The sequence below is a fragment of the Patagioenas fasciata genome, chromosome 2, assembly GCF_037038585.1.
Source record: "Patagioenas fasciata isolate bPatFas1 chromosome 2, bPatFas1.hap1, whole genome shotgun sequence".
Classification (NCBI taxonomy): Eukaryota; Metazoa; Chordata; class Aves; order Columbiformes; family Columbidae; genus Patagioenas; species Patagioenas fasciata.
Genome location: NC_092521.1, coordinates 157,012,263 through 157,156,441, shown reverse-complemented (window position 1 = coordinate 157,156,441; position 144,179 = coordinate 157,012,263).

Here is a 144,179-nt window from a genome sequence, read left to right as displayed (position 1 = left end):
CTTGCTTTGTTCCAAATGCAGGAAACAGAGGGATACAAAAAGCAGAACTTATAAAGCTATGAAGTCAATCTGAAATTTTTGTTCGGTCATCTCAAACTATTTGACTGAAATGCTACTGGTAGAGGGGCAAAATGACACAACAGTAATATAAGCCTTCCTGGGCTCTTGTTCTTCCCATTTGCACAGTAAGGTACTGTTTCCAATTAATTATAGATTAACATCAGAAGAATTCAACAAAGTACTTCAACTTGATATTCCTAAGAGAAAAAATCTTCAAAAATATTAATTTCTTTGAAGAAAATTTCAGTATTTGAGAGACTATGTTTTCTGTCAGAAGTGAAATACCAAGTTCTGTGTAGCAGTAAAAATTATCTGTCTCTGAACACGCAATCCAAAATTTCTTCCACCTCATTGTCTTTGAATATTTCCCTGTGAAGCTTTTAAAGCCAATAAAGATGTTCTGATTGTAACATTGTTGTATCTGTCATGTTTACAAATTTTGGATGTATCTCTATCAACACACTCTGATTAGTTAGAGGCTGTTTTAAATTTTGCAATTTAGACCTATCTTTACAAGAATGTCAATTTATGTTGCAATAAGTACAGTAGCGAACGTAAGCTGCATCACTTTTCCTCTATTGAGATTTTAAAACCCTGTAGGCACAATTTAGATGAAATCATTACTCCAGCAAATTAAAAATTAAGTATTTTTCATGGCACTCCAAAATAGGTTATGAAATTTCAAGTTGGTTTCAAAGCAGTACTTAACTAATAATGGATATTGCACAGCACTTCTTTTAACATCAATGACTTTGGGAATCAGTGTTAAAAATAGTTGGTTTTGCTAAATGGAAAATGAAATTATTTAATAAATTGGTAGTTTTTTTAAGATGATGTGAATGAAAGTGTAGTTAAATAAAATAACATTGCTGTGCCCATTCAGAATTATTATTTAGTGCCAGATATCATAACTGCTACCAACCAAAACTGCTGCAGGAACTTATATTTCATTTAACACATCAACTCATTTATGATGGACAACTTGCCTTTGCATTTAGAAAATTAAAGTGACAGGGACAAATCTCTTCTTCCTTCCGCTTTGTCTGCTCAACAGAAAGGAAGAATTTAGTCTTTTTTGCTTTCATCCAGACTCACGGTCCAATAAGCACACCTGCGAACAAGCATGTCATGTATGCATTCAAGGAACAGAGAGGTCCAGATATCAAGAGGGCTTTGGCACTTTACCTCTTCTGTAAATCAAACCTTAATCTTCTACAAGGCATTGAGTGTATCTCTCAAATATCACATGCTGCTGATAAAATACAAATATTTCAGACTGAAATGCTTAGTACAAAATCCATTTTAGTAGAAAAACCCAAAAGATAGTTAATCAATATATTTTCAACTTTCACAAAACCTTTTTCCTATTTATTATTCAAACAATCTTCAAGAATTTTGTAGCAGTAGTCTCTTGAAGAAATAAGAATGAATAAATACCTTGTATAATTATTTTATTAAGGTAATTTTATTAAAGTAATAAACAAAGCAATCTAGAAACTTCAGTTCAAAATATCTTATGTTAGAACAAGTACTATCTTTATGTATTCTGCCTTGTGGTCTAGAACAATACATATCTTTGCAGGAATAATGCACTCTTTGTATCTAAATGTGAGAGTATCACCAAACTTCATATAGGACTTGTTCTGATCGATGTCAAAATAATGAAAACATAACAGAATCAATGCCTTGTCCTTCCTAAAGGGCTCTCTTGTTTGTGACAGTGTTTTCAGGCATATTTATTCTACCTTATCTGGAAGCCTATGTAGAGAGTCAGGAAAAGCATTTGTCAGAAGTAATTTATTAACATTAACTAAGTAAAAGTGATAACGAGCAAAAGTATCTGTGGATGTTCACAGATTCTCACTGGCCTTTTGATTCCACTAAGTTTTGTTGCTTTTCAGCTGTTTTCTTCTGCAAACATTGGCTTACAATGTTAGAGGCAGTTTTTATTTATATGCTTGAGAATTGAAGTGGTGTATCTATCTTCAAACTAGAATATTTATGATCTTGTCACACAGGACTAATGGCTCTGATGAGTGATTGGTGGCCGTTACTTTCGAACTCTGCATTTACAAGTATACAGAGTGTGTAGGATATCTAATATGATACACACCATCTGCTTGTACTCAGACAGAGTTAAAAAAAATCATAAGGGAAGACCCTTCCCTTCATGGATAGAACTGGCCACATAAAAATTAAAAAGTCTGGGCTGCAGTCTCAGCTCCTTTGTGTTCTCTATATTTATTTAATAAGTCCACAAAATTGGGTTCAGGTACCACCTGTCCACTCATTACAGAAAATTCAAGCAAAATTGAGGTTTCTAAAATTTGGGAGATGCAAGGCTGATGAGTCCTTGCAGCAGGTCATTTCCTTCCTTTGACGTGGTTGAGCAAACAGACCCGGCACAGTTCTTCAGTTTTAGAGGTATGCTTGTAGTCCAAACCGGTCTCAACCATCATAAACTTTACACCTAGGATCCATAAGGCTAAATTCTCTAATCTTTCAAGAAATGGTGTCTGGATCAGATCTGCTCACTGGGAAGGAAACCACTGCTAATCACAGCTGTCTAGAAGTTATCTGGAAGACACCAGTTGCCACAGGCCCATGCTGTGCTAAGGATCACGTTAACACTTCAGCGGCAATCAACCACAGGACAAAGCCTATGTCCTGGTAGGTTCACAATCTACTCGTATGAGTCACAGCTCTATTAAAAAATAAATGTCCCAGCTTTCAAGTTAAAGAATCATGGGATGAATGCCTCTCGAAACTGAAATATTTCCAGTGAAATGGATTGAAGGAAACTCTCTCAGATACTCTTCAGGGAATTAAAATGGGAGTTGCAGAGTTAAATTGCTTCAGACTAAACAAAACACTGGACTGAATGCTCTTACATCCCTGCTGAGTACTCTAACAATGGGACAGAGGAATGAGAGTGAACTGTTTAGTATGTTTTTAATGTAACAATTCATTGCCATGTGTATTTTTATACAGTCCTGAACATAAATCAAGACATGTGCAGATAAATAAATAAATAAACTGGAGTGAGTAGAACATTTTGTCCAAATGGATTAGGATTTTTTTGTGTGTGTGTTTGTTTAGTTTAGTTTTAATCAAACTAATTTTTTGGTAACTTTGCTGGTAAAACTTCTCAATCAGAAACTTCACTTATGCACATTTTATATCATGAGGTGTCTGAAAAAAAAAATCAAACCATAGTATAGTAGTAAACAATTTGTTCCTAGCTGCTGTGACAAAAATATCAGAAGAAAATTATAGGTAAGTATATCACTTTAGAAAAGCACATGTACAAATAAAACCAATTTTTGTTACCTTCTCAACAATGCATGTTCTCTTTTTAAAAATCTTCACTAATGACACTAATGTGCAGGATAGACAAATTCCAATAAAATTGCAGATGATCACATCCTTAGTAAATGAGATTATTTAAATACTTAGTCAAAATCTTTTTTAGACATTATTATATAAATGTTAGAGAGCTAGAAGACTTTTAGACTCTCCTTTGGTATTTGTCTGGGACCACAAATGTCTGGTAAAAAATTTTGTTTTATGAACACATCTGTCTCAGATTTATTTGTTGCCCTCATGCTTTACAAGTGGCTTAGTGGGCACACAATGAATAGGTTTTATCTCTGTGGCGTTGTGGTGTTGACACAGACACAAAAAATGCCATACTGACCTCGATGGAGGGGTTGTGACTTGCTGTACAACCTTTCAAGCATAAGAAAAACTCTACAGGCCAGTCACAGCACAGACTCTCCTGAGGTCTTGCTTCTAATTGTTGGTGTTTCCACCAGAAACAGTGACCCAAGATCGCTTCACAATGACAGGAGGTGTCAGGCAGCTGTAAAAATGGTAACAGATGCCTTCCACAATCTCCTTTACTTGAAGTTTAGCATCATGATGGGTTTCCCTCACCAAAGCATTATAAATCAGTTCTGCTGTAGTCATTTTGTTGCTTCAATTTGTTCAGTGCCAGGGACTCAGGACTCAGCTCAGTGCTTGATTTCTCCTCAGGAAAGCCACGTGTGAAAAGTGATCTTTCTCGCTGCGTACATAAACGCCATGGCTTCAATGCATAAGTATATACATTCACTGCCACAGCATGTCCTTACACTGGGGCACGAAATTCAGTGACAGACACTAGGGCTATTTCTTTTCCAGATCTGCCTCACCAACAGTCTGTGCTGGAATGGTTTTTATTCCTCTGTACAATTTTGCCTAGGTGAGGCTTGTTTTAGTCCTCAATACAGAGGAAATAGGGATGCTGATTGCACACACACAATTTTTCTCATTTGATGTTCATTAGTGTTGTACATCACACACAAGAAAGAGATAAACATGATGATGGACAGAAAAGAATTAAATGCCTTTGACTTGGATGCATTACATCCAATGCAGCATTCACATAGATGTTACAGTATCTGTAGTAAAGTAAAATATTATCTGATGTTACGTGCAAGTTTTTCCTAGACCTTTGTTTGCAATAGCTAGGTGATCTGTTCAAAATATCCAGCAAATGCCTACTTTGGGTAAATATCTTGAAACTAATCCTAAACTAGCCCAAGAATCAGAAACAGTATACATACATTGATGTTACATTGTGCCCAACTAGCTGGTCCTATCAAAAAGACAGAGATAATTAGTTCAGAAGTGGCATCATGCTGGTGTAATCAGAATGCTTTTGAGATCTGGGACTTTGATCTCTGCAGGACTTCAGTGTGTGCAAATAGAATCACCTTTACGTATGGCAGAAAGTCCAGGATCCCCAGCATATTTTTGAGGTATGACCACAGTGACTCTGTGGCAAAACTGGGATGCAAAATTGAAACACAGAGCACTGTTTAGTTGCTTAGCAATTTTCCTGTTGAAATCCCACACACAGGCAAGAAACACAATTTGAAGGAAAAATTGGTGTTATGACTATCAAAGTACTGCAATGTCATTAGTGTAACTTAGGTCTGTGCTCCTCTATCCTGACTTAACTTTCTACTTCAACCTTCTCCTCTCCTCTCCTCTCCTCTCCTCTCCTCTCCTCTCCTCTCCTCTCCTCTCCTCTCCTCTCCTCTCCTCTCCTCTCCTCTCCTCTCCTCTCCTCTCCTCTCCTCTCCTCTCCTCTCCTCTCCTCTCCTCTCCTCTCCTCTCCTCTCCTCTCCTCTCCTCTCCTCTCCTCTCCTCTCCTCTCCTCTCCTCTCCTCTCCTCTCCTCTCCTCTCCTCTCCCCTCCCCTCCCCTCCCCTCCCCTCCCCTCCCCTCCCTTCCCCTCCCCTCCCCTCCCCTCCCCTCCCCTCCCCTCCCCTCCTCTCCTCTCCCCTCCTCTCCTCCCTCTCCTCTCCCCTCCTCTCCTCTCCTCTCTCTCCCCTTCTGTCACAAACTATTTCTCAGCACACAGGTCTTTGTTTATGAGACATCCATTAAGTCCGGTTATTGTTCTGGACACACTGCAATGGGCCTGTGTGAAAGGAAGCACTTTGCCCTAACCAGCCCAAGGCTTCCAGTTTGGACAAATATTGCCACAAAAGAACAACATCAGTTATGAGAAATATTCATAGGACATGAGACTCATTAATATTTTCTACGCTTTGTGTTTTTTCCGTTGCTTCAGGAAGAAACTCCTACAAGGTGTGTAGTGCAAGAGTTGCTTCTGAAATCATCCCTGAACAAAACAGAGTCCTAATCAACATTTGTTTCCAACTTGTTTCTTTTTAACCCACTTTTCCTTTTTTCTCAAGGTGAAAGTACCTGAAAGTTTTAAGAGTGAGCTAAGTGACTATACTTTTAGAGTCTGTTACAGCTCAATATTGTGACATACCATAAAGAAACAGATGAGGAAACCAACAAAGAAAGAGCAGAAGAAGGAACAGTGTGAGCAAGTTAAAAAACCGAAATGCAGACAGACTAGAAGGACATGTGGAAGGGGTGGCTGGCATTTGACAAAGCTTATGGTTTGGGCACACATGGGCCATATTTCACTGCTTCCATTCACTCTTTGTCAAAAGGGCATTACATCCTTCCAAAAGATCTATGCCTTCCTAACAATTTAAATATATACTCCATTTTAAATGCCACTTATACTTTGTATTTGCTTGTGTAATGCATTTTTTTTTAATTCTCATGCTTTCTGTGTTTGTTTGTTTGTTTGTGGGGGTTTTTGGCTTCTTTATTCCAGCTGTTAGCTATTTATTGTGCAGCAAAATAACTTCAGTTTGCTATTTATTTCACTGATATTCCATTATAAAATTCTGCATAAGTTCTGGTTTGTCCTTTAGAATAGGGAATGCTGGCAGCATAACACTGAGGACAACATATCCACTGACATCAGAACAGAATATGATTCTGGAGTCTGATTAAATGGTAGTCCTGGCGATTTCCTACATATGATTTTACGGTTATTTTGCTCTGTTTTTGTTATATTGCAGAGAGCTAATGCCTCTTGTGGTTTGGGTATCAAGAATTGATAAAAAAAAGGGTGAAAATGAAAAGTGATATCTCTTCATCAGAATAAAGAACAAAGGACATTTTACTCAAAATACAAAAGATAGCATATGCTTTCCAGTAGTTCAGAAGAATGGAATCTAAATCTTTATCACCATTAGCAAGGTCATACATTTCAAATTAGTGACCTTGTTCCCTTTAATGGGTTATTTCCACCTTTGAAAAACTTATTTCTTCTCTAAATTTTTTAATCAACATATCAAGATACGGATCATTTTAGCCTTGTCCATGTATTGAGTCTATATCTATGTACAAAGTTTTTATCAGTATGCTTTTTAAAGTTTTGCATATACAATGGCTTAACTTGTACATTTCAAAAGTGTTTGCAAATATGAACTTGACAATTTCAGTTTCAAAACAGTTTTTGTTTGATCATTTTAAATTCAATTGAGATCTTTACAGGTATTGCCTCTGATTTTAAGCACTCTTGATCTCATCATCTATGCATCTTTGCCTTTTTAAAAATGACAGTGTATTCTCAAATACTTTACAAGCTTAAACAATATTATTCCAGTTTGACACAAAACAGGGAAAACAGGCTATTGTGAAATGTGGTTCAAGCTGATGCAATCAAGAACCTCTAATAAAATATGTTTTCTAATCTATTTATGTATATATGTGATTTCATTGTGTGGCAATGCTTTCACTGAAATTTGATTTATTTATTTTCCTTTAAAACCTGAGAAATGGTAGTATGTACCACAGAAATTAGTCTTGTTGCTACAAGCTTAATCAAAACTGAACTGCTACAGAAGCTAAATATTCGCTTTTGATCAGTGAGTGCTCATTGGAGAGTATTCTCTTATGTGTTTCTACTGAAGCCAGAAAGCTGTGACACAAACCACTTGTTTATTTCAGAATGAAATAAAGAATATTAATAGCATATAAAAATAACTGAAGCCTTCAGTATATAGAGATCAGATATGAAATCAGATGACCTAAGCTCCATTATTTACTTCCTTTATTATAGTGGAAAAATCAGTATTTGGTTTTATTTCCTAGAAATAGAGTAGTAATGTTTACTTGCCATAGTAAAATATTTTTGCATTGTGAATGAGGAGTGTTGTATAAATGCTAGGTACAAATAAGTATTTACTCTTTGTCTGCAGTACTTCAGTTTGTTAATCTCTGAAACACTGTCTCCTATAACACACAAGAAAGATAGAAATATATTATGCATCAGGTAGATATTTTTTATTGGATAGGGAAATAGGGTTTCCTCTGCTTATATAAACCATACTTCTGGATGGTTCTTTCTCTTTTCAAACATGCAGGTACCTCAGTTGATGACAAATTAAAACCACCTGATACTCATTTTCTTTCTGCTAGAGTCCTGCAAGCTCCAGAAAAAGTGTTTTGAGCTTTAAACTCTACTTCGTAGGAGCAGTAAACTGAACTACACTCTCCTTCTGTTATTAATGTATTACACTTCATATACTTCATACTTCCTATTTCCTTACAAAGAGTCTCGATAGGAAATCTCAAAAGGTTGAAAACTTAATGGTCTGTGAAGGAAAAAAGAAAAAAAAAATGTACAGAAGGCATCAGGCAATGTATGTTTTCCTTTTCTCATACAATGATATGTTCAACAAAATTCAAAGAAAGTTCACTATAGACTAGGTCAATTGTATTTTTTTCATTCTCTCTAAAGCTTCAAGCTGATGGTCCTTCTTGGGTTTCCCTGTCCTGGGTAATGACAGCAATTATCTCCACCCATCCATTCTGCACTTAGACAGGAGGTGCCATCCCCTCACAGAAGCACCACAAATGGCAGTTTGTCCATTCCTCAGCCATCACAGGTTGCAATCTGACAGACAAAATTAAAATGCCACTGATTTCAGTTTGTGTTAACACAACAGACTCAAAGCCCTAGTATGATGAAGTTCCTATAAGTCTCAGCTAGCAGAGTTTCTATTTTATACAGCTTGGAACTCAATTCTGAAAATGTTAAATTTAGCTATTTTAATTCAGTTTTACTGAGTAGCTTAATTGGAAAAAGCACGAAATCTTTCTCCCATGAAGCATGCTTTCTTTACATTCATTTAACATTCTCCCCTCTGCATAGAAGTAAACTTATCTGCACTATGCACCCAGCAGTGCTTATGAATGGCAGAAAACATAGCGCTGACATCAAACACAAGAACTCTATATTGTTGGAAATGCCATAGGTCATCAAAACTACAGTATTTCCTTGCCAACTCCCTGTGAAATCCATACTTGCTTTCTTATCATCATCTGTCCTCTTCAGATGTTCTCAAGTAAGATACTGAGGTATTTAAACTAACTGTATGCACACAACCTATTTTAAAGAGGAAGAGGAAATTCTGCTTACAAACAGGTTCTTGATTATGCTAGACCCATAGAAAAGCCCTTTCCTCTTTCCCTTGTGAATATTCTGCTATTCCAGCTGAATAAATTGTGTTATTGTCATTCCACCTGCTGCTTAGAATACCAAGGTGTTGAAAGGAGCTTACCTGGGTGTACACCAATGCGCTGGCTATATTTTTGAATTTCTGGAGTACACAAATACAAAATTCATTAGAAGCACTTAATGAAGATTCACTTACCTTAGATCTTATTGATGGCTCGAAAAACCTACTCTTTAACATTGTGTGTCAAGCTTCAGTGCAGAAATACAGAATGAAGGAGAATGTATTACACAGTATTTTATTCCTTATTTATATTTAGAGACTTAAGGTTTGACCTTCAGTTGACCCTGGAGTTGACTTATGGTAGAAAATTATTCAGTAACATATGAAATGAGCAACAGAGACTGGGCATCTGAAATTAACAAAAAAGCGGTGTTCTGTTGAGCTCTTCGGTTTGACTTCTTAAATCCTACCTCACATACTCCTTAGTGTATTTATAAACTGTCTCCAGTAACAGGTTATCTTGCTATTGCAAAAAATTTATTTATTCATTTAAATAGCATATTCATTTTAGCATATTTATAGGACTTCTTGCTATACACCAAAGTGTAATCATAGCTGTATATGCATAATAATCCAATAAAAATATAGAGTTTATCATTTGACTAAGATAACCATTGCTCAAGGATAATATTCATTAGGTATCTTAAACACCTGACTTGCCAACAAATCCATCATTTGTATATTGGTCCCCTGAAGGTCACTTGCATATAAAACTAAGACCTTGTGCAGTACAGAGGCATTTTATAACAAATATTCAATACAAAACCAAGGAACTTGAATTTCACATTTTAATTATGAATGCAGCTTTCATAAAACCTACCTAAGATAGGCCCTGTGAACAGAAATTAAAAAGCACCTGAAACAAAAGTATTGTCCTAAAGGTCCTCTAAATATTGTTCTAAAAATCTTCTAAATATCATTCTCAAGGTCTGAAAGCAAATCAAACTTGTCTATTGATTCCATTTTCAAGACAGCTCCACCACTGAGGGTCCTCCACGAAGATGGTTTCATTAGAATTTTTAAGCTATATGACCCTGAACACAAGTCCTGAGAAACCTAGAAGATTTCTGTGGTTACAACAGAACAGAAAGTTGAGATATTTTTCTATTGTAGACCTCCTAGAAGTACAAAATTCATTAGTGCAAACTTTATATTCAATAGTAAATAGATAGCTAATGTAAAATGTCAGTGCAGAATTACAAGACATGGATCCTGCTTGCTGTCTACTTTTGGAACTACTGATGCTCTGTTCTTCTCTCTTCTTATTAAAAGTTCTTTTAATAGCTGCAGAAGGCAATGACGCTCTTACATCCTTGGGATCTACAGCTGTTCCATTTCAAATTCTCTAGCAAAGAAATTCTTAACCACTCTCTTCCAGCTGCTTTTATTCTTCTTTGTTATGCTAATGCTCTATGAAAAGATGTCATGGAGGATCAAAGAATTCTGTGCATACAATTTATACTAAAAATAATTTTGATTTAAACTTCAAGTTTAAAGTAACTTTCTATTTTCATTAATGTACAAAATTAAGAGTGAGAACAGCTATGTGACTGCATGTAGAAGTATAAGTGAATCCAATAAAGGACAATCTGAAGAAAGACCAGTGTGGTGCTCCTGTTTCAACTATGGCAGAACCCTTTATCTAAAAATAGGCAAAATAATTTATTTGAATATAACAGGAATGTGAAACTATTTCCTTAAACCAGTGAAGCATATTTTATAAGATTATGAATTTACTAATCCTAGGTCAGGGGCGGGGGGCAGGGGGGAATAAATCTCTTATCCTGTAGAGAAATATGATAGTGGAAGATAATAGGATAAATGAAAATAAGTTCTACAGATGGTTAAATGTTGCCATATGTCACTTACATACTGTATTCCATTGGTATGTCAGGCAATGTAGGGGCTCCAATTCAAAAAAGAGTAAAAGATCTCTGTTTCTTGACCCACAGAAGCCAGAATTTTCCTTTCCATGTTTTGAAATATTATATGGAAACATCTAACTGCATCAGAAATAAAGAAATTACTACAGATTGTTGTCATTATAGATTGTTGCTATTGAATAACATTGGGAGAGTTTAATCATTGAAAGCTGAGTCTTACATGCAACTATCACATGGAACATATTAATCACATTCATTCATTCTTTTTTTTTTTTTTTCTTGAAAACTAGTGGTGAACTTCAAAATCCTTCAAACAAAAGAAGAAAATATGATGAGGAAGGTGGTGTGGTGAGATATCTGAATCCTAACAGTGGTCAGAATGTTTGTCTTCTGAATGTTGAAGGGGGAGGAAGGAGATGAAAGAGTTGGACAATAACTGCCAAGATACATTGAAATGAAAGAATTGTGACAATAAAATACCTTGGCTATTGAGCAAGTCAGTGATGAGCGTCACCTGCAGTATTTCTGTTATGAGGAAATGTGCAACGTTGACAAAGGAGTTCACAGTGAAGCTCATCTAATCTTTGCAAAAGCTCAGAAGTTGCCGCCATTCAAGCACCATAGCTACTTGAATATTGCTATAAAAGCCAGACTTCACTATCTGAAAGCTGTGAAATGCAGATCTCTCTGGAACTCAGTCACTGTGACAGTCATGTGAAGACTCAGTCCTTCCATAAATATCACATTGAACCCACGGTGTTAAGTTGTAAGTTAAATTTGATACCACAAAGATGCAATAAAAAAAGTCCAGCTCTGAAATCTTGTCTGTAAAACAGATATTCCATATACTTTAAGAGAAAGAGGTCAGTAACAAATGTATAAGCGTTTGGATGATTACATTATTTTTGCATAATAAGCATAGGACTATCAAATATGACCTGAAGTTAGGGGACCACCTACCTTCAGATTTAGAAAGACTTTTGACATGAAAATAATGTTGCACTGGATAAGCTAATAAAAAAAATAATATATGTACAGTTTAATCAGTGTGATATCCTAGGCAATAACAGCCTATTATCTTCGTCACTGTAAATATCAGAAGACTATTTTAAACTGAACTGTAGTTCATATAAGTGTGGATAAAATTAATCAAAAAATGTTTTACGTATTTATTTGAAGATATCATCCATATCCACATAAACGTCTGTGCCTGCAAAATCTTGCAGATATATGTTAATAAATCACAGATATTAGGAAGACCATTAATAAAGAAATTTGGACTACAGCATTCTTAACAATTCTCCAAATTTGATCATAGCACAAAATGAAATGTGAAGTTTTATCTAAACGTATTCCTCAAAATATTCTTTGATTTAGCAGGTTTTGTCTGCCATCTGTCATTTGGGGACTTGCCCAAACCAAATCTACAAACCATTTAAGAGTCTCTCCCCAATAGTTGTATTCTTCTAAATTATCTGTTAAATATGACATGAAAGCAACATTTGGAGAGAGATGTCACTGGTGAAGATTTGCTAAACTTCATTAGATGTTCTCTGGCCAAGATTCAGTTTGATACACAGTGACAGAAAAAAAAAAAAAAAGTAAAATCACTGTCTGGCATCCATTATTGCAGATTATGAAATTCACATATTTTATCTCTATTCTGTAAGCTTAGTTTTTTTCACAGAGTTTAATTACTCTGGTTCTTTTATTTATTTTAGCTTTGTTACTACCAGATGCTATCTGTCTCTAGATCATCTAGAAAAAATGTGAATTCTGAATGTATAGGGAATTTGATAATCATTATTTTCATAGTTGTGACTTGAATGAATTAAGGAAGATTGGCTGCTAATTTTACAGTCATTTTTACATATCTTTCATCTTGCTAATCTGTGTCTATGTAACTGCTGGCACTAGTTTCAGTTAGTAAGCAAATTTTTTTCTTTTTCCTTTTCTTTTCAAATTTTTCTGCTTGATGTGGAAAAATGATTTAGCATCTCCATGACTGTTTGAGTGTCAAAAAATGATTGATTACACTTTGGATTTATATTTCAAGTTATGTCTCTACAGTTGGATTTTTCTTCCATTTCACCAGATTATTATTCAAGCAAGGGTTCATCTTGAAATAAAATAGTGAATCCCAGAACATGGGATTCTGACTTGTGGGTTCTGCTGGATCCTGCAACAGCATTTCAGGAGGTTGCAGAATGTGTTAACCTGCCCCACACCTCTCCCCAAAGTTATCGGTTGATGATATTAGCAGAAGGGAATGACGTTTGTCCTTCAGGCACTCATTTCAAACAACTTCACTGCTGAATTTTTATAATTTGCTGAGCTGGAAGAGGAAGGAGAAGACAGGCTCACATTTACTTGTACTGACTGCAGAGGGAGGAGGACATGGCAGGATGATGGGATCAGCCTCTTCTAGAATATTGTGGTTTAACCCCAGCTGGCAATGAAGCTCTACACAGCTGCTTGCTCACTCCCTTGTGTTGAGATGGGGGAGAGAATTGGAAAAGCAAAAGTCAGAAAAGAAACTTCATGGGTTGAGATAAAGACAGTTTAATAGGTAAAGCAAAAGTCACATGCACAAGCAAAGAAAAACAAGGGATTAATTCACTACTTTCATCGGTAGGGAGGTGTTCAACCACCTCCAGGAAAGCTGGGCTCGGTCATGCTTAATGGTGACTTGGGAAGACAAACACCATGTCCTCCCCTTCCTTTTTCTTCCCCAGCTTTATGTGATGAGCATGATGTCATATGGTATGGAATATACCTTTGGTCAGTTGGGGTCAGCTGTCCCAGCCATGCCTCCTCCCAAATTCCTGTGTACTCCCAGACAATTTGTTGGTGGGGTGGAATGAGAAGCAGAAAAGCCCTTAACTGTGTAAGTACTGCTCAGAATTAACTAAAACATCCCTGTGTTATCAACACTTTTCCAAGCACGAGTCCAAAACATAGTCTCATACTAGCTACTGCGAAGAAAAGTAACTCTATCCCAGCCAAAACCAACACATAGAGAAGCAGAGCAAGCAGCTGAGAAGAGCTACAACATCAAATTAAACAGCTAGATTTCCTAGAGGTCTTCTGTCAAAGCAGTTATTTACCAGATATTCAGCAACATCCAGTAGTCCTCATTTTTCTCTACCACTGTTTTAGCTTAATGAGAACTTTTGGTGAATTTTTGTGCTCACTGTTTGAGGTTTTCTCTTCTGCCTGCCCTTGCCACCTTTTCTGCCCTTTAATTCCTCAGGTTTGAGATCTATATATCTGGAACACCATAAGAGTAAAAATATTTTATATATAGCTTATACATGGTATTGTACAATTTGGAATTTCTCCAGCACAGGAATGGGGTAAGAAACACGTGTTGCTGAATAAATCTTTATGTTTAGAGTTTTATTGATCATTGCTATAGTGTAACATATTTAGACAATCTGGTTAGTCTGTTGAACACAAAATTTCTGTTCATACACTTTGAGATAGGAAAAGTATTGCCACATGATTTACCCATAACTTCGCATTTTTGCTAGTGACATTTGCAGGCTCATGGGCACCAACCATGAGGTGCAGCTGAATCTAGGAAATAAAAATATATAAATTAGCCATCTTTAAGGAAGAGAGTCAACTTTTCTAATATTCTCTTCATTAAATCAAAGGGACTGCATTACACCTGACAATAAACCATCCGTTAAAGAATGAATTGTCCATATGTTGGGTTGCACAGAACTAACATAGCTCTCTGCAACAGCACCATCTGCTGATAGATCTTTTACCCATTTAAAAATTAGAAAAGGAAAAAAAAATAATCTCAGCAACACTGCATATATGTTCACAGTAACCCTCACAACATTGTGTGGCACATTTCAAAAACAGATCAGAGATTTATAAATTAGACTATCATGCACAGTTCCACTGACTAGGATAACAATTACAGGGACAACTAATGCTCGTGCTTTTTAGCATTAGTTGAGCAGCAGAATAAAAAAGCAATTTCCTTCCATGGTTAAATTTTGTGTGCATGCGAAGGCCTTCATGCTTTCCTCTGAAGCGTGTGACCATTGCCTCAGGCAGGGTGCTGGACTAGATGGACCGTTGGTTCTGTTCTGTTATGGCAATTCTATTGTTCTTAGCAACTGTGCCAATGAAATATCAAAACACACTATCCAAATTGCATTTGATATATATACTGTGTCATATTTCAAACCAATGAAGCAACACGGACAGTGTGATTCATGTAGAGAACGTGCTTGAGTTACTTTAGACATGAGGAAAACAATATCAGAGCTAGGTCTACAACCTAGTGCACACAGCAGGATTTGGCAATCTGTGATGATTTTTGTCCATATGGAAGTGAAAAAGTATTCAAGTGCTATCAATAAAAACGACACAATATGTCTGTTTCTGAGCAGTACACATCACCAAGCTGCAGTTCTTGGGTGTAAGTGGGAACACAGAAACTGATGCTCCCAGTAGAAAAGATGATAAGAGAATTCTTTGTTGTTATTCACTGATTAAAAAATGCTCAGGCTTCTCAGGAGCAAAATATTCTTGCAATTTCATTGAAAGTTCTGTTCTCAAAAGGCTTTATAAAGATGCTGAAGAAAAAAAAAGAAACAACGAAAATAATCTTAGGAAAATCTTACTCACTGTAACAAAATAAAAAAAACTCCAGTTGCCTTTATAACTTTTGAAACATACATATATATATATTTTTTTTTTTTAATATGTAGAACCTACTAAAAAGTTTTACCTAAAAAAATAGGTTAAAAGACTGCTTACATTTAAAGAGGTGAAGCAGAGAGTAGAACAGGTCTGACTTACATGTTTGTAGCTGCTGATGTAATAAAACATTGATAGAATTATCCCTTGACCTGTGTTTACAGAAATTTAGACCTGGTTGTGATACTGGACCTTTTGAAGCTTACAATTCACTAATCTATTTGTTTACCTGTCATATAGCATCAAAATTACAGAGGAGGCCTTACTTACTAGGATTCATATCTCAAAAGATAAAGGATGTTCTTTTGTCATCTTTCACAATGATCTTGTGGTTGAAATTAAAGAGGGATGACTACTTTTATAAGATATATAATTGGTGTTGATTTTATTTACAACTGAGTTTTTCCTTCATGGGTTTCAAAAGCTTTTATTCACACAGGCCAGTTTTCATTCAGGTGGTTACCAAAATCAACAGCTACATGACAAATTTATTGTAGTTTTAAGTCTGTTTACAGAATAGGAGAGGTAAACTTTGTAATAAGAAAGAACTCCATTAAAATATACCTGGAGAGAAAGTAACTTGAAAGCAGATACCAAGAAAACAAATTTCCAGCAGAAGATCAAGTTTGTGGGAGGAATTTCTTTATTTTCATTCAAAACATCATATCTGCTTAGGGGAGGTATAATTCAATTGAAAATTCACACTGGTCATCTACCTATAAGGCTTCAGACACCAAGTACTCCTGTAACAAAAAACCCCTTCTTTTATTCTGAGATCAAAAGCGTCAGATGCGATATCATGTCACTTTCTGGTCCATTCAGAGCATAACCAGCAAATTATGACTAGAGGACACTTCATGAAAACTTCAGGAAGAATAGATGGCCAGCAAACCTTTGCCTGAGGTATTTAGTATAAATGATTTGCCAAATCAGAGACAGAGGCATTTATTTTAGATCACCCTCTAGAAAGTATCTCGGACCTAAAGTAACTGTGACTAGTTGGTGAAATTTCCTGTCTTGTGTTATGCAGAAGAAAGTAGATTTAATTTATCTTTAAACCAGTCAGCCTGTGTAATCTTTGAAATCCCTCCATCTTCAGTCTTCTGGAAGATCCCAGTCTCTGTTAAAATACTCTTAATAATAACTGAGGTGTCTTAGAGAATCATAAATCATTTTAAAAAGTCATTAAGATTTATTTTAAAAATTATGTTCAAAATTATTATGAATTCCGTTTGTCATTTTTTTCTTCAGCTCGTTGTGGTTCTCTCAGATATACCATACCACTCTTTTTTCCTTCCTTACATTTTATATAAAACTACAGACCTGCAATTTGAAAAGCACTTTAACTTTTTTGTGCTATTTACCTAAGATATATAAGGCATTATTAAGCTAACAATTCAGCTATAACCAAAAAAAATCAAATATTCTTCCCTAGGAGGACAGAGAAGTAGCAGCTAGAAACAGTTATAAGAAGGAAGAATGAAACTGTGCATTCCTGTGCTTGCCAAGTGAATTTTACCTAGTTCATCTGGTTTGGGCCACCCACCCTCCTCCTGGTCCAGAAGATGGCAGTCACTGTGTTCAGTATGGTAAGGTGCAACCTGAAGGTTTTCAAGATGGATAGCAATACACAGAAAGAAAAACATGGCTTTCTGGCAATATGGGAAACATTACTTGTTCCAGACATATCTAAGGGGTTTTCGTCAATATTTATTTATTCAATGAACTTCTGTTCAGTGATTAGTAGGTGAATTACTTTGTTAACCCTTTCTTAAAGTCCAGGTCTTAATTTTTCATGAATTTGAGCACAGTAGACTACAGACTCAACCATAGGAAAACCACCCTTTCCAGTTGAAACTGATCTAACATTGAATTCAAAGATACTGAGATTTCTAGGAGCTGCTGTTAATTTGGAAAGTTAGAAAAAATGCTTCAGGTTTAAGAATGGCTGTGCTTAATTTTTCTATGTGCTTTTTGCTAAGGCAAACCTAGCAGTCCAAAACTGTCCCACATGTAACCTAAAGTAGTGTCTTCATAATTTGAGCTGTTGAAATAGATTCTTCATAAATAATTAATTTGTACTAACTCTGTCTGAAGTCCCAGAGGAATGTAATATAACCATTTGCTCTTTCTTCACTGATCCCCTGGCAATTTTCATCTATTTCATTTTCAAATAGAATTTGTTTATTACAATTTATTCCTATAAGAAAAAAAAAAAACCCACAAAAAAACAAAAAAACAAAACAAAACAAAAAAACCCACAACAACCCTCTCCTACCTACTATGGCCATGTATATTCATGCCCCTAAACAATGCAGAATCAGAATCTGACATCATGAACATCAAAGTCATAAAATTTTTCTTCACAAAAATGCTACAAAGCAAGCAAAAACTACTTCCATCTAATGGACAGAGAACAGAGAATAAAGTGCAAATACACTTGCCTGAAGATACATAAGCATTGAATTCTGCAGTGAATCCAGTTTTTCCTCTCAACATCGTCCCTATCTATCTCAATCATCAGAGACAGCTCAGACTTTGAACATCAAGTGAACAATAATCTTTCTTTCAAGTCTTTCAAGTAGACGCTCCCCTGTTCACTGCAGAGAGATTTTGATGATGCCTAAAAAATCTCCTAAAACAGGGATGACCCTAAAATGACATGTTAATTACCAATTTCAAGTGAAAATTCAAAATGACAGTTGTTCACAAGATATCTCTGGAGTCAAAAATAATAGGTCACTACAATGCTTCGGCTGTTCATCCTTGGTCAAGACATATTCAGGTTCTTTGTCTATTCTCATCCTCTGAGGTTTCGTATAACAGTTTCAGAGTAAGGAAGAGGCCAAAACAAACACAGATTTGTGAGAAAAATCTCATTATAACAGTGTCTTCTCTTTAATAATCTGAAAAAAATGCAACACTTGTCAAGGAGCAAAATATCTACATCCTTCCCCATTTCATGTTGGTGACAGGTGTTTGATAGCTTCAGCCACTGGAGATGGAAAGAAGCTGCGTCAAGGTACCTTATCTGGAGGGACTATTAGTCCCTGATTTGAGATATGCTGCAAGGAAAAAATACAACCAGAAGAAAACAGTAAGCACTGACACTAGAACCATTTATCACCTACTGCTGTGTGAGGAATAAAAGGATCCTCTTTGAAGATAGTCTATTATCTGCTTCTAGCTGGCTTCTTGCTGTCATATTTTCTCACAGAAATAATAAATTTAGGAAGATCACATTTTGAGAATAAGTACTGTTATATATCTAAGTAAATACATTGTTCTTTTATTTACGGTTACTTTTGCCCATTTTCTGGAAGAAAATAGGGTTTTTACATTTGTTATTTGTGGTTTCTTCATATCCGTTATTTTTTGCTCTCAGGCACAGAAATTGGAGCTAGTAGTGATGGAAGACTGGAATCGTATATAAGAAAATTCATCCAGTGTATTTCTTTCTTACTAGACAAATTCCAGGGAAAACAATATCAATTTCTATTCTATAATGGTACAAAAGGTTTTCCAATAGGAAATATGTTTATACATATTATACACCTATATTTCCTATGTGTATGTGTGTATGTGTATGAACATATATATCTACGTACATGGATATGCGTATAGGTGCATACCTATACATACGTGCATATACGTGTATAATACGTACGTATACATACATATACACATACATATATATATATGCATGTGTTTATACATATATGCATGCATATATATTACATAGGTACATTCATACATGTATATGTATGCAGATGTGTGTATACATACATGTATACACATGCACTCTGTATATGTGTATTCACATGCATATAAACATATATCTATACATGCATATGTATGTATATATACATGCATACGTATATGTGCATACATGCATGTACAAACACATAGATGCCTATATGTCTACACACATACATATACATATATGTGTGCAAATATATGTTTATACACACGTATATACATACAGTTGCTTAGCAATTGTCTTCATACAGATGTACCACTGGATGCACCTTGACCCCTGTAGATGGCAGTGACTTAACAATATGTTGCCTTGTCACGTTGTGGTGAAATGTTACTGACGTAGGTCTAGATCCTTTAAAACTGTTTTTCCAACTTCTTGTTAATTTAGTCCTATTTTAATATTAAAATGATGATATATTTATCAGCATTTTATAAACATACATTTTATCCTAACTGCTTATTAGTTCTTTTTCAAAAATAATTTTACAGATGCTATCGTTTAGGTCAAGTAACAATAACAAGGTTGTCAATGTGGAGAGTCCTTTATGTTGGGAAGTGTTTCTTCATCTACACTTGTTCGTCGCTCCTCACAGCTCCTACTGATTTTCCAGATGTTGCCAACTATATCTTAGATATTAAAATTGATCATTTACTAAATAAGTTACAGAGAGTTCTGTATTTTTGAATACACAACTAAAACTCAGAGTAATTTGCAGAGAAATAACTCACTTTGTTGAGGCAACAGAATAAAGTGAGGATTTACCAAATATAATGCTCTACAGCAGGATTAGTCTATCTTTCCTTTAAGGCAGAGTATGAAATCAGTGTGATAATCTACTTGATGAGGAGGATTTGCTTTAGCTAGATTTTTTTTTTTTTTTTTAAGAGATGAAATTAAATCTATATCTGTGTTCATTATTATAATTCTTAATGATATCTCGAGTAACAACCTTTTTTCAGAGGACAGAAAATTTAAAAGAACAAAACCGATTTGGGGCAGAAGTCCCATTGAATTTTCCATTGCAGTTCATTTGGTTTAATAGCTAAACTCTTCTAACCTCCTTTGTAATTACACCCCCCCGTCCCCTTTTTTTTTTTGACCTTGAAGTGTTTTTTGCAGTTTTCTTGCAGTTAGTGCTTGACAGCATCATGTACTGACTACCTGTCTTTCTCTCACACACAAATATCCTTCCAGCATTGCCGTTAGCAATCTCCAGAGTCATAATTCACCCTGTTGTACATCTGAAACGGTGGTCTTGGCAGTGGAGGTTCTCTTTTATAAGAATGCAGGTGTCATAACTCCCATGATACTTAGGCTCTTGGTAAATGATTTGGCTCCTCTCCAAACCAGAACTTTTGTGTTTTGTTAAACTAGTTTTTAAAGCTCAAAATGGGTTACTTCCAGGATGTTTTAGAAGTTTCTCTGGACAGAATAAAAAACCTCTGCTCTTTGTGCTTACAACCTTTCATGGATAACAGTCTGCCCACTCTGGTCCACATATGAGTAGCCATCTCCTCCCCTCCTGCCTTGACACAGCCTCAAAAATGCATTGATGTATTTAAAATTTTAAATTCATTGTCTTCATTTCTATGTAGATTTCAAGGCAATGCAGAAAAGAGAGTTGTTTTACTGAAACTTAGTATGCTTTCTATATTTATTTTCTAAATTTGAAAGTGGTACATAGGGGGAAAATAACCAGGTTGCTGTATAAGAGCTGAGAGAAGCAGTCTCTGTGGCCCTGCTGAGAGTTTTGTAGAGGAACTGGGGAGCAATAGGAAAATGATCACAAATGTGAGAAGAAGAAGAGTGGGCTGAGGCTGATCTCAGGAGGTTTCTGAACCTCCAGTGCTCTGTGGTTGTTTACAACATTATCAGGGAGGGGCTGGGTCAATGTGCCATGTAGAGATGGCACAGCTGTAGCTTTCTAAGTTGCTTTAAAGGTGCAATTTGTTGTTGACATCAGTAAAGATCACTTGTAAATATATTATTACGGAAAGACTAGGATTTGCTTTCTTTTACTAGAAGTACAACATCTTTTATTTTCTTTCATTAAGAATAGTATTGAATTGTATCACCCATTCCCATTCATTAGAACTCTGTGGTACTTATAGCACAGAACAACACTTTTTGAAGGGAATAATGGGTTTTTTTTGCGATCTGATTTTTATTTTAGCTGATACAAAACTTCTGATGTAAATTATTTCCTTGTTCTGGCTGAGTGCCTTTAGGAGCAGATATCAAAGTCCGGATTTCTTCATCTTTACTACACCAAAGTTATATTAAAACCGTATTAGCTCCTAATAGTGTGACAAAAAATCAATAAAAATGGAAAAAAAAAAAAACAAACCAAACTTGTGAGGAAGTTTCTTCTGTGATATATATTGTAACTATAGCCTATTTAAATCAGTAGTGAATTAAGAATAAAGATTTCCCCACTAAGACTGGGGGTTAGCTACTGTGTGTACATCCAGTGAATATTTTCCTGCACTGTAAGGAAAAATAAGTGTTTGTGTCCAAAACTGTCAGTATTTTCTGTTTGAACAAAATTTTCTCAGCTTTACTGCTTGTAACCATAAATAGGTTTTGTGGTATTTTACAGGTTAATGGAACTAGTCTAATCTGTGAGTAACACTTAAGAAAGAACCTTTATTTGACAATGTGTGTTTAGTATAAAGATTTACCTGCTAAGACTTTCTCTGTTGATGCTATTGTGAATCATGACATTTGCTTGGTTTTGAATGTGAAAGCACTTAAATGACATAACTCACTTTCTTTTCTGTCATTATCTTATTTTAAATTAGAATAGTAGATTTATGGTCCCTTAATGACAGTTGCTTGCTTAGGCAAAGCTCAGACCAGGGTTAGCAGAGTGCCAGGTAATTTAGGTATTCAGCAAACCATGAATACTACACTGACAATACTACAGGCTTTAATCCTGAATATTTTCCTTTTTCTTTCATAGAGTCAAATAAACAATTGTCTGGGTTACTTTAGGACAACAGATCTCCCAAAAGAGGGGTTTTGTTAGCTTTATTTTCTGTGCTGAAGCGTGTCTGGCTTTAACTTCTCTCTCTCTTTTTTTTTTTTTTCTTTTATTTTCTCAGGGATCGGTGTGACTAGAATGCCTTTGGCAAGAAGGTACTTCAGATCTAAGGCCAGGAAAGGGGATAAGGAAGCTCAAGCACCAGTGCTTGTGTTGCTCTGTGGCAATACACAGGGCACTAACATAGGCTAACATGTTCAGTGTTGTATCACTGCAACAATTTTGCCCTTGCCAGTTCAAAATTATTTTCATTAGAATCAACAGAGTACAACATAACTCAGTGCTGAGTGGATAATTCAAGAGACAAAATTGAGGGATGCCAGTGCTTAGTTTCAGGGTCAGATGGCTGATTGAGGAATGAATCAGAATTTCTTTGCATGTTTCCAACAAATATTCATCATGGAATCAGGCTATGAAGAAAACAAGCTTTTAATCTCAGCAAAAACAGTGTTAGATACAGCTGCAGAATAACATCCTCAGGAAGGCTTTCTTCCTCACGTAACTTGCACTTTGTTCTTCGTTAGCAGTGCTGTTGGACCTGCTGCGTGTCCTCTTTATGAAAGACAATTTTGATCATGTTCAAATGTGTGTCAATGTGAATGGCAATGCTGGCATTATTTTCAGTAGAAACAAGAGGTATTTTATTTAGGTGATGGTCTTAGCTCCCAAGAAGAGCAGCTCTTCTCCATCTCTTATTTTTTCATTCTTGTTTATGTTTGAAATGCAGAGCAGACAGCTGCTTTGTGAGGCATGCTATTCCTTCTCTCAGAATAAGTGTAGAGAAGAGATAGAAAAACTAAATCACCCTTCAGGTGTTGTGAAAGGTGAGATTTGAACTTCCCATCCAAAATACATGTTATAACTAAACGTGGAGGCAATTCAGCTGCATGTGTTCCTTGACCAGAGATGCATAGGATACAGGATGTATATCCAGAGGATGTGCAGCTTTGAGGAGTAGCAGTGGTACATTTCATAGAGGGGAAGATGCTCTAAAATAATCAGCTTCAATTGCAGGGTTAATACAATTCTCTGTCTCTATAAATAAGTAAATCTGGGTTATGAACCCTGGTGGAGAACTTCAAATTTTGTTTCAATTGTTTTCCAAAGTCTCTGAAACATATGGTTATATCACATGCATGTTATATATATATATAATAATATGTGCTCCTGGAGCATGAGACGTTGTGTATACCAATAATGTGAGCTGAGTGAAAATGTTAATTTTAGATAACATATCTCATGGCGCTTGAGACTGTGGAGGTAAGCACACAGGATGAGGGAGGATAGGATCAGATCAGATAGCATAGGAGAATACTCTCCAGGTGGTGAGTAATTGGTTCTTCAGTTGTTGTATATAATATAGAAAAAAGCAAAATAGCTTGTACTGTTTATTTTTCAGGGTGTCTCATTTTCTAAGCACATAACTGTCATTACATTATTTTTGGAACACTGCATCATAAACTTAATATTTTATAAATTCACATGATAAAGATAGAGAGATAGAGAGTAGAAAAATAATTTGTGTGGTTACACATATATACCATTGCTTAGGTTTCTCTTTGGATAATTTATTTTCACTCATAGTTTTGATAAAACAACCTCTAATTTTATAAAAATGATAGAATATCAGTTTCACTGTTTGGATTCTTTTAATGAATGTGTTTATCTAAAACAATCCTGCTTTTCCCAGCACTTTGAGAGAGAACACTGATATGCTAAGCAATTCCTGTGTTCAATTAATGTTTATTCAACATACATTTGTGTTCACTTGTGCTGGTTTTGTTCAACCAAGGTAATTTTCCATGCAGTTAGTCAGTCTCCTTGGTAGCTAGCACAGTCTTTTGTTTTGTGTTTAATTTGAGAATTATAAAATAGCACCCCGGGATAGAGTCAATGATTTTTCAAGTAGTTTTCCAGCGTTTGGGATTTGGTATGAAAAAAATAAAAAAAAAATCATTGATATCTTGGTTATTTCCAGGGGGACAAAGGACCTTTCAACTGTCCAACTGCAAGTGCAAGTTAACATCAGGGAGGAGCAGATCCAAGACAGCTGACCGAAGATAGCCAACAGGACTCCTCCATACCATGGACATCATGCTCCACATATAAGTGGGAAGTTGCTGAGGACTGATCTGTTTCTTCAATGACCAGCACCTGGGAAGGCTCCTGCTCCTATTCTCTTTTCCTGTTTCTGCTTCTACTCCTGCCAAAACTCCATTTCTGTGTTTTACTGGACTCACTGTGCTTGCAGTGTCTGCCCTCTGGCTTCCATTACCAGGAGCACATGTTTCAGAGGCTAAGTATTGCTTTATGTATCTGTATAGCTTGGTACATTTTATTATATCCACCCTTTTTTTAATTGTTTTATTAAATCCATTTCTGTTTCAACCCATGAGTCTTTCCTCCTCTTCCCTTCCTTTTCCCTGGGGAAGGAAAGGTGAGAGAGAGTGAGAGGTTGTTTTGCTGTTTAGCTACCTGTCCAGCACTAAACAGTAGCATTGCTAAAACTCAATCTTCCATTGCTCAAACTATGATGAGGAAAGATGTCATCAACTCAGTGTTTTTTCCAGTTCATCAAAGAGATGTTTGGAAATGTAAATCTGGTTTAATTTCATTCAGTGAGGGTCACTTTTGTCTTTCAGTACCACCCAAGTCAACACAAATGTCCATACTTACTCAGGTCTCTGCCTTCCTTTGTTTTTTGTTGCAGTGTGCATGAATTTTTGTCTTGGAAATGCTAGTTAGAGGATGTCAGATGATGGGAACAAGTTACCTGATTCTAATGTTAGATTTTAAAATAAATTCTGAATTATCTTTATCTTCTAGAAAGGAGGGACCAAAATGCAGGACTTGGACAGTTGCCAAGACTTTATCATGATGTTCTTCTTCAGTGATACTTACCATCCTCCCATCTCTGAAAGGACAACACATCTCATATTTGCAAGAAAGTTGATGGCTGACAAGATGATTTTTGCTTTTATACATGTGTTTGCATTTTCTTTTAACAATGCCTTGTCTGTAAAAGAATACCTATTTAAAAGAGAAGGTAGAAGGAAAGTAAGCCATGCATTTGCACACACACACACAAAAAAAGAGTGCTAGCAGAGCTAATTTTAGGTCTGCTGTATAAATTTGAAGTGTATCTTCCTGAGAAACATAGTGAATGACATTGGGGGGCTGGAATGCAAGATTCATCTTCAGAATTCGATTCCACTCATTTCTTTCATGCCTTTATTGCAACCAAGCATCATTGGCATCAACTGCCATGGAAAATGAAGGACATGATACATAAGCTTTTTGTTCCTTCTGGATTGTTATAACTTCTTGGATGTCTCTAGAGATATGAGAGATTTCTGTGCTTCAACTTTTCAGTATAAAAATTGAGATACGAAACATAGAAAGTAATAAACCAGATTCATCACTGGGGTAACTTTGGGGGAAAATATCAAGAGCAATTTTGGCCCATCATATTAAAATAGTAGCCCAGGTGTTTCTGGTGTGTAATTCAGGAACCTTTTCTTAAAGTTCAAACAACTAGTAACTTTGAGAGCTTTAATACAAATGCTAGTACAATTACTATTTAATCCTTTTTAATACATTTCAGTTTCATTAATTTGAAAGCCCTGATGCTATCAGGAGCCTACCTATTATTGGTCCCCAAAGTAGTTTCTTTTGCCAGCTGAGGATGCAGTGTCACTATCTAACACCTCCTCATTCACCAGCTCTATTGTTCTGCTTCAGCTTAAGCTTTCCCACTTAATATCAGCATGATATAATTGTGCCATAGGTGACAAATACATTATTCCTTCTTGTTATACTGAACTTCCTGTCTTAATTACCAAACTCATTTTTCCTTCACATCTCACTTGCTCATTACTCATTTTCAATTATGATGCAGATTTCCTTTAGACTTTAATTACTTCTTGTGCTTAAAAGGATAAATTAATTTTCTTATTAACCCTTTGACATCTCATTAAGGTCACTGAATAGGACAATTCTGTTTTCTCATGGCATGTCATCCAGATTATGCCAGTTTTCAAAAAAACTAGGGGACTCAGAACGAATTTACAACAAACAATACTAGTTCTTGCTAGTGTGGCATGAGAATCTGTATTATATGGTATCCTTTGCCTTCACAGAACTACCATCTTGTCCATCTTGTGTCACATGGAGGAAATACTGGCTTCTAATATTAGTGCTGTTTGTTTTACTTTGTTCATAATGTTCACATTCACTTTGTGTCTTGAAAGTATTCATAGGGAGGGAGGAGATCACAAAGGATCCCACTTGTGTAGCTTGGACCTGCATCTGATAGTATGGGTACCAGCAGAATGAGAATCAAAGTTCTCCCTCCTGTATGCATACAAGAGCCTGTAGCACTGGCTTGTTTATGGGTGATGCAAATAATATGCTGTAAAAGGCTTTAAGAGGATAGTACATTCCAATTGCTCTCTAGCTTTTGGTACACAAAGCTCTACAATGTGCTAAGGTCATTTTATCACCATAAATTTTATATCATAATTTGTAAACTGCAAAATTTTTCTCACTGAAACAGATACTGAAGTTACTCAGTGTTTTAGATGGGAGGAGTCATGACATCTTCAATATTCCAAAAACTGTTCTTTCCTTGCTCCTTTGGCCCTTTCAGTTTCCCCACAGTGTACAGTTTTTTCCACAGGCTATGAGCTCCCTGTGGGTTATGTGCCGAACTTTCCATCTTCTACTTTCTTGGTTTCCTCTGCATCAAGGTAGCATGTCATGATACTTGTTGACTCACCGAAGGTGTCTGTGAGTCACTGACACTGAGAGAAGTGTCAAAATAGCTGAGAAAAAAAGTAAAAAAGTTAATCCTTGATGAGAAAGACAATCACAAAATGAAAACTTTGCAACAATTAAAATCTTCTTACTTTATTAAGACATTATAAAACCAGAAACAGTAAATATTTCATGTATCTGTCTGGTTTTGGTGCCTAGGGCCAACTGTATGTTTTTTAGCTTACCAGATCTCCATGCACTGGAGACTCTCATATCTATTTTGTAAGAATAAGCTGTCCCACATACAAGTCACATATTTGGTCTGCTGAATGCTAGTAAGCATCATAAAGATGAACACTGATTAAAATGAGCAGATTTGGGGCTAGAATAGGATGAAATATGCATGGACAAATTGTTTCACAGATTAAACATTTATTTTGTAAGTGTCCTACGGAAACATCTGGCCTCAATTGGGGAAAAAAAAAAATTTGACCTTTTTTGTCAAACAAACAGCTGTCATTTCAGAAAAAAGTTCATTTTTTCTAGTAGTATTTCTTCCTCTGCTTATCCCCAGAAGATACATTCAGAGCACTAGAAATCATCACATCTTTTTCATATTCTCAGAAACAATCTGCACGTTGGCTCCTCTGATAGCCGTAAGCTGATCATTTTACAAACTGAAGAAAACTTTTTTTTTTTTTAATCAAAGGGTGAAAATATAGTTTTAAAAGAAAAAACCCTCCCCCTCCTCACACACACACACTTCACTCTGCCTCAAGAAAGAATTTTAAGAAGGAATGTTTAGGAGCCTCATCTCAGATTCATTTCGGGGGGGGGGGGGGGAAATAAAATCAAATTCCTGTTGAATTTAAAGACATTAATCTAGGTCTTTCCTGTAGAACATTGACTTGCCTTCTCTTGTTAACAAAGAGAGCATGGAAGTCCTGGACAGGTCTTGAAATAATTGTGATATTTAGAACAAGCCAATACAAAAACATGTCTGCAGAGCTCAGCTCTCTGAAAAAAAAATATTGAAGTGATTTAGTGATGCCAAGCTTACAAGAACACTCAGAAAATCTGTTATTTGATTTTGGGTGGAAGGTACAAACAAGCTGGTATGAGGGTACTGGACATATATTCAATTAATCCCTGTCAAACTCTGAAATACAGAAAGTGAAAAATATTTCTAAATCACACAACATCAACATGGAAAAAATCTAACTGAGAAGCTTCTATAACAAAATCCAGGATCCAATCACTGATTTTGTGTTTATAGAACAAATATTGAGGGAAAGACTGATGAAGATATGGCTGTAGACAGAAGAATGGGACAGAATGGAATAGAGCTATAGCAAAGACAGGTTGTGTTATGCTACTCTGTTATCTTAATTCCATTAGTGACAGAAGAAAAGTGATCTAAAGTAGACAAACTTAAAAAAACAACATCCCTTCCCCAAAAGAAATTAACCCTAAAATGCTCAGTGGATCTGTGCCACAGGAAACATCCTTAGTTGAGCAGTTTTGTTCAGGAGAATACTGTTATGGTGACTAAAATCTGGGAAAGTTGTTGACAAAGAACGATGTTAAATAGTGGAAGTTTCTCTAGGGTAGGAAAGTTTGAATTCATATTTTCGGTAATGAGTCTGTCAAAAGGGAAAAAATGATTGAGGTATATCACTGATGTATTCTGATGGCATGAGCCCTGCTAGGAAAAGGAGAATCAGAATATCATACAGAAGGAGATGAGCTGGAAGACTGTATTTTTTTCTTGCAGGTTTGAGGCTTGAACCCCAGTTTGCAAAAGCTAGTCATACTACTTAAAAATTAAAAATGATAATGTAATCATTTTTAGAATCAATGATATGAGAATGTTTATTGTGGCTTGAATTTTGCATATATTTTACAGTTGTTTTAATGGAACTAGTAAAATAATGTATATAAAACAACACAATTTGTTTTCTTGCTGATTCAAAAATATTGTGTACTTCAGAAGTCGAAAAATCTAATCAGGCTTTTATATATTGCAAGTATAGCTTTTATCATGTAGATAATCTTTTGAATCTCTATAAAAACAAAGTATTTTTGCATATTAAATACAGTCCAAAGGTATGTATGGTGATATTGTGCAATAACTTTTCCAAAATCACATTTCCCAAATCCTGCATCCCTAGGTTCTTGCAAATGACTTTCTGTAATGAGCTGTAGGTACTTTTTGATTAGCATAGGGATGAACATTCTTCTGTTTATCATTTTTCTTGCACCAATGTGACATCTCTGCTGATTACTCACATTATGGTTAATTTGCAACTGATAATCAGTCCTAGTTTCTTAATAAACTTCTTATTAAGTGACTGGAGCTGTCACTTTGTCTCCATGTTACTCCTCTGAAGCATAATCTGTGATCATTATGCAAAAGAAAGGACTGCTGGACGTCACACATGTCATTTGTAATCATGTACAAAAACTTCGAAAGGAGCTTGTTAAATAAATGCCCTTCATAATTCATTACTGTAAAACAGAAAGGTAAAACCGACCACTGTATTGCCACTGTGTTGCCATATTTGGCTTTTTTGAAGAAGAGGTGTGCTCAGCCAGTATACATTTTAAAAGATCATTGCAAAATAGTTTCAGGAAACTCCCTCATCTTGTGCTTTGCTAATTCTACAGTAAAAACATCAGTTTATTAATACAGTGGCTTGAGCTGAGTCATCTGTTGTAGGTTCATTCTGAATGTATTGTCTTTGGCAATAAGTGATATGATTAAGTTTTGATGCATAACAACTTATCTTGCACTAACTGAGCCAAAGTACATTTCCAAATGAACATTCTGAGCCCATAGTAAAAATGAAGTTGTTCAACTCAGTCTGCAGACAAATAGATTGCAGCTATCTGTGTGAGTTCATATAATGAAGTAATAAAAATATGCTTATGGATAACTGCAAAATTTGTGTGATGTGCTGTAGCAGTTGGGCTATACTAAGAAGAAAAAATTAAACCATAAGATTTGGACTGAGATTTGAAGTTAAGAGACAATATCTTGAAGGATTTTTATTTTTTTTTCCACCTGAGTGAGTTTCAGCCTGACAAGGACAGAATAAATAATAATAATTGTAGGCTAGGGCTTTGAAAGAGAGAATTAAAGATGAATTCAAGAAGACAAGCTAGCCATATATAATTAAAAAACATACCTCTTCTTGAAGGGAAACCTGCCTGTATGTTTCCTATTTATACATTCTGTACATTCATGAACTCTCAACAATAGCATACCACTTTTATTTTCTGCCAGGGAAATATTTTCTGTAGAGTTACGTCTGAAATATGTGTTCACGCTGTTCAAAAGAGTCATTTATTCCACACGGTCATATGATGTTGTAGTAGGAAGCTGCAGTGCCTGTATCCCAGCTATGACTGGGCAAACGGTATCTTTAAGACATACTTATCCTTGGGCTTATGTGAATCTTCCTTTTTAAAATTATCTAGAGAAGCTCATTTCCAGTGTGCTCACATAAATTAAATGTTGCATCTCTGTATCTAACCTAAATTTTATCTTCTTTTAATGTTTTGCTACTGCTTGCTCAGTGTTAGAGATTCTTTTCTTCTGAAAAGTTTCTCTCTCCTTTTACTATTTCCACATCTTCCTGAAGAAGATAAAACTTAACAAACAAACAAAAAAAAATAAAAGGAAGAAAGACAGGGCAGTAAAGTACTCAGTATTTATAGCAAATCAATTGGAAGTTTCCCATTTTGGGTTTTATGCTGACTTTAAGCATAACAGATGTCAAATGCAGCTTTATATATTAGGACACAATGTGTGAGCTGATGATATTCTGGGTTTTTCAGGAACTAAAAAACATTCAACACAGAAGTGCATTTCAACATCTCTTTTAGTTTGTCTCAGCTATTTTGGGTAATGGACCACCAACATTCATTTTTAGTATTAATATGATATCTTAGGAACAGAACAGGGTTTTTTTAGGACTATTCTCAGTAGCTATTCTTCCTGTTTTACCATTATGTTGCTGTGCACCGGCCATTACAGGTTCGCTTTATTCTACATTGCTGGAATTGTTTTTTCCGTGCTCTTATCTTTTAGGATTGCATCACTACATGCACACACAAAATGAAATCTGAGTATGAAGTGATTGCAAAATATTGCAAGAAACTATTTCTCTTTACTCTGTAAATTAAAATGTTGAACTTTGGAACAGGACTCTTGTCTAGCTCCATATGTTCTTTGATTGTGGATATAAAATAGGCTAATCATTTCCAGAAACCAACTGCTTTTCATTAAGAAATAATTGCAAAGATACAATTGTCTATGAGTGTGTTGCAAACATATTTTGACTGGATTAAATTTTTAGTTACATACCATCATCAAGTTTCTGTCACATTTCAGCATTATTGATTTGAAACAGAAGTGGAATTTTGATACCATTTATTCTGCACTGTATATTGTGTAATTATTCAGATGCTTCATTTTCATTTGTGCTTTCCTATTTGTTTTAAATGTTATTACTTGCCTCAATGCTTTTTAATTTTAGTGAATACACTGATAAATATTTCTAGCAATTGCTGATGTGATTTTTGCAGAAGTAACTGAAACCCTACTACCATGGTTTAATATAATATTAGACTCCAGAGGAGCTTGTAGAAGCAATTAGAAAGTCTATGCATGTATCTGGTTATTAAGTTATTAAAAATGCTCTTAAGGCATTGCTTGAGCTAAGAAAAACCCAACCCAACCCAAACTAAACAAACAAACAAAAAAAAACCACAACCACCCGAAACCCCACAGAAACAACGACGAAGCAAAACAAGCAAACCAAAACAGACAAAAAACAACCAAACCCAAATCCTAAAAAAAACCCAAAGAAACAAAACAGTAACATCAAATCTGTTAGTTTCACTAGCAGACATTTAGATATTCTCACTGTGGACAAAATGTTATCGCAGTAACTCCAGTTTACATGTAATATTAAGAGAGGATGAGTACCAAGGTGCAGTTTCCTTTTCATTCTCCCAGGGAAGGGATGGGCATATCTGTGTGCATGAGAACCACGCAGCAGGACTTTTGGATATCTGAATGCATCTTATGCTTGTTTCCTCATTGAGAACTAAATTTTAAATGGGGAATACAACCTCACTCCATGAGGACCAATTTTAAAAACAATAGGAGTATTCAAATACCAGTCTGGCAGGTTCTGTCTTCCATCTAGGGCTACATTTTGTTTTCTGAATTCAGTCATAGAGAGGAGCTGTCTGAAAGGTTGTGTATGAAACTTTTTTTATTATTATTATTGTTGGATTTTTTTCCCCTTTGTTTTTCAAATAAACACAAAACTGCAATGAAAATTTTTAATTTTCCACTCCACACCCTACTTCTCTTTCAGGGCACTTAGGCAGTGGAAAAAGCAATGAGGAAAAAATGCAACCTTACAACTGACAAGTCAATATTACTGAAAAATTATTCGCTATGAATGAAAAAAATATTGTATATCCAAAGTTGGAAAATACTTATTTAAATTCTCCCCTATGATATTCAGCAACAGAACACTTTTTCAAAATAGGTGTAGATGGAGCCACTTGCAGAAGGAACCTAAGAGTCACTTTGTGTCCTATCATACACAGAATAAATGTATGTCAGAAACCTACTGAGTGACTGTTGCAGTCAGCAGAGAGGTGAATGCGCCTTTCAATTGCCACAAAAGCAGGAATAGGAAGAACCTGCTTATAACTCAGTTACCTACAGTTTAACATTGTCCAGTCTGAGAGGAATATGTGCTGGAATATGTCCCACAACTCTCTGCTGGGAATCTCCCAGCTACTGGCTGAACCATTTCTGACTGAATCACCATACGGCAGTTATTAGTTACTAAACTCCTAAAGGATGACATAGCAGAGTGTTTGTGTTAAGTTTAATGTATATGATCCTCAGAAATTATTAGGAAGCAGTAGCCTAATGCATGAACTCACTTTATGGATTGGACTTTTTTGATATCATATTTTAGCATATTATTAATCTCACATCTGTTGTGTTTTTATTATTTATATAACACATATGAATCCAGAAACAAAGTATTACCGCCTAAATACTTAACTTCCATGTAGAGGAATTTTTTCTAACTCAATGGCTGTCATCACAGTATAATCACTACTACTGTTTGCATTTGTCTTCCCAAAAGGAGGTCTTCACAGCTAGCAATGAAGAACTGGTTCCTGAATATTGCTTGGTAATATTTTTCATTTCCTTTGCATATTTTAATGCAATCAGCACAGCTTACGTCTGTGCAGCAATCAAATTACAAAGTCAACATAATCCAATGAAACACTGAAGAGTCAAATAATCAAATTCAGATTAATATTAATTACTGTAATTTTTGCACCTGGATTTAAAAATAAAAACAAAACCAAGGAAACCACCTTGTAGAACTTCCTCTCTTTAATTGTGGTGTTTTAAGTAAGAAAAAAAGAAAAGAAAAAAAACAGGCACAAACCAAATAAAACCCTAGAACCTCCCTCCCCTCAAGAACCCAAACCCCAAACCAAGCTTCAGATGATAAGTTTTCTCCTTCTCTAAGGAAAGAACTTGTCAACATACAGATTTAGATATGTATTCCTCAGTCATCCCAGCGAAATTATTTATCATTTTTCTTTTCACTAGCAACTTCTGTTAACTAATTATCCATCTCTAAGATGGAAATATTGCCCTCATTTCACACAGCTATGGATTTCTTGGAGAATATTTGCCTTTCTAGTTCTGACAGTAAATTAGGATTAACATGTCCCTTAATGAAGTGGGTCTCACTGCCAAGAGAGTTCTTATTCTCACTTGTTCATGCAACCAAAAATGAATGCAAAAACCCAGCAAACATAATATACCATTTCCAGTCCTCCTTCCCAGATATGCCTTTATTCCTCTGTTAGAAAGCAACCACACATACAATTAGTTCACATTTGTCATAAGTGGGAGGGGTGGAATCTCCAGTATAGAGAGAAATCAGCACTTGGGGATAGGCACAGAAACCTACTGATGAAGATTTTTTAGCTACAAATGGGGAAAATTATTACTTTTGTAGTACCTCATGCATTTTTAGTTTTTCTGCCCATATTCATGTATACTCTTCAATTACAACGTATGCCAGATGACATGTGTTCTATTACACACAATGATAGCAAAGTTTCTCAGTAGGATTTTCACAGGAATGAAGTGTAAATGGATAGCTGAAGAAGTACTTCATTTCTGAAGGTGATAACAAGAAGACAGAAATATCATTTGCTTGGACTTCAATCACTCGTCTGGTTTCTGTAGGTTTTGCAGCCTAGGTACAAACTGGACTCTTTCTTTCATTCTAACTTGCCTGCCCTCACCTGAAGTACAGAAATAAACAACTAATTGTTTTGTAACTTGTACCAAAACAGTTTCCTACCTAAGGTAGATGGAATTTTAATATCAACTCAGAATTTAAAAGTGGCCTATGCTGATAAAGAGTGTAATTTTCACTATTATGTATGTTTCTTACAGCGGAAGGAGACAGCAAATTTAATTATAGCATAATTGGATAGAAAATGATGCTTAGCCTGACAGAAATGTGAGACATAGGAACAGGACTTTGCTTCTTTAGCAATAGCTTCTGCAAGTCATTTAGGGTTCCCTTCAAACTAAAAGAAATGGCTAAACATAAAATTACATCCTCTCTCACTTAATTACTATTGGAATTCAGGCAAGATGGTAACAAGTAATTGGGAAGTTATCAATTACAGTATTAGCACACTTGTGACCAGTGAGATCTCACAGATAACTAAATGTGTGGAGTTTAAACTTGTGCAGTTAGTTAGTCATAAAGTACAAAAAAATGACTAAAATATGTATGTCTGGCACCAGTGAGCTTCATAGCAGTAACCTGTAAAGTATTTAAGTGCAAATTTAATTTATAGGTCGAATTTTAACATCAGCAAGAACTGTCAGTGGTCAAGAGGTAAAACAGATATATTTGATCCCTTGCCATTACAGGTCAGACTTCTCAATTACACACAGAACATGCAAAGAAAGAGAAGGGGAAGTAATGTTGTAGTCTTTTCTTTCCAAATAATTACTTTAAAAGTAAGGACAAAGCTTCATGATCAAAGCAGAAGGATTTGATTATGTATTTTCAATGGAAAGACCACTTTAATTTGAGTGTAAGCATATTCAGCATAGAAGAGAAACAAGAGTTTGTACCTATGAAAACTTGAAACAAACAGAACCTAAATGTACAGGACAGATTCCAACTTACTTTCAGTGGGCAGTGCTTTTGGTGCCAGTTGGTACGACACTTCCTTGGACACAGAGGTCTTTTCTCTTTGTGCTTGAGGACCTCCCAAACCACATCTCTCATTTCCCTGATAGGTTTTCAGGTGAGCACTGGATATGGCAGCTCAAAAACCTTCCTCTTGAAGTTGTTCAACTCTATAATAATTTTCATCTTGACCAAAAAAATAAGCATAAGAAATAGGAGTGCTGGGTTCTGACATAATGCAATAAGCATCTCTTACATGCATTACTAATCTAAGAAAGGCCTTACATATTGATAGAAATCCCTTAGAATAGCATAAAAAATTCAGGTTCTTATGCACAAGGTGTGAGCCAAATGTCGAATTATTAATGAGCATACATGAAAAACATCTCTGAACAGCTGTGTAACCTAAAGGTAGAAAGAACTTGCCTACAGAGTTTAGTCAGCTTTAGAAACAAGTTGCAGCTCTGTCTAGACTCTCAGAATCATGGCTATGGACTTAAGTATCCAAGGTCTCTCACAGATCTCAGGCTTCTGTAGACCACTTTATTATTAGAGGCATCACAATTCCAGCATTTACAGAAAGAGAGAGAAGACCAGTAGCACCATTATTCACATACATAATGTAGTGCCTGCAGGACTGTGGTCAGTCATGGTTAGATAGACAACAGTCAATAAAGACCTATGCAAAATAGTATTAACAGAACTTTACTCTTATTATTTAGGATTATTTTATTATTATTGGAAATTATTATTAAACCTTAAAAAAAGTAATTGCTCCTTCTTATATTAACATCAAAAGCAAAATGTCTGTAACTTCTTTCGTGCTAATGTAAAGAAAAACAAGTTCTAGTACTCAAGGGAGGATGGAATGCAGGCTTTTATGTCCCCAGACACAGTAATTTAGTAATTTTAAATTTATTCACATAAATGATTCTATTTGCTTTGTTTGTGCATACATATTTGAATAAACTTGTCATAGTTCGACAATTTGAAAAATATAATACTGGTTTCCTTCTATTTAAAACATGTCTCTTCAGATCTGCGACAATATTGACGTTCTTTAGAAGACAAAATACAACATATTTATTACATTTTGGGAAAAGTTAAAAATTTTCTTCTGTTCCAAACAGAAATGGACAGCTTGGCTGCAGGTGTTATTCCTGCAAGTGCTCTGCGTAGCCTTGTGACGCAGTAAATATCTGTTGCCATTGCTAGCAACTGGCCACAGCATTTGTGATAAGCTGAAAACACAAGTTCCAAAACTTGTTAGGTTCTGTTTGGATCCATCTTTGTCTACCTTAAGCTTCATTTTAATTAATCTAGCTGCACTTATCTAACAGTCAGGTGACTATTGTGTATTTTGGTTCAGCTTTTGCTTAGCTTTGTACAACTTCTTGTGATATAAAACTTACACATATCTCTGTACCTAGCAGACAGTAAAAATGAGTCATTCTTATAGCCCTAGAAAAAAATATTGCTCCCCAAAGGACCACAGCCATGGGAGTTTGGTAAAACCAGCACTAGCAACAACAACAATTGTCCAACACATGTGAAACACGCTTTATAAGGTAAATTCAAACATAACCTTGCAGACCCCTGACAAAAGAGCAAGGCAAAGAGTTGAACTTGCACTTTGCTGATCTGCTCCTTGCTTTGCTGCCTCAGCCTTTTCCCTCATCACTGTGGACTTCTTCAGTGATCAGGTCTGCTACCTGAACCTGGTCAATGTTGTTGGACATGCTCTGCTCCTCTTGCCTGGGCACTCTGTGACAGCATCCCTGGTTGGTAAGGACACCACCTCTCTGTCACCTCTACCTCATCTTGCCTTCCCTTATCAAGCAGACCAGTCTTGCTGCTTCCCAACAAAAACAACATCAAACACTGGCTCTTGCTGCCTGTGGATGTATAAATCAATTAAAAAAAAAAATATGTAATTGTGCCTGCATAAACAGTTGGTGCTTTCTCCTGGGCATACAAAACTCAAAGGAGCTACATGTAAGAACAGAATGCTTTACACTGTGACATCCTTCCTGCTTAGACTGCTGATCAAACTAGTTTTTAAATAATCCTTCTGACTGGCCTGAAGTATAAGGACAATAATCCCTATCCCTTACATAATGCTTTTAATTTGTCAAACTATTGTAATAAATGTAACAACTGAAACTGATCCTCCAGGTACCTTTGCAAATTAACAATTAACAATCCTTCATACTTCTATTGTGTCTGACATCTGAAGTTCTTGAAGTATTTTATGTACTTGATGGATAAAGACTCATACAGTTTCTCTGTATAAAGCCTTACAGGGCAAAGTGAGTTTTAGAGCACTAAAATTTTTAGAAAAAACAGCAGTCTCCTTTGCATGGCAAAGGGAGATCTTCATGAATCTCTTTTCAGGTGTCAAACTCTACAACACATAGGACTCGAATGCTGTCACCTTTTGCAGGAGAACAAGATGAAGAACAGAAAGATGAAAATAGCTGATATCTGAAAAATAATCTTCCCATTGAATCTGGAGAGGCCAGGGACACTGTTCCTGTCTCCTCATCGGTCCCTCCCCATGAGGTCTCAGAGGACTGTGAAGGGTCAAGAGTCCCCGTGCTGCAGGATATTATCATGCAAAAAAACCCACATTTTCTCTCTTCCTGGCTGTGCTTTTACCATCAACATGATATTGGGTAAGTTTCTCTAGCTCCTGTAATTTTTCCCCTTATTTAAAATGATGTAATGTATGTAGACTTTTGGCACATATTGAAACGTCCTTGAATAACACCGGTTTAAGAAATGCTTAAATAAAATATGCTGCATAATTTACACTTCCTGATTCAAAATGGCAAAATATAACTGTGGTAACCAATTTGTGGGGAATATTGTACTGCTTAAAAGCAAATACAGAACATGCAGGAAACCTCTGAATTTAAAGACACAGCTGGCAAGATGCCAAAAAATCACCCTTCTCTTGTAAAACAATAAACCACTTGTGTTGGTGTAAGACATTATAATAGACCAAACCTCAAATATGGACTTTTCTTGGAGATGCTGTGCAGCATGGTGATGTACCAGAGTCCCTGCTGATAATGTGGCAAGCCCACAGATGGTTTTGCTTATGCAATCCAATTCTAAACACTAACAACAAAAGAAGACTATAAAACCTTTTCCCATGCAGTTAAATTCTTTAGGGCAGTTTAATCAAACCATTTGAAACTTCCCAGGCTTGACGTATCGCTGAGATGGTACAACATGCCTCATTACACTGTGACACTGTGTCAGCAGCACAGATTGCCACCAGCACTTTCCCTTGCTTCCAAAGTACAGTACTGCAGCTCAGTGGCACTGCTTACTTTCTGGGAATTCAGGAAGAAAAAGAAAGCAAAGTCACCAGAAGCAGTGAAAGTGGTGGTTTCTCTCCTCTCCTTGGTAACACAGTACAAAAGGTAAGCAGGTGTCCTGAAATTGCATGTTCCTCTCAACAGCCTTGGTTTCATAAATAAGTGTTTGTTTTTTGTAATATATTTGCATAAGCCTACCTACCTGGGAGCCTGTTGAGCAGTAGTATTATAATTTCAGAAGCGCTAGGAAGCAGCTGGAGGTTTATCTCTGTCTGCTCCATTCCATTTTGAGAACAAGCTGGTAGCAGAGGGGATGCTATGGGAAGATACAGGTGATGCTGTGAGGCTTGCGGAACCTGGGACCTCCCATCTACTTGTATCTGAGAACAGTGAGATGTGGCACTTTTGGGAACTCATCCACCATGCACTGGTTAAGGAAGACACTCATTACAAGCATGTGAATAACCAGTGTAATTACATTTTAAATAAGGCATGAGAAAATAAACAAACAAACAAACATACAACCAAACTTACAAACAAACTATAATTACTTTTGTAAGACTCCATGCTACTACCAGGAGTCCTTGTTCTTCAATATACGGTCAGCAAAGCTTGAGCTAGGGCCCATTTTAAACAGTGTCCCAATTAGACACTTGAAGCTTAGAAGGTGCTTGAGTATCTTGCTGAGCAGGGTTTAAATCACCAGGTCCTCTGGTTAACTGACAGGGATGTGACCCAGCTACAACAATCTGAAAGCCCTTTGGTGTCATTAAGTCTGGGAAGTGAATTACTCTAATGTCCAACCTCACATCTGGCCACACCTGCATGCTGTGTACAAAAAAGGTCTCAAATACTGGCAGAGGCCTCCAGGAGTATGTAACAGTGGCAGCAAGTATATGTACAGAGTTTGTTAGAGAGTCAATTATCACAGTCTATTCATGTTAGCAAGAATGTATATGGATAATACCGGCACACATGTATGTACCAAGGTTCCTTCAGAAGTTCTGAGTGCCCTTTCAACCAAAGTCAGAGGAGTCCCAAGGAATTCAGGAGTTCTCTTTGCACTTGGCTTCTTTTTTGAGTGCTGAATCCCTTTTATGCTGCAATGAAAGTATATTCTTGGCTGATTTTGTCCCCTGCCAAATCTCCTTTTCTTTCCACTGTCAAATTTTCCAATGCCTTTGTGAGCTTCAATGGGCTATTCCTTGCTTCTCCCTGCCAAGATCAAGCATTAACACCTATGCTTTGTCTTTGTATTTTTTTTTTCACTTGGAAAAGTTTCCATTTCCAAAGCCAAAAATAAATATATACTTGCTGTTATTATTAGCAGGCCTGATACATACAAACATAGAGTTGAAAATACATACCTAAGGACTGAAAATTATCTAACAATATCATTTTGGTACCATTAGTTGTTGAATGGTATAAATTAATTTATTTTATTCTATGTGATTCCTTGTCATGAAAAGAAAATGCTCAGTGACTTAGGGCAGACTTAGAAATCTGTTCTTAATGATGTTGGAAACATTGCAAATGCATGAATTAAAAAACAGCTTTACACTTTAAAGAAAGCATTTGATTTTATTAGCCTGGGGCATTAGAAGACATAAAAAGAGTGTAGTGAAGTTGTTCCCGCACCTCTTTTTTTTTTTTTTTTTTTTTTGTCAGGAACTGAAATGCAACGTATATACTTCTAGCATACATTTATCTCTTCTTCCTGTCAAGTCTTTAAAGGAATGCTTGACCTAAATGTCAAAAACTTGGCTATAATTTTTAACTGAAAGACCATATGCTTACAAATATCTGAAGGGTGGATGTCAAGAGGATGGGATCAGACTCTTTTCAGTGGTGCCCAACAATAAGATGAGGGGCAACATGCACAGACTGGAGCATAGGAGGCTCCATCTGAACACGAAGAGAAACTTCTTTACTTTGAGGTGCCAGAGTCCTGGAACAGGCTGCCCAGAGGGGATATGGAGTCTCCTTCTCTGGAGTCATTCAAACCCACTTGGACACATTCCTGTGCGATCTGCTCTGGGTGAACCTGCTTTAGCAGGTGGGCTGGACTGGATGATCCCAGATATCTCTTCCAACCCAACCAGTCTGTGATTCTGTGATTCCATGACCAAATAGGAATTATATTTCTAAGATGGTATTTCTCAACTTTTTGTATAGAGAAAGAAAAAGACAAAACCAACATGCATTGAAATCAGTTGGAAGAAAATTCAGATGAGAATATGAACATGAGAGAATCTAATTTGATTCATGGATACAGAGGTACTGCTGCATTGGAGGTCAGTGCCTGAGTACTTCTAAAAAGAGTTCAAAGAGTGAAGTGGCTGCCTGTTGCTAACTTGTGAAAGATTGAAAAGAGAAAAGAGAAGTTTTGTATAGGTGTGTGTGCATTCACACTGAATTCTGGATCCAGTGTGTGTCTTAACTGACGCCACTGTTGGGAATGGAGATAGAAATGAGTGTAATTTGGGTTGGATATAATGCTCCAGATGACCACGCTCAGGGCTCTAAACAACCCTAGTGTCTATTACCCACAGACAAAGAGGTAAAGGCTGATTGCAGATTCAACGGCTCTGTCACTCACTACATGACTTTTTAAGCAGGCTTTCTCATGGTTGAGATCTACTCACATTTTCCCATTTCTTCAGTAGACACATTTTGATGGATCTGTTTAGCTCATTCAGGTTTTGCAAGATGAAATGCCTTAGAATTTATTGTCCTGTTGCTTTTCTGCTTGCAGTGGAGTTCACCCCTTGCCACGTCACTTACACTAGTCTTATTTTCAGTTCATTCTTCCTTCACCTTTCTATTACACTATCCTTTTTATACTCTTCAAATATTGTTACATCTTTAAAGCTCATTTTTATAATTCAAGTATACAGTGTGTTCATTAAACCATTCTCCAATGTCAAATTCATGTAGTATACATGAACCTCTCATTATAAGATAACACTCACTAAAAAAGCCCAAAAAACCAAACACCACAAACCAAAACAAAATCACAAACCACAACAACAAACTTTGTACCTTAAACCAACTAAAATATATATTTTTTTTGGAGGGGTGAGGTTGTGGTTGTTGTTGATTTCCCTAGAGTAAGTGGCCCAATGAAGTTAAAACTCTTTTGTCTGCTGGAATCAAAATAAAAAGTGAGCTACTTGAAATCTGCTGTGAACCGCTTTTTTAATTTCTTCTGTTTTCCCCCAACATGTTTTTAGATATAAGTTATTTATATTTATGACTCAAAACTAAATTATCAAGCATTTTAACTTGCATTTTCATTAATTTATTGCATTCCCAACTTCAGAACTTACAGGGGCAGGCTGTTTTAGTTTTAAAAATAATGTTTAAAATCTTAATTATGCTTAAAACAAATTTGGCACACTGTGAAATAGAGAAAAATATATCACATTGTTGTCTGTATAAATTCAGTAGAAAATGAAAAAGTACAACTGGGAAGACCTTTCATGCTGTAGAAAAGTCAATTCTAATATCTAGAAAGGTTTTTCAGATACTTCCAAGTGCATTGTTCCAAGATAGTTAAACATTCTTCAGGGACACATCTAATTTTCTCTGTGTTCAGAGTTGGCAAAATAAACCATGTCCTCCAATTCTGAAGCTCTTTGAGGGAAGGTAATTGAAAGCTTTTGTCACTCAGTCTACAAAATCAGATGAAGACCTGTCTATATCTTATTTTACAACATTATGAAAAAATAAGGTGGACAAATAGCTGGAAGTAAATCTGTTCTTTTTATATGCAGATTAAATGGTATCTCTCAAATTCAACCTTTGATTTAGCATTTACAAGTGATGACAGTTTCAAATTTTGGAGCAATTTATTTCAATCACTTTTTATTTTTTAAATATTCCTTAGGCAATTTCTCTTTTGTCTAAAAATATTCAAGGATACAACAGTGAATTATTTGTATTTCAGCTGTGTAGAACTTGACAACTACGTGGACTATTTACTGCCATATGCATGATATGAGGTGTTGGCAACCACAGAAAACAGGTGAGTATTTTTTTCAGGAAGAACTTTCATTTAGTTTTAACCAATGGATAGATTACTAAATTCTGCTCTGCAAAGGTTTGATTGCTTCATTGTCTTCTTTACACATGATGTAAACAAATGAAATAGAGAATGCTCCACAAAGCAGAGGAAAAGTGTCTGCAATAGCGACAAAGTAAGAGAAAAATTGTCTTCCTATGTAAAATTTGTTGGGCTGACAGAGTAATCTCCTTTCATACACAGATGTTTACTCCCTGATACAAGTCCAGCTAGAGAAGAGTTTCCACTCCAACAAGATGACTTAAAATATCTGTATATTTCTATAATAACTGATGCTATCAAAATGCATTGTTTGCCTCTTTTACTGAAGATCAGCATTAAAAAAATAGAGATAAAATAGACATACAAACAATAGAGTACACTGGAAAATACTAGGAGTAGCTACTCTGTTCTGATCAGATTTAAGAATTCCACCTTGATGTGGGACATAGGTGAAAATGGTAGAAAGGAGAAGTATGGAATTAAAAAAAAGATAGGTGTGATACCTTTTTAGTATATTATTGTTTGGTAAAAACACTATTAATTTTATGTCAAAGTATTCCAATATTCAATAGTTTCAAAGAATCTTAGAATCTTTCACAGAAAATGAAAGCTAAATGAAAGGAAATCATAATTTTAAAATGTTTTTACAATGAATTATATAGCATCATATGTATTTTCCAGCTATCATTACAAAGTATCATATCATAGTTAAAAGAAATTAAGTCAAGAAAAGATTAACGACATACAGAAGGGAAAAGAAGGAAAAAAGAAAATCTGGTCAGACCAACTAAAACAAAAATATGCAGTGTAGATTTTAAAATCACATATAAAAATCTGCATAAACACAACCCCCCAAAACCAACCAACCAAACCAACCCAAAATTTAGACTCTGTTAAAGCAGAAATTTTTGCCAAAATTCCATTGTCTATGAAGTGCATTTTGTCATGCAAATTCAGTGACTTCTATGTATTATATGGGACTTTTCTGACTCTGGGGTCAGGAATCCACCTAACTTGCAGTTGTTATGACATAATAACCCTAGTCTAATAATTAGTTGATTTTTTGGTATGAAAAGAAGATAAATTTTCAGGATCTGGTGATCTATTTTAGGATGAGGTGAATTTTACTTGTTTTTCTTCACGGAATAAAAGCAGAGCCTAAGTAACTGGGTCAGATGTACACAGCTCTACTCCTGCAGGTCCTTCTTCTGTTTGTATGAAGCACATCAGGGCATAGCAACACTTACCCCTGGGACAAAGTACAGATGTGTGTGTATGTGAAAAGCAAGACTAAAACAGTCTGGTCAGAGCAGGGAGCAGATCATTGTAAACCTAATTTTAACTTTAAGATCACACACTAACACGTAGCAGAGAATATAAAGAAAGAACAGGGGTATTACTGACTCTACAGCTGAGGTAACTCTCTTTTGATTCCTTCAGATTTAGATATAATTCCAGGTGAGTATGTCTTGTACCCAAGCACAGTCTGGATAACACAGGCATATCATGATGGTAGAAGTCCCATGACACAACTCAGGCAGTCCACACACAGATAACTGAGAGCTGGATGTGTTTTATTTTTCAATATGAGTACGTACATAACTCCAGCTAACGGTGGTGAACTGTAGTAGGCACTGCAGTAGTAGTCAAATTAAGATCGTTTCTCCTTAAGGTTACTTATTACTTATTCCAGTACATACACCAGTCTGAAATATATGCAAATGTGGCTGAGAGTCACTAGGGACTGTTTTGTTAGAAGCGATAATCAACCTGAGCATTACAAACATGCTGCAGGCTAAGCAAGTTGGCCTATAGTACTACAAGAACTACTCTGCTTTGAAATTCCCCATAATCGTTGGCAATGTATCTGTGTCACAGATATGAAGCAGAAGAAGGATATAACGAAGCCAAGTTGAGCATGTAAAGAATCATATGGGAGATGGGAATGAGGAACCACTTCTGTACAGTGAATGGTGATTTCTGCTTTCAAACCAGATGTTTTACTGACAAGACCTTCAGATGTTGCATGAATATTTCAGTGCAAAATAAGCCCAAGCTACAAATTAATGAGTTCTTTTTTTTTTATTATTATTATTATTTTTTTCAGAGCCATTTAGATATGCTATTACAGCTAACAATATTCTCACTTTCAGACATAACTATTTTATTTGGATAAAATAGAATACCTTATTCAGCCCAGAAAAAAAATCTCGCTTAAAAAATGGATTGAAATGCACAGAAATATGTGTAAGCATTTGTAACAAAGACTATTAGATGTATAGTCTGTCAGATGGAAATAACACGGCTCAACAAATCCAGGACAAACTAATGATATCCACAGAGTAATATGGTCTGAAGATGCAAGCCTTTCTCATCTGAGCAGTTTCTTCACTGCATAAACATATTCCATTGAATATCTTTTGTTCTCGTAAGAAAACAAACAAAAAATTGCCAATGCCTCTTTAATGAATCAAATTGTATGTTCCAGCTGAATGTCTGGATCTAAAATCCTAAGCTATGATAAGGCCTAACTCTCCGAAGGCAGATGTTAGAACTGTAGATTTCTACCTTCTGGTGTATATTGCAAAAGTTATCTTTATTTCTGAGAAAGGAAGTGGTAATTCTGGTCCACTGAAATCACAGATATTTTTGTCTTGGACATGTCTGATGCAGTATTTGACACAAGAGATTAAATTTTAACATGTTTTTGTGTACAATTAATTTTGAATAATGTGTCTTATGACTATCTGGTTCAAATAGATGCTTAAATAAAAAAAAATTGTCCTGATTAAAACGAATGCAGTAATCACTGTCCATCAACTATAATGCATTGCTTCCTTCATGTAATGTATTTGTATAGTGTATTGATAAAAGCTTTCAGATAGCTTTGTGGAAATTGCACTATCTTACCTTTTTATGTACTATACATGCATTAGTAAGCTGCACTGGGAAGATACTTTCTATAAATTAACAAGTTTGTCTATGAATCTTAATGGAAAGTAACAGCTAAATTTAATAGTGAAGTTACCTATATTGTGTCTTTTTCTCTACTGCTACTTCTATTTATGTAGTACATTGAAGGAAAACCAATTTTCATTGCCTTTACAGTGTGACCTTTTAATAATGAGCCAAGACAAATCAAGTTACTATGATGTGATCACCAAGAAGCAAAGGTAATAACAAAAATCCTTGCTGTACTAAACCAGTGCAGATTTACCTCCCTCTCCTGATACAGGACATCAAACATGTTATTCAAGAATCTTATTCCTGACAGATGCAACACTAACCATTCAAGGTTTAGCTGTGCAGGACTGACCGCAAATCTCCTTTCAAAGCTGGTATTATTATTACTGTTGCTGTTGTTCTTACATAGAAACTTGGGACAAAAGACTGGGGACAAAATTCCCAATGGAGACCATTACATATCCAGACATATGGACTATTGAGGGTTGTCTAAGTCCTGTCATCTTCTCACAATATAATGTGACAATGTTGCCTCTCCCTGTTTAACCTTCCATTTCTCAATTTGGGTTGGCTTTTCAAATCCTGACTAATTAGAAGATTTCAGTTCCTTGTGACATCGGATCCTCATGTCGAGCTTGTAATTACAAGGACTCTAGTGTTCTATTAACTGTGGATTTTTGCTTCTTAGATTTGTGGGTTAATTGGTAATATCTGCATTCCACATTTTTTTCAACATGTTTTTCATTACAGTAACTTACCACATATGCAGAACAGCCAAAATTAACCATTTATCAGCTTATTATTTCTTCAGCAAGCTTCTGTGAAGATCTGTTTGCCACTCTTGGTTATGTTGGGTAAAGGGAAGAACAGGAAAATACCATAAAAGGTATTTATCTTTTGATAAAAGATATGCTCATGTCTTTTTGGCATTAGGCTAATCAGATAATTTAGATTTTTTTTTTTATGGTTCTATTTGTTTTACATTTTTACATAATTGAGCTCACATTACTAAGCTTTTCTTTCCAGCTGTTACAACTATACATTATAATCACTATCTTCAAATTGAGCCACACACTTTCATGTTATCTTGAAAACTGAGGGTGTAAGAAAAATCAAAAGTCATGATAAAACTTCAAGACTGAGAAATATAGTACTGAAGAAACACAAACAAACACATAATTTATCTTCCTCAGTGCAGGTATTATTTTGAATTGTGAAACTTTTCTTATAATCTGAGTGGTTTGCATTCTCTGATGAATGGCTTTTTGTAACTCCCTGCCACAGCTGCTATCTTTGAAATAAGGTAATTTTCCCTAATTGTATATATCATGACTGTTTCATACAAGTCCTTTGGGGCAGGATATGCTTTTCCATGTTGCCTAGTATAGCATAGCCTAGTATAATCTAATATAATACCACTCTGTAGGTGGTCTCATCTTATTACTTATAATGGGTTTGAAATTCACCTTTCACTAGCTACTTCTTCAAGTTTAAGAAGCTGGGCACTTGTATTAACAATCGAAAACTTAGAAGAGGGTGTAATACGATAGATAATGTGTGTCTAGATATTTTCTATGAGCCAAATTGCTCATTCAGTACAAGATGGTTTGAAAAATTGACATTGATAACTAGGAAGTTCCTCACAAGGCTACACCTTTTGGTTTTTTATTATTATTATTTTTAAATGCACACTTAGTCCTCCAGCTGGAGATAGCTAGAGGTGAAATTTAACTACAGAAAGTTCAGGTGTTATGCACATAGCTCAAAACATGACTGCAAGATACTCAGAAATTACAGCATTAGATCTGGAATAGACAAAAGCAGAATTTGGAAAGTGTATGCTATAGTTAAGGAATGGATTTTCAATTTTTCCTTATGTTAACAGAGGAGAATAAAATTATTCAGATAAAAGAAAATTATAACTGCTGACTAAATTCTTCTTTGTAATACGTACCAAAATGCTACATAATCTCAGAGAAAACTCAGTTTTCTGTGTCTAAGTAATTGATTTATTGCTTTTTTAAACTCTATCAATTGTTCTTTCTAATATGTTCATAATCTGCGAACTCTGGTGCAAAGAAATGTACTGTCTTTGAGAACTCTGATGTTTTAGTTCAAGCTAAGCCAAAACTAAATAATTACTGCTTAGGCACCCAAAATAGTCTCACAAGGCTTTGCACAACCACTGCTTTTCTGTCCACTCCCAAACAACCTTTAATCATGAAGTGTACTGCTTTGGGTTATTAATAAGAAACTTAACCACCTAAAAATTAGAAAAATTAACTTTTTAGAGAAAAGTTACTCTCTGGCATACCAAACTACAAGCCTTTTTAGGTAAACTACCCATGTTTCTGTATATCTAAATATATAGGAATAGTCAAAAGGGTCATGATTTGAAGACTCTGTATGTGACAGGAACAAGGCAAAGGTACTATATAGTCTAAATTGACCTCAAATTTTTTAATATCGGTTTCAAGTCTGTGGTTCAAATGATGCCTGCAAAGAGAGAAGAAATATAAACAGAGCAGAGAAAAATCACAAGGGAACTCAGCACGACCTGAAAGAAACAATTATAGGTGATGGAGATACAAAACCCAGACACAAAAGGCCATGCAACCAAGAAATATTGTATATTTAATATATTTAATATTGTCCTGGAAGAAGGAAGACTATATGTGCTTTTCTACAACCTAAGCAACATAAAACAGTAAAAAACCACTTCCTAGATATGCTTATTTTCTTTATCTCCTTGAATTGGATATATTACGGATATGATTTCCATGCATCCAATTCTCTTTCTTTTAATTGAACACAAATTAACATCTCCATTTGAATATGTCATCCGTGGAAAGATTTGCCTCTCTGGAGTGACAGCAAAAAGACATGGCTAGAATTAGTTAAAAACTAGGAGCCTAACTAATATATGTGTGTGTGTATATTTAAATCTGCATTCCAAGGACAGCTGCTGTTATTCAGGACATTTCACTTACGAGCAAAATATTAAATTAGATTAGCTTACAGAACCCATAAACATATTATGTCAGTGTGTTATAGGAAAGATAATAGAAGTAATAACAAATAGAATTTAGAATCACATTTTAATTAGTCATACGAACAGTTTAACACAGAAATACTGACAAAGCAGAACTAACAGTGTAATGAAGCTGCTTAAAAGTGTAGATAGGAGTTATCCTTGTAATATAAATGTAATATTTAATAAGAATTTTCACTTAAAATAATGATTTCACTAAATCACTGTAACTAGTAAAGGGCCAAATGAGAAGTATGCCCTGTTTGACTTTACCAAGGAGAACAAAGACCTTTTTTTCTTCCATATGAATCTTACTACAAAAAAAATATGCAATCCACACATAAAAGCTTTGTATTTCTTAGAATATCTGATTTGCAGTTCACATGAAGAGGAGGAGTTAAGAAGAGAGGTGTCAAGTTTGTCTCCCCTGGATAACTCCTCTGTTTTTTAATTTGAATTTTATTAATGATTAGTCTTTCTGAATTTGTCATCTGACAACTGTATTTTCTGCCAAAATTGTTATTAACTACCTAACCTAGTCAATGTCCAAACAAAATCCAGCAAATAATTCATTGTCACATTCAATTCTTACCACCCAACACAGAAACCAAAAGCAAAGACCCAGCATTTTACAAAACAGTAACTGAAGTCCTTGAAGCACCTACTTATACTGGTCAAATGGCTCAAATAGATGAAATGTAAAATAATTTATTGGTACACTAAATGTTTCCTGAAGCAGCTATATTTCTGTACCACACTGGAACATCCATGTTGCATAACCATATATTGTAACAGAAGTTTTTTCATTAATTAATATAGTTGAGTTTCTGTGTAATAGTGATCCATACATAACTAAACCAAACATCCTCAGTGAATGAGTCATATAAAAATAAACACTGTGAATAAAATGTGAGGATTAAAATAAGAAAATATGAAAAAAATATAATAAAAGTAAAAACTTACAAAAACTAGAGATTCTATCTTTTTAATACACCTACATTGACAGCCCCAGCTACCACACTGGGTATTTCTGAATGCATTTTAAGACAGAAAATATTGCAATTCTCTTTGTACAGATGAGTCACTGTGGCAAAACTTCTCAGTGATTTTCTCAGGATCATATAGGTAAAAGCTACACAACAAGTAAATGCTGGTCAAGCTAATATTTTATCCACTAAACCTTCCTTTCCTTCTTAAATAATAATAAACATTTTTAAAAATTGAAAAGAAAGAAAGACGAAAATGTATATCTAAATGGGTAAGACTGAAGAGGTTAGCTGAACATGGTTTTCAAAGAAGTGAGTATTTATTTTTTATTAAATCCTGCAGCTAAACAAATGGTAGATGAAACATACTCTGGAAACATGGTCTAAGAGGGATTTTAAAAAGTCAAAGACACAATAATAGGTTATTAGAACTCATTGTCACAATATAGCATTCAGAACAAGAGCTTAGCAGGAATTAAAAAAAGGATTAAACCTTTATAAGGATAATGAGAACATCCATACTTACTTTACATAGGGTATAAAATAATATTTTTAAAAAGAAATACAGGCATTCTTCAGGGCATAAGTGAACCATGAACTTAGGAAGTTAGGAAGAAACTTCATCTATAGAAAAAAAATATTGTCCAACTTGTAACTTCCTTTGAAGAAACGTGTCGAGTGTGACATTAGAAACTGAAAAACATAGCAGAAGAACTATTGCTCAAATTAATTTTGGCAGTTTCTATTCTTAAACCATGTGTGTTATATACATTTTACTATAGCCGTTTGAATATTGGCATACTTTCTTTCTACTGGTATAACCAGGATCTCACAGAATTTCCTAAAAACAAATAGAAGGAAACAGAAGTTTATGTTCAGAGTAGTTGAAAACTAGATTTAATTTCACTGACAGAAGAAAGATCAAAATCTCATTAGCCTTTTCATTGTTTGAGTTGCAGCTGTTGGCTAGCTCATTTATATGCACTTCTTGCCTAAATACTTAGACCTGAATTTAAAGAAGTTGTAGGTGCATATCAAAAGCAGAATGATGACAACAATGATTCCTCTCCTCTCCTCTCCTCTCCTCTCCTCTCCTCTCCTCTCCTCTCCTCTCCTCTCCTCTCCTCTCCTCTCCTCTCCTCTCCTCTCCTCTCCTCTCCTCTCCTCTCCTCTCCTCTCCTCTCCTCTCCTCTCCTCTCCTCTCCTCTCCTCTCCTCTCCTCTCCTCTCCTCTCCTCTCCTCTCCTCTCCTCTCCTCTCCTCTCCTCTCCTCTCCTCTCCTCTCCTCTCTCTCCTCTCCTCTCCAACACAGAGAAGACGTATTTCATAAACTGGTGTTTTCTTGGGTATTTTCCCATCATTTAGGGCACAAAACTTCACTTGTGAGTGGCCTGGCAGGACATTTTTAGCTCAGGGTTTGCTGTGTAGAATATTTTCAGTCTGATCAAATCTCTGAAAAACTTGAAATGTCAAAAGACTCTAGGGTTTCCCTGTGAATGGGAAAGAGCAGTGAAATGCACTTTGTGGGTACAACTGCATTGACAAAAGATGACTCCTCAGTGCATTGTTGGGTCTAATTCCCTACTGTGTCCATTAAACACAAATGTTGCTTCATTCCCAACCTTCTTTTGTGAGGAGTCCATTTGCTCTGATTAAAAAAAAAAAAAAAAAAAAAAGTGAGCAGAAATTCTGGGTGTAGTTCACTCTAGGAACTGCTCATATGAGCTACTAGGGAGGACTCTACACCTCATTTGGCTATATTGGTTCTCCTCCAATGTACGCCAACACTACGCAGGATTTTTACACTTACTATTTCAGGCACTCAAAACTGAAAAAAAAAGAAAAAAGAAGTTATTTCTTAGAATCACAAGGACAACATATGACAACATATGACAACATATGACAACATATGGGAGCTAAATGACATCTGAGTCAAATATTATGTGGTGTGAATATAGCCATTGTACTCAAAGGAGGGTGAGCATGTGTGGATGAAGAGTGAGAAGAAGCTATCCTGACCAAGCTGAAATGGACGATTTTTACAGTATGGATGCAGCACCTGTGATTTGTTAGGTTTTACTTCAGTCTTTCATTTATTCACATATGAAATTAAAATCTTTCTATAAACTCCGTATGGTTCAGAGATAGTGAACGGAATATGTTTAGTCACTACTGGCCACAACTATGATTAGTCATTCTTTATTACCATTGTAAAATTGTGCACTACCATCAAAATTGCTTCACTGCAAGTGTAAACCAAAAAGAAAGGTGATTTTTTTTTCTTCTACTTTTCTTCCATGCTTCTTTTTATACTCTAATAAATTTAAATTAAGAAACTGGCTGCCACAGGTTCTCACGAAGATCAGATATTACTGGTTTGAAAAAAAGCAAGTAGATGTCCTGGTTTTGTTAAAAACATGACCCATTCTCTTTTAGTGATTTTGCTTTCAGCTAAGTTTCTAGGTGACTGTAGTTCTCTGAGTTTTAGCCTGCATATTTTTTCCTTGGATGGTGTACTTGGTGCTAATAAGAAGACCAATGGAATGCTGAAGAAGCTCATGTTTAGATTTATTACTATGGTAGCCAAGAAAGACTGGTAAGTTTTCCCAAGTTCGGTCATGAGAGGAGTGTGTTTGAGGAGGGGTGGATGGAACAGGTGACTAGAACTGACCAACTGAGGATCAACTGAGTATCCCATAATCGTCATACCCCCTATATAAGAGGGTCATCACGAGGGTCACGCTCTCTTGGACCATGGCCAGCATCTAGAGAGGACCCTGCCTGTCTGCCTGTGATCTACAGGCCTCAGGTCCTGCATCCCTGCAACCAGTTTCTGCTTTGCTGTGAAGTCCCACCCATAATTTCCAGGGGCCTGAGCTGCACCTGCTGGAGCCGCCAGCTCCGCACACCCACCTCCACCACTGCTGGAGTGACACCAGCTCCATATCGAGCACTTAAGATTGGTTTTGTATATTTTATATATATATTCTCTCTACATTAGTAGCATTAGTAAAACACTTTAAAACTCTCCAACTTGAAATCTAAGTCTCTCTTCCTCCCCCCTTATCTTTCCCATCACCTTTCCGATCTGAAGGAATGGGTTGGCAGGAAGTGAGGGGGTAACAGGGACCGTCTGCCACAGTTTATTGCCACCTTGCCTTAAAATGTGACAGTAGACAATCCTAAGTCTGGTAGTACCTATTCAACAAGACAATTTGTATGCAACATCAGATTCAAGAAGGGCCTACCCTATTGTGTACAGTATTTACCACTACCAGAAGGATGATAGTTTGATCAGATCCTGTACAGCGGTTCTTATGCTCTGTTATAAACTATGACAACGTACTGTGAAGCTGTCCAAAGAAACTAATCAGTTCTACTTTTTTTATAGGTTTTGCTTCTGTAACTCCTAGTATTCCAGGCAAAAATGGATTTTATAGAAGTTATTTACATTTAGAGTAGCATGCAGTTCTTCACAAGAGTAAACTATCTCATTGACTCATAAATCAAGTAAAAAATTTTAAAAATCTCCATTTTGTAATCATGTTTGTAATAATCAGATTATGACTGGTCAAATTTTGATTGTTGTTTTTAATATCAGAAGCTGTTGATGCAGGGATTTTGTTTTTTTTAAAATAGCAACTACTATTTTGGTTTAGATTTGCTAGCTTAAAAAAATCACAAATCCATTTTCACAGTACATATAAAGCTCACTGTACAATTTCTAGCACAGCTAGGAGAAACTCAGTAGATAAGTAGAGAAAATTATTTTGAAACTAAGTCAGCATTTTTAAGGAATTTTATTTATAAAATGCAATTTTTTGCCTTCAGTAAATCCTTGAAAGTCTTTTTTTTTTTTTTTTCTAGTTAATTTTCTTCAGTATGCCTGGTGATGGAAATCGCTATTTCCAATATTTAAAGTAGTTTTATAGATGTTATATGAAAACCATAGTTAACTTTATTTCTCTGGTACCTTTTTTCATGAATGTTTTGGTACACAAGGAAATGTTTTATCACAAAAGCAAAACAGGATTACATTATAGGAGTTAAGCCCAGTCTTAAATTAAAATCAGGGAAGTAAATATGAACCAAACAACAGTTCAGTTATGACTATACTGCAAAATAACTATTGTTTTGTCTTAGAGGAAGCTAAAATACAAATTCTCCAGGAAGCAGTGGTCTAGAGAAGTCTGAAAAATGTGACTTTAACCTAATTTGGTATTCTTTTCCATTTTGGGGTCACAGTTTCTGAGAACACCATAGAGCTACTTTGAATGACACATGCCTGTACAGTGTCTGGGAGATACCGAGTCTACCTGGATGTGCCTGCAGATGGTGGCACAGCCAGTGGTTCACACCAACAGTACTTCCCCATAGAAAAAGAAAATCAGAAAAAGGTTTGTAGAATAAATTTTCAGTGTGATTTCACTGCTAAATTTGAACCTAGAATCCTTTGTTATAGCAAATGGTGACTGAATATGGGATCTGGTAGTTCTTTACTGTATGAAAGTTTCCATGGCTTCTTACAGCTGGAGGGACCGTATTTTTCTCTGAATAATGGAAAAACAAAGCACAAAGCCAGAGAGGCCTCTTGATGTGAGCACTGTGGGAGATGAATAGGCTGTATGTACTACTGTTGCTGCTGCTATTACTAATTTATTTAGCATTCAGACTAGAATGTAGCGAGATGACTTTTGTCACATCATTTTTTAGAGTCAGACACCAGAGAGATGGAAGTTAAACAAATTAAAAACCTGTTCATTGCCCCAGGCATGTTTTACTTTGTCATTTTGTTCAGTTCATTTCAGCATTTCACTTGTAATGGCTCACTTAGTTAAACTTGAACCTATGATTACTGTTACTACTTCTAATAAAGGTCTGTTTTGTGAGGGCTTCATTACTGTTGCCTCAGGATAAGACCTACTAATTTGTTTTATTACCACGATATATTTTATTTAGATTTTTCTCTTAAAAACTGCTGGCTGTGATGTTTGCAGTCGTCGTTTTCTACTCTAAACAGCTACTTTGCAGAGCTGGCATAGCCTACAGGACACCGTATATGGCGGGACTGTGGACTGATGAGTCAGATATACAAACAGATCCCATTTATTCCATAGGCTTGCTTCTTGACTTTGACAAAATAAAGTATTTTCCTCCTGTAAAATACAGACAGTAATACTGCATCTCCTGTTAGGGACTTAGATGCCTGCTGATGAACAGGGTTAGATAAAAGCAGCATATTTTCCAGCAGAGGTTATACATTGTTGATTTATATCAGTTGTACACTGTAGCAAATTTGCTGTCCTCAGGACAGTTGTTAAGGATTTTCATTGGTGAACTCCAGTGTTAGGTCTATGAGACAAATTTAGTTCTTATTTGCATTTGTGTAATAATTACAAAGTATTGCAATGTTATCATGCTGCAGTTAATTGAATTGTTTTGGAGATGTATAACTGATAGGTGAACCCAAATGTATGGCCCAAGTTCAGAAGGTAATCTGGGTTCTGAACTAGTTATTTTGGCATTAGACTTTTTCTCTAACATGCAGTATAAACAGATTACTCCCTGCTAGACTCCTGAAACTTGGCTGCTCTGGTGGTGCTCCAAGCTTAAAAGATTTACATTGCCCAAAAGGATCCTGAGGCAACATAATAGGAAGTGCCACACCACAATCCTTCCCAGAGCAGCTCATGTACAACAGCTGCATGGAGCTGACACTTTAGCCCACCACAATTTCTCAAGGCTGCAAGGAGAAGTTAAGACCTGCATTTTCTGATCCTTCACTCAGACCAAACAGATGATGTGGTTTGTATTTTCCGTACTGAGTACTGACATATATTCCTATTTGAGTACTGACATGTAAATCATACCTGATTTACCTACTATTTATTTATTTGATGCAGTGATTGTAATAAAACTTAAACTGATATAATTACCATGATAAAAATAGCAGAAAAGGACATGTATTGCTTTGTTTCAGATTCACTGTGTTTTATCTTAGAATCTGACTATAAACTGATGTGCTAATTATTTTTTTTGCATGTATTATGCAAGTAGTTGCCTGTTTTATCTAAAGCTGTCCACTAAAGACTTCACAGTAATTGAGAAAGAAAATGTGATTTAAAGAGTGAAGAGCAGAGGAGGAAGAGTTTGTAACACTCAACTTTAGATTTGCAACTTAGACTAGGAGAGAATGGTCTTCCTAAAATCACTTTCTGTTTATTGGACAGATATAGCCCCCTCCAAAACACCTTGATGAAGGACAACTATTCTGCCCAACACTCAGGTTCTCACACAGAAATAAGTGATCCAGTGGGCATTATTCCCCAGAACACCATCAGAAACAAAGCTAAATCTAGTCTATGCAAAAGTCTAGATTGCATTCAAAAAGAAGAGATGAAATATCGAAAAATCACAATAGCAAATAAAGTAAGATTAATCATAGTGGAATCTTGTAAACTGCAATTTATCAACACAGGGAATGTAATTGTAAGTATAATGTCCAGGGAGAGTCTGGAAACTTAGATACATGCCCTAAGAACATAACATGCAAGAAATTTCCACTATTTTTTGGTTACCAAACATTCCAAAGGGTTCCCAAACCCTTTTAACTAAAGATAGTGATTGTATCAGTAAACATGATGTGCTGAATTTGTGGCTCTTCATCTCTGACATCTCTGAAAGCCGATTGGTTATGAACATTAGGTCATCTGGTTTAGGTAAGCAGTTTTGAGAAGTAGGGTCTCTGTGTACTTTTGGGACAACTGATTTCATAATAAACTGCACCACTGACCTCTGCTGAAGATAATCAGTACTGCTCACTTTTTTAAACAGTTTCTTGTCAGTTAGAGACAAAAGGGGCTCCCACTTCAAGTGAATCTGCAGGGAATGGAGAGTGAAGGTGGAAGGGTTGTTTGGCCATCATATCAAGGAAGTAAAGACCATAGATGGGAGAGAAGTACCTGAGCTAAGGGACAACACTGGCATAAAAACACTAAGGGAAATATTTGTCATTTGTACATTTAAGTTGCAAGAGGAAAGAAATTTTCTTTGGTGCAGCCAAAAATGTCTAACTGGATAGTGATGGAGTTTGTGAAAAGAACCATATTTCATACACTTTTGAAGTAGGTGTAGTTTGAAGCTTCAGTAAAACCCTTCCAGTCTTACATTCTCATCACTGTTTCTACCTGGTATCACAGTGCTCTCTTTGAGTGTAATGCCAAATGCCTCAAAACCTCTCCTTTGGAAAAAGATTCTTCTGTTCTACAAATGACTTATAGTCGTCTAACATCACTGAGAAATTTCAAACATCTTTCCTCGCAAGTGAATACAAAAGGCACCATACATCTGTAAGAACTTCCATTTGTATTACAACACAGTGTCATCTTTAGGTACAGTTAAAAACTTCATCTGATCCCTCAGTGCAACCTCAAGTTTTGCTTTAAAATTCCCAGTCATTATCAAATCAGGACCCTCAAGTTTCAAAGTCTTACTATATAGGCTATTCCAAAGCTGGAGCTCCATTACCACTCATGCAGAGTTCAACCTACGGTGTTCCTACAAAAAATATAATTATTTGATTGAATCCAGGGCACAGAGAGCAAAAAAGATTCAGGGACTAAACAAATGTAAAGGTAATATAATTTCATTAAAGAAAGACTAGGATAATATTTATAACAGTTTTAAGAATAGGCCAAATGAAGAGGGTCAGATGCACTATAAAGGGAGAAAAGAATGGCTAAGGATGAGCATCAGAAGTATCCTTCTGAGGGTATCTGTAGTTTAAACTAGATTTTCTGTGTTCTGACATTGTTCACTATTTACTTTTATGAACTTTCTTCTCTTCCATTTCTCCATCTGAGATTCCTTACAGTTGTTTATCTTCCTCTTTCATCCTTTCACTGCACCTGCTTGAATACTGCCTTTCTTTTCAACTTTGTTGCTATCTCATTACCCTAAAAAAACAGTGAACCAAAGAATTTGCAACATTAGGCATTTTTTCCAACATTTTCTTCTTCATTTTGTGTCCTTGACTTGTCTCAGAGGGATCAGAGTAAGATGCAGCGTTAAGTCCACAATGAACAATTTTCATCATGGAAAGCAGCATTAAAATAAGTGCCTGCTTCTGCTTCTGTAAGTTTTTGGAAGAGCGGTAGTAATCTTTGTATCCTAGTGAAAGAGGATAAAACAACTCTCTTCCTTGCTCCTCAAGGGAGCTAAAAGAATTTGTCACTGATAAGGGCATCATTTAGAAGGCATTTCTAGGATATCAGTCAGGCTTAAAAGCAGCACAGCAGGAAACATATCAAGGAGACCAAAGCAATTAGCAAGCAAAAGTCAATTCCCTGGAGAGACTAAGAGATGTCTGAATTCTACTACTAGCTGGCCTGCTCTGAAGTTTTGACTGAGTTTTAGCTGAGCTTATTCCTTGTTGGAAAGGCCATCAATTTTTGTGCTTTTTAAAAGTGGTGGAAATACAAAGCAGGATTGGCAGTTATTTGGAACATATTCTAGTTGATTCAGCAGTGCAGCTCCTTCAACTCTTCAAGAAATGTAGGACCTGTATTTTGGAGAGTTTAAGGGTCTCCAAATCCTCTTGATTCAATAGCTGAATTAACTCTAATGCTCTGAATTATATTTAACAACCTGCATCTCCAAAAATCAATAAGAACAGTGATGTAGGGTCCTAAACAGATTTGGTTCGCCTTCATACTCATTTAATCCTATGCAAAATCTTCATTCACAGTCTACTTCTCCATTCATTACAGAATTTTTTATTAATATGGTAGAAGTTGCTGTAAAACTATGTAATTTTATTCCCAAATGTTTCCTAACCTTACTGAGTTTTAGTAAAATTTAAAATGTTTGTCATACCATTGAGCATGCTCCTGTATTTGTGATAATTTTTCATTTTTAATAATTGTTGAAATCAAAATATTGTTGATCAATCAATAGAAGTAAAACAAATTTTCTAATTCAATTACAGGGACTTTGGGCTGCACAGTAAGCCCACTTCAGCAGAATCCTAGCTCATCTTCCTACTTAAGAGATAATATATCTTCTCTAAGGTCTCCTTCCTGCGTAGGTCATGCTGGACCTGGAGAGACCTGGAGGTAAAATGTTGGTCTGCAGTTGGAGTAAAAAGCAAATGAAAAAGTGAGAGAAGAGGGAGAGGAGAGAGAGAGGGGAGGGGAGGGGAGGGGAGGGGAGGGGAGGGGAGGGGAGGGGAGGGGTGGGGAGGGGGGAGGGGAGAGGGGAGGGGAGGGGAGGGGAGGGGAGGGGAGGGGAGGGGAGGGGAAGGGAGGGGAGGGGAGGGGAGGGGAGAGGAGAGGAGAGGAGAGGAGAGGAGAGGAGAGGAGAGGAGAGGAGAGGAGAGGAGAGGAGAGGAGAGGAGAGGAGAGGAGAGGAGAGGAGAGGAGAGGAGAGGAGAGGAGAGGAGAGGAGAGGAGAGGAGAGGAGAGGAGAGGAGAGGAGAGGAGAGGAGAGGAGAGGAGAGGAGAGGAGAGGAGAGGAGAGGAGAGGAGAGGAGAGGAGAGGAGAGGAGAGGAGAGGAGAGGAGAGGAGAGGAGAGGAGAGGAGAGGAGAGGAGAGGAGAGAGGGGGGGAGGGGAGGGAGAGGGAGAGGAGAAGAACAGATCCATGAAAGACGGAAAGACAAAACCACATTAGCGTGTGCTAGGTTTTTTTCTTTATTGGTTTTGTCATAACTAAGAAATTTTCATCTGTGGTAATGCTATTTGACCAGGTCTGCTCAGTGAAGCTCATCAGTGAGGCTGATAGTCCTGAGAGAAATAAAACAGCTGCAGGCCTTTGCAAAATCACTACAGAAAAACCTGCAAGAGAGCAGAGGTGGATTGGCTCGTCCCATCATTGTTTATTCTAAGCTATATCTTATTTCTAACATGTAACTGTTATTTTGGCTCCCAGACCTGTGCCTTATCTAGTTTAACAGATATAATCTTGGCATACCTCTAGTACTATATTAAAGCCTTTTTTAAATTATTCTGCTCTTTGAGGCCTGTTTGTTCTAATTTTGGCATTTTGAAACTCAGTGTCTTGATTCAGCTTCCTATTCACTTGCACCCACTAACATCTGAGATGCTTTCAGGCCTCCATCTGATCTTCTACTGCTGGATTACCTGAAAATCCATTGACATAATGTCATCCCTGTAAGGATGCCTTAAACAGCACTTGAAAAAATAAAAATTAGATGATTGAATCATGCTTGTTTCCAGTTTCCACAGGCAGTGAGTTCTTCTACAGGCATTTCCACAGGATAATTCATCCTATCTACCTTAAATGTCACATTTTGGTCTGTGAGGAGTCACTCTTACCCATGCTGCCCTTCCTGAGCTGCCTGACTGTCTCCATTGACTGTAGACCAATTTAGACTAGATATTTAAATTTTGGATGGTTAAAGCAGGTTACATGAAATCTAGACACTATCTTTCTGCCTGCTATACTGATTCTTTTGACATTCATTGTTTTAGGTTGCAGATTACAGTGAACTTGCACTCACTTCTCAGAATTGTGAAGAAAATTAATGTAGCTTTCCTTTGGCAATCGTTATATGTATCATTGCACCTAAAAATAGAGGTTGAGTCCTTGTTATTGTATTCAGAACACATCTTACCAAAATATAGAAAACAATTTTCAGCTATTTCCAGGTGCTGTTCAGCTGTCATGGAGGTTACATGACAGTGTCATGAAGTATGGCATAAATTCTGTCAATAATTTTCAGACAGTCTGTTACTCTCTGGTAAAACAGATCAAATGATATTGATATCCTCTATTTCGTATTAAATAGTAAAAACATGTTCAGATAATATATTTATCATATGGAGACAAATTTGATCTTACCATGGATATCATAATCCATGCGAAAAATTGCTATAGTCACCATTCCATATGTCTGTCTTATGATATAAGGAGGTCAAACATGAAAAATCTCTTTCTAAATCAACAACTAGAATTGTAGAGAAAAATAAAACTAAAAAAAAAAAAAATTCTAGTAAAATATCCCTTTCCTGAGTCATGTCTATACTGTAGCTTCAGTTTGGTGCAGGGATGACCTACTTATCTTTATGTGAGAGAGCTAATAATTAACCCATCACACTGGAAAATTTTGTATGCTCCCTATATCTTGCGAAGAAGCAAAGTAAATTTACCTTATTCCTAGATGGGTGTTGCACAGAAAGACCTTTCCTGGTATTCAAGCTAGCTTGTTTAACACAAATGTAGGAATCTTTCCACTATAGTAATTCAAATCTATGATTTTAGGACTATCTGTGGGAGTTCTTTCCCCAGTGATTTCGTAGATATTTTTATCTAAATAAAAAAGACACTTGCGATGCCTTTATTAATCTATCTGTAAGTATTAGTTAAATATCTGACATTTGCAGGTAGTAGAAATAGAGGGTTTTAAGCCAGAGATGAAAAGATTATAGCAACCTCAATGGAGCCATTCTATCTGTCAGGAGTTGCATAAGAAGTGCCTTGATGCATTTATTAGATGTTGTTTGTATTAAGAATATATCTCTTGATACTGGATGTAAAAGGTTACTCTGCATCATGTTAATGTGCAAATCTAAAACAATTTGTAAATACCTCAGTCAGGCTGACAAATAGAGTTGTTGACAGTGCTGCTGCTGGGGAAAGAAAAACACTGGGTTTCTGAAAGGAATTCCTCACACAGAAAATAATCTGACACCAAAAAACCTGAACCAGCTGAGGGACATGAAAATGTCTCCAAAATATACTGCCCAGTGCTGAATTCTGTGAAATTATTTCTGTAGAACACTGAAGAAATGCTGCATAGCAAATGACTTTTTAAAAGTTACGTCTGTAAACATATTGTGGGCTCTTTTCATCATCACTTTACCACATACCTCAGTTTTGAAATGAAATGCATTTTCAGATTTATATATCCCTGAGAATGCCTAATATGGAGAGTTTAACGCAAAGGGGAGTGTATGTCACTGACACAAATAGGGTAATGCAAAGCTGATTATTCCTAGTTTGCCAGTAACACAGCTCAGTCACATTATGCTCATAAACACCCCAAAGAAAAATCTTCCTTGTAGGCAGAAGTTCTTCTCAACATGTAGCCAGTAGGATCAGCTACAAGGCCATCTTGACTCTGTCTTTTCTGTAATCCAAAAGAAAAAAAAAGCAAGCACATGGGAAAAAGGATTATATCAAATTCTCGAACAGTGAAAAGCCCCTATAGTCTGATGGAAACCAGAAAATATAATGGGACAATTACATCTAATATTAAAAATATCTAGGAATGTCAATGTAGAAATTAATATACTGCATTAAACTATGTATCTTATTGTGTTAATACATAATCAATACATCGTTATGACTACCAGCAGTATTACCAAACTAATTTTCTCTTTCCAGATAATTTGTTTTCTTTAATTCACTGACACAGGCTAATGACATGTCATGCAACACTGTTGTTCAAATCAATAGTTTTCTACTTAATACTGGCACAGTATAACATTACCATTGGATACTAGATCACAGTTCTTCTTACTGTCTATTGTTTGTGAAAAGGCAAAATTTTCAGATTTTAGTATAGAATAATTGGAATAACAATAAAAGCTATTTGCACCAACGTAGGTCTTTTACACGATGATGATTCTTTCCTTCATGTATCATATCTATGGCTAAGATTGAGAAGGGACACAGGGATTATGGTAGTAGATACCACTGTCAGAATGAAACACACAATCCTCAGTCAAATTTCACAGTTTTTTTATGAAGGAGGGAAAATTTGATGCCTTGATTTAAGCAGTTAATCCAATAATTCAGAAAAAACTGTCAAAATAATTACATTAAGTGATGGAATTAGTTCATCTGTCTAAATACAGGATCCAAGTGCTGTTTAGGATGTCCTAAGGCATATTGTCCAGCTTTCACCTATCTATAGGTCCAGAAAGATGTAAATATCTTTTTTATCAAATGTCCCATCATACACCTTAACCACAGCACCCAAAATTGCACTCTTGATGTGTCAGTTTTCTTTTCCACATTTCCCAAAGTATTACCCTTAAAAATGAGACAATAAAAAAAGAGATATATTTATGTTCTGTGCATTAGAGAAAAACTTTCTCGTTATTAGATGCAGCTATAAGCATTAGAAGGTATCTCTTCTGCCTTTAAAGTAAAGATGAAAGTTGGGAGACTCACATTATCTCTCAAATCCTAAAAGTATATCCTTAAGAAGTCAGCATAATAACTGCATGAAAAGCAGTAAAGAAGTGACTTTAGCTGAAGCATCCTTTCTAAATTATTTATTTAGGAATGTCTCTGAGATATCTGTCTTAGAACACGCTTCAGATCAGCTAAAATCTTGTGTGAATGAATGTCTCCATCCGTTCATTCATTCTTTCATTCGCTGATGCTCTTTCAAAAATTGATTATACATTTTTGCCTTTTCTCTCTTCTCTCTCCCTTTTCACTCAGAGACTGATTGTTAGAAGAAAGTATAGGAACATAAGTATGGGAACATAATTCCAGTTCAGTTGGGAGTAAAAAACTCCCAGCTGATACTTCCCTGGAGAGGGCCCTACCTAAACAGTGTATTAATCACCTCTGGAGAAAAGGATTTCACTGAACGGATCTTTTCTATTTGACTCCATGACTTGACCCAATGTGGTGACTTTTGTATAAATTAAAATCTCTGTCTTTGTCTCCTTTGATGGAATTTTCAATAAAAACTAAATATAAAAACGTAGTGTTATTGGGGGTGAGGGGAACTGGTTTAATTGCTGTGTTTCCCATGTGGTCTGAGAATACTTGCGGGATTACTCATAAGATTTTGGCTGAGAAACACTTTAGATTGCATATGGGTGTAAAAGGTAAGAGATGAATATCTTTTCAGTCTTTACTGACTCTCAACAGAGGCATCACACCCAAATACCTGGAAAGACCTGTGTCTCTCAATTTAGGTCACTTGGCCAACAGGTTTTTACAGATGGTTTGTTCATGCTCAAGTCCAAATAATTTCTTTTAGGCATTTTGGACTTGCTACAAAAAAATCAGTCTTAGAACTTTCTGGTGTTATTAGAGTCACTATGCATATATAAAACACCATATATTCAGCAACCTCACATATGCTGTTCATAATCACTTATTTGCACAGCATCTTAATGAGCTGCATAGAAGCCATCATAAACCAAAAACTAAAAAGTCCAAAGAGGGCTTTAAAAGAAAATAATATTGAGACTTTAAATTCCCAAAAGATTTTCAGTCAGGTATTCAGAAGAAAAAAAAAAAAAAAAAACACGTTCTCATATTCTGCTTACTAAGAAAATAATAAAGGGAAATAAAAGAAAAAAAAAAAATTTTAAAAAGTCTTTCTTTTCCCCTAGGTCTCAAAATGCTGTATATTATTGCAAATAGCAAGTGTAGCTTGTAGAAGGAAATAAAGCAGCCAAAAAGGGTGCACTGTGGTTCACTAAATTATTCATTTAATCATTATTGATCTCAGATGAATTAGCAAATGGCATGCTCTCGCTGAGCGCAGTTATTCATCTTTGATTTTAATCTTACAGGAAGCTGAGCTACATTATATTAATGAAAATCACAGCAAAACACAATAGGCAATTTTCTCACAAAATGTTTAACAACATAAATTAAGAAACTAGTTATGTTCATATAGTGCAATAACAGAAATCAAAATTGTGACATTTGTGCTATAATCTAATCAAATGGATTTAGGAAAGGCACAAGGTGGCCACAGCATGTTAAAGAGAAGGTGCAACCACAAGTCTTGAGGGCTCAACACCTATTCCAGATTAGCCATCAGAGACATAGCACTCAGACTTCCATATTTCTGCCTAAAAGGAGCTAATATGATTTCATTTCAACTATAGTGTGGTTTTTTTGTGATTGAAAGTCCAGTAATACCCGTGAATAATGCAGGGATTAATAATAATAATAATTTTATATATTTATATATATATATAATTAAAACTTTGCATTAGAACATTTCCATTGTGAGTTCCTCTGAGTGTTTGATTGAGAAGATTTTTGGAAGAATCTAGGTGGCAAAAAATCCTCTTTCAGAGCCGGGGAAAAAAAAAAATCAAAGAGCAAGCAGTTAGGAGGACTTGTTGAATATAATGTACGTCACCCAAACATGGCCCAGGGATAAGTCATATCTGTGACCCATGAAGGCTCACACCTTGGTAGGTATGCACAGAATGTGTATGAGATTAAGCACCTTGCAACATGCACTCATGGAGGAAACAATGCAGGAGACAAAATATTTAAAATAAAACTAAAGTATCTGACCCACAGGTAGGGTGAGATTCAATTGTCTAACACCATTGTATAGCACAGTGTCCTGCCTGACCTCCAGCTGCTAATTCAGTAAGTTAAATGTCTCCAATACATACTCTTTCATATCCATCCATCTTTTTCAACGACCTTGGGTGCCCTGAAAACCACAAAAAAAACCATTTCCTAACTTCTATGGACAGAAAAAAAAATAGTCTTCAGATTAGTTTTCTCTTAAGCTTGAGAAATCCAAAATGCAAAGAATCACTTGCTCAAAATATTCTCATTACCTCACTACAGCCCAGAGCACTGTTCATCCCAACTTTGAAAACTGCTGTTCTGAAGCATAAGATTTCTGTATTCACAGAAACAAAAAGAGAACAGGACTTCTGGAGACTTTTTGGCTTGTTCTTTAGGGCACTCAGCTATTAATAATAGCTGAGTTTTATATTAAATAATAATAAATCTGTTGACAAGAATCATATTTCGAAAGTCCTTTCTCTTAGATGAATGCCCTAATTCCTGCACTACAAAGTATGTCTTTCTCATTCACTAGACAGAAATCTTTCCTTTTCCACATAGTGGCAAAAATGCAAGTAGATAAAAGCACCCTTCTTTATACATCATTGCTTTTGGTGTCCAACTTGATTATGGGCATAATTTTTTTTGTGTCATCTTGCTCCACTAACTTAATGCTGTACTCTTGTGGTCATTATATATAACACGGAAAAACTTTTAGACTTTGCTATGAAATCCAATGATAATAGGGGACTTCCAAGAGACATAAATATGAGACATGCATGGCAGTCCCAATGATCATTTCTTTTTTGCAAACTTCATCAAAATGAATAGCTGCACAGGTGATGTTGACCTAGTCTAATCACTCACCCTGAAGGAAAACTAGACTGAGTACAGCCATTGTTTATCGCATGTGTCAGCAGTCTGCTGGCCAGCCCAACCAGGTACTGTGCTCCTCACTGCTGTCTGATTCCTGGTGAGAATGTCATGGCAAACAAGAAGGGCTCCTGGGATTAACATGGGAAAGAAAAACAGCTTTAACTATGCTACTCACAGAAAAATTTGTTTCAGTTCATCCTGTAGAGAGAATACCATTGTCCCACCAAAGTCTGTAAATATGCGGAACGCACATACTGCCTCGGTACATGGAGTGAAATTTAGATCTGTTTACTTAAGGATGTTCAAATCAGAAAACTGTCATAGAAAGCCCAGCACAAAAACATATAAGTAATACAACAACAATGATTATAGTACACCTGTGCAAGAGAAACAGTAACAGTTCTGATTTCACACACGAAAAGCTGTGAAAGGCTCATTGAATGAGATGTCAGAGGATGTTGGAGGAACTGTGCCTCCTTGACTGTTTTGTAGACAGGAGATGGCATAGCCAACTTTGTCTACTGAAGCAGTCTATTAATGCTCTTCAGCCTACAGGGTCTGCTAAAAAGTAGAGAAAAATGCTGACTATATATTTCTGTTTCTGCTCATTCCCTTATGCAGTAGGACTGAGCAGATGCATCCGGTGCAGTATCTTTTGGATGAGAAATAGAAGCAAAGCACTAAGTATATATATATGTTGGTCTCAACAGTGTGTTCCAAATTAAAATAACTGCAGATCTCGGCAAAAGGCTGTTGCTCTTTCTTCTAGGTTTGGTACATTTCTGGGAGTACACTTGTGAAAACGCATTGGGATGGAAGGTGCTGCACAAAAGTAAAATAATAATATTGTGATACTTGTTATAATCAGGAGCACTAAATCACTGGTTTAATCAGAAAAACCTTGTAAATTGATTGATTTCTCTTCCTCACCGCCCAAAGCTGATTACACAGAAACTTTATAAGAAGAACACAGAAGTCTACCTGAGAGACTGGACTTGGGGTAGAAGAGGTACGGGGCACTTTCTGTTCTTCACTTGCAGGAGCTGGATGGACTTTGTCTTCAGGGCATTCAGTTGATATATTAAAGCAGTGAAAACCTACACTATGCTTCACACAAATCTAGGCAGACTTCATTTTTAATCCATAAATAATAGGCTTTTGGTTCAAGCAAGCAATTAAAAATACTTCAAGTGATAGGTATTTTCCAGAGATGTGCCATGACTTAAAATCTACTCACGTTTTAATTTAATGATTTTGAACGTTAACATCAAGACACCAAAAATGTTCATAAAATTATATAATTATATAATGTTTGCCTCACTTACTATAAAATTTGTATATGCTATGCAGGATAGCATAGTATTACATGGATGACTGATTTTTTTGCCTCTTGTCATAGCACATACCTGCTATAGGAGGTGGCATAAGGTTTGCTGTGGATTTACATCTAAAAATTAGAAAACTGCCACAAAAAATCATAGTGGAAGTAAAAAAGGAGGGAAATTTTGAGGAAGTGCTCTGTCACCAATTTAATACCACAAGTTTTGTTCTATGACTTGAGACATTCAGTGGAAGTTAAAGATCAATAAAGTAAGACACTAGGAAACTACAGCAGGTCTCCTTGTTTAATAAGACTTTCTTAGCTTCTTTGCACATGAAATCAGAATTTTTACTACTTCTGTGGTTGTAATATATTATTATTACACGGTATTAGGTAATATATTAACCATAACACTGAATGGATTTTGTCTAGCTTATGTTTTTGTGCAAAGTTTCATAACAATTGGATATATTCTTGCATATTTGGAATTTCTAAACTGATGTACAGAATTAATTCAAACCAGTTACAGGAAAACACTAGCTGGATAAATCAGTTCCCTACTGCTGATAGCAGCTATTAGATTAACAGAAGAAAAATGCTGAGTGAGAAAACAAACTGATAATCTGAAGGAATTTAAAGCAAACCACATGATTCATTTTTTATTAATGGACTGAAATTTCCTCACATGGTTGTCGAGGGTTAAAATTGTGGGGTGACAATCAAACCCTGGCAGATGTATTGTTAAACTCCTCTTCCCCCCACTTCCCCGTTTTGCCCCTCCCTCTCCCCTCTTCCCACTAAGGACAGGCGATCGGGAGGAAAAGAAGGACAGAGAGAAGAGAGTTGGAAAAATTAAAGATGTTTTATTAATGCTACTAATAAGAATAGAGAAAATAATACAAAATATACAAAACCAATCTTGAAAGTCTCAGCAACTGCAGAGCCGGCACCCAAAGTCCTGGATTAGACTCTGCAGCCAACCGGAGCTGGATTCAGTCTCTCACTAGGCCTCAGTTCGCAGGGACGACCAGCAAGGTCCTCTCCTAATGTCAGCCATAAGCAGAAAGGAAAAAGAAAAAACAGCCGAGATCCTCATGATCTCCCACTTCTATATGAAGTATTCACGTGAATGGAATGTTATACACAGTTGGTCAGTTTCTTGGTCACCGGTTTCTCGTTGCCCCTCTCGCGAGATGTCCATCCGTGCTTATCAATAAGTTTGCATTCCATTGTTAGGTTTACCAAAACATGTGTCTGGTTCTCCAGGAAAATGCAGCTAATATGAAGGCTTTAGCTGACAGGCAAAATTCACTAAAAGAGAAACTTGTTTTTTAACAAAACCAGAACAATGGTATATACACACTTATTTCAGCATTATGCTAAATTTAATGCACTAATAATGTTTGTTTTCTTCAGCGACAGACTGCTAAGCCAGAGTATCAATGATCTGAACCACTTGCTGGCCTTTCCTGCAATTCACAAGTATGGTTAGGTGGACTGGTCCATGTGTCCTCATGAAACTCTTCCTCCTGAATGGGAGATCATCAAATCATTATGAAGCATGACTGGAAAATAGATGTGAGCAAAACTCAGAACACTCTTATCACCTGATAAGAAGAAAGCTGGAAAAGTCCACAAGGATAAATTCAATTTGAAAATTGACTGCACTGTAAATGCATAATATTGTTTTCAAGTCTCAAAATAAATGTCAGAGGTGGCTCGGTCACTTCATATCTCCCTATCTCTCCTGCTGCAGCTACACTGTTTGAGAGAAGATGGATACTGAAATGTCAGGGGGAATATCAGGTAAGAAGCGGATACTCTCTGTTTTGTTCAACAGTTATCCTGACTTTTTATTTCAAAGTTTCTAGTAAAGCACATTCAGTTAGGATTAATGGACTTTTAAGTACTAATATACAGAATCCAAGATAAGCTGCGTAAGGCCAGAGGAAGGTCTTACCTCTAAAACTCAAAAGTCTGATGAACACTAACTACTCTCCTTGCTACTGAGCAGAGTAGAATGAAATTTGCCTTAAATGGGAAAAGCATACTTTTTTTTTTACAGCTGTAGCAATCTGTGCCTGTGGTAAGAGCTGAGCTGATGTTGCTGTGAGTCAGAGTTGGAACAACTCTTTGGTCACCTTCACCAATGCTTCTGTCAAGGAGACTAGAACAAACTGATGTCTGGGTATCTGTTGCTTAAGTGGTTCTCTAAAAAGCCTCATAACAGACTGAACCATCCCCTGGAAACGTCATGATTTACTCACTGACAACCATGCTCACACATTGCTACACAAATAGGGCTCAGAGATTTTCCATCTCTATTCAGTGTTTCTCTTCCAAAAAGCTAGATATTTCTTGTCATTAAAATATATGCAAATGCAATACTTTAAGAAACTTTACAAGAATACTTCATTACTGGTGATAATATTATCTTCTGGAAAAAAAATCTAGACAGTTTTTTCAACTATGGTAAAAGGAGTCATCTTTCAGGACATACATCATATACTATAAATAGCAATGTTGAAAAATATTTTTCTGATGACACTTCCTAGTCTCATTGTCAGTTCACTGAAAGTGGTTATCTCTTCTTCAATACATTGTTGAATAACTTACTTTCTCAGAGGAAATTGGTTGTCACTAAAGCAGTTGTCACAAAAAGATGAAATTTTGCTGCATTGCAGGATATTGTCCTTCTGCTGGACCTTATAATAAGAACAGCTAACACATTAAAAAGAAGAAAAAAAAAAGAGCAGCAAGTTAAAATAATGCAGCTCTGCAGGGTTTGTTTTCAAGAACATCAGCAATTCCCATTAATTTTAGTAAGCATCAATGCCTCTCAGATCTTCAGTGCTGATCAGAGGGCAGATTCCCCAAGTGATAGGAGTTGGAAATTTTCCAGTAAAATCAATGGATGTATTCTATCTGCATCAGGTCAGGACAGGATAAAATATTCAAGATATGTGCTAATTTAATTTTACCAGAGATATATTTCATGCTTTTGACTTTGGGCTTAAATTTAAATCAACCTTGGACCAATTATATTGTCTGTATGACCACATATTGCCTCATCCTGGTTTTGCGTTTTCTTCTTACAAAGAGTAGTCATACATGCAGCATTACTAACTTAACTTCTTTTGTTTTTTAGACAGTGTTTTGTGGTGATGGCAATCTATTATTACACCTATGCCTTAAACTGCCTATATGGACTCTCCCACTCATAGCACTGCAGAAGTAGAAAATGATCCTCTACATGACAGTGTTTTACCACACAGTAGTTAGCTTCCCCCACTCCCATTGTATCAGCACGCACTACGTGTTGTAAAGCCTCACATAGTACAAGATGTTGCCACCATAACCTGAAATTAAAACTGGCATAAACAAGACAATAGTAAATAAATGACCCAACAGATGGAGTTTATCAGCATGGCAACACCAAAGTCAAGTCAAAATATGCATATAATAATGCTCATAACAAGGATATCAGACACAGCAGCCTTAAGTATGATATTTGTTAGTTGTGATAGCAAGGGTTTTCTGCACAGTGTAAGCATGTAACTCACTCAAATAACCTGTAAAACTGAGTGATGTCTAAAACTAGAGCTAACTTCCATTGGGCATTATGCATAAAAGGTGATCTGAGATTATAAACATCATGTATATGCCTATATGTTATGTCTGTGTTCATCTGCTCCTAGGTATTCCCTTGAGGAATACCATAGTTACATCCACATAGGAAAGTGGGTGTACACATTATGTCAGATTTTGTGCAGAATATTCCTCTCTATCCTGTGGAATACAGTATTTCAGGTATAGAACATCAGAAAAAAGTGTCAGAGGTTAGAAATTAACTTGACCACTTAAGAGATGGTGTCAAAAATCAAGAGAATTAAATTAACAAAGAAAACAAAAAAGCTTTCCTCTAGAATAGAGAAACAAAATATCTGAAGACAAAACAGAAAAGGCTATGTAACAGAGAAAAAAAGGATCTGGACCTCAAAGCAGATAGACAGCAAAATAACAGTTAATATTATCATGCTATTGCCAAACCAAAAATCTCATTCTGGTGAATAAAAATCTAATACTGGGGTAGGGTGTGAAAAAGATACCACATTCTTTAGCAATTGGTTAGACAGCTATTGAATTATGTGTCTAATGCTGGCAACTTGAAAAAATCAGTAAATGAATCATACTTCCTAGAGGAAAGAAACCTCTAAAAAGTTATGGAAAACACATCTTGATTGAAAGATATAGGTTTGAAAAAAAAAAAAGTTAGAAGAAGAGATAGCAATCTAGTATATAAAAAGCAGGAATCAGTCATTCTTTAGAGATTCTGGAGAAGAAATCAGTCAAAGTTCAGTAAAGTTTCAATCTAAGAATTAGAGAAAACTTTTGATTAGGCTTCTGAGACCCTGAATCAAGCTACCTGGAGTTGCTTTCCCTGGATCATTAATTTGTCCTAGATGTTATCGGTATACTTCACAGGTTTCATGATCTTTCAGGTGTTTTACAGCTCCTTTTTAGCTGCACTAGACTTGTGACCATGTGCATTTTTATATGGCATAAAACTAAACTGTTAATTTGAAGTCCATACGCTTCTTTGCTAAAAGGAAAAGAGAAAGCATGCCAGGAGAAGCCAGTTCTGAGTGAGTTTACACCTCATTTTCCTCCTTCTGAACTGCATCAGGCTTAAACCCACTGCAGCTGAAAGCATCTAGCTCCAAATGAATGACTGACAAAATTTAAAACTTCAGTTAAGTACTTTTGGTGGTAACAAAACACATAGGTCAAAACACATGACTTTAACGTGACTTCCATTCCATTGTTTTTCCCCTGTTTCTAGTAATAAGTGCATATTATGGGATGTCTATGTACAAAAAGAGTATGCAGGGATGAGAGAGAAAATGACACCAGCAACAAAGGGATTGCAAAATAATTACAATGTGCTTCTCTTGCCGCTACTGCTGTGAAGTGTCTGAATTGTATGAATCAAAATTGGAACCATTATCAGATGCGAATAGGAGGCATAATTTCAGTCAATAAGACACTGAAATAATGTCTATGAGATGATTGAACATTGCAATTACAGAAACCATGCAGAGGGTGGAAATCTCAGAGTAAAAGCTAAAGAGTGCAGCAGATCTGTTCAAAAGTCCATAGTTTTGCATTTCAAGATCTGTTCCTTTCTTTTATAGCAGTTTGGTTTGGGGGTAATTTCACCTGGCAACCTTCAAGTAAAAACCGTAGCCAGACATTCTCAAAACCCTATTTATAGAAGCAGAACACGTGAGAAGTCTCTTAACTCATGGTCCTGCCTTGTGTCTCTTGTTAATTAAATGATTCCATATGTGTCACTTCTTTTTAGTTCCAGGTGTTATCAAAATTCACAAACAGCCTGTATCAGTTATAGGTGGCAGGCAACAGGCTGGTGTTTCAGAGTTGAAACATTCAGTTTCAGACATTCACATGTGCACACAATTGTCTGCCACCCATTAACATTCATAGTCTAAAGTATTTTTCAACTACCCCAGCCCTCCAGCCTGGTTCCCTTCTCCTTTTGAGTGCTTGGAATGTTTCAACACCTTGAATTGTGTTTTCTTCCCAGGAAAATTCAGGACCAGAATAGGGTACCTTGTCTCATCCCAGAAGAAAGGCTGGGCACCCTTACCACATTCCTTAACACAGACATACTGCTTGTTCCTAATCGCTCCCTGGACGAGTTTCCTTTCTGTTAATTATGCAGGGTGGCTGGGGAAATGAGCTTTGCTAGGTTGAAGTTAACTTTTGTGAATGCTCTTTTGTATCGTCATTTACACTAATGGCCTCAAAGGAATGGTCCTGTCAAAAATTAATTTGTGATCCTTCAAGCACGTGTGCATTTTTTTATAAATATGATCTTTAGTCTGTTTCAAAAATAAGGGTCCTATATTACCTAAGCACTTCTGAAAATGTTACAAACTGATACAATTTGTAAAGGCCTGCAAAGAAACAGGCCCATTTAAATATTCCCAGGCAAATTAAGGTTTACAAAAACCAAATATTAAACACTTGCAAAAATAACCATAACTATTACATGGTCCTACTTCTTCCCCTTCTAAATGGTATTTCAGTTTCCTCCCCATCACAGCAATACTAAAAAAATTTTGTTGTGGCTGTACTTCCAGACTATCACATCTTATTTGGATTTACTATTCATCCCTGAAAAAGATTTTTTTTTTTTTTACTCTACAAACTTGCTAGCAGGTGTGCATGAAGCTGAGTTTATACAAGAATATTTGCTTGAAGAGGACAATTAAAGGCAAATTCTGGATATGATCTGTCCGCAATTTTCTCATGTTTTAATGTGCTTTGACCTGCTCATGTCTTGTAATGCCTGCAGACACCCCTGGGAAACTGCAGAGAGCTCTGGCGGGCTGCTGTTCTCTGATAAAAGGCAGCAAGAGAACATTCAATTTCAAAGGGTTGTTCCTAAAGGACAGTGCTTGTTGTAAGGTGACTACAATACAAAATATAACTATTTTTGATGGACCAAATTTTGCTGCCAGTTACAATCCTGCAATTTCAGGAACAGCTGAGATTTGCACCTGTGCAACTGATAGGAAACAACTTCTCATGTATTAAGGCAGAAGAAGCAATTTCTATTACAGATTTTTTTTCACTCTTTGTGTTTTTTCCCTTTTCAACCTCCAGTTTCTCAGAAGAACTTGAAGTTGTTACACTTTTTGAGCTGGAAATATCTACACTTCAGAGCCATAGATGTCCAGCATCATACCTCTTGAACCTGCATTATCTCTGTGTATCAGAGTGCATCAGCTGTGTATCTCTGCCTACCTAGTTTTATAAGATTGATGTTTCCCTGTTTCTTCGCAAATGCTTTCCCAAGAATGATAAAAGGGGAGAACTTGTCCAAAGTGGATTTTAAGAAATTCATTTATTTTAGTGAGAAGTTAATGAAACTGTTTGGGAACTACGGTAGCATTTCTCTTAAGTAATAAATTAGATAATATTTTAAGCACTTTAACCATTCAGCTACTCAAGACCACTGTTTTTAGAGATGTCAAATGACTCAAAAGCCATATAAATCACTGTCATGAAAACTACAGTTCTTAAAATTAACAACTGTGTTGCCGGTGTGTTGTCACTGCAGCTGATGACACGGAACAGTCAATATCTAGAGCTGTTCTTCTCTGCTTCTCGCATTCAACTGTTCTTTTTTGTCTCAGAGATGGTTGGGGAGGAATTTCTCGGTGTATGTAAGCTTAATATGCCAAGTGGAGTACAACTACTTAACTAGTAGCCTCAAGTCATTGCCATGAGTACAGAGAAATTAGACATTAAAATAGCAATAGCAGTAACCTATTCCTACATATATTCTTCACATGAGATCACAGGACACTATGATCATCTGGAGTATGTGTCTTTATAAGGAAGGTGTCACTGCACTGTGAACGTACTCAGCCTAATTATATGACTAGTTAATTGCCTCATTTCTTAATCGTACCTAGAAGCTCTCTAGAAAGCAACTGCACTGTACCTATAGTATTTCACATTACTAAATCCCCAAGCCTAGCATAGCACTTGTAAGTGCTTTTAAATGAATGAAGTGCAATAGTCTGAGTTTATTTTTAGAGCACATATATGAAGTGAAATGAGCTTGGAATAGCTCCAGGCATACGCAGACTAGGACAATTTGAATGTGTTCAAATGAGGCCCCCATATCCAGAGGGACACAATTAGCAAACTTGGCCAGGTATTGGTATTGCTATTAACACATTATGCTATTACACCACAAATTCTCCCATTAAGCCTTGCTGCCACTAAGAGGGCACGCTTTCTGAAGTCCTATAAATATACATGAATTTTTATGTTGGCTAAGGTCATAACTGGAAGTACAGTTTTCTTTAAGTACATTATTGTGCATGAAGTTTCTTCCAATTCCTATATTATTTTCCTATTCATATTTGCAATTTTAGATTGTACTGTTGAAAGGTCTTTAGGATACTGGTCAAAGCCTTTTGAAATCAGTAACTTCAGTGAAAGCAACTGGCTGTAATAGAAACTCAAGTTTTTGCATCCTTGTTTTTCCTGTGTTTATCATTCTTATTATATTTTTGGTATTGGTTTTCTGTTATTAGCCAGAAACAAAACACTATTTATTTACCAACCATTAATGAAATAAAAACACTATCAATTAAGAACATAAAACTGATCCTTAGTGAGCACACCAAAACTAGAATAAAAGCATTCAATTACCAAACAAATTTCTAATTTGTTTCAGTGAAGTGCCTAAACTTTATTGATAAAATCCCAAATTTCTCTTCAGGTTAAAGCTAGAAAATGTATGTGTCTCTAATTAGCTGCTCATAAATATCCAAACCACTCCTCAAAAAGAAAAAGGATTTTCCTCCCTGCATGTGGAGTGATCCTCTGTACTACAAGGTCATTTAGCTAGGCCCGGATCTTAACATCAGTGTGTCAAGAACAGTATACAACAAATAATAATCATAGTAAGGCCACTCGACAAAGATGATTGCCTGTGTGTTGCAAATTAAAGTCTTTCCTGGGAGCAATACGAAATATATACTGACAGTAAATACATGTAAGTCTTCAGTTACTTGCTTGGAACCAGCCAGTGCTTATGTTCAGATGGGAAGAAAAAATGCAGCTAATCAATGTTGAAGCTTATAAAGTGGCCTGTCACTCTCGCAGGTGCAGAGGGATATTAGTGAGGCTCCGCTCCTCCCGAGACTCCAGAAGCAATTGAGCATTTTACTCCTTTCTCTCTCCCGCAATGTAGAAGTAATTAGTTCAGTGCTTGAAACAGGGAGGTTTTTTTCCAAGGATGACCCTGAGCTGAGCGGGGAGAGTCGAGCAGACATCGCATTGACATTCTGAGATGCTGCGTGGGTGTTGCAAGCGCTTTCTCTCCTGCCATCCCAGGCAGCTATGCTGATCCCAGTGAAGGCAGTGTCCTCTTCTCTGCAACCGTAAACCTTCTTATGGGTGTGGACTTCTTCCTACAGCTTTATGTTTAAGAATACTGTAATCTCTGCCCCTTTTTGGCTTCAATGGACAGTCTAAAAAAATTTAGGCCTTAACTACCAGTTCTTAACTACCTGGCCACTACCTTCTCCCAACACTTTTTCCTTTGGAGAAAAATGTTTTTGCAGACAGTAAGATTTTTTACCTTGGCCTTGACGTGAGTCTTTCCACATTCAATTCTCACTGTTCACCATCAATGCTTTTTCTTTAGATCACACCTCTCTTCCTATACCACTCCAGGGCTGTGTTATGACAATGAGTAAATTTATGACCCAAACCACCCAAGTCTTTCTGTTTCATGGTTGGAGTCCATGTTTCTGTCATAAGTTAGGCAGTGGATCGGTCTGAACGCAAGTCCTCTGCATCCTTGGTGCAACAGACCAACAAAAAAAAAATCATCCTTAACTTTGTGACAATGGTCAGGCTTGACTGGGACGTAAAACTTCTGAAGATGCCTCACTGATGCTTATGCTGGTATATACAGATGTCTGATGTTAATAGCTGAGAGTATCTGAGAAGCAAAATGCATTTTAATGCATACAAACTGTGAGATTCTCTTAGGCATTTTCTGCTTACTTGCACAGCAGCCTTCACCCTGACAACTGTTGATCTTTTTTTTAAGCACCTTTCTGTAGCTTGTCTTGGAAAACTTCTCTAACTCAAGACTGAAACTTACAGAGAAGATCAAGATTACTAAATTTAAAGTTTTTGCTTGTTTTCATGTCTATTTGTTTAGTTAGTACCAAGCCATGCAGGTCAAGTTGAGGATTTGGCAGTACATGTTCATTGAAGCTGCTATTTATTGAAGAGAATATGTACAACACAAGCAAGATAGTTTCCTTAATCCTTTAAAATTTATTTCACAAATCAATTCATCCTTCCAGGCTATGGTTATTTAACTCTATATCTGTGATTTTAGTTCTCAAAAGTACAGGATGAAACAGCAAATTTCATGAGGCTGTTTTGATGGTGGCTAAGGCACAAATTTAAGTACATTCCTACGTACACAGCAGACAGCTTTTGTATAAAACACAAAAACGTTGATGTAGCTAGTTTAATGACTTAGTTATGTTTTTGAAGCATCCTCTCAAATATTTAAAATAATGTGACTTTAATGAGCCATGTGCAATTGGTAGCTTTTACTTTGTTGAATATTTTCCCCAGGGTAAACTGAGTCATTAATATTAATTAGGAATTGAGTAGCCAATTACAGGGATGAGTAGGAAGTAAAGTAAAAAAAAAATCTGTTTGGGAGCAAACTGTCTGCATATACACAGTGAAGGAGTTTGAGGTCGTTAAAATCTGTGGGCTGGGATTAGTGGGCTCCATTGATATGCATTATTAATGAATATACCTAGCTCAATTGCCATTTCTGATTAATCATAAATGAAGTATCTGCAAATAGAATAATTCAGCATGAGGTAAACAACTGGATTTTAATTTCCAGTGGATGGAAATTGTAGCAGTAGATGGTAGATGGATTTAAATTTAAATTGTATACAGAATTAGATAAGGATAAATATAAATCAATGGGAAGACTGATTGCATTTCCTTCTTTTTAAATCTGCCTGACGCTTCATTCTCTGAGAAGCATTTCCCTAAGGGAATGACCTAATGTACCTCACCTTTTCCAGATTATTATTCTTTTACAGGTTTCGTTATGAGAAGTGAAAACTTGTACATGCTCTCTCTTCTGAGCTTGGTAATTTGTCATGTAACATTAAAAAAAAAAAAAAAGTATTTTTGCTCCAGAGAAATCTTCTCAAGACCGTCTTAAAGTAGACAATGGATTAAAAACTTCATAAGATTGTGTCAAACCCTATGTCTGTAAAGCATTTGGGTACTTCTCTGAAGAGTGGTTTAGATCATGAGAAAATTAATAATTCTGCCTTTACAGCAGATTTAACTTTCCCATAATAACTAAAGCCTGGGGCCACATGAGGGAAACAAAATCTTGAATAGCTGCTCATGAAGTAACTCCATCCATTCCATGTACTAAATTATATGATAATCTGAGGGAAAATTGTGTAAGGTCATAGATTTCATATAATACTTAATACATATACATGAGAGACCAAATTATGGTAACTTTTGAATGAATCTGTTTAGAAACTTTATACGTCTCTTGTTCTTTCTTAAAACATTATGTCTGTTATTTATTCATAGGTAGTGTTTTCTTCAGGAGCTTTGCTGATGTTTATTTATAAGTCACCATGTTCTACCTGATTGCCCTATTTGTTAGCTTCAATTTCATATGCTTGTATATTAGTGGTTAGACAGCTTGGGGCCAAGGAGCCAGTTAAGACCCAAATCCAATCTGTTCAGTGCTAAACTGTTGCATTTTAATAGAATATGTTCTCTAGAAGCTGGGCTGTGGTTAAACCTGTGCCTCCATGGCATGAATAAAGGAGATGTCAACCTCTGAAGTCCATTGTAGGAAAATAACCCAAGCTGACTAGGGAGATCTGCTGGTAAAGTAACTTGTTTGGTGTCTGCAGTAGCTCATTGGATGTAAAAGGTTCCTGTGGCCACAGGATTAATTAGGGATCCTCTTTGTGTCTGTACAACCTTTCTTTACCTGCTACAACACCACAGAAGTTCAAAGGCCTTCATTTGCCATCTGGTCTGAGATAGATGAGAACAAACAAAATTGTCGTCACTGTACTTCATCTCTAATTGCCCAATTTTTCTGGTTTAGCAATAAAGACCAGTAAAATACACATCTAGTAATCTCTCTAGTGAGCTCTTAATGATGACGTGACCGATATTCCTAATGACAAGAAGTCAAGTATACTTCATCTACACTGTGTTTTTCTGAACAAAAAGCCAAAAAGAATGTCATTCGCCAAACTAAAAGAGTAATTTCAGTAACGGTAGCTGGTTGCTACTGCATGGCACATTTAATCGAAGAATATCCAAGGGAAATATAAATATTAATTAGTAAATTTAAACTAAACCAAATGAAATGTACAAGGCACAAGACATGCAAGGTTTTTATCACCTTCATTCAAATGGTACACCTTTCAAGGCACCTAAAAGTATGGGGTTTCTTTTTAATTAGAACCTGCAATGTGAACTAATAGTCTCAGAGAAATGAGATCTACAATATTTATTTTTTAATTTTTGGTATTTTGACATGAACCTGCATCTCATGAAGTGTCGTAAGAGCTTTGAAAGTGATAATACAAGGTCTTGTATTACATCCCATCTGAAAAACAGCCAATCCACCACCTAACAAGCACGGTTTACTTTTTCTTTTATGCAACAGCCCAGTTGTCTTAAGTTTGTGTGATCAGAAACAATAAGCATAAGACTATTTAATGCAGTGATAAAACTGTCAGATAGAGATAGAATTGGTGCTCTATAATTTATTAAATTATATACATTTAAACTGGCATTTCCCATTCTCAGAGCTCCTGTACTATAATTTAACTGTCATTTTTTACTACATTCACTGTTCCTCAGTCTGGTAACAGAAAGAAAATAAGCATAACACAAGACGAACAGTATAGGTAGAATATGGGAAAACAACACATATAGTACACATGGTTATATGTATAGCTATCTGCATAGTAAAGTATAGATATTTACATAATTACATATAATTACACATATAGTGATAATTAGAATACCCAACAATTTACACTATCGTTAACTCAAACAGATAAATTATATGTTTGTATACATGTAGTAGAAATGCATGGAGTAAATCAGAACCATGCGTCTCATGCTTCTTGCCAGAGAGGTCAGGTGAGGAGGATTTGACTCATACTTTTTGCTTATCTTCATGTCCAGTGCATACATTTGAGTATACTGCAGTATCACGCTTCCCCAGGAATACCACGTATTGCAATTTAGTAGAATTGATGTAATAGCAACAGGTGACCAACATATTGCTAGTAGACTTCTAGCCAAGTAAATAGGCATTGAAGATTCGGGCACAGGACAGCAGAGCATGTCTTTCATGTGTTAACTATGGCTTTTTAGATTTACTTGAGCTAAAATACAGCCAAATGGTTTTATAGCCATGTGGTTATCAGAATATAAGGTTATCAGTATGACACTGTGTTGTTCTTTGTATGTTTTCTGCATTTTCATGAAGTTTGAGGCTATGGAAAACCATGCACTACCAAAAGAGTACCAGGTGGTGGCATTTGAGTGGGGGCAACCATGAGTGTAAGGACAGGCTGGGTGATGAACGGTTTGAAAGAAACCCTATGTAGAAAATCTTGTGGGCACTGATAGGTGAAAAATCAGACATGAGCTTGCAACATGTACTTGCACCTCAGAAGGCCAACTGTGTCCCGTGTCCTGGGCTGCATCACAAGAAGCATGACCAGCAGGTCAAGGGAGGTTAATTGTCCAAATTAATATCTATTAGGAATAGGCTTTTATTAAAGAATCTGCTTAAAAGTTGGTGTTTTTTTTTTTTTTTTTTCCCTGAATTGAGGTCTTATTTAATAAATTTAGCAGAAAAATCTGCTCTCTGTATTTATTTAAATGGTTGTATAGCTAGATGAGTGTAACTGAAAACAGAGGTTTTCTATTGGGGAATACCAAAGGCAAATCTCCCCTGGTATTACATTGTTTTTAATACACCTGTGAGTAAGTGTACTATTCTGAAACATAACTACAGAGTTAATAATACCTATTATATGTAGATCATTCTACATAAGTTAAAAAATGAACCTGAACTTAAAAAAATTACTTATATTTTTTTTCCACTATTTGCATCATATTTCTATTTCTTCTTAAGCAAATGCTGAATTATTTTTTTAACAAAAAAGCTCCTTCTACAGTTTTATGTGTGCAAGCATTTTTTTCACAATGGCAATATCGGCTATGTTAGAATTTCTTTGAAGTTGAGCAAGACTGCTTAGATATCTAAACAAAGCAATGTATGCTCTCAAATCCTCCAGGCTTTATCCAACAGTAGTAAATCACATGCAAGTTCATAATTAAAAGCAGTTTTCAGAACTTTCTATTATTAACTTGTGGATAACTTTTAGGGCTGGTACTAGTAAGTACATTGTTGTATCTTCTCATTAATTTATTTCAGTCAGGGTTAGGCCTCTTTTTTATCACCCGTGAATATTTGCACAGTTTTTTCCTGACTTGTTAGAAACTTCAAATGTAAAAGCAAAATGTAATAATCAATATTTATAGTTTAGACTTTCTGCAGTCCATTCTATTGTAATTCCATGGTACCCTAGTGCTTCATTAAAAAGCTCTAACTTTTGAGTGTTGTCTTTGCTGCTGGCTTTTGTGATAGGGTTTTCGGGCAACATTTGAGAGAGAAATGCTGCTGACAAGTGCATATAGCAAAAGACTATGTTTAGAATGACAGCTTGTGGATGTAGAAAATTTAAAGACAGACATCTTTCAGCTACCATGATTATGTGTTAGTATAAAGTAGGTACTCGCACAGTGGTGCAAGTTATAAGCAGATGTTAAGTAAGCCAATGAAAATATATCAAATGTAAATAACAGGAGTTGCTACAGGCAGGATTTCTCTGACCATTGGAATACTACATTGTTAGCTACTAAACATCACAAATGCAAGTAAATAATACAGTACAGGTTACTTCAAACAAGTAAAAGACAATTTTCAAAAACATTACAGTGACTGCAAATTCAGAAATGACAGGTATTAAAAGAGCTGAAAGGCCTGTGTTTCAAATGAATGTTTTTAACTTCAGTGCATCACACAGTAAGCTTTTACTAAGACATACATCTAACTGCAATGTTAGCTAAGGTACCTACACTGTAAATCATTCCCAGAAAACACACTCTCAGGTGTTTTGAATTTCATTTACTCTTAGGTGGAAGTTAAAATTCCTGGAAACTGTGCTTTGCAATAATGCAAACCCATGCAAACTGTTCCCGATATGGTAAAAGGAAGTAAAGCACTTAGTGGATCACAAAATCACAGAATGGCTGATGTTGGAAGTGACCTCTGGAGACTGTCTAGTTCAACCATCTACTCAGAGCAACGTCAGCTAGAGCAGGTTGCTCAGGGTCATGTCTAGTCGGGTTTTGATTATCTCTAAGGATGGAGACTCTCTTATATTCAATCATCCTCAAAGGAAAAACAAACAAACAAACAAACAAACATTTAAATATAGTTTTCCATATTTCATTTTGTGCCCATAGCTGCCTATATTGCCACTGGGCTAAGATGGCTCTGCCATCTTTCTATCTCTGCTCCCAGCCAAGTAGTTTTACACATTGATAAGACCCACCAATCCCCTCTGAGCCTTGTCTTGTTGAGGATGTGAGAGGACTGGTTCTCTCAGCATCTCTTCATGTGTCAAATTCTCCAAATCCCCTAATCATCTTCATGGAACTTCACTGAACTCACTCCAACATGTCTATGTCTCTTGACGCTGGACAGTCACCACTGATGATTCATCTTCAGTTGGTCTTCATGCCACCGATCACTACCTTAACTACATTAATTACCTTCTCTAGAATATATTGTAGAATTCACACATTAGTTTGTAAGTATCTATAGCAATTACTAATCCTTATTTTCAACTGAAAATGGCCTCATTGTTCTATACCGCAACACAGTTAGTCCCCTTCACTCTAAAATACGCGTTTCATAAATGAATAAATGAAAACATAAATCTTATTTTTAATTTCTCTTGGAAATTTTTTCAAATATATTTTTCTCTTGCTTCACAAAAAAATTACACTTGTGAATTGCCTTTCATACTGTGTTTGTACATTAATGTTTTTTTCAGACCAGACATACACTTTTGAAGAGAATTTCCAATTCTCCTCACATCCATTCGCATCACAGAATGATCTCAGAGTTCACAAAGTTAATTCCTTATGCGTGAAGCTGGACTGGAAGATGCTGTCCAGAAGTACAATGAATGTGCTTTAGCTGCTAAAGGCATTAAGTTAAAGAGATTAGATCACAGGCAGTTTGAAATAAAACACATGTAGTGTAGTTGTAGGGTTCATGTTACGGTGGTGTTAAATAATATGACCAGTGAATAATGCCTGATCAAGAATAAGCCTTGACGCACCCTAAAAATAAAATGAAACAAAATAACAACAACAACAACAACAACAACAACAACAACAAAAAAAAAAACTAAAAAAACCAAAATATGGTACACAATCTCAATTGAGTGTTTAAATACATTACAAATATATTGTTTGGACATACATTATAGAAGGATGGTATTCTGTACTTCTCAATTTAAATGGAAAATAAACACAAAACTGCTGGAAATTTTGATTAAATCAAAATGAAGCAATTCAAGTAACTCACAATTACATCTTTTCATATTTGGAATTCAGACAACTCTTGAAATACGAGAATTGACCAGATATATAGAGAGAATTTAGATTGAGATGTACGGCTGAAAATCAATTTTAAAAATGATAAAATATCCTGAACATTTTTTAAGACAGAGTATCTTTCTATGGAAGACCCCTGGAATTTTCCAAAAGCTTTTGTTGATGCTTTGGGATCTTTCCAGTTTACTGTGAACACTTACAATTTTGCTAGGAAATACATGAACCTATGATTCCTTTCTGAACTGATATTAAGGCAATTACTTTGAACTAACTCAGTACGTTATTGAAATGGAATTAAACCAGACTTTGTGTGTCTGTAGTTCCCAAAGAAAGGAGAGGGAGACCTGCAAATATCCTGCATCTTAAATCACAACTCTTGCACTGCTTATGTGACACGTAGTGCTCAAAGGTAGTTAAGGTAATGAAGTTCCAGTTCCTTTGAAAGCCACTGGGATATGGTCATTACACTTTCAAACTCTTCTAAACTCCTAGTCTCAAGTCTGTCTTTTACTTGTTTCATATTCATTCAGGTGATGAATCTTCAGGTAATGATTCAAGGCCAAATGCTACTTGTGTCTACTACTTGTCTGTTTACCTGTCTTCTTTATTTATTGTAGAAGAAAATTGGCTTTATGTGACTTTTTCATGACAAATCCATCTTGGCAGTTAATCATCTCCCGTTATGATCTCCATCAAGCATGACTCTTCCCTTGGGGTAGTGATGTCCATTCTCACAAGAACAGTATAACCCTTGGTAATATCTTTCTGAGTCTTACTTCTCCATTGTGTTTAGCATAGGTGGTGCACTTCTAAGCAATCCCAGCTCCACAGCAGACTGGAGGAGGAAGGACTCTGTGCTGGTCTATTAACTGCCCTGGGGATTTCTCAGCCTAGCCCCAAGGTGGTAGTGTCAGGTATATGATACATGGGACTGAGCACATAAACTGGTGAACACCCTGGTACCCTGTGATATTATTGTTTAGGTGAGTGATGAGAATTTCTGATATAACTGTGTGCCTAGACTCCCATTGTTCTTGTTTTGTTTGCTAGTGTCCTCTTACATCTTTGCTGTCTTGTGTGCACACACGTAATCAACAGACACATTCACACAAACATAAGCATCTATTACAAAATTTTCTGTTGCACTCCCCATCAGCTACAAATACTGGAGCTGCCACTGACATAGGGGATTTTAATAGCCTGTAATTGTCTGTAATATTTGTTGATTCCAATAAATGAAAATAAGCCAGCCAAATCCATAGCCTTTATTTTCCAGGTTTTCTTTCTCACTACCACCCCTCCTTTTAGAGACGGTAAGAGGGGTTGGATTGGGAAGTGCAGACACATCTAAGTCCTCAAAGAAAACATCCTTACTTTAAGTAGCGGGCATTTCAAGTTCAGGCATTTCAAAAATAACTAAATAATCTGACTGCTCTCAAGTGTTAAGTATGTTAGCCACCTGATCGCAACTGATCTTTTCAATGGCCAAAATCATGCATTTAATAATGTAAATCAAAACAACAGAGATCTCAGCTTTTGAAAGTTTTTCTTGCCACAGTAAAGAAAAGAGTTTCCTTTGTTTTGCACTTTTATAGTAATACTTTCCTCTTATGCTTTACATGCACTGCTAAATATATGCAGTTTTGAGCTTTGGCTTTCCTGAGTGTTCATAGATTTTCAGACTAAATGTATTCATGGTCATGATTGTATATATCCTCTCGCTTCAACAGATCTTCTTCTTCCCCAAAGCTTAAACCCCTCTCCGAATGACTTTATAGACAACAGTCTTATCCTCTCTCCGCCTTTGTTTTGCCAGACAAAATAGGTCACATGCTACTGGCTCACACTTTGATGACAAATATTGCATTCCTTCGTTTGAGCACCTTGTCTCAGCATCTGTTCCAGTCTGATATGATCTTTCCTTTCGGTCCCTTGCAAACTCACTCTACAGATACTCTGCCATTACTTAGAGAGAAACCCTTATGATTTTCTTCTAAGACAGTTGATTGTCTTTTGCATTTGCTTTTAGATATTAATTTATCCATGCTCTTTAAATATAATCCTTTTTTTTTTTTTTTTTTTTTTACAGTGAGGTTGTTTTAATGAAGAGAATGAGGAATATATCCACTGACATGTCAGAGTAAAATAATATTACATTTCAAATTGATACAGTACAGACATATTGTTCTGGCTGTTATTTTTTCACACAGAGGTACTTTGGCCTTGTGTGGTTTAATTCTTGTACTGAAATCATTTTGAGATGGCTGGCCACTACCAAACCACATTCAGAGGACCATCTGTATCTCAAAAAAGAAAGAGAATATCAGAAAATACCAGATTGTTTTAGAACACAATTTCATGAAATTTCCAAATTTTTAAGCCCAATTGTATTAAAAAAACCCATAATCACTCTCTGATCTTGATTTTCCAACTGAATGCTGATGTATCTTATTTAATTTTTACTCACGTCTTCAGTGTCATTTGATGTTTAAATAATAACTTCAGATTTAGATGCATTGTAATTTGCATCCTTATGTTACAACATTTTAATGGGTTTATTTCTAAGAGTAATGGTTGACCTTTAAATAAACAAGTATGATGTGACTGCAAGAATCAAAGTTCAATTTTATTGTTATGTTATGTATGAGTGGATTGTGCAGGATTATGATATGATAAGCAACACTGGGAGAGGGCTGTATTTTATTGTGTTTCTTCCAAAGTCTAAAGATCCAACTTCTGGCTGATGAAATGGAAAAAAATGTATCATTTTTAGTTACAACTATACATACGTATGTAAAGTGCCCACTTCATTTTTGTTCTTCTTGAAAGTTTGTATATTGATTACAATAAACAGATTACGAAAATCTGCTTCTTAGTGAGAATGAGAAATCATTTGTATCATCTACTTCGCTTGTTTGTTTTCCACAGCAGACACTTGTACTTTTTTTCTTTTCACAAATGCATTTACTGAATACTTAGAAGGGTAATTCCACAGTTTTGGACTGCTCGTGAGTTCATTTTGGTTTCCAGGACAAGAATTTCAGAATTTGAGATAGTGAAGACTTTCTTTTGAGCTTGAAATCTGCTATATTACTTACTAATTAAATTTTCATTTTGATTTTTTCTCTTTTTGTCTTAGCAGTCTGAAAATATTTAACAGCATGCTTAAAAGAATGAGGAGTAGAATAAAACAAAATAAATGTATTATTCTATATTTGCCGCTAAATTCCTCAACTCTTGACTCTGTTTACACTGGATTGCTTTCCTGAGGAAATCCACTCTCATAAATGCACAGAGCATAATAAATCCCTTCTCAATTTACTCCCTCTCCTGTGAGATTCCTGTGCTGAGGATATGCAAAGATGTATGGTCGACTGTTCATACCTAATCCTATGAGGTTCTGAACCAAAGGGATATGAGCTGCTCAGCAAGCTACTGGTACCACACATAAACTGTCAGGATGGGGTCCTTAAAAAATAGTGAATAAGAAAAAAGGGAATTGTTTGCGTTTGACAACATCTTTTAATTTCAAAACAAACTTTTATGGGTATTTTAACTTAGTATTTTATCTCATGTAAGTTAGACAGTGATTACAACCATTTTAGAGAGACAGAAAATCATTACATCCTTCCTATGAGTCCCACACTTGGAGCCTTGCACTCTTAACTGAGGTATGGTCCTGACATGCAATATCTACAGGAGCAAATGTCGAGTTTCATTAGTCAGAAGTGGGTAATGTTTGTTCAATACACATAAGGAGCGCATTTGTCAGCTAAAGTACGCACAAGAAGAAACACTTTTTTTCTGATAAACAACTGACTTTTGGCTGTGACAGCACTTGAAAATGAGTGGTTCTGCAAGCGTTAAATAGCAAATTCCTTTTTTTTATTTTTTTTTTGCCCTCCCTTTCACACAGAAAGTTTCTTCAAATCAGACTGAATAATGGTTACCAAGGAAAAAAATTCTTTAAGAACGTAAAGAAAGTTTTGGTGAAGTGTCAGATTACATAATTCATCTAAGCCTCCAGAATGGAAATGCCATGATACTCCCTGCCAAGTTCACATGAAGATCTTTTGTTGAAAAGAGATAAACTATCTCTGCTTTCATTTGAAAAAGCCTGTCATGATTTGATGAATCAAGAAAAGTTGGGCAGATTGTTTGTTAGGAATCCTGCAACTCCTCCAGTTGATCAATCAGTTCATGAAAAAATGAAAACATAAGCATTTTTCATCTTTATTTATCTTTCAAGAGGCTAGTGTTGATAAGATGTGACTGTTGGTTCATACTGTCCCATCTGTAAATATGAGAAGACATCGACCTAGATTATGCTACTGCTGGCTATCAGCAATCATAATGTCACTGACCTCACCAGTTTGCATGACACTGTGAGAAGACATGACAATCCAAATAAATGATAAGTCTTTTAGAGAAGCAGAATGAGTTCTGTGTTGAATGTAAAAGAGATTAAAAATAAGCATTCAAGGAGATCCACATTAATGTTAGTGAAATGTAAACAATAACAACAGCATTAATGATAACATGGGAAATTATTTGTCACAAAGCGTCTGGTCTCAGAAAACAGTTTCACAAAATGGCTGCAAAAATGTAATAGTTTAAATATGTCAGATATATCTTAGTTGTTTTAAATTAATGCATTGGATTTAGAGTTTATTATACTGTAAATTAATAAGAAAATAAAGTATTAAATATTGATGCATAGTCAATATATAAAAATCATAAAATGTCAAATTAAATGGTTTAAAACATGCTTAAGCTAATTGAAAATAAAGACTTCCTAAAGTTTGGTTCATCTCTACACAACAGTTTATAATAGGAATGGTTTTCAATTGGGACTGTTATTGAAAATTAGAGATTGATTCTGCATCTAGTATTCTTCTGCTTGTTCAATATTTCTAACATTAAAGATAAATTCTTGTCTTTTTGTTTCCTTGCAGCATGTGTTTTATGGAAGCAACAGACAGTGTGTGTCATGTTCTATGGTCAAGGAACATATGCTTCAAATAAACAAGAAAAGCATAAGTTAGTATATAACACTGGGAACCTAGAAGTTCTCCCTATCAAGATAATCCACTAGAAATAAAAATGCCTTATGGTTCCTGCAGAAATTATTTAGGTAATACTTAAGAGTAGGACAGTAGACTCTTTTATTTTCGAGGTTAATATTCAAATATCCCTGATTAACAGTATGTTGCCAAGCTTTACTGATGAAACCAACAATTAGGACTTTTCCCCCTGGCACTTTGGTTAATGCATAATGCATAGCAAAGTGGATAGTGTATGTCCACCAAGTCTTTTGTCACTAGCTTGCTGATTTATATCAAGACCAGAACAGCTGTAATTTGTGATTAAAAATTATTATCTTTCTTGCCCTTATCTGCCCAACCCAGACGCTGGTCGTAGAGCTGGTCAGTAGTGCATCTCTGGGGTGTAACTCTGTTTGGTTTGCCAGCAGTGCATAAGGTGATCTATACTCTGGGATAAGAGCGGTGGTTGATCAGACTGGACTCCATTTCATGCTTTCTGCTGTGCAAAGAGCTATGTGCCCATGTTTTTAACCCCAAACTACCCAAAGAGCAGATGTTTCAGGAGGTAGGTCTATTACCCTAAGTGAAGTGAGTGGAGTATCAAGGGAAGTCAAATTTTGTGGAAGTAATTGTAAATCAGCTCTTCCAATTTCATTACATCAGTGGCAGTACCCAACTGTGCAGCTTTTCACCTTAAGCAACCTCATGGACATGATGCAGAGAAGAGACTGGATTCTTTCTCAGCAAGTTGTTCTTTTATCTCTGATAAAAATTTTCCCATGCATTAGATCATTCAGATGGAATGATTACAAACCTAAAAAAACAGTATGTGAGGTTATATTTGAGAAGAATTTCATTTGGATTTGGGAATAAGAGACTTTCGTACCCCATTTCCTATACCTTTCGCCTTTTAAGTAGAAGTAGTTATAGAAGAGCCTATATATAAACTGAATCACAGAAGGGTACCACTTCTCAAACAAAGAAATGTATTACACACAACCATGGCACAGTTGTGATATGTGATGTGAGCAGGGAAAGGAATTTCTGTCATTTGAGGTTTGAGGGTAGAATGAATCCTGATTTGAAATAACGTACAAGGCTAAGCATACCATTATGTACTTTCAATAACCAGCATATTCATCCAAAAGTGAAATGGCTTTACACATACTAGGTATTATGAACCATTAGACATCACAAGTCAGCTTTCCAGCTGCCCTGCATATGTACAACCTACAACATCCACAAATATCTGTTTACTTATTTTATAAATGCTTTACCAGAAAGTTCAGTGAATTATATGAGTAAATAGTTAATCATACTCTACAGTTGCTACTTCTAATTTTCATAACCCTGGAACAAGTTAGATTCACATCTGTGCCTCTACCCAGTTTGAAGATTTTTCCTGTGTGGTTTGACTCCTAACTACATTTCATATGTAGATTCAACAATGAATTTAATTATAGTAAGCTCATTAGGAATGGAGACATTGCTTATCTTAAGTTCTGCAAAGTAGTGTATATTTACAGCACTGTATAAGCAGTATTTGGTAATTAATACTCTGTACTCTGTCACATTAATGTGAAGGCATAAAAGGATTATCAGAAGTAGGAAAGGCTTTATACTTCTGTGAAGAATACAGAGATGAGTCTCTTTGTAAATTAGAATGGAAAATAAAAACCTGATGAAATGTGACCTTTTTTGATTCTTTATCACTGTTTAGAGACAGATAGTGACTTAGTATCTAAGACTAGTTTATTAGTCCTATATCAGGCTTATTCTCTCTAGGTATAGTGGCTGATGATGGTGGAAGAATAGGCAAATATTTCCAGAAATTGTTATTAAAAGATGAGATATCTGTAACAATTCCATGACTTTAGACTTGATCAAACATGTCAATGGCCAAAAATCAGCTAAAAAGATAGAGATTGGGTAATCATATAGTTCGAGAAGAAAGCAACCTACAAATGTAGAAAATCGTTGATGTAATTCGGGAAAAGCACAAAAAATAGGTTTTCGTTCTCTCCCCTTTCCTTCCTTCCTTCCTTCCTTCCTTCCTTCCTTCCTTCCTTCCTTCCTTCCTTCCTTCCTTCCTTCCTTCCTTCCTTCCTCCCTTCCTCCCTTCCTCCCTTCCTCCCTTCCTCCCTTCCTCCCTTCCTCCCTCCCTTCCTCCCTTCCTCCCTTCCTCCCTTCCTCCCTTCCTCCCTTCCTTCCTCCCTCCCTTCCTTCCTTCCTTCCTCCCTTCCTTCCTTCCTCCCTCCCTCCCTCCCTCCATCTCTCACTCCCTCCCGTCTTCCCTTCTTCCCCCACTCCCTCTTTTTTCTGCTCTTCTCTATTAAAATTTATTCAATGGCAAACTATACTATCACAAACATAAATTCTTTAAAGCTTTCAAGACTTTGTGCTAGAGGTTAGTGTTAAATTTACACTGTGATCACTGAGCAGCTAGAAAGGGTTTTCTTGGGGGTTGGAAATTGGTTAAAAGGCAGAAAAAAAACAAGTCACAAATGACATTTTCATGAGCATGAATTGATGCAACGTGTTCAGGTCAGAAAAAAATGTGTATCACTGTACATTTCCAGCATGAAGCTGACATTTCTTTCATGCCGCAAAGAAATTTAAAGTGTCATTCTTTTATTTTCCAGTTCCCAGCTGAAAATTGGCCTCAGCTGGCATGTAATAAATGGGAAAACATAGTCATGAACTAGTGAGCAATGTTGGTTGACCAGTTATAAAATTGCTGATAAGCTGTAGTTTCAGCTGTAACTCCAGATGACACACCTGCTCTTTCCCTTTTTTGTCTCTTCTTAAAACTTACATTTGCAATAAGCTTATTATTTAGTGCATATTATGACCTAGCTGTCAATGGTTAGTGTAACAAGGCTGACTAATATGCTTTTAAGAGAAAAAATAACATTTCTTGAAGCTGAGTTTTTCTCTAGCAAGTGTCATGAAACTATCAAAATGTAGGTTCCCTCACAAAAAACAGCTGAAAACACAGGTATCTGCTCTTATCCAGCTCAGTCCTGTGAAAAGAAGCCTGTCAGGAGTTTTTCAGCAAACTACTTCTTTGTGGAAAACAATACTTCATCAAAACTGAAATATTGCATGGAAAGAGATTGATTTCGATGCACCATCACCAAAGTAGAGCCTGCCTGGGAGTTCAGATTTCAAAGAAATACAGTTTCAGGTCACTTGTGCCCTGCCAGGTCAAATACGGTGAACCCTCCTTCTGCCTACTCTGGAGTTGGACCACTGCAAATGCTGCAGCTCCATCACTCACCTGTAACTCTTAGGGATGCTGGTCCTGTCTGGCAGGGAATTGTCCCAGGGAACAGCAAGACATTAAGTTTTACTTCCATGTAACCGAACAGAAATATTTGTTTTTCTGAATTATTTTTATAAAATTTTCTTTCCACGGGAAATATGGAAACGATGGATTTCTTTCCGAAGAGCAGTAAATATGTCCATTTTTCCTGCTGTAGAAAGCTGCATAGTTAGTGCTAATTACAAAACCAGTAAGTAGGTGATGGACTGAGGAGTGAAGCAGAAATTATCCACCAGCAAATACTGATTTCAGTGATGGGCTTACAAGAACATCTGTTTTTATAAATGATTTAAGTGATGATGGAGAGGGCATAATACCTGTGATATATTTGTTGAAGTAATTCAATAACACTGAGGATGAAATTTGACCTTCAGGCGAAAATATCTTTCTTTATGGCTCTCATGCTGACCCTCTCCTTTGCCGTTCTAGATTTGAACTTCTTGTCTCCTTCACAGCATTCTACAGCTCTGCCCCACTGTACTCGTCTGTCTCATGACTCCCCACATATTCTCCTGCTCTTTCCTCCCAGGTGTGTCACACACTGTGCCACATTTCACTGTTAAATCCCAGCCTTGTCTCCAACCTTGCCTCTTTCACTGCAACTCTGCCTGGTGTGATCATTCGTCCTCTGCACCTTTAGTCAGTATTTTATTTGGTTTTCCTATCTATAGCCAACCATACAATAAAAAATAGCATACAAATTGTGAAAATTAATCAATTACTGTATGCATGTATATTTGCGTGTATGCATGTAATTTGCAGGAAAAAACTGTATTAAAAATGTCCTTATTTGACTGTAGACTCCTTTTGCATCCCTCGGCCATTCTTGTATTTTACTGTAGATTACTGGGAGAAACGTTATTGTGCAGCATCCTGCACTCATGCTCAGATGCCCAAATTCTACACAACTCCTTGAGGCTATGTTTCATATCAGCTAGTTGCCTCCAGAAGTCTTGGTTAAGCCAATAAGTAACACTATGCAGAAATGATATATGTTACATTTGAATATGGCTGCAAGAAAACAAAAACAAACACAGAAAAACAAACAAACAAAAAAAAACACCAAAAAACCCCAAACCAAAACAAAAACAAAAATACAACTCAGTTACTTTCCTGTCAGACAGAAGGGCTTCATGCAAATCAATTCTCCAAGATGGTATTCATATAATGTATAATAAATGTGAGAATAAAAACTGAATTCAGCTTTTAATATAGTTTTTGCTAATTTATCAGGTGAGTTTTCTGGTACTCTGCAACTAAACGCTAAAAGAAAGAGAGATGAGGAAATAGATAATTTTAGCAGAAATATAGAATTATAAACTTAATTGAGTTTTATTATTTTAATATATTAGTTTCTTGAAACCAGATTATTTATTATGAATCTTCTTGACCACTGAAGATGGTCACAGATGTCTTCAACAAATCAGAAACAAAACCATGAACAGTTTTATCAAGCTTGATAAGTCCATTAATATTTGCAACATAAAATTATCTGTTCTGCTTTTTTTTTTTTACTCCAGGAAATTCTCTGTAAAGTTGATTTTTCTCTCTGACTTTTTTTTTTTCTTTTCCCCAACTGGAACACCCACAAGAATGGCAATTAGAAATTATGGACTTAAGTAAGGATTTTTTTTTTCTGCAGTCACTCTGCTATGGGAGTCTAGGACAGAAATCTGCAGAGCTCTTCCCTCCAAAATGAACATTAGAGAGAGGAAAAAAAGAGATGGAGACTATGTGTCCAGTGGTGGCTGCAGGAAGGCTACAGCTGGAGATTGAAACTATTGGTCCAAATAGAGCTGAGTGCTGCAAGAGCAAAACTCAATTTTGAGCATGGTGACAGATTTAAAACCAAAGTTGTCCATGCATTTCAGGGGGATACAGTGGAGTATAATGCTAAGGTTCAGTAATGATGCCTGTCTCCAGCTCTTAGATATATAAAATATTGGTTGTACCACTTCACTGCAACTCAATATACGTAGTGTTATTATATACATCCCAGGTTTTTATCAAAAATTTTAATCTATATTACTGAGAAGTAAATAACTTGTGGGTTTTAAAGGAAGAAGATGGCTTAGATTAGATTAATGGGAATATGATTTTTCCAAGAATAAATGCTTCTGATTGCAGAGAGTTCAAACTTCAAGTATAGGAAGCATCCACAGAGAGAAAAATGTCTGTCCTTAAATAATGTTCCTGAGATTTTTGTTGCAATGCAAGTAACCACATGGTGGAAACTGCACATTCGTTGTCTGAGGAATTCATGGTGTGATAAAGAAAATGAGAGCTTCTGAGGGAATAATTGCTTCACCATGGGGAACTCACGCAACTTAACTTGAACTTTAAATCGATCTGCTTTTGTATTTGTTACTGCTGTTGCACAGTAGTATGAGGAGGAAATTGTGCAGCCATAAAATGGATGTTTTCGATATTATGCAGCATGATGATGCTGTGTCTATTTCTATAAATGTGTTTTTGTTGGGTGGAGAGTTTTTTACCATCTCAGTTCTAAACAAACTTACATAAATTGCAAAAGTATATAGCTAGATGCTTTTAATTATGAATAGTAACAATTGTTCTGAACCCATGCAAAAGACTTGAATAGTGAATCTCTACCTATTTTTGAAATGTGTTCATTATTTTCATTTGTTTCCTGGGCTGCAGAATTGTGATCATTACCATATTTCAATAGGTGCCCCTGTGTGCTCATGCTATGACTGGGCAGAAGGCTTACAGGATTACATGCTTGATTTCCCCTGAAAGCCTCTCTTTCCAGTAAATATTGTGGCAATTTTAAAGGATTACTTTCTTATGTGCCTTTCATTTTTTCCAGCGATTTTTGATTTGATAGCAGCAGCTGGTAGTCACTTCAGGGTGACAACCACACTCCCATCATCCGCTTGTAAGGGGGACACATATTATGCTCCCCTCATCCCAGGAAGGGTTCCCAGGGAGGTAGAGGGCAGAACAGATATAGGAGGAAAGAATTAGTTTTGTCTGCAGAGGGACTACAATCTATTATTTTTCTTCAGAAAATGTTCCCTAATATATGCCATAATTTTCAACTATTAATTAAGATTTCTAAGTATCAGCAGTATGTTCAAAAAGCTCAGTTAATACAGTCAAAAGGAAGGCTTTTCATATTTAAGCCATTTTGCAACCACAATTATTAAGAGGGGCAGATGATTTGCTGTCTTTTGATCTGTGTTTTCATCTGCTTGTGCTGCCTTCATCTCTTCTGGCAGAGACCTTCAAAATTTATTCCTCATCTGTAAAAATGGAAATACACACATTTCATTTACTTTATAGTACAAGTTTGAAAAGAACAGGTAGTACAGCTGCTAAAATATTTCCCAAAATAATTTTATTATATGTACGAAGCTGATAGTTTGTAGTGTTGGTCTGTCTACAACTGTGGTTCATCAGGACCAAGTTAAACATTTGAGACTTACAGATACCCATATGTAAATTTATCTTAAATGGAAGATTGGGGAATTAATCTCTATTCCTCACTTTGTTCAAAGGATTTATTTTTTGGAAGATGAAAGTGCAAAGAAGAATTGGATCCTCTTTTGTAAATTAAGAAGACAGGTTAAGTAACTTGTCCAATGTCACATGATAAATCTATGGAGGAGGTTGGAATTTGACAAATTTGTTCTTAATCTCAGTCCTGAAAGTTATTATAATAACATAAAATCCTCCTTGCACCTAAGTCACTGAGTGTGAATTTAAAGTGATTACTCAGTCACTGTTAATGCTCTTAAAGAAGAGATTCTACCTAAAATTTTTGCAATTTCATCCTTAAAAAGCAAGTTTCTATTCATAAGTCTTTGGAAGATGTTTATGTATAAAATATACATGGAAAAATAACAACACGAATACAACACAAATACACATTACCTGTTTTGACATTTCTTCCAGTACCAAGGCAGTTTCTCTCATCAAATGCTTGGGGATTTCACCTATATATTAATGAACTTTCCCCCACTATCTCTGGGAAGTAATTTAATCTCCTTTTTCTATTAATCGGAAGCCCAGGAGTACTGATGTAGTAAGAACTATCAGCTGGCTTTTGTGATCATCTATTGTATTTAGTAGTCCTATCAAATGCACAAATGAAAGATATTAGATGCTAAGTGATTATTTGAAAAGCCATTTTTTGTACTGGAGAAATATATAAAGCAGGTATCTAAATAAAAATATTAATCTAGGATAAAGTTAAGTCAAGTGTAATTTCAGGCCCAACAAAATTGTAGGCATAATGTTATCCAAGCACAAGTATCAGTGATATTCTTTCAGTATATCCCAGTACAGTATAGCAAATTCCAAACTGAAACAGGTGCTATTTCCCCACTTAAAAAATGCCAGTTTTCTTCTGGCCCAGGTGTTTTCTTTTATTGGAAACTCAGTATTCAGAGACTATCTCAGACTTCAAGAGAACTGGAAACAAAGAATGTGATATCTAAATTTGTATGTTGGGTGTTCTTTTTCAGTTTATAATTTTCAAGCATGATGTGATCAGTGAAATTACTTAGATTCTCTGACTGTAACCAAGACTGTGGGTCACAGGTTGATCACAGATCTCTTCCTGACTAATTTTGCCTCTATACAGAGAGGAAGAAAATTAAGAAATGTCATACTTCATTTATGTGGTCTGAAGTGGTTTCAGAACCTTAAATAAGAGGGAATAAACATGGGCAGAAAATAACAGGTTTTTGTCTCTTTCTGTCAACCTGGACAGACCCTGCACGGCTTAAGCAGCAGAAGCAGTGAGATAGGTTTATTGTGGTTTTGTGCATTTCCTAACCTCTGTGTTCCAGGTAGAAGTAGAAACAGAACTATAAGAACACAGCAGGGAAAAAAACTGCTTTTATCAGCCAGAAAGACTGTAATAATAGATTTGGGTTTAGTTTTCTGATATTATTCTTCTTATGAAATTAGGTCTGCATTGTTGATTTTAGACTGTTAGATGTTTCAGATGGAAAAAATGGAACAAAACTACATGTATTTTAATATGGATTGGAAGCTGAAATCTGGTTTTCTCATTGTTGCTCATTCCCATTGCCATTTCCATACATGATCTGTGATGTGGCACTTATCTGCCAACACAGCCTGGGGCTTCCATCCTGTTAGATGTTGTAGAAACACAACACATGAGATCTTTGCATTTCACACCATATACAGTTTACATTTCCAAATTCTTACTTTGTAAGGAGATAAATAATAAAATAACACAGGGATAGTTTTCACTGTTTTGTGAACTGAAATGCCTTTTAGATGTGGGAAAAAAGTTAGCAATCTTCAGCTCAAGTTGCGAAATAATATTTTGTCTTTATATTATACTTCAGGTGCTTCACAGTCTTGGATCATATTTTATTATTTCAGTGCAAGGTAGGACAGGAGATAATTATAACTACATTTCAGACAAGGATTCTCATGTTCTTTCCTTATGCAATCAATCATTACCAAAGCAACCCAGCTGGTTAGTGAGAAAATCACAAACACCATCCACCTTTAACTGCAAGAGACCATTACCTTTCCTGATAACGGGTAAAACCTGCTGAAGTGGATGAATGATATAAAATAATTTAAATGAATAATTAATTCATGAATTTAGAACCCTAATCCTTTTTTTTTTTTTTTCAAAAATTTCAACTAGGGATAGATTTTTAAGAACTTGTATATTTTCAAAACTGACTTTGCTTATGGCTTAACCCTGAGGCGGGCAGCTGTGTGGTTTTCACTGGGAAAAGGTTGGCTTCACTGTGGTGGAATTAGGCAGATGGGAAAAGAGAAATTCAGACAAAGCAAGTGGAAGTCATGTAAAAATTTGGGATGAAGAGCACAGTTTGGGATTTCTTGGAACTGGGAGAGGACAGACCCACACACTCCATGAGCCTGAACATCATGACCTGTCCACAAAACATGTGTCTCCTTCTTCCTTTTGTATCCAGAAGCTCCCAAACTCACTATTCCTGCTCTCTCTAGCAATACACTCTGCTTCTCTCATAGCACTGAAAACAGGTCAAAAACCTTGAGGCAGCTCACCATTCCTCAACATGGCTTCAAGGTTGAGACAACAGTGAAAAAATAATTTCCTGAGAATGCATGTGCAGCTTGCAAAAAAAGTAACATTTTACCACATTCATATTACATTCTCTGTAATTTTATTTGACCTGACATTTGCTTCAGAATCTATTTTCCTATGAAACATCTGCAAAAAATATATTATATTTTATAGTAGAATAAGATTAGAAAAGTTACAATCTCTGTTACAAAGAGATTAAAAAATCTTAATCTGACAGATTTTCATTTTAATCTCAAATGAGAACCATGATATTGCGTGTAAAGTCTAACTCTGTTTTTCACATCCAGTCAATTCCTAAATCCATCAGTTTTAAAAAGACTATTTTACAGGTTCACCCAGTATGCCAGCTCACTCTTACCATCTATGAAACATGTTTTTGTTACCTCTCTGAATACCTTGCCTCATACTTCCTGCATTTCTTTCATCCTACAGTGGTTTTGTCCACCTTTCTATGAGTCAGAGCTAGACAATATCCTTTAAAAAAAATTAATTGCTTTTCTCCTCTAAAGTTCTAAAAATATGAGACTATTTTTATCCAAGAGCATTTTAAATAGTATTTTTATGTTGTTTCTTTAACATTTTTCTGAAACTTTCTGGTTATAGTAAGGGTACGCTTCTACATTCGTTGCTCATATCATTGTCCTTCCTGATTTTTCATATTTCTCATATGTGCACAGAACACCTCTTCTGTCTTCACTCATACAAACAGAAACACTTCTTATTCCTACACTGATATGTTCTGCAAAAAAGTCAACAGTAAAGGATATGTGACCTAAAAGAATATTAAAAACTGCAAAAAAATCTTCAAATACATATGTCTTTGTATATAACCAGGTTGACTTCTCCTTGTCTAAGGTTTATAAATTGTAAACCCCATTTTTCAGCATCCTTATGCTTACAAATCCTTATGTTTACAAATTTCCATTTGTAAATTAGCCTAAACTAGTTATCTTCACCATTCCTGCACCTTGCCCATAAGATTTATTGTCAGAAGTTGAGAAATTTAGTATCTGAAGACATAGTTCACCTTGTAAAATTCTGTTTGAAAGATGTGGTTATTGAGTATAGTCATGAATTCTTGGGAAAGGCACAACATAAAGACTGCACGAAATTTTTGTTTCCAATCAGGGGAACAGGCAAAAACAGAACAAAACAAAACAAAACAAACAAAAAAAACCCCACCACAACCCAAACAAAAAAAACCCACAAACAAATAACCCCAATATTTATCAGAACAGAATGGAGACACTACTAATCCTCCAAATAAATCTGCTAGTAGAGGACCCATTACATGATGGGATGTAAGTTCTATGACTGAAACACAGAAATAAACTTCCAATGCTTAAAGTCTTCTATTTCTCTTATACTTTTTCTATAAACAAACAAACAAACAAATATAATGAGTTAGGAAATAAATATTTAGTGAGCATATCATAACAAAGAATGGCATTAATGCAGAATGTAAGACTCCTTTCGGGACTCCTGATCCTGTGAAATTTCTTCAGTTCAGCAAAACCTCAAAAAAATCTGAAGAAATAATCCCATTGGCAAATGTTGAACATCAAAGTTAGAATTAAGATTGTCTAGAATATACCTTGGTTTTTTGTTCACTCAGTTTTCAGAGAGTTGGAATGAGCTGACCTGAATACACTGAAAGAACAAAAAAAGAACCCCACCAGGTAAACGTATGTTTCACTTAAAATGTATTAGAGGTTGGAAAAGATTTGAATTAAGAGATTGGAAGAGCCTTTTCTTTTTCTTGTATAGAACCAATCTGACTGCAATATTTTTTCAGTTTCATTGGGCTATACTCACTAACAGTGGTTCATTGGTCTGGAACGTATATCAACATTTACATCCTCCTTGGATTTTGCCAAAGATGTGGGCTGAAGGCAGCTGCTCAGCAGACATTCGGATTCTTCCAAATCAAATAATTCAAAGTTGCATGTTCATTTTTAAATGCCCATAAGAATTTTTGGAGAGCAAATCAAAAGGCACATGTTTGAGCTATCAACCAACCAACTAGAAAATCTGAAAATCAGAGGATTTTGAAACTCCAGGCTGGAAGAGGCAACAAAACTACAAAGTAGTCTGCTGAATAAGAGTCACCTATAACATTTTTGTTGTAATTCTACCATTTGGAAGAATGAGTAGCAGTAGCATGCCATCTCAGAGACAAAAAAGCAGAGAAAAAGTAAGTATTTTTGAAGGGAAAAAGAGAATGAAGAGGGAGACACATCACCCAAGAAACTATTTTATGCTCTTTATTTTATGCAGATACAACAAAGTCACTTCAAGTTTTGGGCCTTTTGAACACGTAGGTTCAGGAATATCTGAAAACGTCAAATCTTCAGTGTCCCTCCAGAAGGAAGGAGTTCGTTCTCTTCATTATCTCATACTCTAATCTCTTCACTGTTAAATAACCTGCTACCAGTTCCAGTTTTCCTTGAAGGAATCTAAAGTTTGCTGCAAATTCGACTACAAACACAAGTCTAAATATCAATGGTTACAAAAATACTGAGTTACATATCCTATTTAATTTCCCTTGCCTTGCTCCTGTCATTGTCTCATTTTCCATTGAATTGTAATGAGAGTGATCTGACAAACATCCAGTCTGTCTCAGAGGGATCTTGACATATTTTTCCTTACAGGAACCAATGGTCTTGCACAGTCTTTATTAACTATTAACATCCTGGCTATTATTTAACCCAGGAAATGAGGTCTAAGGTTTATTCTCCTTCTTCCCTTAGACAATACATTATTCTGACTGGAGGCTGGGAAAATATCTTTCAGGACAAGAACTGATCTGAAATATCTATTGGGCATGTCTTCTTCTTGGGTCTGAGCAGTTTCTTTTCGTAATTCTCATGTCATCAGACAATTGAAGAACATATTCACAAAGATACTTCCCTGAGAAGGGTATTCCTCAGAATAAGCACCTTGAATTTGTTGCCACAATTTCCAGCTTTTCCTTTCCTTTTGGCTATCTGTGTTTTATATGATACAGTGTGAAGAGTGGTAGTCATGTGAATACAAGCTAATAATTCACTCAAGAATCTCTGCTGACATCATAAAATTCACATAGTGCAACTTCAGTGATTTATGAATGGCAGCAGTTCTCCGACAATGTGCTCAGATGAGTAGTTATTTTGGATCTTACTGTTATTTATTAGATTTTAGTATTCTGAGTTTTATAAACCAATCACTTTTTTTTTTCCACGTGCACGCCTTTCTTCTCATAACATCTGTGAAAACTTATATAACATCAATGACTTCACATTTGTGCTACAAAGCACCATAAGGAATGACCTCAATAAAAAGGCTTTAGCAGAGTAATTAAACAATTCAGATTTATCCCTGCTTTCTAACTGTTGGTCCTTTGGTTTGTTTGGGTTTTAGGGACACACAGGTTTTTCTTCAAAGATGAGCCGGTCAAGGTCACCCTAATATCCTGTTAGAGTGTAGGAGACACGTTTCCTTACTGTGCTTTTTCAGATACCAGTCTGAGGGTTTTATGGATTTTTGTACTCATAAGCAATGTATGTCTACTGTCCTACTTGCAAGGGGTTGGTGGCAGAGAGATTTCTCACTGCCCTGGTTGACTCTTATATCATCTTATTCAATAGTATTTTGATAGCTTTGAAGGCCATGGAGAGGAAAGAGATCAAATGGAAGAGCAAGTTTTCATCGCTGGCTCTTAAGGCTTCCACAAAAATGATTTTGATGTCTAGAAAATTATGTGGAGAGGGTTTTTTAGTGAGATATCCCCTGGATCTATTGGGAAGTCCAATATTCGAAATAAAATTACTACTTACACTAGCAAGATACTTAAGAAAGTATGTTTCAGAGAACACCAAGATACTGCTAGTAGGATCTAGCCAGAACTTTAATCAACAGTGTCTTTTTACATGGTACTACACTTTTTCTACTACTCCCTGTTCATACAACTGCAGTGCTAACACACTACACATACCACACTGAGGTTTGTAGACCTATTTGATTGACATGGAGGTGTTTTGAAGAAATCTGTCATTTACTCCATTATCCATTGTAGACCTGTCTTCAATGAATTAGGATCCAAAGTCCCATTAAATTTTCATCTGTACTCATAAAATTATTAATTAAGTCTTTCTTTTTGATATTTAACTGTATTTTATGTTAGCTGTCGAACTTTTAGTAGAAAACACTGTAATTAAGTCTGCATTTTATGATGTGCCTTTTCACAGACTGAGTTAGAGTAGTAGAAGTTTTGACACTTGATTTTACCTTTGAAGAAAGCAGAATCTGAAGAGCTGTTTGTAGTACCTTGTGTACTACAGGCTCCTGCCTGTAGCAATTAACACTAAGTTCTCCAGCTGTCTAAAACTGTAATTATTTTTACTTGTTCACCTGAATGTGGATTGCATATGTTTATTTTCACACCTTTATTTACTTTTATCAATGAAAGATTCCCTTTTTTCACTTACTTCATAACTTGATGTATTCAAAACTGAAAGTGAACACATCTTGTTAAGTTTCTGGTTCTATTTGACTTGATCTTCACCTCTTTTCCCTAGCAGGTAACAAAAAATACAGGTCTTTGAGTTCATTAGAATAACTTGATTTTTCCTTTTCTTAAAACACTTCAATTGTCTTAATAGGCAAGTTGTTCCCCGATTTTGATGTTTATACCCTGGATTTTATTTTTAAAGCTTATTTTGTTTTTTTTAATCTACACTAACATTTTTATTCCAGCAGTTCCACACTTGTTATTTACATGGGAGCTTAAAGAGCATGCAGTACTTCTTTATTGCATTATAAATTATTACCTACTTGCTCACCATACAGCAGCAGGAATTGCCCAGAGATCTTAAGCAAAGCTCTGTGATTAGCAGTGTTTCTTCATAGAGTTCAGTTCAGCAGTTACTGCACCCCAAAGGCTGCATCATTTTCCCTTTTTTTTCCATTGGTAAGAACTGCTGATACTTTATTTACCTTATGGCTTTGATCCTGGCTATTCATCCTACTGATCCCACTTGTAGAAGCAGGGCTACGCTGTGTGGAGTAAACTATCATGGGGAGAGAGGAAGATTCATTTGTAGAGTTTCTATGTTGTCACTTCAGGGCTATAAAAGCAAGGTCATAGCTCGTATATCCCAATGGTATTTCTAACAGTAAGTGTGCTTTTCCTTTAGTTAATAATTCAAAGGAACAAAACTAAAAATCACGAAACTTAAGTCTGGTGCTGAACTACCAAGCCATAAGAGAAGAAAAAAAGAGGAACTGTCTCTTCAAATTCTTGCACAAGAACAGGCAAATCTCTGCAAGCTGCTTTCACCAAGAACACATTTGTCCTACATGCTCAGAGTTGCCAGGTTCCATCTCCTCACCAAATGCTGAGAAATGCAGCCACAATGCCAGAGCAAGGTCAGCAGTTAGGGAGAAGGGCTGAAAAAAGGGTGTCTGAACGGCACCAGGGAGACCAGAGAGGATGTGTTCTGCTCTCAAGCTTTGTTCAGAAGATGTCATCCTGCATTGCAGAACAAGAATAGGTTTCAAGTGATATTATTTATCCTGAATTTAATATCTGACCCATCTTTACTCTTCTTTAGCTTGATTTCCACTGTGCCCTAGCCAGTTCTATCAGACTGATAGGAAAACTCACTCACTTTTATTTTTCCTAACAGATAAGAAATAAGCGCTGAGGAAGCAATAAAAAGAATGTACAAGTATATGGAAGTGAGTGTATAGAAACAGCAGCAAATGAATGTTAACACTGAGAACATTTTTTGAATACTGAGTTTCAGCTACAGAATAGCAGGTTATTCTGTACATTTAAATGTATGGACAGCAGGAGATTCCCTGAGGATATATCTATCTGAACTACTTGCAGTTTGTAAACTTATTACACATCACTCACATTTTTACCAAAAGCTATTAGGTGCGGGTTAGAATGTGTAAGTGCTTCATTTATGCTTGAAGAAAATACTTCACACTGAGTATGTACTGGAATCCTCTTATTGAAGATGTCTTAGAACTCATAACAGAACGGAGAGAATTTAGACAGTGCAGGTTTTGCCTATATAAGGCTTTTTGAGGAGCTTTGTGCTGAGGACAGTTTTTCTGCAGCACAAATGGAAACAGGCGTATATATACATTAAATTCCTTTTGACAGTTCTACGTTATCAAAAGTCATCCTGCTCTGAAACATTGAAATAAACTCTGAAGGCTTTCCCAATGTGTACGACTGGTGCAGACCTTGTTTAATGACTTTTATCCTGGGCTGACTTAATTTTTCTTCCTCCACCATTACTTAAAATAGACAACTTACAAATCCCTATATCATTTTCTAACAGAAACATTGACACTGTCTTTACTGTAGAAGTATCCATGGCATAGTGGTAAAATCAGTGTTGATGACAGATGCCATTAGTTTAATGACCACAGTTATCTATTGTCATATTTAAGTGAGGTTACTTAATGGAGTTAAATTTACTTACCTTAATGACTAGAATTAAGAAGCTATGTCACATCCACATTAAGCTTATTACCTGTAATTTGTACAAAGAAACCTATAACTTGAATAATTACTCCTACTTAATATACCATTAATCAGAAATTGACCAAGACAAAGTAAAGTCTATTTGTGATTTCCAGATTTGTTTAGCATCCCTGTTTTGCCCCTCACATGAGACTTCATTAATGTTTTATATTTAATTTGTCTGAAACAATCTGCATTGAGCAGTCATTTGATCTGTGTACTGTGATGATAAAGCACACTTGTAAATGGATAATCGATGTAATATGCTTAAATATTTGCATAACTTTTTTTCTGCAAGTGCTGCTGTATTTTAAGGATGTGATTCTGATTCCACTGAAACTATTGGTAAGACAGTATTCACCTTCAGTAAAAATTAGATGTCTTCTTAACTGTGCTCTCAGACTGATCCTCCCACTTCCCTTCTCCTTTTAGTCTTCCAAGTATAGCAATAGCTTTAAAACATTTTATTTGAAATAAAATATTTCTATAAAATTATTTTTTCTTTTACAAGTGCTTGTTTCTATGTTTTATTTTACATTTTAAGTGGAACAAATAATATTAAAAAAAAAAAAATTGAGAAAAGCAATATACAAGGTAGGAATGAATTAGTAACTGACAAAAAGAATCAGGGTAAGCATAGCCCATGCCAAGGCAGACAAACACCCATTCACTTGAGGTTAGTGTCAAAGTGCTTCCCCTCTCTAAATTTTACTTCAAGGGTACGTAAAAAAAAAATATATCCAGTCAGCCATTGCTCTCTCTCTGAGTTCAACTATATATAATGTTAATCTTTTCTATCGTTACTTCCCCCTTGAATCGAAGGTAGAAAATCAAGGTGCTGTGTCTGTTCTGCATCATTTCAAAGACTTTGACCAAAGTTATAGTTGATAAGAAGAAAGGTCACCAGGGGGTCTTTGCTTTCACACTGAGCCTGGCTTCAGCCTTGTGGGGGCTCACTAAGGCTGGCTGAAACACTGCTTAAATATGGCTGTCAGCAAATTTTGTCTACAGTTAGGAATTTTGTCTTAGTTGAATTAAAATTCACCCTTGAAATACATTCGTTTATTTAAAAGGATTTCTTTCATATCGTACTTGTCCTATTCCTTCCCCTCCCATAGGTCACTGATGTTGAAGATTTCCTTCCCAAGTTCTTTCTCTTATTTTTGTCCTCTAACTAGAAAATAATCTACTTTTAAGGACCTAGGTCTGCACTGAATTGTCTACCAGTAAAAGAAAAGTTATATTCTGATCAAATCAAATTTATTTTACTATAGATTTTCCTTAAAACGTCTCCTCAGTTTTTCAACACTTTCTGAAAATTCTGTAGTGAGTATATTAAGAACACAATATAAAACCACAAATAGAGACAAAATGACATAAAAATATCAATTTTTAAAATCAAACTGATAAAACTTTTAATGCTATGTATTTATATTACTGAACTTATTCTCCTATATCTTGTCTAACACAATTGACTGTACTTACTCAAGAAGGAAAAAAGAACAGAGTGGTGATGGAAAAGAGTAGGAATGTGTATCTAATTCCTTAATATCTCTGAACAACAGGTGACAAAAAGGTGGAATAACACTTATCTTTCCATAAAAAATGTACAAATGTATCTCTGAAGATTTCTATAAATGAAGATTTTCAATAGACTTCATCCCATAAGCTGACAAGCTGATGCAGAGACAAGCTAAGCTCCCGTTTGCTGTTGGTTAGAGTGCTTTCATCACCCATTGTTCCTCTTCATTTCCAAGGACAGCAACACAGATGTGGACAATCAAATCAATGATGTTTATCTTAACAAGAAGAAAATATTATCTATACACTAGATTTTCAACATATTCCTCAAAAGGAATGTTAAAATTTAATACAAATAAATATTCTGATTTAAACTTCTTTCTGTAGTGAGTAGGGCATGATTAGTCCTGAGCCTAAGACCAAACTAAGGTGTTTAGTCACACTGCCATTTCTACATATTTTAACGGGAAGCTTTTCTCCATCAGGATTAGGGCACGAAGTATCTTACTAAATTATCCCTTTATGTAGCACTATTAATGTAGGCTGATCCTTTCATCCATGAACTGGAGAATTAAAAATATATTAATACCAAAGCCTTCATGATAACTGCATTGATGGACAACACGTAGTTTATATTTAATCACCACTTATTCATAACATGTCACAACCATCCATCATGGCAGCAAGAAAATTGTCCAGTCTAACTCCTACGCTGAATGTAGTAATGAAAATATAATAGGGAAAAAAAGTTCAAGGGGAAAACTCATTGCATAATTGATGTCATGGACTGGTGATCTTATAGGAGACGATGTCTGTATTCTGCATTGAGATATTTTATTCAAGCACAGAGACATGAAGATTTATATAAGTTACATATCTCAGACATTTCATGCAAAGCCTCTCATATAAAAGATGAGTTAACTCTTATAAAGCTTGTAATTTCTTACAACATAAAACATCATCCATCTGATATTTTAACCTTTCTCCTGACTTCTTCCAGATACAGGTATATGTTTTAAAATTCTCAATAGAAAAGGAGGCTGCTACTTTCTATTTAGAAAAGACTTCTAGTCACCCTCTTTATTTCAAACACTTCTCTTGCAGTTTCTCACCCCTCTGGGTGAATATGTGTGGTCTCCTAATCTAATCTAATCTAATCTAATCTAATCTAATCTAATCTAATCTAATCTAATCTATCTATACCCACTCAAAACTCAAGTCTCTGGTCCAAAGTAATTCACTGGGCTGATGGAGCATCTCCCTTATGAGGAAAGGCTGAGGGAGCTGGATCTCTTTAGCTTGGAGAAGAGGAGACTGAGGGGTGACCTTATTAATGTTTATATATATGTAAAGGGTGAGTGTCACGAGGATGAAGCCAGGCTCTTCTTGGTGACAACCAATGATAGGACAAGCGTCCTACCCTAAACATCATCCTTTGCTCAGGGCTTCTTCAACTTACAAAGGACAATGTTGTAAGGAAACAAGTTACTAAAGAAAACGCCACCTGTGCTCACGAAAGCACTTGTTTGCCCAAGAGTGAGCACTGAGACACACTTCTCTCAGATGAACAGACCGAGGGGTGACCTCATTAATGTTTAGAAATATGTAAAGGGTGAGTGTCATTAGGATGGAGCCAGGCTCTTCTCAGTGACAACCAAGGACAGGACAAGTGGCAATAGACACAAACTGGAACACAGGAGGTTCCACTTAGATATGAGAAGAAAATTCTTCACAGAGAGGATAACGGAACACTGGAACAGGCTGCCCAGGGAGGCTGTGGAGTCTCCTTCTCTGGAGACATTCAAAATTCACCTGGGTGCCTTCCTGTGTAACTTCATCTTGTGTTCCTGTTCCAGCAGGGGGATTGGACTGGATGATGTTTCGAGGTCCCTTCCAATCCCTAACATTCTGTGACTCTGTGATTCTGTGATCATGAATAAAGGGAGAAAAGTATTTCCTTAGTGCAATTCAGGTTTCCAGAAAGGGGTGTCTAATGTATGTGAGATAATTTTGTCTCCAGATACTCTTAATGTTAAAACAACCAAAGTTAAGTAAGATGATGCCAACCTTGTGTAACACTAAACAGTGTGAGCTCAAGGATAGACCAGCACAAATTTTACCCAGGACAGCCGTTACTCAGACTTGTCAGAACAAAGATTCTTTCATCTGTCTTTCTTGCTCTCCTGCCTCTTCCTCCAGGAGACCATCACACTAGAGCTGGAAACTGCCCTAAAATCAGGAGGAGGATGCAGTCTACTTCTGTCTTGTACCTCAGTATTTTATTTAATGTGTTAGCCAATGCAGATCTCATAAACATCCCTGACTTGCTTTAAAGCTGTCCTGACCAGCTCTCCTGAAGTGTATTCTGTCTATAATCTATTTTGTATATCTCTGAGGGTTTAGTAGAGGTAGATGACATTGACTGTAATTTATTTAGTTCTTGAGTGCATTTCCATGTAATATATTAAGTTCTTTTCCTCTGTAGACACTTTTCGTTTTTTCCCTTTGGCAATGACTTTTCTGTGACACGTTCATTCTCTGACATTTAGTAGTGTTTTTACTTTCCTAACTAAGTCCTTGTTGCCAGTCTTTTCTAGACAAAGGAGATTTCATTTCATTGAACTTACTGTCAGGCCAATAAAGTTACCCCTGTACTTGTTATTTGCCACTGACTCATCCTTTGCTGTGGTTATTTCATTCTCATCAGTACCCATTTTATCAGCACCAGACCCAGTGTTATGCTGATAAGGACTGACTACTTCAATGCTGAAACTTCAAAGATCTCAGTGAATAATGGTATGAGTCATGAATGCCACTAATATTGCATTAACCGAAAAACAAAGTTAATCATTGGTCGAGTAAATTTGTGTGCGAGACCTTCCATAAACTTCAATGTGTATGTTAATGCTTTTGTATTGTCTGTATTCTGCCATCAATCAGATATTTGGGGAGGAAACTACGGTAGTTACATTGTTGTGATTGTTACAATTTCTGACTGTATTTTTTTTTTTAACAGAGATGTCAATAATCTCAGCAAGGACAAGTAAATCATAGATAAGAAATTTAAACTTAATCTGTTAATATTTCATTTCACTTATCATCTGACAAATTTGTACCCAAAAAGTGAATTCTTGCACTAAGTGCACTGAAAATTGTTTCGTTTCCTCCCCACTTTTGTAAAGCATATGGATAATCCAGTCTGTGGAAACTTCCATTTATTTTAGAAATCACGGACATTTATGACTCATTTCCTGTGCCAAACTATAATTACTTTAATTCTACATTGCTGGAAAGAATTTGAAAACAGGATTTCTTTAGAACAAAATTAACTTGTATAATGAGTGAAAAGATAAATCATATTAGCTTAATTAAAGTATATTAACATTTTTGTTGCATATGAATAAAAAATCAGACACAATGAAAGCAAGTTTCTCATAAAGAGACAATTTATGGAGATTTACAAAGATTTTAGGAACTTGCAAAATTCCATTACTTAACATCTCCATTAAGATCTTTACAAGCATACATAATGAAAGACCTAATAAAAGATTTAATAAGTGGACTTCTGTTTAAAGTCACATTGATTCAATATAAGAAAAGGATCTGGAAGTTAATTTATATGAAAGGGATAATCAGTAGTTAAAATAAAATTAGTTAGTCTTCTTTTCAGTGTTGCTAAACAAACACAGAACAAACAAACACTCCCATAAAATGCTTTTAAAAATCAGTCCATCACTGATTTTTTAAACATTTATTTTACTTTAAGTGTCAGTGTTATTCTGATCATAGATTACCTGAAAATCTGTTATGGGTGAGTAATTCTTGTTTAATAAGAATTCTCATCTGAAACTTAACCCATCTGAGAGGCTACCTACAAATAAGGACTATTCAAGCTAATGCATGTTATCTCAGTGTTTCCTTGTTGTCTTCCAGTAATATGCTTTCTCATTAATCTGTGCTTTGACTGAAAGTTAAGAAATTCATGACCTATTTTTTAAATGTTGTTCTTATGAAATATCTTGTAAAATGTGGTCACGGTCCATGGCAGGATATACCAGTTCTCCTGCCATACAAAAAGGTATTATATTATCAGCATTGTTGTACCACTATACTTTGCCTGAAATCCTTTTCCAATGCTTCTTCTATTTTTTGTTATTCAGTTATCTCAGAATTCTCCTGATGCATGAGTGATATAGGTGAACAGGTGAATAAAATAAGCATTTCATTTTGAACTGGATCGTGTACTTTACAACTTATTTTTTTCTCCAGTGAAGTAACTCCAGTCCACGGACTTTCTTTTGTCATGCTGCTCTAGAGCAGTGGAATCTGCCGTTTCTGTCCCTTTTGTTAAGTCATGTAAGGTGTTGAGGTGAAGTTGTCTTCCAGAGTTTTATTGTTATTTGTGCTGATGTTGTTGTCATTTCCAGTAAAGTGTGCACACAATCTCTTTCTCTGATTACTCATTACAATATATATGATCTAATGCAATTAATCTAGCTGTTTAGTTTAATAGAATTGGACTACCATTCTATATGCCAATGCTGTGAGATAAACTTCACTGTCTCCATTACACATATATAGTAATATTGAACAATTGCTTTCTTTAGGAACATTGTCTCACTTCACTCTCCCATCCTGCTTCCTAGCCCTGAGCAGGTATATGAGTCTGGTATCCACTTTTGCAGCTAGGTATCTATCTTGACAACAATGGCAGATGCAGTCCCTTTAATTTCATTTTCAAGGGGAATACAATGTCACTTTTGCTTTTAGGTTTACAACTGTTCAATTATAATATGTCAAAATCCATTTGACAGAAATTATTAATCAGGATAGATCCTGAAACAGACCCTTTTTATCCCAGCAGATCCTAAAATGTTTGTAAATTATGAAATCTTGAGGTTATCTAACATGTCTTTTTAGCATAAAGACTTTATGGAGAAAAACTGTAATCATATGTAAGTCAAATAGGTTTTTTTGAACATTGTTTGAGATACACTGAATCTCACTTTGCTGCTAACAGTTCATAAAGACCATCCTTTGGCTGGCTTTATCAGTGCCGTACAGACAATACATGTTCATGGAAAACGAAACAATCCACTCTGCATAAAATAAATAAAATATGGAAGGAAGAGTGTAAAAACATGTAACAAAGCACTCTGTCTGACAAGCCATCCTAGATGAGACAAAATACTCAGGTCTAGATATAAAACCTGAAAGCAGGTACAGCAGGAAGGACAGGATGTGGGACACAGAGAAGAGAAACCTCTGTTATTGCTGTTTCACCATTTCAAGGGCTTAAGTCACTTTCTGCCTTCTACTTCAGGCAGCTGCTTCAGCTGGCCCAGGGTGTTTGTCTATATATTGTCTAGAGAAAGCATTTGTGGAGAAATCTGAAACATCTGTTGTTTGTCCTTCTATATTCTATGATTTAGAACAACATGTTAAACTAATGTGTAAACATACCAAAAAAACACAATCTCAAGGACTAAGTACAGGAATTAAGCAGCACAAGTGATGGCAATAATAATACAGTGCTCTGAGTTAGTCTACTAGAAAAAAAAAAATACAGGCAATTTCTAGGCATAAAGTGCCAGCATCAATTCATAAGCTAATTACGTCCCACTACTGGTGTTGCCCTCATCTCATATTATGTGCTCTTTAGATTGAGGTGGGAACAGCATAAATATTTGACCTCCACGTATCCTCCCAGTGAATGAAATTCGTTCTCTGAAGGGCAGGAGGAGACAATTATCTTTCTGAAGACCTCCATACCCACTCTGGAGTTAGGACCCCTCTGTTATTTGTTGAGGATGAGCCCTAAATGGTTGATTTGCTAAGATGGAGCTTGAAAATTCCTGTGGAAGTTCACAGTCCACTCAATATACTAGATGACTGCAAGAGAGGTAATGTTATTACCACTGTCATCAGAAAGAAAAAAAAAAAAAAAAAAAGATGTTTAAGTAGCTTAAGTGAACAAACAGAGTAATTACAGTATTCTGGTAGCACTGAATGTCCGAGAGTTCTCATAATACGCACAGTGGTTTAGAAATTTTTACATGAAAGAAGGAGGGAAAAAATATGCATAAAGAATGATATGTAATATAATGTATGATATATTCAGAATCATAAAGCTGAAACAAAATGTGTTTAATAAGTTGGAAGCAATATATTAGAATAATTTCAATCAAAAAATGCTGAGATTGATTGGTTCAAAATGGAAGTAAATGTCAACTTCCAGGATTTCTGTGATCTACAAACTCCATTTTTTGATGTGCTAAAATGCTCAAAACTCCTAAAATTTGAAGCTGTTTTTAAGTGAAAGGGCATAAGAACATTAATGAAATATTTCAGTGCTAAGAATTTCCACAGTAAATATAAATTATATTTGTATTTTACCTCAAACTGTGGAGCTTTCTTAAACTTTTTGGAAAGGCATTTGAAAATGATAAGAAAAAAGAAAGAAGGAAAGAAACGTTTGTCCTGGCTTTTATTAACCTTACTTAAAAGAGTAAGAGGGGGAGAAGTTCTCTGACAGATTGGAGTGGCTCAGGGGATTGGTAATGGGCTATGGAGTTATATACCTCTAGGTCACCATTTCAAATCTGGAGTGTTACTAATTAAAGACATAGCACCCTCTGTTATTTGTATTTTTAAGGTCTATAAACTTCTTTGGGCTTCTTGGTTAATGACTTGAATTAAATTGATTGTGAAAAGGAATGTCTGTCCTTGAATGACTTTACTGAAGACTGAGGCTATTTTTCAGTATAATAATAATGATTCTGTTGTTACATGTAGAAAATAAATATTTCAGCTTTTAATATCCACATTGAACTCATGTTCAATGAGTTGTTCAGAAGTAGGGGCAACTAGTAAGACCCTAGAATATTTATAGGCACCTAATGAACTTGTGCAGTTACTTTTTCACCTATTTTTCCTCCTATAATATTAACATTTAATTTACACAAAACTCCTACTTGTATTCTAGTAACATAATGCTGAGTACTGCCATACAATCCAAGAAAATGCAGGTAGAAGAGACTGGAAGAAAATGGTGCACAGACAAATGCCTTCCTGTAAACTCAGAGAAAAATAGATACTGGGAGAATATGCAAATTCCTGCATTCTCAGTCTTAATTTATTTTAAGTGACTGCTGTATCTTAGGAAGTATTGAGAGTTTGGGGTAAAAACAAAGGATGTTTTTATGACACAAGAAAAGCTGATGGAAGCGAAGACTGTATTATTTTAATTGCCATAGACCTGAGAGTAATTAGTAACCCAGCCTTGCACACAGTTACTTAAAAAGTCATCTCTGGTCACACAGATGACTGAATTCACAATTCCTTTCAAAAGGGTTTGGACTTATACGAATGTTGAATTGAGAAACTACTTAGATAAACAGTTATAACAACAGTCCTTCACCTGTCTTTCATGCCAATAAATATACATTTTGTGGCAAAAGGTTTCACCTCTCTGTTGGATCATGGCTGCTTTTGTAAAGAAGAGGATCACCATGAGTTCTCTTCGATATCAGACACCTCATCACTTCAAAGCTTATTGAAATGAGATATTTAACTGAAAAGGGACAGAATGAACATGACTTTTGAAGTAATGAAAAACATGTTACCTGCATAACATACTTAGAGCTCCCCCAGCTTCTCATACTCCCTTCCCATCCCAACCCCCACATATAGAAGATGAACTTGAAATCTTTAAGTGCTTGAAATTTCTATTTTTGTTTTTTAGGCTCTATTCCATCCTCTAGAAAGTGGAAATGCAATAAGTATGTTATGCAGGTAACATGTTTTTCATTACTTCAAAAGTCTTTCATACTTTCCCCAAGTATGTTCTCTTTTTTAGTCACAAAAATTCTACCAGAAATGTGCACTTCTTTCAGGTTAATCAAATACAAAACGCTTTCACTGTTATTTATATACTGCTCTAAACAACAAGAAAATACCCTCCAAAATTTCCTGTCTGTTTTCTGAAAAGTCTATATAATTCCTGTATATAGTAATTTAATAAATTGCTAAAAAGACTGCTCAAAAATGCTCTTTCTCTTGTCTCAAGTAACTTTAGCTTTTTCATCAACTTTCTCTGATGTTTGCAGTAGAGCAGATACCAGTTCTCTACCTGGTACTCTGATTTTCATTCACTGCTGTTAAGCTTAAAAGGCTCTATCAATTTTTTTCATCCATGGCTTCAGAAATATTAACATCATTGAATGGCTTTGGTAGTTCTCGATCCTTAGGTTCTGGGGACAGATTTTGACTGCTCCTGAAAATGACAAAATGCACTACAGTTCTTATTCTGTTTGGCTTTACCTATGTAGAAGACAGGAGCACCTACCATATGCCCCATCAACTCAAGTTTGCTCTGCCAAAAGTGGAAAAATAAACCTAATTACTTTCAAACATTTCTTGCTCCATTTTGTGAGATTGAGGCAGAATCTGCCACAGTGAGGAATGAACGCAACATGTTCTCCTCTCCCCATGTCCAGCTGGAACCAGCCTCTGGACTCCTCTTTTTGTCAGGTCATATCTTCCCATCATGACTCCAGATGGCACATTTGTTTCCCTCTTACATTTTTTCCCCAGCTCGATGAAAAGGAACCAAAAGCAATGTTCTATTTTTTTAGTGTGAGAGCTCTCTCTAGTGGTAAGGATATTTTTCTTCATGTGTTCTTGATTTGTAAAATATTTGTTATGTCTTCCCCTTCATACTGAATTGAATCTGACTTTTTTCCACATTGTAAGCATTGATACTTTCTTAACACTAACAAGTATTTTAAAATATTTCTTCAATTTTCATTCCACTTTTTTTTTTTTTTTTTTGCACTAACATAACTATAAACAGTTTTCAACTTAAACGAGGAACATTTATGTCTGTCAACATCTCAAACACTAGAGCCTGTAATTCTTTTCAGCTTCTAAACTGTAGACATTCAGGTATGGAGAATGAGGGGAGATTGACGATTAGGAACTGTCATTCCTTTGAGTCTTCATGAGAAAATACAGTGCAATTAGGTTTGAAAGCAGCCCTCTTATTAGGATAAGCAGGAAGGTCTATTAAGACATTCAGTAGATATGTAATTAAGGTCAGGAGAAAGACTTCAGATGAATAAAAGTGAACATTTGTAACAGTGACTGTTGAAAGGCAGAATAGAATTTCTTCAAAGGCGTTAGCAGGACAATCAAATCCTATAATGGAAATAATATTAACTAAACATATAATAAGGGAGAATACCAAAACAGGGAACTATTGCAAAGAAACAATGAACAAGCTAGACACAGCCCTCATAAGTAGGCAGAATCTATATGTTTTAAAGTACATAAAATTAGACATCTGGTCATTTAATTTGGGGGCAAAATAATTTGAGAAAGTATTTTTCTCAAAACAAGAATGAAAACTTAGAAAAAAAGTCAGTGTTCCATTTTCTTCCTTTAACATTTAAGGTTTCTGTTTTAAAAGTGAGAAAACTGAAACCAAACCCAAGAAAATGTTTAGTCCACACAAGGTATTTCAAGTTGATCAAAACAATTGATCTGAAATAATTTTTTCCACAAAAATTTGGTTCAGGAACCAGATAAAAATGCATTCATGTGAATAGTTCTATGCAAAATGCCATTTGAAATAACTTTTGAATTAGACCTGGGCACTGCTGTATCTAATTTGGACTTCAGACTTCATTAAAATTAGTTTGGTCTCATTCAAATAATCCTGTACAGTAGCAGTTGACTGGAAAATTGCCTGAATGTCAAACTTAAATTTAGCTTCCAGACTCCACACACAAAAATCCCCCACAAAACCTCAGCAACAATGCTAAGGTATGTATGCATTGGTAAAGATAAATACATATGAACTGCATTTCCCCAAACTACTGATTTCTTTCAAGAATTCTCTTTGTCCTGTGTTGGCCATAGAATTGTCCATGCAGTTTCAATGTAGATACATATATTCCCTAGCAATTTTCCTTTTCCTTCAGTGATAGGTAAACAGGTCTGAATTAGGATTTGCCAGGAGAAGGTATAGGCTGCGCTCACAGGAGAGAGCACATTTTCCGCTGCCGTATTTCATTCTGACAGAGTTGCATCCCCTGCTGCAATCCCATTTTGCAGTCCAGTTGCACTGGTGGTTGGTATACCTGTAGGCCCCAACACCTAAAATATCTTTTTCATAAAACAGTGAGACTAGTGAGTAAATCTGAATGACATATTCTCCCTGACCACAGTAAATTAACACATTTTTATCTGTAAATCATCTCAGATATCCCAATGATGAGCAAGTACTTGCAGCTTCATTTCTGCTTATCCTTGCAGACTCTCGAATTATTCTGAAGCCACCAGCATTTCTAAAAGCAAGACACATTGATTTCCTCATTATATTAGGAAACAGCAAGTTAAGCAAATTTCAGAAGTCTTTTCAAACTCCAGAGTCTGTTCAGAAGTGATAAGACAAGACATCATATTTGACACTGCAAGCTTTTGTGTGGAAATAGTTCTCAGCAAAAGTATTTTTGTCCTAAGGAGAAAAAAAAAAGAAAGAAAGAAAGAAAAAAATATTTCCCTCTTCCATCTTCAAATTCTAACTCATGTACTGCAACTGCTTTACTTGCCTTTTTTTCTATGCAGTGGAAACAGAGAATTTTGTATGCTAAAATTGTCTTTTACACCAAAACACACCATGCAAAATTGTTATAACCTCAACTGTGCTTATCAAAGGCATGCAGGCAAAATTTTAAAAAATAAATTATGATCATGATGGCAAATTATTCCCGTTCACAAAAGAAAAAAGCAATAATTTTTTCCCATGGAAAAAAAAAAAATTGACAAGGGTATGTGTGAAAATCACTTCAACAGCAAAATTTTTCTGCATTTGTCCAACAAATGGCTTACAGTATATTCATTTATTTTATTATATATTACCTAGGGAACTCAAAATAATTAATGTTTAAATCATATAGTGATAACTAGTTCTATTCAGGTCCTATATTGGTAATACAAAGTAAATACTTGCTACCAGTTACGTACTGTACTGCACCAGCTAATATAATCCAGGTTGTAAATGTGTTGTAATTCAGATTTCTGTATGTGGTAACCATAAAATATGGAGATTACCGTGGAAATGGTAATATCTCTTTGTGCAACTCCACTGCCTCTTAAAAGTCAACTTGAATGATTTTTACAAGGATATATATAGGACAAGGATATCTACCCCAAATGACAGGCTCAATTTCTACTTTTATTCCAGTAAATGCTACTCATGTTCCAGATGAACATCATAGTCATGTGCATAAGAAGAGAAAATATCACTTTGTTTTTGTTGTTGTTGTTTTTTGAGAGGTATTTGTGCGTGTGTGACTTGTACCATTCCAGAACAATATATTTACTTATTTAAGTTCATATGTAAAGTCACAAGTGGTCCTAGGTTTGCTCGAGAGCCATTTTTCTTGCTGTGGGTTTTCTGTGACCCAAAGCATTTACAATGTCACTTTACAACCTCACACTGCAATAGATTTTGAATAATATACAGAGGAAAATTCTGTTTAACACCACAATGTGAACAAACACAATAAGAGCAGGGTATACACAAAGCAACATAGCTGGCAATGAGCAAATTATTCCTGAGGGAATAATTTAGTTGTCTAAGCATCACTTCTGCAATAACATGACTTGTAAAACAGATGTTAGAAACATTCTGGTTAAGGCAAACAACTGACCTTCTTTTGGAGTAAATATATTTAAAAATGTATATTTTCTCTTGGTCTTTGAATGAGTTCTCACTCCTTGAAATAAGAGCAAACATGCATTTGCCCATATAGCTGGCTAACTCAATTTCAATTTTAATAGACAAAGACATTCACCCTATCAATTTACTTTGATTAGCAGGAAAAAAGGGTGTGTTGCCCTGAAGTGCCAAACATCAGCAGAATACAAGATTCTATAGATATAAGGCAACTTTAACTCATATTTGAAGAGTCGCAATGTAGTTTAGCTAAAACATTCAGTTTTACAGACTCTAAGTATACTGACCTCTGCCCCTTGAGGCTTTGGCATGTGCTGTGTACAACAGCGAAATGTCTCCCATAATATTAGTGGTGGAGAAAGAGTGTGAAGTTGACAAGGAGGTCAGTCAAATCCCAAAGCCAGAAATCTAACAGATGAGGCAACCAAGAAACAACGGTAGCTGAGCTGGAAGATGTTTCACCTGTGTGCACCTACACAGCCATTAAATCTTAAGGGTGCAATTTTAAAGAAGGAAAGTGCCAAGGACTGGTGAAACATAACAGTAGCTTATAGAACTATAAATTAAAAGAAGTCTGTGAGTGATCTGAAAGGTCAAAAGAATAAAAAAATGAGGTCTTTGGAGAGCCATAGGTTTCTGAACTGCAGGGGAAATTCTGCACCCTAAGCAAAAAAGACCCCACTTGTCATTAATACACTTTTCTTTGACAAATTGGTCTTGCATTTTTAATTAGTGAAGAACTTAGTGCATTTGCCTCTTGATTTCTGCATCTGTGAATGTTATTTGGAAAAATGAAAAAAACTGATTAACACCTATTATCATCGTTCATAGAGCAGAATATACACAAAAGACTTTGGAGATTTCATGGGATTTATTTTGCTCATAACTTTACAAAATTTACAAACTTGATAGGCTAAAAATCTGAAAGAAATGAAACAAAAGTGCACAGTTAAAAAATGTTAATGAAAACAGCAGTGAATTTCACTTTGCTATGTGTCATGGCTCAAAATGTCCACCCTCCTGAAGAGCTGTTTTTTTTCTGAGATGCTGTTTTTTTAAGATTCATGCAGATCTCAAAAGTAGTTTTACTTTTATCTAATCACATGATTCATCCTGAAGTACTTATCTTCTTTTTCTATTTAAATATTTTGATCCAAGTCTAAAACATTTATTATATGCATATGACTGTCTTTAATCATCTTTATGCATCTTCAGCCAACTGACTGAATAATTGTTACAAAATGAAATTACTCTCTGGGCAGGTTCTTCACTCTTAATGAAGGAAAAAGGATTAAGTACCAGTTTTGGTACCATGAGCTAGTAGCTTCACAAAGCCTTTCTGGCCTACCTGATTATATTATTTTTTTAATTGCATTGTATTGTATTTCTGCATGCAAATTTTCAGAGTTTATGATCATTTGGATCACACACTCTATTTGATCGTTACCATCTATTTTCTTCATTTAGATGCAACTTCACCTTTTTGAATGACATCTTCCTTTACTGTTTAGTTACACTAACTTCCTTCTACTCTTTTTTAAGTCTTTCCTAACAGTTGTTTTGTACCGCCACCATGCTCCTACTGTGACATCCTCTGGTAACGTTAAAAATATATGAATTTAATAATCTCAGCTATCCTTTTAACTTGTGCATTTTTGCATTATTCCTCTTAGTGAAGTTTAACTAACCTGGAGTTATTTATTTTGCTTCTCTAGGGACATTTCTAAGTGAAGATGTCCATACACATTGCAGGTGATTGGACTAGGTCCTTTCCAACCCAAACTGTTCTATGATTCTATTATTCTATGTTAGATATTGTTGTGGTTGTTATTCTGGGGTGTTCCTTTGTCCATGAGGCTTTGAGCCTAGTCCTACACAATGCTCGGAATCAAGTCCGGGTTTGCAGTTTTCTTATGGGCCTGCTATCTGGCCACTCCGTGATAACATCTATAAATTTAATCTCTGATTCCCATCCCAGTGTGACATTTGACCGGTCTATGTGAGGGCAATTGCAGTTGCCCAATACAGTTTAATTTTTTTGCCCTCAGCATCTCTCTGATTTCTCTCAGCATAGCACAGTGAATGATCACATCTTGGTTAGACAATTCATAATACAGACCCAGCACAGTATTTGTCCTTTGGGGGCTTGAGATTTCAATCTAGACAGAGTCTGTATTACTTACTGAGGCAGCTAAGCCGTTTCTTTGCTTTGATTTTAAGTCCTTTTAAAACAGAATAAAATTCTGCTGACAGCAAAATTACCTGTCTTTTATGTATATTTTGGAACATGATATTATAGTGTTCTGCTTGCTGTCTTTGTTGACACAGCTTTCTGATGGGCCTACAACACTGAGGTCTTTGTTTCAGACTAGGTATTAAAATCCCTCCATCTTCTTCATTTATGTTTCTAGCATTTGCAGAAAAACATAATCATGCTGGGAATGTTTACTGATTTTGATTTCAGAAAGCAATATGGATTGGATTGGTTATGTTATCTTTCTGATTTGATCAGTTCTATCAGCAGGCAGTGAGGTGCTTAAAAATGATACAGATGGCCAAAACTAAATTCCTATTTTAATTCAATAGTAAAAGTTGTAAGAAACATTTTCTAAATACAACTCAATTGCACTTTCTGTTCTCTTCCTCTCAAATGGTCTCATACTATATGCCAAAATCAACATAAGCTACTAATGCACTAAGCATCCAAATTCTGAGCCTGATAGGTAAAGCCAAGACAGAAATACTTTATCCAGCAGGATATATATTGTTATTATTATTATTATCTGATCTGGAATACTTCTAACACGTAATTAAAGTCCAAATCATGGCATGCCAGTGCCCATAATTATTCTGCATGTCTTTCAGATGTCTGCCTTATCAGCTCACTATTGATCTTTACAGAAACTGAGTTAAGAAGAGAATTATCTGCACTCCTGAAGTAGGACATGGCTGTCAGGAAAAAAAAAAAAAGGAAATGAAAGAAAGTGAAAAAGAAAATAAATATTGGCATAAATTTGGGGAGGAAAATTGATTCTTTTATTTGATCATTTAAATGCTCATGAAGTGTTTCTATTTTAAAGCAATCCAGGATTTCTAGCTCTGTTTGTAGACTGTTATATTTTATTAGAAAGTAGGCAAATTCATAAAAGCCTACATATGTATATATATATATATATATAGTTCAGTTACATAAAGAACTCCTGAAAAAGGGAGAAAAGGGTTTCTGATGTGCAGCATAGAATTCTTCAGAAGGTAACCAACCTGAAATAGAAACCATCTGGCCAGGGAGACTCCATCTACATCATAAAGACAAGCCCTAGTACTCAGCACAGGAGCTGCAATTGGCAGTAACTACCTACATGCTGTCACTGCAGTTTAAAAATCCCATCTTTGTTCTTGCAGTGGCATTTTAAGGCTGGTAGAATTATGGGGTCTTAAAGTCTATTTCCCATGCATTCTTTGTGTTGTTACAAATGTGAGAGACATGACTGTGCCTATGAGTTATGGGTGCAGGGGTTGCTGGGCTGACACTCTGACACCAGCCCCCTGAGCATACTGAGTTGCACCCAGAGTTGCTCTGAGTTGCTCTGATTCTTAGGCCATGCTTGTTCTTTACTGATTTCAAGCCTTATTTCCACAGTTTCAGGACATGGCTCTGCCTCTTCACTCAGAGGGTGGTGGAGCACTGGAACAGGCTCCCCAGGGAGGTGGCACGACCCCAAGCCTGACAGTGTTCAAGAAGAGACTGGACAATGCTCTCAGACACAGGGTGTGAACTGTGGGGTTGTCATATGCAGGGACAGGAGTTGGACTCAATGATCCTTGTGGGTCCCTTCCAATTCAGGACATTCTACAATTCTGTGACTCTCTCAAGCATGAGAAACAGGAATGCCCCCCAAAAAAGATTGTGTGAATGTTTACTTCACAGTCAGATGCTCAAGGGACAGGAGGGCATAACAACCAAGCAACAAACCAGGAGAGCAGAAAATCTGAACATTGAACTGTTGACTGAAGTCAGCCTGATGACAGATCTTGCTTTTACAGGGCTTAATCTGGTTTAGGGGCACAGTGTTTAATTTAATCACAAATCATATCAATGTAACTGCTCATTCCAAGTCCACAAGTGATTTTTTGGAAAGGCTAAAAATATTTTTATTAGAATGTTTCTGGCAGGATCTGACAGACTTTCACATTTGGACAGGAGTCTCAGCTCTTTCATATCCAGCCTATTCTCTGAAGGTGTCTGGGTCTAAAATTCCCCTTTGCTGTGTTTCTAGCCAACACAATTACTTTCTAGGGTTTCTGAACATTTCATATGTAGACTATTCCAAACTACTTAAGAAGCTCAAGATAATAAATGGAGAGCAACTGGAATTTTTTGCAGCAGCATGAATGTGCTTTTTCTTAAATAGATTAGAGCCTGTGGACAGCTCTTTAGTTTTACTTTTTCTGTCTGTCACTGCACTACACTAACATGGCTGTCCCAAAGTAAGATTTAAGTAGAGTCTTGTAATGCAATTTCAAACCTCACAGCTACCTGTCATGCTGTTTCCAATTCCATGTATAGCATGTTGATTTTTTATTTTTTTGCATTCATTCTTGAGCAGATGAATAAGAATGCAAAGTGCTGAAGGGAGTATTGTACCCTTTGCAAGACATACAGTTTAATCAGATTGTACTCTTGACTTGTATACAGTTGCTGAGTCTTGTCTTTTCCTTCTTGCCCTTCAAACGATCTCTAATTAAATGCAGCAGAAACTTATTCCCATAGGAGACTGATTATTGTGCAGTTTTACACTCATTTAGCTCTTCCCTTTGTGTTAGAAGAGTATGAGCTGATTATTTGCACTGCTGTCCACAGTCTTCTGCTTTCTCCTTTAGGGAGCATCTGCAAATTTCTTCATGAAAACTGCTTGTGTATTTTATTATATAATCATCAAGGAAAAAAAACATGTTTCTTCCATATTATTAGAGATAAAAAATTAGTAGAAATCAAATATCTAATACATCATAAGTGGAAAAATAGCATAACAATAAGGGGATTACAGAATAGAGGAACCAACTGTTCTATTTGTACTAGCTTCAGTGGCAGTAGAATTAGTTTAAAAAACACAAATTCAAAAGGCAAGAAAGGCAAAGGAATAGACTGATGACAAACAGCGTGGGAAGGAGAAAGGGAATAGGAAAAAAAAAAAGAAAAAGGGAGGAGGAGAAAGGGAAAGGAATCTTTAAATAATCTTATAATAATCTTAAAATCAAGTCTTTGCTAATGTTGCTTCTTTGTTTTCTGCCTCTTGTCATTGTAATTTTAATATGACTTTGACTTGATGAGGAAAAAGAGAACTCACAGGGTGAAGTGAAGACTCACAGTGAAGACGTGTTTTCTCAACACAGGGAAACATATCCCTTTAAAGGGAAAGGAGATAAGAAACGTCAGGAAAAAATAATTTAACTGATAATTAAATCAGTTTTAGTAAAAACCTGAATTTCTGTAAAAATCTGTCCATAAATTACGTGTACTCTTGACTATGCAGCATATGCATCCTGAAGACACATGCATCCTAAAGCATGCCAACTCTCTTTAAACCTCCATGTCCTTATAATCTGCAGCTTAATTGTTTAGACAATCCCACACAAATTTACTGTACATTATGGACAGGAAAACTTAATGGTGCCTTCCCCAAGGAGCTTGAGCCATGCTGTTCTGATAATGCAAGTACAGATTTGGTTTGTATAATTAGATTATGTAAAATATTATCGTATATACAATTTACAACTGGTTTACTCCAGTTTAATGCCTAGCTTGACTGCAGATAGGTATGAATATTGTTCTATACAGAGGGCATTTGACCCCTACTCCAGCCTGGAGTATCCCTCACTGTTTCATTTAATTCCAGAAGTCTTCTTTCAAAGCAGCTATTGATGTTTTCCAGCCTCATTAGGTCCCTGCCACCTGCTGCCTTGATGACTTTGCAATGAAGGCTGAGTGATTTAGGATACTTCTTGACAGTATCAAAGATTTTCTTTTAACTTCCATGTTCTGTGCTCTGCTCTATTGATGAATCCCTCTTGCTTTGCCTCATCAATTGTATCTCCCAATCAAAGTCCCTGCACTCCACTCATTCATTTTCATTGTAATATATTTCCTTGATTTCAGCACTTCTCTCTCCTTCACAATGCCTTCTCCCTCATGTATTATCTATGCTTATTCTACGTACCTTATTTTCGATCCTGACATGTGACAGCCTATTTTCGGAATCACATTTCTATATCTTTCGAACACTAACAGAGTAATTTGTTTCCTTTCTGGTAATATCACAGATCACTTATAAACAAGTGCTCAGTATTTATAACATACACATACAAATATATTCTGCCCAGATTTTCTTGTAGTTTTTATTTTATGCAGATATAATATTTAACTTGTTATTTCAGCAAACTACAGGTAATTGTAGGAACCATAGTAAAAACAACCAATTTTATCCTAGACTAAAATGCGAAAATCACATAGAATAATAACATTTATCAACAAGTGGTGTTTGCATATTATTCAGTTTCTGGGGTTGATTGGTCAGTGTTTTTTACTTTAAGTTGGAGGTGGATAAAGGCTAGGGAGAAATAAAGAATGACAACACAAACATTTATTTAAATCACAGGTGAATTCCCATTGCTTTTGATGAATTTCAATTTCAATCAAACAAATGATTTAACATACTTCACTATTATTTAGACTGTTTATATTATTCATTTAAACATTCTAACATAAATATGCTTTTCTGTAAGGGACACGTGTGTTTTCATATTACCCAAAACTTTAAAATAATGCATTTTAAAATAAAATCTTTGAAATATTTTAGTATTTCAAAGCTTTTCTTCTCCCTTTTCCTGCTGATGTCACCACAGTACTCTAGGGCAATGTTGAGGCAGAAACTCCAATTCAAGTAGAGTCTCAGTCTAACTGGAACACAGGTATTCCATATCAAGGCTTTTTTAGGGACCTTTTTTCAAAAATAGTGAAAACTAATAGAAGACAGTCCAGAAGAGACCAAAACTATGATCAGAGGTCTATAAAATATTAACTTTTCTGAAAGTCAGTAAGAACTAGATTTGTTTTATTTGAAAACAGGACACACAGGAGAAACATGATGTGTCTTCAAAAGTGTGAAAAAAATCCACTGAGGGCAAAGGGAAATAGTTACTTTTGTGCTTTTTAGACAAAAAGAAGAGATAAGGAATTTAGATCACAGTAAGGACAATCTATATTGGAAATTATGAAGAAAAACTAGCAACCAGAACTATTCAACATCACAGACAGGATCTTGGGAGAACCCAGAATCTGTATTACATAAAGGTTTTAATAAGGCAATCATCTGTCAGGAAAGGTTTAGTGTATGTGGTGATCTTTCTTTGTGGGATAAAGAAGAAAAGACATGGCGATGTTTTCTGTGGGTTATCTTTATTTGATTCTGTGAATACAGAATGAGAAATTGACTTCTTGATCTTTTGCTAAAACAACTGACTGTAATTAATAAAACAACAGATAGATTCAATTACATCAGCCTGGCAACTGAGAGTACTGTTGGACTGTTCAAGCAGAGAAGGTAACATGCCTGTCTTACCTGCTGTGATGCTGTATATATCCTTGAAATTCTGGAAATGAAAGTTGCTTCCACAGAGCTAGCAGCAGATAACTGCAAGGATCAAGAGAAGATTTGTGGCAGGATTATCTGTAATATGAAATGTGTAGGTAGTAATATGGTTCTTAGCTCCGGCACGAAAAGTGATCAAAGGAAGCTACCAGAAAAATGAACTTGAGTGAAATATAAAACAGTCGATCCAGAAGTGACAAATAGTGAAGGCCCAAAACCCCCATAAAAATGGCAAGAAGAAGATATTCAAATGAGTTTCAAAGGAATCTGTGATGTAAATTGTCATGTAAATAGCACCAATATACTTCGTTTTTAAATCATGTCAGAAAGTATTTGAAATTAATCACATTTTCAAAATAGAATTGATTTATCAAACTAATGAATAGAAATCTAAAATGTCATCTCTTTCAGAGTATAACTGAAAACTGTATTTATTAAACAGTCAGCATGTACAAACAACTATTAGCCTTGTTATTTCTGTATGTGATTTTTTTTTCTATGCTGAAAGGTCTTACATAGTGCAGAGGAACAGTAGTATTACATAAAGCCCAGCTAGCCCAGTATCTTGCATTTTGTGATGGTTAGGAGTGGATACTTGGGATTAGCATAGAAAACACAGTCAAATACAGGACAATGCTTTCCTCCCAGTATGCTTACCTTGTCTTCAGCAAATTTCTGCCTGAAAGAATTCCTAACATTTCTGTTTTCAAGACTTTCATGGATCTTTTCTTTCAAGAATTTGCAACATTACTTTTTGAAACTATCTAAGCTACAGTATCAAAAATATACTGTGCCAAAATGTTCCACGGTGCTGTTAGGAAATACTGACTGTCTTAGTCTATGTCCACTATGAACTATTGTGCTTGTATAATCAAGTGTTTTCCATAAACACGATGAGGGTAGGACTATTGTGCTAGCTGGTATACCACTTATATAGAACTTGCTTAGCATAACTGGCTTAGTTTAGTGTAACTTACCTAGCATAAGTAATTAATTTTGCTGCAGCCTTAGGCTGCAAGCTGTGAATTTTCACCTAGGTACACTGAACTTTATACCTAGTTAAGCAAAGGAGGGCCCCAGAGCCATTCAAGGCAGAAGATAAGGCAAGTACAGTCGTTAGCAGAAGCCACATCGCTAGAGATAAGAAAAGAAACAGCACATCTAGAGAAAAGAAACAGACTGCAGAGACAAGAAACAGCCCACCTGATGAAAATGAAGAGATCCAATGAAAAGTGGGAAGACCCCAGACCTAATGTTACTTTTGTTCCAAACTGTCACATGTGGGGTGTGGAACTCAGATGGTAAGGGTATAATTGCGCAGGGATTTCTCTTTTCAGGGCCCCTCTCTGGAGGCAAGTAGCTTGAGTTGCTTTCCACCACTGTACCTTTCAAATAAATTACCTGGTGGAATTTTGGGAATTCATGCCTGAGGCTCTGCTTCAGGAAACTAAGGGTGAAAAAACTTTTTTAACTGTGTAATTGAGTGATGCTGAAAGAAAAAGATTTATTTTAACAGCTACCTGACAATTCTATACAATTCATCTCCATCCCCTTGATCTCTGATGGGAAAACATTGACTAAAACATTTCCTAAATGTTCCTCGTGCCTGTAATTTCTTTGCTCTAGTCATCTCAAACTTCTAAACATCTCTTCCCAGGCTGAGACTGAGACTTTCCAGACTCATTTTAATGTTCCCTGCTATAAAAATATGGAATTCCCTATCTTTGGTCTTCATCTTCACCTTTTGCTTCGTCTTTTTCAGTACACTATTTCATTTTTTAAGATGTGAGAGTCATAAGTATTCCTGAGATATGGCATCACCACAACATTACACATTCTCTTTAAAACAGCACAAGAATTCTACTATAAAATTGCTCTGTGCCAGTGTATATAGGTTGTGCAGGAACACGTTAATATCTCTTACTATGCAGCAACTGTTAAAATCAAAGAATAAATAAAAATCTAAAGTATTTAGACCTATAATAACCAGTTGCCCACCCATGTGCACAGAAGCCATCGGAATATAAAAATCAACTACATTTCAGCAGTTAGCAATATTTCCTAATTCGAATCACACAAAAAAATTTATAAATAATTTATTTTCTCTCCTGCTACTCCCCATTATGTTCACATCCTTCCAGAAATAGTGAGCATCTGCTTCCAATTATTAGCTATATACCACTGTAGATACCAACAGATCCTTTTGACCTTGCTCAGGACTGACTGCAGAAAACCTACTTTGAGAATCAAATATTGTTGAACACAAGTAAGGCTATGTATGTCTGTGAAAATATGAGTAAAGAGAGAAAACAACAAAACAGCCCCCCTACCCACTCCGCTATCCTCCACACACAAAATGTTCCCTATTTTTTCAGACTTTGGATAAAATTTTCTTTACATTCTAGCTGAAAGCACCACTTGATTATCAGTTTGTCCAGACACATTTCCCAAACCTATATTCAGTTTCTGATTTTCCTTATATTAAATTACAACGTTTTGCTTAGAAGACTGGCTCTCTTCTGAGTTTGTGTGTCTACTTCTTTTCTGTAAAAGATTCCGTAGGAGCAGCAGTATTTATCTGAACTAGTTCTGTATATATTCTCTTGCTTTTGCCAATTTTGTAGATTCATTTTTTTCTCCATGTTTTATTCTTCTGCTAATCTCCACTCTTCGTAATTTTAGAAACTTCAGCAATGTCATTGTGAAGTCTCCTCTTCTTAAATGGGAAAAAAATAACCCTGAACTTCTTTGATCTTTCTTCATAACTAGTATTAATTTAGCTTCTTTGCTTTACACCCCTCTAAAACAATTATATTCATTCTTTTTCTTCTTAAATGGAGATGCAAATTAGGATAAAGGCAGTTGGGATTTTTTTTCCCCCAGTTTTTATTCCTAGCAATTTGCATTAACTAGATATCCCACTTTTCTCTCTCCATGACTCAGAATGAAACATACACCATATCTTAAATTAGAAAAACTGTAATCTCTAACAAACTAAGTACAGTACTTTACAATACTTTAATTAAATGACCTTAATCCCTCCTTTTGCATTTCATGTAACTGTTGTTCCCTTAACAGAGTTTCATCCAACAACTTGGATGTCTGGTTTTCCAATATCCTTTACAAGAGCACTCATGCCAAACTTTTATAGCAGAAGTTTCCAGTGATAGCACAACACTCAGATTTTATTTAGATTATACCCATCTCTTCCCTGCTTTATTACTTCTTTGCTTTAATTTTTCAATTATTCCAAAGCTAACAGGTCTCCTATTACCTTGTTCACCACTAGCACTGTATCAAATATGCATGGAGAATAAATGACTGTAAAAAAATATATTTGAGACCACTTAATGTTTCAACAGGAAAAATTTAATTCATAACTTCAAAATGCTTAACTGTTATATACTACTTCTGTGACAAACTTGTTCCTAAAACACCTAGCAAAGATCTACTAGCAATCCTTCAAATACTTAGAAATAAACTTGCTCAGATTTGAAGCATAACAGAATGACATATAGTATTTGAAACTTCACCAAATGGGAATTAAAACATTTTAGTTGTTTACTTGTTATCCAGCTTTGAAAGTTGTATTATCTGTAGAACATATTTTTTTCCAAAATATAACTTCTTACATTATTTTGTTAAATAAAGACGTCTACTTAATAATTATTTTGTCTTACAAAAAAAAAAAAAAAAAAAACCTGGGGAATATCTAACACTGTTTTTCCACCAGATTTATTTAAATAATTTCTTTGATTAGAGAGTCTGGATAGGCTTTCTTAAAATCTTTTGTTTCATTCTGGTGTTAGCTTAACATTTACCCACTGCCATCTCTCTAGATCACAACCTTATAAATTAAAAATCACTGAAAAGAAAAAAGTCAAAAACATCCTGACATTTTTTTTTCTCAGAAAAAAATTATTCAACCAAATGAAAACTGCTTGTCTTGGAGAAGCAATTTTGATTTAGGTTTTTTCCTCATTTTTAATACATTTTGAAATACAACTTCAAAGTTCTCAATTAGAGCTTTTTCCTGTGAAGACATCTTGAAAAAGTTCTTTTATAAATTTCAACTAAGAAGTTAAATATCAAAGGGCAAAAGAGAAAAGTCATAATTAAAGATCACTTTAAACTATATGACCAAAGCTTTTTCATCTGTATTAAATGTTATTATCTTGTGGAAAATTCTGAGAATTCAGCTAGTTCCCCAGTTTGGTAAGAATGTCATTTTGATTCTCTCTCTTGTCTCATAATCAGTAGCCTCACATGTAAAACATAAGGGTGTTTTAGCCACCTATATTTAGGAAAAGTTTTGCCCACGAAACGATTTTAGACCTTAAATTTTTAATTAAGGCTGAATCAGGAAGAAACAGCCCCTTAAGTCTTGTACTGTCCTTCAACTGTTGAATATCAGCAGCATCTCTCTTGCAGACATCATGGCACATATGGACGTAGCTGTGGAGTGGGTGGAAAATGGACATTGCTGCAGCGATGTAGTCAGCCTTGTCACACTTGGCCTGTGGCATTCAAGATACGCGTATGACAACCCCCTTAGCCTGCCCCCGAAACATCTGCTCCACCTTCTCCCCGGAATAAATCTTCATGTTTCTCATGTTCATCCTATTATGATCTAGGTTTGTTCAGTTGCTCTTTATAGAGCTCAGTATGTAATGCACACAGTAATTATTTCGTTAACACATACACATTAGTCTTCCTATTATTATCATACTTTGGTTCTGTTGAAAAATAAATGTGACAGGAACAACCAGAAGATATTGTAAAATAACTTGCATCAAATCTCTTGGTTTTCAACTGCACATACTTTTTTTAGATGTTTGAATCTTCCCATGTTGGAAAGTAAAATGTGGGAAAGCGAGATGTGCTGTTCCAGCCATCTGGATGATAAAGGAATATCAATACTAACATGACCATTTGGACAGTTGAAGACATAATACTAACATAATAATATATAAAGGGCCTTGGACAGATTACTTTGAAGTACGTTTCTCATAATTGTAAAAAGTTCTAGCCCAGACTTGTGAGAATGGTATCTCAGGCCAGATAACCGCCCCCAAGTGCACGGGATGTGTGAATGTCCTTGGGCCTGGTCTGTGAATGAGTGGAAAAACAAGTGAGACAAATATGAGTTTAGTGTGTTCTTAAGAACAATTAGTGGAAAAACACCTTTTTGTAAACATCTTAGTCCAGGCCTCTACCTGTAAATCCTATAAATTGTCAATGGTGAATAAAGAAGGCAGCCTAAGCCTAGGCCTAGGTCAGCTCTCTGCTTTGCCCAGGCTCTGCGCTCCTTCCTGAACAAGATCTCTGTCTCTGCGTGAATTTCTGTCTGTGTCTTGGGATGCGTCGTTCCTAATCGCCGCATTCCCATGTTAATTACTAGAAAATATTTCTAAAAATTCATAATAAGTAAACAAACCCTCATGTCCATTTCTCATTTGAAATTTTTATGTTATGCATTTTTGACTTTTTGTATAGGACAAAGTAAAAAAAAAGCTGAAATTTTGCCCAGAAAGATACTGCCTATTGGGAGTATCCATTCAGGAAAGTTTCTTTGTAGCTTAGCAGCAACAGATCACACAAACAATGAAGGCCAAGCCTACAGAGTATTTCGTATTTTTTCCAATAAAGGTGGTCCCACATTTGCACCAGTTATGGATCAAGATCTAGACAAGCTGAATAGAGATACAACTCTGTCTACAACAGCTTACAACACATGAAAGTGGTAGGGAGGGCTTTTTTATGCAGACATGAACTTGAACTCACATTTGCCTCACACCACTGCTTTTTCAACATTAAACATATAACATGGGGATAGGCACTATATCGATTCTTAAGTCAGTGCAAACCTACCACAGTAATAGTAATTCTAACTAAGTTATCTACACTAAACTAATGTTAAAAAACCAGAAGTCTGATTCATCCTTGCTGAAGTTTATCACTGCAATCTTGCCAGTATGTCAGCAAGAGAGGCTATCAGCTTTTCTAGCAGAAAATATTCATTTATGTTAGCAAGACTGCCAAAAAATAATAGTAACTGTGATAGTGATAACAGTAGCAATGATAATTATCGATGATGTTATTCAAATTGCAATAAACCTAGTATTACAAAAGGTTGACTTTGTAACAATGAAAAAAGAATCTTAGAATTTCTATATTCAAAAATAGAACAGAATAGCATAACATAGCACAACATAGCATAACATAGCATAACATAGCATAACATAGCATAACACAGCATAACATAGCATAAAATAAAATAAAATAAAATAAAATAAAATAAAATAAAATAAAATAAAATAAAATAAAATAAAATAAGATAAAATAAAATAAAAATTAAATTTAAATAGCCCAATTAAGGCAGCCTTTAGGCAACACTAAGCTCACACTTGAATGTGATCCCTCCATCCATTTGACAAGCCCAAGCTCGCTGACATCAGCAGCAGGACAGTGTTGGCTGATGTACTGGAAGAGAGAATCAAGCCTTTGCTGCAGTTCTCACTGAGTTGAGATATTCTTTCCTTGGCTGAGTAATTTTTTCTGTTTGCTCTTATTAAGATATTACTTCATGTTGTGAATTTGATCCTGATCCTTTTAATGTTAACAGCCAAAGTCTTTTGACTCTGACTGCACTGAGTCAAAGCCAGTGCTAATGTGTTTGGGTTTGCATTGCTTGCTTTGCAACTGGTTTCCTGCAATTTATAAAGCTCTTAAGTGCAGAAAAATTACCTCAACAATATACCTATTCTAAGTATCCAATTACTTTCTAACCTGAAAAGTAACACAGATCACCTTATGTCCATTCTCCTTCCAGCTTTGTAATTTTTCTCTTCAGTATGACTGATGGTTTTGCGTTGTTCTTCTTGTGCAACATGGCTAAAGAACATCTCAACATACAGTGCGCACATAGGACACAAGCATACTGCACTTTGCACCGAAGGTCTTTGTAGGAACTATATTCCAAAGGAGACAGTTTCTGAAATTTAACAAAATATTTTTCAAATTCACTGATCAGAAATGTGCACCTAGAGAGGTCATTGATGACCCAAGCCTGTTGGTGTTTAAGAGACATTTGGACAATGCCCTTAATAATTTCCTTTAGGTTTTGGTTAGCCCTGAAGTGATCAGGCAGTTGGACTAGATGATCATTGTAGGTCCCTTCCAACTGAAATATTCTCCTCTCCTCTCCTCTCCTCTCCTCTCCTCTCCTCTCCTCTCCTCTCCTCTCCTCTCCTCTCCTCTCCTCTCCTCTCCTCTCCTCGCCTCGCCTCGCCTCGCCTCGCCTCGCCTCGCCTCGCCTCGCCTCGCCTCGCCTCGCCTCGCCTCGCCTCTCCCCTCCTCTCCCCTCCCCTCCCCTCCTCTTCTTTCACTTCTCTTTTCTTCGCTTCTCTCGCTTTGCTTCTCTTGCTTCACTTCTCTTGCTTCTCTTTGCTTCTCTTTGCTTCTCTTTGCTTCGCTTCACTTCTTCTCCACTTCACTTCACATCACTATGAAAAAATCCACTAATTTTGTGGATACCTCTAAAGACAGTAAAATGATTAAATATTGTCATATTCTGCATGTGTTGTTTGAAAAACACCTGAGAGATTTCGATTTGTTCAGTTTTCTCCGTTTGCCATTCCAAGGTTCTTTCACCGAAGATATTTTCAGTAGGTGTTCTGCCCTGGAGAATAGGTTTACTTCCAGTAACACTGCTGCATTCCTAGTTAGATGTCCAGACTTGCAATCCCAGCTGTTAGCCTCTATTGTAACTGAATTTCCCTTTGTAAGCAATCCAATCTGACTCAGAGTAGTAATGTCCAGCAGTTTGGAAAGGCTATTAATATGATGTGACAATCTTCACGTTAGCTGCCACGGTTGAGGTCAAGAAACAAATAACATAGAGCTTAGCAGATCAGAGATAATACCTTGAATTTTACATAGAAATGAACCGGAAAAAAAAAAAAAAGTGGAGATGTTGTCCAAATGAAACTGACACTTTGTAGATGGGCAAATGTATGAAGAGTTTTGTTCTTACAGTGTGTGCAGTAAACTGAGCACTGTGCAGTTGTGCAGTTCAGCACTCTTAATGGCTTGGAAACATCTTTTGATAGCTACATTTGACAGAAAAGATGATAAAAGCCAGGATAAATGACATTTAATGAAGCCTTTAGGCCCTACTGGGAATGGATTTCTGGAAGAGGTTTAACTCCATGAACATGTCCGAATTTGCTCCTTCCCTTTGCTGTGTGTAAACTCATACTAAGCTACTCCATATCAGTCCTGAGGTTTTAAGCCCCATCACTTCTTGGTAGGTGACTGACAGGTACACGGCTCAGATACAAGAGAGATGTAGACTTGGGTATTTCTCATAATCCAACTCAGCAGCCTTCCTTCCACCATCAGTCAACAAACACTGCATGAAAAGGTGAAGGAAAAACATGGTCTGATGAATAAAATGTGGAAGATTGCAGACTGCAGGGCATGAATTGTCCAGGACACTCATTCTGAGATCCTTCCAAGAAGATGAAAGAACCATCTCACCAGGCTTCAAACATCCCTGCTTGTCTCCTGCCATGTAATTACTGTGGTTCAGTGCTCTCAGCCAGTTAGACTCAGTGCATTCGCTGCTTGCCCGGTCCCCATATTTTGAATGCAAAAAAAAAGTTAAATGAACTCGTCTTAAAAAATAACAACAACAATAGCAAATGGGACCAGGGTGGAATATTTAGATGGTCAGAAACTTCAAATCTTTACACTTTAGCTTGCCATGCTGCATTGTAAGGAGGTACTTAGGCCATAAAACCTTTGACAGCTAGAAGTAACAGGTCTGGGGGGTAAACTAGAAAGCTAGAAAATGTACTGACATCTCTAAACATTCTTTATTCTGATTCTGGGAGATAATGACTAGCCACAAGAGGCCTTGACCTGCTGACTTAATTCGTCATGTATACCACTAACACAGGTAAAATGGTCTGAACAGTTGTACCTTGTCTTGTCTCTACTTGTTTCAATTTTTATATTCCCAAATAAGCATAGATGGTAATCTCAGCAGAGGTGTAAGTGCTAGAATAGCTGTAGAGAGGTACAACTAAAATTTAATTTTTTGTAGTTTTCTTTATCTCATGAAATTCTGAATGTTTTCTGCTTCTATTTCTGGAAGGTGGCATCTTTAGCAACAGTAAAATGAAAGCAAATGAAACTGGAGTCCTAGAGACTTGCAGTTTGGGGTGTTAGGGAGGTAAACATGTAGCTGTCCATAAAGTATCATGTAACCCGTGGGGGGTTACTGATGCTGGCTGAAAATGAGCAAGTCCAAAGAACTGTGTGGCTTTGGACAGATGTAGAGCTGTGAGTCTTTTCTGCCATGACACTGATTCAGAGAAGAGAGATGCAACAGCTCCTGTGGTCTCAATGTTCACAGGTGAGTTGTCACATGCCCAGTGTCCTTCACAAATCCCTGAGATTTGTGAAGGATCAATGTGAAAACCTCTGGAAGCCAAATCAAATGTATTGGGAGTGTGATTCCTCACAAACAATTTAACTGTGGCCACAAACTCTTTTTGTATAGTAATGACTTAATTTATTCACGAACAACTACAGTCTAATTGTCTTGTTATACAAAAAGGTATGACGTGCCGCTTTGTTGACTTCCCTGTTACCAGCAGAAGTTGACAGAATTATTGGATCTCTCCCTTTCACTGTTTCATCAACTACATGCCTCTGTAACAGCAGTATTCTTTAAAAACAATAAGTTATGTTTTGGTAAAAGCAATTAGGAATTTTATAAGCTATCACCTGAGGATTCAGTGTTCACCTCTGGATCTCACCATCTTAAGAACGAAATATTGAAAACAACAGTGAACATGACAGCATGGTTTTTCCTTGGCATAAGAAACAGCACTTCTGTATCACATGCAGATGTTGAGATTGGTCTTTAATTTATAATTTAAAATCATAGAGATCATGTACTTTAAGCACAGGGAAAGGGTACTTCTTTCATGCTAAACAGAGTAATCCTTCTTTATGAAAAAAAAAAAAAAAGCATATGGGGTCCAGATATTCTGTGTATGAAAAGTTTTAGACTAGAAAACAATATAGGACAAACTGGAGTGATACATTCATTTATCTGTGCCCAGGTCAAAGTGTGAATAGGAAAGGGCAAATATATACTTTTTGAAAAGTAATAGAATATATCATGAAAGTATCCACATTATAAATATACTATTAACAACATGCACATATCCTTATGAATTTACATATTTTGTAACAATGGAATATTAAGTATATATGCAATGTATTGAGTTTAATTCCTTAATGAGGTAAACTTTCCCCAGAAAGTTCTTTCATTAAACAGGAGAATAGTAGGGAGAGAACAGAGGATATATTGGATTTTTTTAGAAAGAATGGATAAAAATAATCATTTTCCAAAGATAATATGGGTTTTGATGTGAGTTCAAAAGATAAAGCTGATAATATTTGACTCAATAATTATAAAATAGGAAGGGAAACACTTTAAAGACTATAATCAGAATTGAAGTGTCTCACAAGATTTTTAGTGGAAAATAATTATGAAAGTACAGATCTTGTTAAAATAAATAAATAAATAACATCCTCGCAGAGAACTGATTCAGGGGAAAAATATATGGGATTTTGAGAAATCTCTGTTTTTCAACTTGTCTGCTGTCCTGTGTGCAGAACTAAATTTCAAGCCCCACTTTCTTGAAAATTATCTAAAACACCTCACAAGAAATATTTTGATAGTTTGTGGTGTGGTGTTTTTTTGTTTGTTGTTTTTTTTTTTTTTTGTGGTTGTTGTTGTTGTTAGTTTGTGTGGTTTTGTTTTGGCTTGGTTTAGTTTGGTTTGGTTTGGTTTCATTTGGTTTGGGTTTTTTTTGGTAAAGTCTATGAATTGTCCAAGGAATAAAGAAAAAAATATCACTAAATTCCACTCCAAGTACCTGCTAGTAAAGACTTGTAAATCCATAAATACTAAGACCTAATTCAATGTTAATTTTGAAGTAGAGCTCCAGAAAATGTTTTTATTCATCTTATATCCTGTTATTTACAATTCTAAACTATTTACTTCACATAAACTATATAGCAGTGACTTTTAGAAAAATGTTATACATATATATATATATATATATATATTAAGGACTGCAAGACAATTTCAAGGATTTAGAAATATTCATTTTCAGCATGGGTAAATATTATTTACTGTATATATACCATATACTGTATGTTGAAAACTGTGGTAAAAAAACTAATAAGGAAATGGGTCACTTCTTCCACTACACTAAGTTAGAAAGATATTGAAGTGCTGCTGCAAACCAGCAACCTGAGTAACTCTGAGTTCATGTTTTGGAAATGATTGACAAAAATTCAAAAAAGTGAGTATTGGGGGTTTATTTTTTGTTGTTTGGTTGTGTTTCACGGGGTTGTTTGTTTTTGATTTTGTTTTTCTTTTTGTAGATACTGAGTCTTAATGGAGTCATTTAAACAGTCCATGAGATCCTGGCTATTCTGTGAATTTTAAGTCCCTATTTCCTTCACAAGCAAATTAAACTCTTCTACGCACAGATATTTAGCTGATGTATCTGTCACCGAGTTACCCTGCACTGCTAGCTAGTTATTGGCATCCTCTTTCAAATTTGAATCAGGTCCCACCTGACTTTATGATGGCATCAAGTCCCTAAGCACATAATAGTTCTCACTGAAATGAGCAAAGAACCCCAGATCATATAAGACATTTTATGTAGTTTCCAATTTCTTGAAGAGGCACAGGCCAAAACTGAGCCAATGAGTGCTGAGAGATACATGGATTTGGGGGCCAGTATCCAGATCTGTGAGCATTCAAACCTTCTATCCTAAAATAGTCTTCTAATACATCATCAATTAAGCCTCCACATACCAAGAGATCAGCTTGGCTAAGCAAGAAAATCATGCCAGAGGCAACACAGAGGAGGAGGAAGCAGGGACAGGCATAAAGGAAGAATAAAGATACATCTCCTACACAGGTAGTGATGGTGCTACAAACTCCAAAGCAGAAATGCACCTAAGATTTGCAAGAACATCACAGGCAACAAGAAGAATCTCTACTACTACACCAGCAGTAAAAACCTGAAAAAAATAAAATGTTGGTCCATTGCTGGGACAGTGATTCCAGTGGCAGCAGTTACAGGTAAGGCTGAGGTATACAGTGTCTTTCTTGTCTTAGCATTTAGCAATGAGATCTTCCAGGCTTCTCTGTTTAGTGGAGCAATGGATGAGAATGGAGTCAGGGATTACTTAGAGAACTAGACACACGCAAATCCACAGAGTGTGAGCAAACCTGTGAATGCCCATGCAAGGGTGCTTTCTATTATCTTTGAAAGAACTTGGAGACTGGGGACATTAAATTTTGCATCTGTCTTCAAAAAAAGTGCAAAAGGTCAATTCAGTGAACTACTGGTTGCACAGACCCCCTTTGGTCCCTGGGAAAATCATGGAGCATAGTCTCCAGATTCTCCACTCTTCCATCCCTCCAGCATTTGGCTTCCTTCTCTGGTTGTTATTTGAGTTAAATTTCATTTGTTATTGTTTAGCCACATTTTTTTTAAAAAAAGATTTTTCACCTGATAAAAAAGTGAGGTCTTTAAAAGGGATTCCATTAATTTTTGCATAGTGGCCATCTGTCTGGGGCACTAGCCATCCAGGATCAAACTGCTGAACTTTGTTCACTGCCCAGAGGAGAGAGAATAGTTGCAGATCAAAAAAAAAAAAAAAAGGAAAAAAATGATGATAAAACAATGCTAGCTCCCATGGTAAGTTTCCTTTGTGACAGCAGAGACTGAGTATTCCCAAATGGAGAGAAGGACACACTTTCTTGGTGTCTCTCTTCAATTTGAAAAATATTCTTAACAAACAGTTAATAACTTAATTCAACACATAATATGAAACTAAGGTGCAAATCATTGTGGTGGCACACAGGCAAGTATGGTAAACACAACAGGCGAGCTTCCAGCTAGGTCTGCACTGAGGATGCAGGCTGACTGCTCTTCTGCTGAATGAAATCTTCTATTCAAAATAACAGAAGTTTAGACTGAGCCACTTGTGATAGGTTTTCATAGCTATGTGATAGTGCTCACTGCAACTCACTCCCTAACAAGACTTGCATAGAGCCTTCATTGCATCTCAGGTTTAAATGCATGTGTTTCTTTCGCTCTTTTTTAATCAGGAAAGTAAAGTGTAAATCCAGCATGCTACCTTAAAATGAGCAAAACTGGAGAAACCATAAAAAGGTTTCAAAAACAAAAGGAGTTATTTTTAGAAGATTGCAGAATGGTTTATAAGAACTGCATAGAGCTTCTCTAGTAAGTGTCGTAATAAAGGTTCATTGATTAAAAGAAATTTGCTCTATTGCTCATAATAGCATCTCACTGATTGAAAAGCATTGCCCGTAATGGTTTCCTCCAAAGCAGCATCTGTTATGTATTAACCTTTCAGCCTTCAGAATCATGGGATATGAATTTCTTGCTCAAACTACTGGTCAGATGACCCATCCATGACATTTAATAAATTGCAGCTCTGCACATAGATTCAGGATTTCATAAAAACAGGGAAAAACACATTATAAAAAAGGCACATTTTTCTTGATGCATGGTACAACTGATTCATTTATGTTAATACAACAAAATCAACAAAACTCAGAGTGCAAACTCTGTTTTATTAAAGCTACCAAACAAATTTTAAATTAACCATCCCGGCTTTGATGGTAAATAGCAATGTAATCACAGAATGATTGAACTTTGAATGAAAGAAAAGCTAGCACGTCTGGTTTGTTAGGAAAAAATCATACAAGGACAAGACAGCTTTGATTTTCATCTTTGTACTGGTTAAAATGATGTAGTTACCTATAAAATTTAACTTAGCTATAGCATGCATACGTCACTATAGGAATACATTAATGCGTGTTCTTCTGTCCTGTAACTTTATTTTCTTAAAATTAAAAAAAAAAAATCTATTCTATTCTATTCTATTCTATTCTATTCTATTCTATTCTATTCTATTCTATTTATCCTATCCTATTCTATTCTAAACTGAGTTTATGAAAGAAAATTTCTCTCACAAAAACATAATAAGAACAGTATTACTATTGAGAATTGTTTTCAGTCAACCTCTAAAATATGTTTTATATGTTTTTTCATTCTTTACTAAAGTTATTTGCGCATCTTACATTTAGATCCAAACTAGCTGTACTAGAAATTTAATACTGTGTGAGGGGGAAGCTTTTATTATTAAAAGTCAACTAATTTTCTTATATAATGTTACATCATAGAATCATCACAAAATCATAGAATGTCCTGACTTGGAAGAGACCCACATGGATCATCAAGTCCAACTCCTTTTGCTGCACAGGACAACCCCACAGTTCACACCATGTGTCTGAGGGTGTTGTCCAGTCTCTTCTTGAACACTGTCAGGCTTGGGGTTGTGACACCTCCCTGAGGAGCCTGTTCCAGTGCTCCAGCACCCTCTGGGTGAAGAACCTTTTCCTGATGTCCAACCTGAACCTCCCTGGCACATCTTCCTGCCATTACTTTGGGTTCCCTCTAAGAACTAATACTGAAAGGTGTGGGCAATAAGGAAAAGAAGGAAAAGCAAAGAAAAAAAAAAGGATAGCTAAATCCAGTGGAACGCAGGAAATTTGAGAATATGAGGAAAAAAAGATTAGAGATGCTAAACAAGCAGGTAGGAGGAACAAAACTAGTGAAAGTCTAAGGTATCCTCAAGGAGAATCAGTTAGTACAACTTCTTATCAAGTAGATTATGTGCAGGAAAGCATAGGAGTGGCTAATACCCAGCAGAGTCTAGCTGGGAGCAGCAGTGTCTTGATCTCTTTCAAAATCCTTAAGTCCAGATAGGCAAAAATATTTATATCCCTAAAGTGTGATTTAGGCTGTTAAATCTAATAGTACTACCCTGACTCTGGTGCTTGACTATAACCTAATGATAGTTTAGTCTTCTAAACTTGTTATTGCCCACTTTACACATGAAAATGTTGTGAGTGCTCATGGTCATTCTCTGTACCTAAAATTGTCTCTTGAAAGGTCTAAAAAATCTGATCGTTGCATAAGCTTGGTAAGAACACAGAAATAAGACAATTCTATTACAAAGTCCTCTAAGAATTCAGTCCAGGAGTTGAGTTCAGAACCACCTATCACAAATCTGAATATTCAGGTTCCTTAACAAAAGCAAATGCAGTCACTGTATCTTTTAAAAGACCACAGAGAAGGAACAGACTGGGAGAAATTGATATTGCTTCCCATATTTTATAACTGTCCAGACAGGAATAACTGATTCTATACTGCCCTCTGCTTTGTGATGTTCAGATCCACATATCTCACCATTGACAAGAATATGACTAAAGCTATCAGCCTATTGTGTAGTCTGGATACAGGTCTAGCATGCATATGAGTCTGTTGTATCTGTTGCACCAAAATTTGTCCCCCTATGCATAATATATTTCAAGATAACTTGGGTTATGGGAGCACCAGAGGTGTTTTTTCTCTGCATGCTACTTGTTAGAGTGCTCACCTGAGGAGGTCAAAACTGTGAGGAGTTAGTTTGCTCCAAGAATAAAGTAGTCATATTTCATGCCAGTTTCCCTTAAAATGAATAAACAAATTTTTAGAACACAGAATTGAAGCTTCTTCCTTTCCCTTATAACCTGCTATTTACAGAGATGTGTTTTCACTAATGTTTTGTCCTAGAGATCATGAATATGTGAGTATGGCAGGCAGAAGGGGGACACGGGGGTGACGTGATTTGGCTAACATAATGACCCAAATTCTGTGTGTAATTACTGATGAGAGGAGGGTCTATTGGAAGTCTGCAAGCAATGATCTAGTCCATCCAATCTAAATGGTTTTAGTCACTACATAAGGAAATCACATTTTCCACAGAGAAACTCTTAGGAAATAGTAGGTGTTACTTCCCCAAGCGCCATGCCTTTCATGCAAGTAGTTTCATTGCCGTAGGAAGTAAGAAGCAGTGATGCAAGGTTTATGCAGGCCACGGAAAAAAATGTTTTCCATGAAGTCATGTCGCTATAGTCTCCATACCTACTCTTAGATCAGATTCACCATGTAGCTAGAAGGTAACAAGACTGGAAAAGCCTGTTTTTTGTCTCTGGAGCTTGATGTATTCAAATAGACAGGTGGGGAGATATAGAGACCTGACTCCTGTACTCATACTGATTTTTGGTTTATTTTAACTTCAAATTTCTATGCAAACAAATCAGGTTGTGCTGATATATATGTTTACTACATGAACTTCAGGGCGGTAAGTGGAAACTTTGAAAAGATATTTTTTCCTGTAAATAAAAAAAAAAAAAAAAAAAAAAAAATTCACTTTCTGAATATAACACTTGAACATTGCAAGAAAATGTCACAGTTGTGAATTCACAAGATGGGTAACATCTGTTTCTGTAAGACACTGGTGAGCAGCTGTGTCAGTCAGCAAGAAGTTTCTAAAGGTCCGAACAACACGACAAAACTTTTTTTTCCCATTTCTACTACTATGTACACTCCATCTTAACTTCTTTCAGTGTTCTGCCTACATATACTCCTTTGCTATGGTTATTACGAAGGAAAATACATGATACACAATACATCAGTGCAACCAATAAAAAATTATTCTTTAACAAAAAATATACTTCTTAAGGAGAGGAAAAAAAGGAAAGAATACTTTTTCCTGTATGGGAAATATTCATAAATTTTGAAAGCGGAAGAGCAACGAAGATCATCTTGTGACCTCCAGCATAACGTGGCACACAGCAGCACAAGCAACAAGTTCTGCATCGATTCCATTACTTCTGTTTTAACTGGAGATGATCATTAAAAAGAAAATAAGTCAAAATTGAAAACTTCAGCTAATGATTATATACAACAACCCAAGTAAAATTGTTCACATGGTTAAATTATTTCATTCATTCATTCATTCCTATATTTTCACCTCATTTCTAAGCTGAATGTGACATACATCAGCTTTCAACTTCGGGATCGTTTCATTCTTTTTTCTGTTAGATTAAAAATTAATCTATTATCGGAAGTACCTTCCTTGTGTAGAGTAGGATCAAGACAGCTCTTAATCTCTTAGGTAAATTAAACTAATGTGGAGTTTCTTTATTTTATAGCAGGCTTTCCAGACCTTGAGCATTCTTGTAGGTCATTTCCTGAGTGCATTCCAATTTGTCAATATCATTTTTGAAGCCAGGATCCCAGAACAGAGTATTGTATTGCACTGACAGCTTCATGACTGCACCATAATGGGCTATTGGGAGGCATTCAGATACTGTGGCTGTGAAAATGAGATACGTTGTGTTTTTTTAAAGTAGAAGAATGGTGAAACTCGTGCTGAGAACTGCACCAAAGTTTAAGTAGTGTCTAGGTTGCAATAGTTGGGCAATTTAACAAAGACTTGGATTTGATGCTATTTCTTTACAATGTAGAAAATAAATACCACCTGAAAAAATCCTTTAGGATCCTTAGTAATTGCCAGATTTTACTGCCATTTACTGTTTTCCTGATGCAGTTTCCCAAAGTAAGAAAGGCTTTGGACCGAAGAGCATTAAATAATTTGGCCCTTATTTCTCACTGTAACGTGGAAATAATGAATGATAGAAACAGACGTTTTGGAGAAATTCATATCTGTAAGGAAAAGGTAACAGGAAATATTTTTGCTTGTACAAGTTACACCTGTGGATCTGCGGAATTAATCTTCTACCCATTATCCATCATACTTACTTAACCTTTTGTCCTGGTTTTGGCTAGGATATACTTTACGGGGGGTGGAAAATATTTTATAAAACAGAGAATGAGACACAGTAGGAATAATTTCACTCATCTCTGACAATGCCTAGGACTCAGCTGCTATAGACAATTATGAATGCACTCTTATATTAGCTAACACTGGCTAAACAAACTCTAAACTTAGAAAGTTTCTCCTGCACATTTTTGAGTCCTGAAATTAATAATGCTCTCCAATGTTATAAAATTGTAGGGGGCTTTACTATTGTCTTTCATAAATATTAACATATTGCATTCAAACAATGGAGAAAGGAGGTTTCAGAAATGTGAAGAAAATACAATCTTAGATCTTCATGCTAAAATAATCTAGTTGTATTTTAAAATGTGTGTGTGTGGAGGGGGCATTGGCAACTGGGCACTAGTGGCACATTTTGTCCCTCTTCTTGTCTGGCGGTGACACAATTCTTTTCTTTGGCTGTTTTAAGTTTATAAAAAATAAAATATTTAACATTGTTTATTATCATAACCTTATTTTTCTTCTCTCTAAGTAAGGTCATCCTGGCATTCAGAACATGAGTGGAAACAGTTTTCCTGGTGGTCTTATTTTGAAGCTTATACCAGATATCAAGACATATTGGTCTACAAATCAGACATGAATTTAACAAGACAGTCATACATGGTACGGAGAATGTCAAACTGAAACTATGTTAAGTGTTCCTCCATCCTTATTACAGTTTCTTATAGCATGCACTGCTTCTTCCAAGGATGTCAGTGAGACATTTTTCAATGAATGGATGCATGAATGAATGAATGAATAAATAAA